The sequence below is a fragment of the Triturus cristatus genome, chromosome 5_1 (genome assembly GCF_964204655.1).
Source record: "Triturus cristatus chromosome 5_1, aTriCri1.1, whole genome shotgun sequence".
NCBI classification, from domain to species: Eukaryota; Metazoa; Chordata; class Amphibia; order Caudata; family Salamandridae; genus Triturus; species Triturus cristatus.
The window spans coordinates 558,101,905-558,246,083 of record NC_140587.1 but is presented as its reverse complement, the minus strand read 5'-3'; positions in this window follow the sequence as shown (position 1 = coordinate 558,246,083).

The following is a 144,179-nucleotide window of genomic DNA, read 5'->3' as shown; positions in this document are numbered from 1 at the left end:
CGGCGGCAGATTAGCCCAGCACCATGTGACTCTGGGCAATAGCTTGCTTAATCTTCCTAACGGCCCCCGGCACCTAGAGACCCTGTGGTAAATAATTTAATTACCGGTACTTAATTTGATACGGAAAATCTATAATAATAGCTCAGTAAAATAAGAGGCAGAATCCGTGGTATTAGAGGTTCGGAACGGGCTTTATTCCAAAATCAATTCGAATTGAGGACTCCATATTCCATCACCACGAAGGTTCAGGAAGTGAAGGACCAACTTTATAGACAGGTAATCATTTTTATACAGAGGCATTATAGTGAAACAGATGCAGGAGGCGTAACAGTTGATAACAGAGATAAAACATACATGCGTAACTAAAAATGGGTGTAACTAGGCGTAACTAAAGAACGTCATTAGGTATGATGTCACAAATGGGTGGTTCCATGAAAGAATTTCGCAATGTCAGCAGAAATACTTGGCAGAGATGCGCGCGCAGCAGCATGACGTGTGATTGACGTGCAACTAGGGGGTGAAGGGGACTTGACATTTAGCTCTACATGTGGAGACAGAAGTCTGGGGGGTCAAGTCAACCTAATCCCAGATCATATCTAACATCCTATGTTTAAAGAACTATGTTATCCAAAAGGAAAGGTCTCTCGAACAAAATCTATTCTATACTGACTGTGAGTGCGTGTACAAGCGTCTAAGTGTCTACATGAGATGCAAGGGCAGAAATCTTCCACAGTAACAGGGCTATGAATTACTTGCATAAAGACAGAGAAGCCGGGCCCTTTGCTCGGTAGCTGGAAGAATGTTTACTTAAACTACTAGACAGGAATGCATTGGATGAGGAGCGGAGCAGAGCAGATAATCTTGAAGGTGAAATACAGTTTTTGGCAGGCAGACAGGTCGAGTCAGGCACCGTTAGCCGCGCAGGGAGTAGGACAAAGTTCATGGATACAGATGCGAGCTCAGACTGGAGCTTTCAGAGGCAGAAGGCAGGAAAAGGCTTAATGGCAGAATCAGGGCCTACTCGCCTGGACTGTAAAATGGGATAAATGAACCATATAAAGCCGGTGGCCTTTCATACTTAGGAATAGAATATCCGGCCCATTCATGGCGGATCTGAAAGAGGACATGTTGACGGTGGACGCACATGTGTTTGCGTCTTCATAACTGGAACTGGAGGGAACATACATGTACTTGTGATTTATACATGAAACCGTTGGGGTCCAAGATAGGGGACATAACTGATCATAAAAATCCATATTTCCACATTCCCTCCTTGTCCCCTACTTGCCCTTAAGAGATATCAATCTTCATCAATCCGTTGATCTGTTCATATAGCATCATTTGTTCTTCTTTCTTCTTCCGGGATGAATGAAATCTTGGTGGTGGAATACACGATGTGGCACACAGACCACAAATCGCTGGTCCACATTGTAGGCATAAGCAGCAACTGAATAATATGAGAAAGCCAATACCTAGGAAGGATAGGACCCTCCATCCAAAGGTTGACAATACACTCCAAAACCAACCGGACCAAGTCCAGGTGCCTGGATTCTGGTGTATCTGGCTTACAATCTTATGAAGGCGAGTTATGGCTTTATATACAGATGGCGAATTTTCTGGTATGAAAATGCAACAACTTGATCCGATGACCCTACAAGCTCCGCCCCTATCGGCCAGGATGACGTCAAGGACAAGACGATTTTGAAGCACAACAATCCGCATAGCAGACTGCTCTTCTGTTAAATTGCCTAAGGCGGAAATAGTTTCGTTCACTACTGCTTCAAGGGTTCTGGTTAATCTACGTATCAGCTTACTATTGGTAACTGTACCTATATAGGGAAAGAGACCTTTATTGAAATCTGTGTATTTTTCCCATACTGTTTCAGTGTAGTCGACTATTGGGAGATCTCTCCGTTCTCTATTGTGTACTAAATGAGTATTTCTATGATAATCAGGAGGAGCTAGGAAAACAGGTGGCAAAAGGAATCCGATGTAGCAGGTACCATCCCAATCTAGAGGCAAACGTATATATGCAGTCTGACCACATACGAAGTAGGAATGGCGAGAAGCTCTAAATGTAGACTTGCCTTGATCACTGAATTCTATTACAGTGGTGCACTTACTATGGCCCATATGTATGGAACCATTCTTTCTTACACATAATTCACCTTTAACTGGAAATACTGACATAGCGGGCAAAATTGGTGCAGCTTCGGATTCAACATTCAGGATCATGAGATTAAGCGTGAAATTCCCTAATCCATATACTTCATTTTCTAGATCAGTTCCTGTTCTTTTGGGAAGTCCCTCCTTGTTAGGGTAGCAGACTTTGAGTAAAACTAGGTTCAGGTTTCCCCATACCCAATTGTCTTGATAAGTTACTGAGTTTGAATCTAAGGAATTAATTAAACTAAACCATGCTCCACAGGAGCCATTGTGTGTGAACGGATATGGAAAGAGAGGCAGAATTCCCTTATAGTTCTGATAGGGAGGGAGTCGGCCACATATCCAACAATTTGTAGCATTGCTAGTCTGATGGGAATGATGTAATATACTAATAAAAGTGTTATTGCGCAGCGCAATTCTATAGGACAACTCATGCGGGGGTAATTCACTAAAAGAATGTTCAGCAGTAACATTGTAAACATGTTTAGAAATAGGATAATATATATGCAACAATATACTTGCAGCTATTATTAAAAGACTTAAGAAAAACAAAATTAATAACGTCACTGTGCAATGACTACGCAGTGATTTACAGTACGCATGTTGTTTCAATTGCATCTTTCGGTTTCTTTCTCTATTCAGGTCTAGGGGATACATGTCAGAGACAAATTCGACCGATTCACCTTGGAGAGGACTTAAACAATCAAATTGTCTGACTTGTTAGACCGTAGTTTTAGTTTGTATAGTTCCTTATTACTCTGTTCAATCAAAGGAAGCTTTGAGTCAATCGGTGAAGACACGCGAGGAGTATCGTTTACATCAGACGGTAGTCCATGAAATTTCTTGATATGACTTGAATGTATCCAGCCTTTGCGACCTTCGATCTTCATGGCTGTCCTCGTGGTGAGCAGTACTAGTTGAGGCGATTTCCACCTAGGATCCAGCTGAGACTTCCGGTCAAAGTTCCTCACTAACACCAGGTCCCCGGGAACTACGTCATGGGGTTTCACCTCGGTGTTGTCGGGAAAGGCTGCAGCTACCTGTGAACGACAAGATTGTAGTGCAGACATCAAGGAAGCCAAGTAATCTGTCAGCATATTACAGTCAACATCAGTTATTTTGCGTGGTATAGGCGTCCCCCACATATTTGGTGGTCTGCCAAAGATCACCTCATAAGGGGATAGCCCTGTTCGAGAGTGCGCTACCATTCTCATGTAAAAGAGTGCAACTGGTAAGGCTACTACCCAGTCGACACCTTTCTCTCTACATACTTTGGACAATCTAATTTTCAGAGTTTGATTATGTCGTTCCACGAGACCTGCTGCCTCGGGGTGTCGGACACAGTGAAATCTCCACTGATAGCCTAACAAAAGTGAAACGTGTTTCATTAGTTCGGATGAGAACGGCTGGCCGTTATCTGAGTAGACAACACGTGGTAAACCGTACCGTGGGAAGAATTCTCGAACCAACTGTTTGGCAGTAGTCGGGGCAGTGTAATCTGAGACCGGGTATGCTTCTGTCCAACGGGAAAGAGCACAGACAACTACAAGAACATATTTGAATCCTCGACATCGTTCCATCTGGATATAATCCATCTGGAGGACTTCAAAAGGGTGCTCAGGAGGCTGAAATCCACCCTGTTCTACGGGAATGCTTTTACCTGGGTTAAACTGACAACAGATCATACAGGTACGAACTTTTTGTTTAGCTGCTGCTCGTAAATGTTTGTTAAACCAAACGTGTTGAATGCTGTCTAGCATAGCTTTTTCTCCTAGGTGTGCTGGACTATGTATTGTATTAATGATAACTTGAACCATAGAATCAGGAAGGAACCATACAGATTTTTCCTTCGTCATCCATCCTTGATCCGTTTGGATCCCTCCTAATTCAGTCCATTTCTTTATTTCATCTGGTGTAGCATGTGTCTGTATGTCAATTACGTCAAGAGCGGGATCCTTAACCGTCATGCAATGTGTTGGTGTCGGAACTATTGTCTTTGTCATGTTAGATGTGTGAGTTTGAGCAGTCTGTTTAGCTGTTCTGTCAGCTAGATCATTGCCTTGGGAAATGATATCAGTAACTTTCGTATGAGCTTTACATTTCATAATTGATATTGCAGTGGGTAGATGTATTGCATCTAATAAGGCATGAATGAGGGGTCCGTGCTGAATGTGGGCACCGTGAGAAGTTAAATAACCTCTCTCTCGCCACAGCACGCCGAAGTCATGTACAACTCCGAATGCATAACGTGAATCTGTGTATATGTTGACTTTTTTATTTGTGGCTTGAATACAGGCTTGTGTCAGAGCGATGAGCTCTGCTGCTTGAGCTGACAAGGTATTTATGCAATTTGTTTCAATGACTTCAGTGTATGTTGTGACTGCGTCAGCGGCCACTAACTCTCCTGTACTTGTTCTCATACATGAACCATCTACATACAACGTTAGGTCTGGATCTGACAATGGGACGTCTGTCAAGTCTTGTCTGGGTTTCGTCGTGATAGTGATAACTTCAATACAATCATGTGCTAGTGGGTCTGTTCCGTTTACTGGTAACAGTGTGGCAGGATTCAATGTACTACAACGTCTGATTTCTATGTGTGGCTGAAACAATGTTAATTCGTAACCGGTGAGTCTTGCTATAGTCAAGTGTTGTGTTTGTGTGCGGTTCAAGAGAACCTCTACTGCATGTGGTACTTGTACTGTCAATTGGTGTCCTAACACTATGGCATCGCTTTGTCGGATTGCTAAAGCTGTTGCTGCCACTGATTTCAGGCACGCAGGCAGAGCCTGAGCTACGGGATCTAATGTACTAGAAAAATAAGCACATGGTTTGTGTGATCCTGCTTGTTCCTGTGTGAGTACTGACAAGGCAGTACCTTCGCGTTCTGTAACAAAGAGTGTAAACGGTTTATTGTAACATGGTGTTGCTAAAACAGGTGCTTGACATAAAGCTTTCTTTAGGCTTTCAAAAGCTTGTGTATGTTCCTGAGTCCAAGGGAGAACAGTCGATGTGGCTGCCTCCTGCGTTGTCAACTGAATGAGTGGTTTTGCTAGAAATGCATACTGAGGGATCCACTGCCTACAGTATGAAGTGAGGCCTATGAAAGCCCGCACCTCCTTTTGTGTCTTGGGTATTAGCATGTTAGCAATTAACTGGATGCGATCTGGTGTAAGCTGCCTTCCCTCCTTGGACAGCGAGTGCCCAAGGTAAACAACTCGCTGGACACAGAATTGCAGCTTAGAAGGGGACACCTTGTGCCCCTTTTCGGCCAAAAATTGTAAAACCGTCAGTGAGGCTTTTTCACATTCAGGTTCGCTTCTAGCGGTGATCAGCAGATCATCGACATATTGAAGCAGGGCAGTGTTGACTGGCATGTGGATACTGTCAAGTTCTCGTTTCAGTGCTTGGCTATAGATGCTGGGGCTTTCTGTGAATCCTTGAGGTGCGCGTGTGAATTTAAAGCTTCGTCCATTTAAACTAAATCCGAACAAGTATTGGCTTTCCGGATCTATTGGGACGCTGAAAAAGGCATTCTTGAGATCAATTACAGTAAAGAATGTTGCTTCGGAATCAATGGCTGTCAGTAATGAAGAAATGTCTGGGACTACGGGGTATTGTGGTACAATACATTTATTTAATTCGCGCAGATCAATAACCAATCGATATACTGGCGGGGCTTTTGGATCAGTTCGTTTAAGAATCGGAATTATCGGGGAATTACATACATTGGAGTCGGTTTCCACAACCACTCCTTGGGTAATAAGCTCGTCAATGATTTGCAGTAAAGCCACTACAGCATCTGGGGGTAACTTGTATTGTCGCATTCGTGGTAGTACCACTCCTGTCTTTAGTGTGACTCGATATGGTGTAATGTTCATGCAACCAACATCTGTAGGGCCTTGTGCCCATAAATGTGTGGGTAAAGTCTGCAGTCGGTGATCCCTGTCTCGGGACACATAGTGCCCTTTGAAATCACGTAAAAACAATCTTACTCCTTCCGGAGAACAACATATTATAGCTCCTAGAGCTTTCAATGTTTTTATACCTAACAAGTTTTCTGGACATGATTTAGTAAGCAATAAATCTGTAGTTCGTGTCAAGGGACCAATCGTAAGTGGAAGAGGCTGTGATACTTCGTTAATGATAGGTTTTCCTGAAAAGCCAAGGGAAATATTCTGTGAGCCTGAGAGGGGTGCCCCTGGAACTTCACTACGTTTAATGGTTGTTCGGCTTGCCCCTGTATCAAGTAAAAATTGTCTATCTTGGCCTAATAGTTCACTGTGTACATAAGGTCCTTCTTGATCTACAGGGACCTCGATAAGGGGTAAGCCAACTTCCCTCTCTAGGCTGTTTCATGAGTATCGTTGATAATCAGGATAGTCATACTGTGCGGTCTGGTACATCTGTTGTGTCGTTGTTTGTGTGGCAGCAATAGGCTGCGGTGGTGGAGCTGGCATAGACTGTTGCGGAGCTGGCATGGACTGTGCATGCTGCGGGGCTCCTTGTTGGTTCTGATCCTGTCTAAGTGGCCGTGGTCTTTCTTTTGTATTACCTATGGCGATATTATGTTTTAAAACTGGACAATCGTGTACATAATGACCTGGCTGTTTACAATAGTTGCATGTCCCTTTTACAGAACCTACTGAAACACTGGACTGTGTCATACCCTTTTTATGACCGTCAGCTGGAACTGTCTGGGAAACTAGCATTTTCATTTTCGTGTCTTTCATGCGTCTTTGTTCATGTTCTTGTTCTTCTCTAATTCTATTGTGATGGTACTGTAGCATTTGTAACATTTGTGACGGAGTGTTACCTTGCCAGGTACTCTCGAATTTCAATACTCTATTCTTAACTTGAGGCAAGGAATTTTCAACTAATTTTGTCACAAACAGATGTGGATACGATTCGCTACTTGCTTTTATTCCACTATTTATACCAAAACATTTTTCGAATCGGGCATAGAAATCACTAGTGTCCTCATCTTGCTTTTGTTTACAGGCTGAGATTGCACCCCAGTCTTCCTTTTTCGTAGTTAATAAACGTGGCAGTACCTGTACTAGTAAATCTGGTAGTGTTTTGGTCTTGTCCCCAAGCCCTGAACCTGGACCTCGAGCTTTTTCTTCGTTTTCTAATGCTGTCCAATCTATCTTTTGGTCTCCCACCTCCCAATCCTTTTCCTTGAGTTTTTCGTAAATGCCCGCAGGCATTAATACCTTCAATATTTTCATAATGTCGGGATAGGTATACTCTCCCATGAGCAACATGTCTTTAATTTCACGGTGGAAACCCGCTGGGTCTTTGTCATGACTGGGTACCACTTTCTTCATTTCTAATAGTTCTATTTTAGATATGGGTGTGTATACAAACACACGTTTAAACTGATTGTCCTCACCTTTTATCGGGTGCACTTCGCGTAAGGGATTCTGTCTATCCATGTAATACGTCGTTCTTTCCTTGATGGGCAGTGAGACATGTTCGGGGCATACAAAAAGAATGTACTGCTTTCTGGATTCTAGTATTTCTCTAATTAACTCAGTACCTGAACCTCTCCATTTATTCGTGAGTAATTCAGTCAATATATCAGGTAAGGGACCAGGATCGGAGTGTTGGCTTTTATATAATATAAGGAGTTGTTGAATCATATATATACCAGCTAAACGCTGTTCATCTGGGGTGAGGTTCAAAAACGTGTGCGCTAGTGTATCATCACTATATTTTCCGGGACTATCAACCCAGTGAACGACTGACCTGGCTAATTCTTGTTCGTCCATAGAATCGAGTATATGATAACCCCTTCGTTCTCGGAGTAATTTGTCAGCGGCTTGGAACGAATGTTCGGGGGACCTTATATTTATTATAGGTGTTTGGAAATTTCTGCTATTATCTGGACGTATCGGACGTATCGGATCAGTAAAGCATCTAGTATTATTGCAAGATCTTCCTCTACCTACATAGGCCATGGTTTCTAACTGTCCTGTGGGCAGTTCTAATTCTTCCTCCTCCTCGGTTTGTTCAGGCTGGTCTACTGCTAATCTTTCTTCGTGTATTCGTTCTACTTCTTTGCGGATCTTTCGGCACATAGCTACTATACTTAATCGTTTATCATGTCTCCCCTCTGATATATTCCGACTCCATGTGGTAAGAATTTGCATTTCTTCCGGATTTACCCCTGGTCGGTCTTGATTTCTGATCACACAATTTATGAGGAAACGTAACAGTTCCCCCTGTATCTCCACTTTCTGGTACTCCATGGCTCTATTAATACTTTCAGAATCTCGCCCTGACTGGACAAAGTGATATATATTTTCTAAATGTGTAGTCATTCCTGGTAGCCTCCCTAAATATATTGCAGCTCGTCGGATACGTAATGATGCCAGCAGCATTTCGTCCTCTTTGCCGGGCACAGGGTCATATCTACAATCTATTAGAAGTTCCTTAAGCATGTCGGGAGTTACTAGTTTGGGCGTACGTTGGTGGGCTAATTCTTGAAAAGAAAGTTTATTTACTCTGGGTGGAGTGGAAAAAATGTTTGATGTACCTCCTGTAGCACCACCTGGGGTGCTGGATGTGAAAGGATTCGTTGAACGTGATATAGCAACCATAGGTGTGGATACAGTTGTAGAAACAGATGTGCTTGCCGGAACTTGTGTCGGAGTTTGTTGTTGCGGAGGTACAGATGGAGGAGGGTCTTGGCGTTGAACCCCCTCGGCAGGCGGTCTATGTGGCGCAGTATTAGCATACTCGGGAGCTGCGTCGTCTAAATAAGAGGAAAGGAAAACATCTTCTGCGGTTCTGGGATGCCCTTTGGGATGTGCTTTTATCGGAAACAATGGGGTTGGCAAGTCTTTTGGTATCTCCGGAGTAGCCTTAGGTAACCCTTCGGCCAGAAGAGGATACATACCATTCATAAGGGCATTTCTTTGTCTGTCTACTTGTTCTGATTTTACTCGAGTACCTTCTTCAATTAATAGATTTTCTCGGACTTTATTTGAATTCTCTTTACTTTTCTCTTCCTGTCTGAGTGCTTTTTCTGTACGTCTATGTGATTCTTTACGCCATAATTCAATGGCATCTTTCTGTGACTGTCTAGCTTTCTTTTTCCATAATTCTTCCTCTACTTTCATGATGCAATCTGCATCCCAGGTCCCAGCTGCGGGCCACCTCTGACTTTCGGGTAATTCCTTGGTGTAGTCTACCTATAGATCAAGAAATAATATGGCGTCTAGGCCATGTTTATGATACATGAAGTACCCTGGAGTGTCCCTAGGAGGAATGGGAACAGCTTCTTCGAGTACCCCTTTTCTAGTTTTGATCTGTCTTAATTTCGAAAAGAGCGGCATATTGAGAACTGATCTGATACCTAATTTTGAACACGTTTAATACAACAAAACACAATAATGAACAGTCATTCACACCACAATATGCAGAACGTATTTAAAACATTTAACATTTAACATTTAATGAACAACAATGATGGCCATTTAGGGAACTAGTCACTAAGCATAATACTCGGCACTAACTAGGTAATTCTGAATTATATACTAGACATACTTGATATACTGCTGAACAGTACAGATACACTGCTGAAACAGTGCAGACCGGATTTGTGTACCCAAACCCGTCTTGACCGGCACAACCTATGTGCACGTCAGAACGCCTCCCCGACAATGGTACTCACCGGGTAGCTCGAAACGGAAGGCCTCGGAACTGAACTGAACTGGACTTGAACCGGACTGGACTCGACTCGAAACTTCAGAACTTCGGAAACTGGTGGGCCTCTGTATACCTCGGATCTTGCTCTCTCAGCTAGGCTCTGGTCGGGATACTTCGCACTTCTCACCGCCTCGTCTGGGTGTTGATCGCAGCCTCAGTTACCCCCGCTCGGCAGGAGGGAGATACAGGAAATCCTGTGGGTACGCGTTGTTGTCTGTCCAGCTGTGACAGGAGACCGGGCCTGCAACGCACCTCCGGCGCGTGAGATGAGAAAGTGTCCCTATTCGGGCGCCATATATGTGGTAAATAATTTAATTACCGGTACTTAATTTGATACGGAAAATCTATAATAATAGCTCAGTAAAATAAGAGGCAGAATCCGTGGTATTAGAGGTTCGGAACGGGCTTTATTCCAAAATCAATTCGAATTGAGGACTCCATATTCCATCACCACGAAGGTTCAGGAAGTGAAGGACCAACTTTATTGACAGGTAATCATTTTTATACAGAGGCATTATAGTGAAACAGATGCAGGAGGCGTAACAGTTGATAACAGAGATAAAACATACATGCGTAACTAAAAATGGGTGTAACTAGGCGTAACTAAAGAACGTCATTAGGTATGATGTCACAAATGGGTGGTTCCATGAAAGAATTTCACAATGTCAGCAGAAATACTTGGCAGAGATGCGCGCGCAGCAGCATGACGTGTGATTGACGTGCAACTAGGGGGTGAAGGGGACTTGACATTTAGCTCTACATGTGGAGACAGAAGTCTGGGGGGTCAAGTCAACCTAATCCCAAATCATATCTAACATCCTATGTTTAAAGAACTATGTTATCCAAAAGGAAAGGTCTCTCGAACAAAATCTATTCTATACTGACTGTGAGTGCGTGTACAAGCGTCTAAGTGTCTACATGAGATGCAAGGGCAGAAATCTTCCACAGTAACAGGGCTATGAATTACTTGCATAAAGACAGAGAAGCCGGGCCCTTTGCTCGGTAGCTGGAAGAATGTTTACTTAAACTACTAGACAGGAATGCATTGGATGAGGAGCGGAGCAGAGCAGATAATCTTGAAGGTGAAATACAGTTTTTGGCAGGCAGACAGGTCGAGTCAGGCACCGTTAGCCACGCAGGGAGTAGGACAAAGTTCATGGATACAGATGCGAGCTCAGACTGGAGCTTTCAGAGGCAGAAGGCAGGAAAAGGCTTAATGGCAGAATCAGGGCCTACTCGCCTGGACTGTAAAATGGGATAAATGAACCATATAAAGCCGGTGGCCTTTCATACTTAGGAATAGAATATCCGGCCCATTCATGGCGGATCTGAAAGAGGACATGTTGACGGTGGACGCACATGTGTTTGCGTCTTCATAACTGGAACTGGAGGGAACATACATGTACTTGTGATTTATACATGAAACCGTTGGGGTCCAAGATAGGGGACATAACTGATCATAAAAATCCATATTTCCACAACCCTTAGGGGTGATTGTTCACGCTTTACAAATGTGGATTATTATTATTATATATATGTTGCTGTCCCTCCCTGTATGTGTAAACTGATTGGGGTTGCCTGGCGTATGCCAGTCCTGCGTGAGGCTGTGAACAATGATTCCAGAGCTCTGGGCGTGGTTCCGTCCTGGGCTGTATGAGGAATCAATTGATGCGGATGTCCCTGTTGTAGTGGTGCCACCACCTGGGCTGCAAGCGCCAATGTGTCACCCTGTACTCTTGGTATTGTGTGCATTATTATTGGTGGGTGACTTGCATTCTTCACACATGTTTGGTTGCCACATCTCGCTACATTCAGCTATTGTGTGGCTGAGGGGCCATGCCGTTTTTGGAAGGTCTGCTGTCCTGTTGTGCGCTGCCTCGGTGGTAGTTGGGTGGGTGGTCTGGGGAGAGGTCCTGAGGGTGGTGGCAGTGGGTTATGTGGCCTTCTTGGGTGTCAGAGGTGCATGAACAGTAGCTCTATGACGTGTTGGTCTTCAGATGTGATTCAGGGCTGGGCTCCTTTTCTCACTGTAGGTAGTCATGCTACTTTATACCAGTAAAAGGCAGATGTTACATTCCTACTGCTAACGCAGCTTATCGCCTGTTTTTGGAACGCACCGCAGATTTGGCTGCTCGTTGAAAATATCAGGAAGTGGTGTTTTCATGTTATTTTTGTACAGGAACGCCTACTCTGCATATTATTTGCATTAGTTGTTGCTCTCATTTGTGGCAATTTTTTTGGGCGGAAGCTATTGCTGGAAAACTGGCGATATCGGCTGTTTTAACCAGTTTGAGGATGTAATGATAATTTAAAATCACTGAAAAAACTATAGGTTTAATGAACATTTTACTTAGAAATTAACATTTAAAAAACTTTTGAAATTCACTGATAAAACCATAGGTTTTACAGACATTATAGTTCGAAATTAGTATTTACAAAACCTTTGAAATTCACTGAAAAAACCATAGGTTTCAGGGACGTTATAGTTAGTTGGTCATTTCACTCGTACAAAAACAGAGAAATTCAAACGTTATAGTTAGTAGAGCTAACTATAACTCGCGCCCCCGCAATGCACTGCTGATGACATCACATATTACATCACTCATGACATGGTCAGTGACATCACTGATGACATCTCAAATGACACCACTGGTGACATCACTGATGACATCATCCACGTGATAATCTGATGCACCTCATCACACCGTAATATAACCTTTGATACACCCAGTCTAAAATACAGACTACCATTTTCGAAACCATAGACAAATCAATAGCAGTTACTATATACCCACTGACTAATTCCTAGCTATACTCACACATTCATTCATTCACCCATACAGTTACTCATACATTCAGTCACTCATCTATACAGCACTATTATATGTACTCATACACCTATACAAACACTCATACACCATCACTCACCCATAGAGTTATTGACACTGCCATTTACTCACCCATACAGTTATACATTCACCATCTAACCTAATTGTACAGATACTAACATATACTTACTCTCTTATACAATCACTGACACAAGCATACACTCATTTATACAGCCACTCTCACAATTACTCACTCTCACATATAGTCATTTATATACTCCAACACTCACATATACTGCCTTTCACATATGTAGTTACTAAACACATATACCAATGAGAGATACATTCACTCACCAACACACTGATATACACACTCACTCAGCTATATAGCTATTTCCACATGCACTATTAAACCCATACACCCAGTAAATTATTCACTCACACATGTAGGCAGAAAGGCACACACCGCCCACCCACCCACACTCACAAACACTGAGGCACCCATAGAGATACTCATGCAACTAATAAGTAACCCATATAGACAGTCATGTACCTAATCATCAACCCATGCAGCAGCTTACACAACAACTGAGAGACTGATACAGACATTCACACAGTTTAGTCTCTAATTCATGCATTCAGTAAGACACATTTAATCACTAACTTATACAGTCAGTCACACACCTATTAAATGCTCCACCCACACAATTATACATCAACTCATTCTTCAATACACCTTGGCATTAACATATATAAAATATATTTAAACTTTACAGAAACAAACATTCACTGGATGATGTCATCAGTGATGTCATTTGAGATGTCATCAGTGATGTCATCAGTGATATCACTGACCATGTCATGAGTGATGTAATATGTGACGTCATCAGCAGTGCATTGCGGGGGCGCGAGTTATAGTTAGCTGAACTAACTATAATGGGGGAATTTCTATGGTTTTGTATGAGTGAAATGTCCAACTAACTATAACGTCCCTGAAACCTATGTTTTTTTCAGTGAATTTCTAAGGGTTTTAACATGCTAATTTATAATTATAACGTGCCTGAAACCTATGTTTTTCCCAGTGAATTTCAATGGTTTTTTAAATGCTAATTTCTAACTATAACGTGCCTGACCCCTATGGTTTTTTCAGTGAATTTCAATGTTTTTTTAAAATGCTAATTTCTAACTATGCCTACAAAGTTAGGACATGTGAAGAAAGAGGAAGAAAAATGCAGCAAGAAGCAAGACAAATGCAGAAAGAGGCAACAGAAGTCCAGACAGACGAAGAAAAGTGCAGGAAGAAGCAAGAGATTTGCGGAAAGAACCAACAGAGGAGCAGAAAGTCCTCCTGTGCCCCCAACTTTTTAGTGATGGGTACTGGTGGTAACTGACTCTGACTAACCAGGAACGGAGCCAGTGCTATGCTAAAAGACACTTAGAATACAATGAAAACACCTACATACACTAGGGAACACTATGCATTGGGGTACCTCTGTAATGAGCATGACCTCCTCTGTATTTGCCATGAGTTAGTGTCTGGGTCATTGCATGAGTACATGGGTAGTGACTGGATGATTAGAGTGCTGCAAGGACAGTACATGGTGATTTTATAACTGCTTGGGTTTTGGCTGAGTGATTGGATAAGTACATGATGCTGGATGGGTGATTGGAGGAGTGCATGGGAAGTGACAGGGGGATTACTGGAGTGCATGGGTACAACCTGGGTAATTGGAGGAGTGAATCAGTACTGTGTAGGTGGTTAGAGGTATGCATGGGTAGTGCACAGGGGATTGTAACAGTGCAGGTGTAGTGCCTGGGTCACTCCATGGGTACTGACTGGAAGATTAGAGTGCTGCAAGGAGAGTGCATGGTGAATTTATAAGTGCCTGGGTTTTGGCAGAGTGATTGGATAAAGTACATGGTGCTCGCTGGGTGATTGGAGGAGTGCATGGGTAGTGACAGGGCAATGGCTGGACTGCATGGGTACTGTTAAGGGTATTGTAGCAGTGCATGAGTTAGTGCATGGGTCATTGCATAAGTGCATGGGTAGTGACTGGATAATTAGAGTGCTTCAAGGACCGTGCATGGTGAATTTATAAGTGCTTGGATTTTGGTGGAGTAATTGCATAAGTACACACATGTCACACCAGGCCCGCCCTCTCCCTTCACCACTGTGAAAACACACCCCCCTAGCGGGTTTTAATTTGGGGAATTAATTCCCCTTGAATCCTGAGGGTCCCTGAGGGCCAACTAGCCCACCATGTACCTCCAGTAAGTGCCACAGAGCTGTATTGCAGAGAGGTGGTCCGAGGCCACGCCCCTTTTAACACCTCTCTGCAACACAACTCTGTGGCGCTTACTGGAAGTACCTGGTGGGCTAGTTGGCCCCCAGGGACCCTCAGGGTTCAAGGGGACTTAATTCCCCAACTTAAAATGCGCCACAGGGCACGTTTGCACACTTGTCACGTCAGGCCACGCCAATCTATTATGACAAAATATCCACAGATTAAACAGGCATAGTGCCTGCCATGATGCGTTTTGCACACCTCACGCAAGCTTGATCACATGATGCACCACGTGATTGGGAAACTGATGAAATACAAATATGTGCAAATATGTGCACCAATGGCTATAGAGACAAATCGCCACAGTAGTGAAACTAAGAAGCAGACTGGTATAGCAGCTCAAGATCGAACAAATTTGAGCAACACATATTGCGGTAACATTATAACAATGTGCAGACGGCCATTCATATATATATTGGATGCTGAAAGCATATGTGGTTCTCTGCCAGACCTCTGTGGGTGCATGTTAGTGTCTGCACCCGGACGCGACATATAACGCTGTTTCTGAAGAAATCACTCAGAGACTGCACTCCTGTGGTATGGAAAATGTAGCCAATAAGCTATGACTGTTGAATGTATTCAGCCCAATGGGGCTAAACATTGCATTTTTTCCAATTTTATTTTGGAAGAAATTGTTGGCAATACTTATTTTGTGGTTGTTAACAGTCATCTTGTAAAATGCAGATTGATAATTTTTATGCTTGGAGTTTTCTTCAATGCATTAATATTTTATTTTCTGTAAGATGGCCGGCTTGTTGCCTCCTGATTCTATTACAGCTTTAAGCTGAAACAAGATTCTGAAATAGGCAGCAACGTATGGGAGATTGCGTATGTATCTCATGCAAATATCACTATATGGCACTTTGTAATGTTGTTTTTTCCCAGGCATTATTTAATTTATCGTAATATGTGTCTGAATATATCTGATTTTGAGTACTGATATCATGAACATTAACATGTTACAGGGCCTGGCCCTGCGCCAATACCCTGTAGGCACCCAACCCTTTATATATATGTATATATATATTACCTACTGGCGGTCGCCAGTAGGTAGTTATAGTTAGGACCCTGTTTCCATAGGAAAACCGCAACATTCTATTTTGAATAACTTTGGCGCCGGTCGACGAATCCTCGCGAAATTTTCAAAATAGGTGGGGCGCTGCGCTCCGCTCCTACCCTGAAAGTCTCGGGGGGATTCGTCAAGCGGGGGCTGAGATAAAAGGGGGGTCACAAAACGCGTTTTTCCCATGCATTTTTCCATAGGACCTTTAGACACAGCTACAGCCCGAACGGCTGAACAGAGTTCCTTGAAATTTGGCAGAGAGGTAGTCTACAGGTCAAGGAAGTGCCTTTTGTAGGTTTGGTGTAAATCTGTTCAGTAGATTCTGAGAAAATAGCCTTTAAATCAATATATATATCTGAGCCAGCTTACGGTTCGCTTACGGTGCGCTTACCGTACGCGTACGGTGACGTGCGCGAGCGCGATTCTGATTGGCTGTTAGATCTTAGTAAACATTCGAATCGGTCGAAACCAATAAGCTGCGGCCGCCATTTTCTCTCTTGCACTCTGAGTGGGGATTAAAAAACAAAGGACAAAAACATGTAAAGGGGCTGTTTAGACAGCTCCTAAGCACCTAGCCATGTTGGGGGAGTCCCCAAAGATCCCCCAAGGCCAAAAACGGAATTTTAATTTTTTCGATAATTTCGCCGATTACGCGTACGGTAAAAAAATGTTTTTAAAAAAAATTATCCACACTCTCCCCACCCCATGTGCAAATGGTGCCCGAAGGGCACCATTTGTGCATGGCATATAACAGATGTGAAAAATTAAAATATTACCTTTCACAACGAAGCGTATCATATGTCCTCCATGTGCGCACGGTGCGCGAAGCGCATCGTGCGTACATGGCCTATCTAGCGTAACGTGGGCACGCGGTGCGCGTAGCGCACCGCGTGCCCACCGTGCGTGCACGGCACTAACTGCGTAAAGTGGGCGCGCGGTGCGCGAAGCGCACCGCGTGCTCACTGTGCGCGCACGGGACAAACTGCGTTAAGTGGGCGCGCACGCCACGAATGGCGTAAAGTAACTTAGCATTTAAAAAACCGTACAAATTCACTGAAAAAACCATAGGTTTCACACACGTTATAGTTAGGAATTAGCATTTAAAAAACCTTGCAAATTCACTGAAAAAACCATAGGTTTCACACATGTTATAGTTAGCTGGACATTTTACTGATAAAAAACCTATGAAATTCCCCCGTTATAGTTAGTGCAGGCAACTATAACTCACGCGACCGCAATCCTCTGCTGATGACATATGTGTCTTTATGAAAAAAAAATATTTGTAATATATGTATAGCTAAAATTTAATGGAAGAAGACATGGGCAAATAAGTGTCTAAATACAGTATTAGCATCAGCAGAGGATTGCGGTCGCGTGAGTTATAGTTGCCTGCACTAACTATAACGGGGGAATTTCATAGGTTTTTTATCAGTAAAATGTCCAGCTAACTATAACATGTGTGAAACCTATGGTTTTTTCAGTGAATATATATATATATATATATATATATATATATATATATATATATATATATATATATATATATATATATATATATATATATATATTGAAACCACAGTCCTGAAACGATCGAAGTTTTGAGATCAACAAAACAGGTACGGACCTCCAACGTGGTGAAAAATCTTTTTCTTTTATTGTGCAGTTTTTAAAAGTGCCAGTGCAAAATAATTCGACAGCAAGTGCCCAGCCTGACGCGTTTCGACTGCCCAATGGCAGTCTTGATCACATGACGCGCTGGACCAATAACAATGTATATATAGTTAAAACTATAGAGTCACATGATATGAACATTCCAATCAGTTATAGACACAAGCATAGATGGTGAAAACAGACCAATACAATTGTAAAGTATACTAGCTTAACCATAATACATCATGTTTAGAAAAATATGAAGATAGTCAAAAATAATGTCATAGTGCTCCAAATTTCATGACATTAACCTCCCCACATTATGTTATTTTGATTCTTTAGATTCTAACATAGCAAAGATCATTTAAAACAAGAAAGTTTTCTTATTAAAAAAAGAGCTTGTGCTAATTTGAACCACCAATGTCAGGAAAACAACTAGTATCTTCTTAAAATTTAAATTGGATTCACTTACAAATGCTCATACATATCAGTCTTTTCAATCACTAAAATGGAATGTAATAATGTTCAAAAAATATGCAAAAAAGTGCTAATGTGCTAGTGCAAAAAAAATACATATACAAAGATAAAACAGCATATATGCAGACATCACAAGAGTCTAATTCTTATTTTCATTATCTTAAGTTCCTTCTTTCTAACTATCTTTCCTTTTTTCTGTTTTTTCTTTTTCTCTCTCTCCTTTCTTTTTATCACTCCCTCTCCTGCGGTATTTCCAACACAGTTTTGAGATCTTATTTTCCAAATTAATCACCTTCCTTCAACCTATTAAGAACATACAAGAGTAACACACAAAATGAATATTTCAATGAATTAGTTCTTAAAAGAATAAGTATCAAGAAAAACACGTTCACAATAAACCTGTGGTCTAAAAGAACATAAGTTTAAACTGTCAGATGTTCAGAATAACATATTTGACCACAACCAATTATATATTTCAGATGAAATTCACAAAACTTTAAAATCGGCAATATATCTCTCCTAAAACCAGTTAAAATCTAAAATAACATAAACTAAAAAACTGGAACATAAAAAGAGAATATACACCGATTACAGGAGTCGTCCCAAAGTATACATTTTATCTACCATAAATAATTATAAATAGTTGTGCAAATCATCACTATTATTCAATCCATTGGGCATTTTAGTGTCGAGCAACATAATGAATTCAGATTCAACCTTTCTTAGCCTCTTTTCTCGATTTCCTCTTCTCATATTTTTGGGTACTGCACTGATAACATAATAACTCAGATCATTCAAATTGTTATTATGTACCAGTTTGAAATGCCGCGCCACAGGATAATTTGGATCAGAATTCACAATCGCTCTCAGATGTTGTAATATTCTGTTGAACACCTGTAATTTTGTACTGCCCACATAAAGTAAGTGACAGGTACATTCTAGGACGTAAATAGCGAAATCTGTTCTACAAGTGTAGTGACCTTGCATTTTGACTGGTTCTGGGCTAAAAGCTGTGACATATTGTGAAACATTTTTTCCAAATTTACAAGCTCGACATGAACTACACCTTGAGAAACCTGATCTTGCCGACAGCCAACTGTAAGACGTTATAATTTCAGGGCTGTTTCGTACCAAAGCATCCCTCATTGAGGGTGCCCTCCTAAAAGTAAGGCTAGGTAGTTTAGGCATAATTCGAGACATATATATATATACAGCAGGAAATGCCACACTACACGCGCATAGTTTCCACCCTAGCTCCCTCAAAGCCAGCATACCATATGCTGAGTGCCTACGCATGAAGCGAAATTGCAGTACTAACACCGGCTTCGAAGAAGCCACAGACGAACTGTGTAACAGATTAGCCCACAGAGGCTATAACCAAGAAACCCTTGATAAGGCCAAATCAAAGGTAGCCACCAAAACCCCTAAGGAACTTCTAACTACTAAGACCACTACTTCGGTAGTTAGTAAAGAAAGTTCCACTACCAACACCCCAAGACTGGTTACGGGATTCAATGCCTATCATGCCCAAGTCCGTAAAATCAGATATAGGCATTGGAATGCAGTGAGGAATGATCCAGTTCTAGGCACATCCATTAGCAACAAACCCCAAATCACGTTCAGAAGAGCTAAATCTCTGAGACAAGAAATAGTGAACAATGCCCCTAGCAGAACCAAAGCTGAAGGCTCTTGGCTTAGACTGCCTACTGGTTTCTTTAAATGTGCCAAATGTAAGGCCTGTAAACATGGTAAAAATACCAAAGAAATTGTGTTACCATTCAGACAATCACCCTTTGTGACCAGAAGGCATTTCACATGCAAAACAGACTTTGCTGTGTACGTACTGACCTGCACATGTGACAAAAAGTATGTGGGAAGCACTATACACCCCGTACACGTGCGCATTCTACAACACCTTAGAGCTATCACGCATAATGACGTCACATACCCTGTTGCCAGACACATAAACACTCACCACAACGGCAAAGCAGAAGATCTCACTTTCTATGTGGTAGACAGCATCCCCAAAAACCCCAGGGGAGGTAACCGACTTCTAGCTCTTAGGAGATTGGAATCCCGTTACATCATTTTGTATAACTCAAAAATTCCTAATGGTTTGAACGCAGATGAAGCGCTAAATGTTCACCTTTAGTTTAGTTTGTCTCTGGCTGTCATTCCCGATCTCTCTCTAATATTTTGCTACAGTTTGTTCACATTTTTTTAAATTCCTTATTGTGTGTGTTTGACATCTTAGCAACCCACTTTTTACATGTATACTAATTCTTTTTCTTGTTTCTCTATTTGTCCTATTTAATCTGCATTCATCTGTGCCCCAGGGAACGCTTCCGCACACTCTCTCGTATTACTTACACTTCTTTACACTTCTATTCCTCTACCTTAGCCCACTTGGGCGGTACCCTTTTTATTTTTCTACCCACTTGTCGTCGTATTAGGACCACCATAGACCCTTTCTGCTTTTTATAGGCCGACACTATGTCTCCGTATCCCATTCCCACCCAGGCTGCGCCTGTCACTGTTGCGAGTGTTCACTTGAACTTTCTACATACTGACAGACACCCGGGTGAGACACTATTAACAGAAAGCCTCTTCCATTACGACAATATTTTGTTGCTAGTAATTTCATTTGGGTAGTTTTCCTGACAGCTTTATCATGCACTCACCGTGTGTACTTCAAATACTCTAAATCTGTAATTTCCCTTGTGGGCTTCTTTCACGTCTTCTATGTCTACATGTGTGTTCAGGACAGAGAGACACACAAGATACTTTGTTTCTTTTTAGTTGAGCTTGATTAATTGCCGCTTTTATATATATATGCTTAACAATATATGTATTCTTTTAATTTTCTACATGTATTTAATTTAAACACGTTTATCAGGATTTTGTTCGTGTTTTTGTCATGTCATGCCGTATGTTTTGTCATGATTTTCTATGTCTATGATGACAGAGTGGTGGTTGCTCTGACAACTGCACATTAACATATTTAAGTGCCACTAGAATGTGTAACAGACAAGTGAACAAGGCGGTTCGCCGTCGAAACGCGTCTTGCTGTTGTTGGATTAAACTACATCTTTTTGCCAGTATTTCACGGAGTCTGTGCCTGTCTGCTCTTCGTCTGCCAGGATTGGAATTCCATATATATATATATATATTATTTTTACCTACTGGTAGTCTCCAGTAGGTAGTTATAGTTAGGACCTATTTTCCATAGGAAATCTGCAACATTCTATTTGGAATAACTTTGGCGCCGATGGACGAATCTTCGTGAAATTTTCCAAACTTTTGGCCAGCTCCGTTCTGCTCCTATCCTGAAAATTTCACGGTGATTCGTCAGGCGGGGGCTGAGAAAATAGGGGGGTCCCAAAACACGTTTTCCCCATGCATTTTCTCATAGGAGCTGTTGACGCAACTACAGCCGGAACTGCTGAATGGAATTACACCAAATTTGGCAAAGAGGTAGTCCTCAGTTCAGACTCATACCTTTTGCTTAAATGGTGTAAATCCGTTCAGTAGTTCCTGAGAAAATTAGAGTTAAAAAGATAGATATATCTGGGCGGATCCTAACCACACATCTCATCGTGAGATCTGATTGGCTGTCAGTACTTCATCCAAGAAGTGTTGGCAGCCATCTTGGGACCAATACACATGATAGCACCTCATTAAAAAGCATTGCAGTTAATGGACGGTTTTAAGACTTTAGTTACATTATAAATCATTTGTTGATGGTACCATACTCATTTTAGGAATTGTGGTGTGTTCTAAGGTGATTTTACCATGTGAAAATGCCTTCTGCTGTGATATCATAAATCATGTTTGAGAGAAAACTATTTTCTCATGCTTTTGCCACAGAGGTTTGGAAGGTGATCTATAAGCTAAACTGAGACCATATTTTCTGTAAGCCTGGGCAAAGCACTACGCTACGCTCGCGTAGTTTGCAAAGTTCGCGCTACTTCGCACTACGCGAACTGCACGTAGCACAGTGCGAACAAGCGTAGCGTAGTGTTGCGTAGTGCTGCGCTCATTTTTTGCTTGCTCGCGGTCCTCAACGTCAAGTTGGCGACCGCGAGGAAGCAAAATGACATCCCGGCGAGACTTTTTCCGTGTTCGCGATCAGCAACATCAAGTTGGCGATCGCGAGCATTGAAAATAAACCTCCCGGCGAGATTCCCAACGCGAGGAGGTCAGGTTTCTCATTGCGAGTGGTCGCGTATGCTTGCGACCGCTCACGATGAGAAACTACCAGTTCGCGTTGAGAAAGCTGCCGCTCGAGTAAAGATCTACTCGAGCAGCAGAAAACTACAGCTCGCACTTTGCAAGATGCCATTTTGAATGATTGCACAGTGCCGGTTGCTTGTCCGCACTGTGCAATTATTTAAAACAACATCTGGCACAGTGCAAACAAGGTACAACGCAGTTCGCGAAGTGCTATGCGTAGCTCGCGTAGTGCGAACTGCACTTTGCGTAGCTTCGCGAAGTGCTACTTCGCGAACTATGCCCAGGGTTAATTTTCTGTAAATTCACATTATCTTTCTCAGTCATGTGAGAATGAAGTCTGAAATTCTCAGTAAAATATGTACATCCAACAAGGGCAGAGACTGTCAGTTGATTCCTTTGTGTTCTACTGCAGCTTCCCAGAGTATTCTAAAGAACAACTAGAGCGCTAACAGTCCTACTTATGACAAACGTATTGCACACCTGAAGCCATCTTGATTGGAATAAAGTGGTAACTCTTAAGACATTTAATTTAAAAAGGAACAAAATGAGGGGTTTCATTTTGCCATAGAAAGTATGATTAGTGCTGCAGAAAGAAAAATTAGGGCACATTTTGAGTGACTTCTCAAATCCTCTTCTATTTCATAAAAAAACTTCTGACTTGCAGACTGAAACATGCACTTTCAATACCAGCAGCAGACTTCCCTGGTGAGCAGTAGCTTTACTACAGTGATCTAATAAGCAACTAGAGTGCTAACATTCTGAATTTATGGCAAATGTGTGACCCATCTGAATGCCTTCTTGATGGAAACAAAGTAAAAAACTGAAAGTATTTCCTACTGAGGAGACTGTAGTAAATGAGGAAATTAGGAAACTTCATAACAAATAAGTCTCCCAAAATGGCCACCAGAGACAAAAGAGCCCAAATGTAGCACAAATATCACCCAGATGTAGCCCAAGTATAGCCCAATGACAGAATGTCCCAGAGTGTTCTAACGAACAACTAGAGCACTAACAGTCTTACTTATGACAAAAGTATGGCACACCTGAAGCCATCTTGATTGGAATAAAGTGGTAACACTTAAAACATTTAATTTACAAAGGAACAACATGAAGGGGTTCATTTTGCCATAGAAATTATGATTAGTGCTGCAGAAACAAAATTAGGGCACATTTTGACTTCTCAAATCCTCTTCTATTTCATAAAAAAAAATCTGATATGCAGACTGAAACACGCACTTTGAATACCAGCAGCAGACTTCCCTGGTGAGCAGTAGCTTTACTACAGTGATCTAATAAGCAACTAGAGTGCTAACATTCTGAATTTATGGCAAATGTGTGACCCATCTGAATGCCTTCTTGATGGAAACAAAGTAAAAAACTGAAAGTATTTCCTACTGAGGAGACTGTAGTAAATGAGGAAATTAGGAAACTTCATAACAAATAAGTCTCCCAAAATGGCCACCAGAGACAAAAGAGCCCAAATGTAGCACAAATATCACCCAGATGTAGCCCAAGTATAGCCCAATGACAGAATGTCCCAGAGTGTTCTAACGAACAACTAGAGCACTAACAGTCTTACTTATGACAAAAGTATGGCACACCTGAAGCCATCTTGATTGGAATAAAGTGGTAACACTTAAAACATTTAATTTACAAAGGAACAACATGAAGGGGTTCATTTTGCCATAGAAATTATGATTAGTGCTGCAGAAACAAAATTAGGGCACATTTTGACTTCTCAAATCCTCTTCTATTTCATAAAAAAAAATCTGATATGCAGACTGAAACATGCACTTTGAATACCAGCAGCAGACTTCCCTGGTGAGCAGTAGCTTTACTACAGTGATCTAATGAGCAACTAGAGTGCTAACATTCAGAATTTATGGCAAATGTGTGACACATCTGAATGCCTTCTTGATGGAACCAAAGTAAAAAACTGAAAGTATTTCCTACTGAGGAGACTGCAGTAAATGAGGAAATTAGGAAACTTCATAACAAATAATTCTCCCAAGATGGCCACCAGAGACAAAAGAGCCCAAATGTAGCCCAAATATCACCCATATGTAGCCCAACTATAGCCCAATGACAGAATGTCCCAGAGTGTTCTTAAGAACAACTAGAGCGCTTACTGTCTTACTTATGACAAAAGTATGGCACAATACACAAACGAAATGGGGTATAAGGTAGGTATCTCAATGCACCAATTCATCTAGTTAGGTCAAAAATTATCAATATTTTTCAGGTGCCACGGATCATGAGGTTAGATACCCCTAAACCTCCTTAGGATCAAAAGATCCAGCAATATGTCCACAAAACACTGAGATCCAGCACTCCTCAACGTTATTTTGCAATCATGTAATATATCAGTCCATTCAGCAGGTGTGATTTCACAATTGTTTCTTTATTATATTCTTCTTTTCTTTACAAATGTAAAAGACATAAACAGCGTAGCCGACGCGTTTCGTCCAAGCGGACTTCTTCAGGGCAATCACTTAAGTGTAAAGAAGGTTTCAACTTGTTTCCCTCCAACTTCAAGAAATATAGCTATACCTTCCTCTAGTAGTCCCAGTCAAATACGTTTCCTTATTCTTAGTTTGTTTGATCAGGTTAAGTTCTTCAAATATATTTATTTCATTAGTATACTGTTAAAATGATATCCGTATGTAGGAGCAGATTCCCTCCATCTAGAGGTCACAGCCGGGACCTCTAGATGGAGGGAATCTGCTCCTACATACGGATATCATTTTAACTGTATACTAATGAAATAAATATATTTGAAGAACTTAACCTGATCAAACAAACGAAGAATAAGGAAACGTATTTGACTGGGACTACTAGAGGAAGGTATAGCTATATTTCTTGAAGTTGGAGGGAAACAAGTTGAAACCTTCTTTACACTTAAGTGATTGCCCTGAAGAAGTCCGCTTGGACGAAACGCGTCGGCTACGCTGTTTATGTCTTTTACATTTGTAAAGAAAAGAAGAATATAATAAAGAAACAATTGTGAAATCACACCTGCTGAATGGACTGATATATTACATGATTGCAAAATAACGTTGTGGAGTGCTGGATCTCAGTGTTTTGTTGACAAAAGTATGGCACACCTGAAGCCATCTTGATTGGAATAAACTGGTAACACTTAAAGCATTTAATTTAAAAAGGAACACAATGAGGGGGTTCATTTTGCCATAGAAATTATGATTAGTGCTGAAGAAAGAGAAAATAGGGCACATTTTGAGTGACTTCTCAAATCCTCTTCTATTTCATTAAAAAATTCTGATATGCAGACTGAAACATGCACTTTTAATACCAGCAGCAGACTTCTGTGGTGAGCAGTAGCTTTACTACAGTGATCTAATGAGCAACTAGAGTGCTAACATTCAGAATTTATGGCAAATGTGTGACATATCTGAATACCTTCTTGATGGAATCAAAGTAAAAAACTGAAAGCATTTCCTTCTGAGGAGACTGCAGTAAATGAGGAAATTAGGAAACTTCATAACAAATACATCTCCCAAGATGGCCACCAGAGACAAAAGAGCCCAAATGCAGCACAAATATCACTCAGATGTAGCCCACATGTAGCCCACTGACAGAAGTGTGCAAAACACTTATTGTTTGTGTATTTGCAGTTTTATATAGTGCAGACTTGTCAGGTATTGGAGTGCTTTACATGAGCATTGGTTACATCACACAAGATCAAATTCATTTTGGTTGTAGACATGGGGAGATTAAGTGATTTGACCAGAATCACAGAATGTTGAGCTGAAGTAGAAACTCCAACCTGGTTCCCCAGTTGCAAAGTCTGCAGCTCTGGAAGTAATACCACATTCTTTCCCCTAAGTGTAACATTTAATCAAGTGGTCAACTGGATAAAAAAACATAAAGATTACAAATAATTTAAAAGTTCTTTGTGCTTATTTGAAAATTCAGAAAATATGTCCTCATTTTAGTTTTTTAGAGCACTAACCATAATTTTGATGCAAATAAGACCCTCTCATATATGTCAAAGGAAATGCTCTAGGTATTACAGTTTTGATTACATCAAGATGACGTCAGGCGTTCTAAACTTTGGTAATAAATATAGAATGTTAGCGATCTAGTTATTCATTGGGATACTGTTGAGAGACAGAGGCCAGGGGCACGGACTCTGAAAATAAAAGGCAGGTAGGAGAGTGCAGAGGCAACAATTTGACCACACTGGGCAGGCAGGAAGGGCAGTGGCAGCACAACAGACTATTGAGGGGAGTGGAAAGGGGGCAGGGGCAACACACCAACAATACAGGACTGGCAAGAGAGGCTGTGGCAATATAATAGACCATTGTGGGCAGAAGGAAGAGGCAGTGCTAGTACAACCATAAATGCCAACAGACCCGTTTCAGCCAGGAAACGTCCAATGTTTTTAAGCTCAAATGGGCTTTATTTGATCTGTCTCCTGTCTACAATCTCCTCTTTTTCAATGTAACTCAAAGGGGAAAATCAATACCCCAGTTTTTTTCCAAAATCTCCCTCTTACCAAGTTCAAAATGTCCACAAGTATGGTACATTGGATCATGGTAGGCAGGAGGAATTGGGGTAGAGACATGGATTCGGATAACAGAGGACAGGAGGGACATGGAGAGGTGCACCAAACTAACCCTACAGGGAAGGCATCAGGGTTTGCAGCAGCACAATACACCACACAGGGCATGCGGGACGGGAGTGCAGCACAACAATCCATAGAAAGCAGTAGGGAGGGGACAGGACCATGCACATGGACAACAGAGAACAGAGGGGAAAGAGGCAATGGTAGCTAGCTGACCATAATGGACAGACAGGAGAGAAAGCTGCAGCATAACAGACCATAAAGGGCAGGAGGGACGGATCAGGGGCATTACAATGGAACAGACAAGCCAGGAGGGAGGGAATAGGGTTCTGCACATGGAAACAGAGGGCTGGGGGCAAGGGGGCAGGGCAGGAGCAGCAAGATGACCATGGAGGTCAGGCAGGATGGGCACTAGAAACAAGACACACCATGGAGAGCAACAGTGAGACTATGATGGCATACACACAAACCATGGAGGGAAGGTGGGAGGGGGTCAGGGGCAGCTAGCTGACCACACAGGGAAGGTGGGAGGGGCCATGGCAGCACAGAAGACATGCATGGCAAGCGGGAGGGTTAGTGGCAGCACAATGGCTATGATGGGCAAGAAGGAGGGTGCAGGGGCATGCACAAAGGACCATGGAGGATAGAAGGGAGGGTCAGGACCTGGGCACAGACAAGAGAGTTCAGGGGAAGGGGCGCTCACAACAGAGCGTGCGGGGCAGGCAGGAGGAGCAGTTGCAGCACAACAGACCAGGGAGGGCAGAAGGGTGTGGCAGTAAAATGGACCATGGAGGCCAGGAGGAAGGGGATAGGGGCATGGCATGTGGACAGGCAGGGTGGAGGTGGCAGGGACAGGTTACAGTCATCTGACAATGCTAGGCAGGTGGGAGGGGAGTGGCAGCTCAATAGAACACTCAGAGTAGATAGGAGTGGCAGGTCCATGGAATATGGTGGGCAAAAAGGATGGAGCAGGGGCATGCACAAAGACATCGGAGAGCAGGGGCAAGGAGAATAGGGGCAGCAAGCTAAGCACAGAGGCTAAGCAGAAGGTCAACGATGGGCCATGGAATAGGGCAACGGAGGGCATGAGGAGTGGACTGGTACATCGTGCTAAATGGAGGGCAGTGGCAGCACATCAGAACATGCATGGCAGGAGGAAGGAGGCTAGTCCATGGATTCAGACAACAGAGGATAGGGAGGAAGTGGATGGGGCAGCAAGCTAACTGTTCAGAGAAGGTGGGTATTAGGAACTTTATTGTTTTTAAAATGTGTGTCTGTGCGAACTACTTAAAATATGAACAAGTATGCAGCATAATCTCACTTTTATTCAGTAAGAAGAGGACGTTTGTGACTCTGGGCTCACTTGGCAGAAACACCCCCTGACACTCCACCCCCATCGCAAAATGTAATGCCCGTGAAAAGGATAGGAGGACGCAGTGTGATATAGAACATAGTCCTGAGAGCACGAGTGAAAATGAAAACTAGATATAGTATATGGTATAAACTATGCACCAAAAAGTGTGATATAAGATGAACCGGGGCATGAAATATATTATGCAATACATTGTACGCAATGACAGATTCATTGGAGAGCGCGAGATAGCACAGGCACTAGCGCGTGCTATGCGATATGCGCCTTGGAGTATAATATGCACAGGGCAGTGTTGTGTAACCTAACTAATCTCTAAAGTTGTAATATAAAATATGTGCTGGGGAGTGTAACGTTGCATATGCACTGTGACAAAGATATGGATCCCAGATTGTAATATGTAAGGCATAGCGCTGTGCTTTATAACTCAGGCATCGAGGAAGGCACGTTAGATGGGGCAATAAAACTTGTGCGACGGCAAGTGTGGCATGACATATTCATGGGGTGGTGTTACAGTGCACATGGGCTAGAGAGTGTCATAGCATACGCACTAGCTGGTGGAATACAACACAGAGAGGTGTGGCACTCGGTGGGAACTGGTGGGAGTAACACAGCAGTGGGCTCAGCCAGGAGCACGCTGTGACTCTCAAGTGAGGTTCGTGTCCTTTCCAGAGAGTAAAATAAAAAGTATTACACATCCGGCGGTGGATGTGTGTTTTATTAACCGTGAGGGGGGTTTCTTGCATTGTTTGGTCGAATTTTTGTTGAATCCCCTTTGAATGGCTTGGTGTGCGTGTGTATTAAATGTGCCCATCAATAGCTACCCATATTTGTATAAATAAACGACAAGGGTGTCTACTTGGAGAGTACCCACCAGCGGGGGCGCCGGGATTAGGCACGTTAGGGCGTCAAACACGTCAGAGCTTCACTAGCGGTGAAAATACATTCCACGTGGATTAATTGTATGCATAGTCGCCTTTTAATGAATATCACGCAAATCGTCATGGTGATAGGTACATACGGTTTGTCCAGCATTTCCTAGGTGTTTCTATAAATATATATTTTTTTAAAATAATAAAAAACAAAGGCTAGCCCCGGGGGATGGGGTCCCTGGGGCCATAAGTGGCCTGAGGAGGGGGGCAACGCAGCCACCCCTCCTAAAAAATAAATAAAAAAAGGCCATGACCCGGGTGTTGGGGTCCCCGGGGCCGATTAAGGCCTTGGGAGAGGGGCCACACAGTCCCCTTCCAAATTTATTTTTTTCAACAAAAAAATTAGGGTGCAGGCTAGGGGTGGGCGAGATTTCCGTTCCGTTCCGCTCGCGGAAATTGCGACATTTCGACATTTTCGGCTCCCGCGCGGAACGTGAAAATGTCGAAACTACCGCGATCCGCGACCGGAACGGACATGTGCAGGACAGGATTCTCCTGTCACAAAAATTAAACCTCAACAGGAAGCACTTACAGATATAAATAAAGCAGGTGCCCGAGTTGGAGCTCAAATTCAGTAACGCATTAATCAGCACAAAACATTCGGGAGTAGCTAGGTCGAGGCTGGGCAGGTGTGCTTTTCTCCCCACATCTACCGTCAAAAATTAGCTGTGATCCACGATGGAGCTCTGTGCATCCACGACTTTCTCGAGCTCAACCCCCGTATAACTCCTGACGCCAGGAGGTTCTGTCTCCTCATCTGCTTCTCTGATCGGTCTCTGGCCCTTTATAAACAAGCGGCATGTGAACTGCATGGAAGCCCCGCCACACACACCAGCAGTGGGCATCGTCTTCCCGCCCTTTCCCCCACTATGATGGACAGCTGACTCACGGAACCCCGGGGCCCGTCGGCGCCATGGCAACGTTAAAGACACACATGGTCACTGTAGACAACTCTTCTGGCCCTTTACGCAGTTGTAGTGTAGGAAAAGCACTATACATTTACCCAACGAGGTAACACTTACTGATTAGCCAGTAGAAAGTACTCCGAGTCCAGTTATCTCCCGTCAAAAATTAGCTGGACAGCTGACTCAAGGGCACCCAACCGGAAGCACTAATCTGCGCGATCACGCAAAATATCACGAGATCGCGGAGATTTTGTGCCGTTTCGCGATATTTGTCGAAAGGCACTTCCGGTAATACCGCCCACCCCTAGTGCAGGCCCTGGGGGATGGGGTCCCCAGGGCCAATAAATTAGAAAAAGAAGAAGGCCACACAGCCCTCCTTCTTAAAAATATAAAATAAATAAAAGACCGGCATCGCGCCGGAGGCCACGCCCCCTCCTTGCAGCACTCTGGCCAGTTGTAAGTTGGAGAATTAATTCCCCTCCAATACTGAGGGTCCCTGAGGGCCAATTAGCCCAACAGGTATCTCCAGTATGAGCCAGGGAGCTGCGTTGCAGACAGGTGTTCTGAGGCCATGCCCCTTTTTACACCTATATGCAACGCAGCTCTGTGGCGCTTACTGGAGGTACCTAGTGGGCTAGTTTGACCCTAGGGACCCTTAGGATTCAAGGGGACTTAATCTTTCAACTTAGAACGGCCACAGGGCGCGTTTACACAGTGGGGAAGGGAGGGGACGGGGCCTGAGGTGACGTGTGCAAACACGCCCTGTGGCACGTTTTAAGTTGGGGAAATAATTCCCTTTCAATCCTGAGGGACCCTGGGGGACAACTAGCCCACCAGGTGCTTCCAGTAAGCGCCACTGCTCTGCGTTGCAGAGAGGTGGTGCACGCCGTGCCCCTTTTCACACCTCTCTGCAATGGCACTTACTGGACGTACCTAGTGGGCTATTTGTCCCTAGGGACCCTGAGGATTCAAGGGGACTTAATCTCCCAACTTAAAACAGCCGCAGGGCCTGTTTACACAGTGGGGAAGGGAGGGGACGGGGCCTGTGGTGATGTGTGCAAACACGCCCTATGGCGCATTGTAAGTTGGGGAAATAATTCCCCTTCAATCCTAAGGGCCCCTGGGGCTAACTAGCCCACCAGGTGCTTCCAGTAAGCACCACTGAGCTGCGTTGCAGAGAGGTGGTCCAGGCCGTGCCACTTTTTACACCTCTCTGCAGCGCAGCTCTGTGGCGCTTACTGGAGGTACCTAGTGGGCTAGTTGGACCCTAGGGACCCTCAGGATTCAAATGAACTTAATCTCCCAACTAAAAACGACCACAGGGCGTGTTTACACAGTGGTGAAGGGAGGGGACGGGGCCTGAGTTAACGTGTGCAAACACGCCCTGTGGCGCGTTTTAAGTTGGGGAAATAATTCCCCTTCAATCCTGAGGGACCCTGGGGCCAACTAGCCCACCAGGTGCTTCCAGTAAGCACCACTGCGCTGCGTTGCAGAGAGGTGATCTAGGCCGTGCCCCTTTTTACATCTCTCTGCAATGCAGCTCTGTGGCGCTTACTTGAGGTACCTAGTGGGCTAGTTGGACCCTAGTGACCCTCAGGATTCAAGGGGACTTAATCTCCCAACTTAAAACGGCCACAGGGTGTGTTTACACAGTGGGGAAGGGAGGGGACGTGGGCCTGAGGTGACGTGTGCACACACGCCCTGTGGCACGTTTTAAGAGGTAGTTTTAATCCCCTGCCCTATTATATACTAGGGGCTTACAGAGGAGGTCATACTAATCACAGGGGGACCCCAATGCATAGTGTTCCCTAGTGTATGTAGGTGTTTTCACTGTATTCTGAGTGTCTTTTAACATAGCACTGGCTCTAGGACTGGTTAGTCAGACTCAGTTACCACCAGTATCCGTCTGTAAAAAGTTGAGGGTACAGGATGATTTTGCAACAAGGCTTCTTTCTGCTCTTCTGTTTGTTCTTTCTGCACGTTATCCTTCTTCCTACACTTTTCTTCATCTTTGAGGACTGTTGCTTCTTTCTGCATTTCTTTTTTTTCTTTCTATGCGTTTTTTCTTCTTTCTTCTCATGTCCTATCTCTGTAGGTATAGTTAGAAATTAGCATTTAAAAAACCTTTGAAATTCACTGAAAAAACCATAGGTTTCAGGCACGTTATATTTAGGAATTAGCATTTAAAAAACCTTAAAAATTCACTGAAAAAACCATAGGTTTCAGGGGCGTTATAGTTAGCTGGACTTTTCACTCGTACAAAACCATTGAAATTCCCCTGTTATAGTTAGTTCAGCTAACTATAACTCGCGTGCCCGCAATGCACTGCGGATGACGTCACTTATTACATCACTCTTGACATGGTCAGTGACATCACTCATGACATCTCAAATGACATCACTGATGACATCATCCAGCGAATGTGTGTTTTTCTGAAAATTACATATGTTTCATATATGTATATCTCATGGTCGATGGAATAAATGGGTATATAAGTGTCTAAATGGATGATTTGTTTTACACGGGTGGGGGTACGACTCGAACGTACTCGGGTGTACATACACGGGGGGGTTCGACACGTACTCGGGTGTACATACACGGGGGGGTTCGACACGTACTCGGGTGTACATACACGGGGGGGTTCGACACGTACTCGGGTGTACATACACGGGGGTTCGACACATACTCAGGTGTACATACACGGGGGGGTTCGACACGTACATGCGGGGGCTGGGGGGGGTACGGCGCGTACATGCGGGGGCTGGGGGGTGTACGGCGTGTACATGCGGGGGCTGGGGGGGGTACAGCGCGTACATGCGGGGGCTGGGGGGGGTACGGCGTGTACATGCGGGGGCTGGGGGGGTACGGCACGTACATGCGGGGGCTGGGGGGGGTACGGCGTGTACATGCGGGGGCTGGGGGGGGTACGGCGCTTACCGGGCCACCTACTTTGGTCGTTTCGCGCCGTACTTCGCATTTCCGGCACTTTTTGGGTGCCGTAAAAACATTGCCGTCCGGACTGCTGTCGGTTCGAATCGTACTTCCTGGGTCGTGAAACGCTGCCTGGAAGCGTCCCGACGTCACGTCGCAGCATTCCCGGATCACATTCGTATGCATATTTTCGTGGGTCGGTGTTTTTTATGATTCGTACGGAAATGGTGTGTTTCCGTGCGAATCGTAATTCCATGTTTGTAATGTTTTACAACCGGGTACGAGTCGGACGGAGAATACGTTCCGACCGACGGTTCATACCCGGTTTTTACTGGATCGTAATCGGCACCTGAGTTTGTCTTTAGTGCAACTCTGAAAAATGTAATATAGGCCCATCCTCCTGTGGCAAGCGATTTGTGGTGGAATAATGCCCACTCCCATGATTCGGTGTTCACTACGGCTGCAGGAGAAGTGGATGAAGGAGGTGGGCTGGCCTACAATGTAGTTGGGAGTTCTCCATCAGGCTGCCACCCCTCAAGGCTGGTAGGTCTGAGAAGGAGTCAGTTGTGTGCCAAGGTGTCTTCTGTCATGCGACTGACTGTACGCTAGTCTTTCAGGTGCACTGGCATGGTGGGGCATCCCACAGTATTGGAGTCCCTAACACGCGCATGACTGTAACCAAGCCCTGCTGTCCTTTCAGAGGAACAGGGTTGTCCCACCTGTAGACATATAGGGTTTTGAATCGTGCAGGGAAAGTCGCTAAGTGTTGAGCCCTTCACCAGATCAAATTGATGGCTTCTACTAAATCTACATATTGGAGTCCATAATTATGTGTGCATATAAAAAACCATGTGTGCATGGAAAGCTCCCATTCCATGAAGGCACCCCAAAGGCGTGCGTGACCTATTTAAACTCACTCAAAGTCTTTTTGCAAGCCCTTGCTAATCTGACAGGGGGCCCTCGACTGCTGCTGACCTCAGGCTGAAACCTGTCAATACTCAGCAGCTTTTTCACAAGCTGCTTATGCCTTGGAGACCACTGCAGAGGCTCTACATTTTTGACCATGTACATCTTGCTTTTTCTAAAAGAACTAGAGTACATAAATTGCACTGGTGGCAAAACTGTTTAGTGGTAAATGGTGTACGGGTGGTGTTGTGTCCCCAATTTGCGCTACGTCATGCATGTCACAGAATTAGCAATTACATATTTTGCATATCAAGGCTTTTATGAAGTTGATGCTTTTGATAAAGTATGTCTCCGAAAAACATGGTACTTGGGTATACATTTTGTTACTTTTGTGCTGACCTCTAGCTCTTTTCACAAATTAAACACAGACATGCCTGTAGTGTTGGGTTTTGTTGCTGAGTCAATTTCCCAGAGATGTGACAAGTGGCATTCATGAGGTATTCTGGTGAGCTGTGATTCTGAGCGGTGCTGTTGAGTTTGGTTGTAGAGTTGGGCTTCTAAGTTGAGTTGCTGAATTTTGCACCTCTGTTGCTTCTTTCTGCACTTGTCTTGCCTCTTTCTGCATCCCTAAAGCCTCTTTCTGCACCTCTGTTGGTTCTTTCTGCACTGCTCTTGCTTCTTTCTGCACCTTTTTGCAAATTTCTGTATCCCTCTTGCCTCTCTCTGCACCCCTTTTCCATCTTTCTGCACCTTTCCTGCCTGTTTCTGCACCTCTCTTGCCTCTTTCTGCACTTCTCTTTCCTCTTTCTGCACCCCATTTGCCTCCTTCTGTACCTCTGTTGCTTCCTTTTGTACTTGTATTGCCTCTTTCTGCACCCCTCTAGCCTCTTTCTGCACCTCTGTTTTTCTTTCTACACTGCTCATGCTGGCTCCGGGCCTGGTTAGTCAGAGTCAGTTCCCAGCAGTACCAGTCAGCAAAATGTTGGGGGCACAGGATGACTTTGCAAGAAGGCCTCTTTATGCACCTCTGTTGGTTATTTCTGCATATCTCTTGCTTCTTTCTGCACTTTTCTTCATATTTCTGAACTTCTCTTGCCTCTTTCTGCACATGTCCTACCTCTGTATGCATAGTTAGAAATTAGCATTTAAAAAACCTTTGAAATTCACTGAAAAAAACATAGGTTTCAGGGACGTTATAGTTAGAAATTAGTATTTAAAAAACCTTTGAAATTCACTGAAAAAAACATAGGTTTCAGACATGTTATAGTTAGAAATTAGCATTTAAAAAACCTTTGAAATTCACTGAAAAAAACCATAGGTTTCAGGCACATTATAGTTGGAAATTAGCATTTAAAAAACCTTAGAAATTCACTGAAAAAAACATAGGTTTAAGGGGCGTTATAGTTAGTTGGACATTTGACTCGTACAAAACCAGTTAAATTCCCCTGTTATAGTTAGTTCAGCTAACTATAACTCGCGTCCCCGCAATGCACTACTGATGACGTCACATATTACATCACTCATGACATGGTCAGTGACATCACTGATGACATCTCAAATGACATCACTGATGACATCACTGATGACATCATCCAGTGACTGTGTGTTTCTGTAAAGTTTAAATACATTTAACATATATATAGGGAAAGGCATATTGAAGAATGAGTGGGTGTATAAGTGTCTGAATGGATGATTTAATAGATTTGTGACTGACTCTATAAGTGAGTGATTAAATGTATCTTACTGAATGCATGGGTTAGTGACTAAACTGTGTGAATGTCTGTATCCGTCTGTCTGTTGGTGTGCAAGCGGCTGCATGGGTTTGTAAATAGCTAGATGAGTGTCTATATGAGTTATTGATTGGTTGTCTGAGTATCTGTATGGCTGCCTGAGTGTTTGTGTGGGTGGGGTGTGTGTGACTCTGTGCATAGCTGTGTGAGTGGTTGATTCAGTGGGTGCATGGTTTCAAGAGTGCATCTGTGATGGAGTATATGAGTGGGTGAGTGTGTATGAGTGTATTAGTGAGTGAATGTATATCTCAGTGGTACGTGTGTGAGTAACTACTTATGTGAAAGGCAGTATATATGTGTGTTAGAGTATACAAATGGCTATACGTGAGAGTGTGTGATTGTGAGAGTGGCTGTATGGATGAGTGTGTGCTTGTATCAGTGATTGTATAAGAGCGTAAGAATGTGCTAGTAATTGTATGAGTAAGTTAGCTGGTGTGTGTATAACTGTATAGGTGAGTAAATGGGAGTGTGATTAATTATGTGCATGACTGACTAGGTGTGTGAGTACCTCTATGGATGAGTGGCGGTGTGTTGGTGTCTATATAGGTGTATGAGTGCATATGATAGTCCTGTACTGAGTGACCGTAAGTATGAGTGACTGTACGGGTGAGTGAGTAGATGTGTGTGTAGACCTAAGAATCAGTGAGTGGGTATGTAGTTATTGGTGTTGGAGTGTCTATGATTTTGAGAATGGCAGTCTGTAATTTAGAGTGGGTGTATCAAAAGTTATATTAGGGCGAGAGAAGATGCATGAAATTATCATATGGATGATGTCATCAGTGATGTCATCAGTGATGTTATTTGAGATGTCATCAGTGATGTCATCAGTGATGTCACTGACCATGTCATGAGTGATGTAATATGTGACGTCATCAGCAGTGCATTGCGGGGGCGCGAGTTATAGTTAGCTGAACTAGCTATAACAGGGGAATTTCACCGGTTTTGTACGAGTGAAATGTCCAACTAACTATAACGCCCCTGAAACCTAAGGCTTTTTCAGTGAATATACATATATATATATATATGTATATAAATATACAAAAAACATCTTCCCACTTTTGAGAAAGAGGCAGCACTCAGGGCAGAAGTAAATCAAAATGGTTGAGGAATCACTTCGGACAGACAGGATGCGTTTCGGCCTTTTGGCTTTATCAGGAAGTGAGCACATCAACATATATAAAGCAGACCTACTGACTGTGTAAAACACCCACCAATGATAATCAAATGTACATTTTATAAATCCACACATTGCAATGTTTAATAGTTATTTATCGTGAAATATTTTAAGAAAGTGCTTTTTAAAACCACCATAAATAAATCTTTGAGTCTTTTTTCCCATTTTTCATGCCACAAAATGCAGCCATAGAACAATCACAAAGGGTTTCTGAACTCCAGCTAAAGAGCTGGAAATCTCATCGACTTCAGAGTCTTCCTGGAAAGTTGTGTGGTGATCCATCAAGTGAAGCCAAGAAAAAGGGAGGATTCCAAAATGCTTTTTTCCAATGCAGTTTTCCATAGGAAACAGGACAGCGGTACCGCAAAAGTGACTGCTATAACATCTTAAATTTGTCAGAAAGATAGATCTTCACCCAGAAAGCAAGTTTTTATTGATCCTTTTCATCTCTGCCTCTTCCAGGAGACTTGGGCCTTAGAGCCACTTCATAGATCCGGCTTTGTAACCTTTTAGGTTGACGCACTCCCTTCTTCCTCAGGTCACCCCTCTGGGGGCCTCTTGATATGGGTCAAAATCTCCCTTAACTGGAATATTGAGCTTCTCCAAATCAAGTCACAGGATATCCTAGGGTTGTCTGTAGGGCCTAATAAAGGGCCCTGTATTAACATTTATAACATCTACAACCATAGTGTGGGTCCAAACTGTCCCTCGACTCGACTGTCTGTCCTTGACAATCACCGACAGTTCTTGACATACAAACCAAAGCTTATCATCAGGGGCGATATTAATACCACTTTTGAGCCGCTGGACTACATCTCACTGGTAACTAAAGCGGAGGATTTGGCCCGGGGTATTACAGGATTGAACGCCGCCCTGTAGTGGCCGCACAATTGGTCCTGTTCACTATTGACCATAGGGTTCAGGCATGTAATGGCAGGACAAGATTAGAGCCTATACATTCATCAGGGGCCTAATCAAAAGTAGGATTGACTACATATTGTTATCTCTCGACCTATTGGAATGGTTGGTGGACTTTTTGTGTTACCGTCAGGCCGGAGAGTGATCACAATCTTCTCCACCTAACACTTAAAGAAGGGCTGTATGAAATTCTGGATCAGCCGAGATTACCTGGGGGTATAATCAGTGAACACCCGAAATATTGATTCCAAAATATCGACTGCCCAGAATATCGAAGTTTAAATATAGAGTGGACAGAATATCGAATTATCAAAATATAGATAGGTCAGAATATCGAAATTGGGGTACAAAATATCGATTTCCATAATATAGAATTTAAAAATATAGAATTCCATAATATCGAATTTTAAAATATAGATTACCATAATATTGAATTTTTTTTAGTGTTATGCATGGTAGTGTATGTGTTAAAATTATGTATTATTTTTGTAATGTGTGTTTAAATTATTTAAACTAATGAATGTTATGTAATTTAATTTTTGCGTAATTTTATACCGTAGCGGGTTGTGGGTTTATAGGGGAATAGGGTGGGAAGTAATTTAATTATGCTTAATTAAATATTAATTATATTTATATGTTTTGATAATTAATTGATTGATAATTATTAATTGGTAAATAATTTTTATTAATTGGTAATTAATTTATATTAATTGATTAATTGATAATCATGTTAATTGTATTTTTTATTATTAGGAGCGGGTTGTGGGTTTCTAGGGGAATTGGGTGGGAAGTAATTTAATAGTAATAAAGTAAATAATTATTTTTTTATTTATGTGTATTGATAATTAATTGATAATTAATTAATTGGTAATTAATTTGTATTAATGGGTAAATAATTTGTATGAATTGCTAATTAATTTTTATTAATTGCAAAATTATTTTTATTAATTGATTAATTGATAATAATGTTAACTGTATTTTTTATTATTGGAGTTAATTGTATTTTTTATTATTGTGGGTTTATAGGGGAATTGGGTGGGAAGTAAATTAATTGTCATAAAGTAAATAATATTTTTTTTATTTATGTGTATTGATAATTGATGATTAATTATTAATTTGTAATTAATTTGTATTAATTGGTAATTAATTTTTATTAATTGCTAATTATTTTTTTTCAATAGTAATTAATTGTTATAAATTGATAATTATTTTTAATTAACTTTTGATTGGTATTGATAATTAATGTAATCTTATTTTAAAAATAAATCTTTACTTTCCCTACTGTTGCACGCACTGGAGTGGGAATAGTACATTTTACCCTCCTGCTATCCAACGCTTTCCCTACTGTTACACTCTTTGGAGTGGGAATAGTAATTTTTACCCCTACACTATCCAGCGTTTTCCCTACTGTTGCATTCACTGGAATGGGAATAGTAATTTGTACCCCTACGCTATCCAACGCTTTCCCTACTGTTGCACTCACTGGAGTGGGAATAGTAATTTTTTCCTTCTTGCTATCCAACGCTTTCCCTACTGTTGCACTCTCTGGAGTGGGAATAGTAAATTTTTTCCTCCCGCTATCCAACGCTTTCCCTACTGTTGCACTCTTTGGAGTGGGAATAGTAATTTTTAACCCTACGCTATCCAACGTTTTCCTTACTGTTGCACTCACTGGAGTGGGAATAGTAGTTTTTACCCCTACGCTATCCAACGCTTTCCCTACTGTTGCACTCACTGGAGTGGGAATAGTAATTTTTACCCTCCCGCTATCCAACGCTTTCCCTACTGTTGCACTCTTTGGAGTGGGAATAGTAATTATTACCCCTACACTATCCAGCATTTTCCCTACTGTTGCATTCACTGGAGTGGGAATAGTAATTTGTACCCCTATGCTATCCAACGCTTTCCCTACTGTTGCACTCATTGGAGTGGGAATAGTAATTTGTACCCCTACGCTATCTAACGCTTTCCCTACTGTTGCACTCTTTGGAGTGGGAATAGTAATTTTTACCCCTACGCTATCCACAGTTTTCCCTACTGTTGCACTCACTGGAGTGGGAATAGTAATTTTTACCCCTACGCTATCCAACGCTTTCCCTACTTTTGCACTCACTGGAGTGGGAATAGTAATTTTTACGCTCTCACTATCCAACAAAATCTCAACTTTTTTTACATTACTTTTATTATGTTTACATTTTAAGCTTTTTTATATTATATTATGTATGTTTTATTTATTGTTTTTAATATTTAATTACTTTTATATTATTTTTAATACATTTAAAAAATTCGATATTTTAGCTAACTATATTTTAACATTCTATATTTTGGAATCGATATTTTAGTACTTACCTGTTTGTAGATAGGGAGTCTATATTCTGTCTTTCTATATTTTGGCGTCGATATTTTGTGTAGTCGATATTTTGTCTCTCGATATTAAGTCACTGAACCGGTATAATCGTTGGAAATTTCAGGAGGGGCCTTAAGTGGCCTAAAATTAATTCTTGCTCTTTGCAGCTGGCTTTGTCTACAAAATCTCCGATTTAGCTCTGTCTCCATATGAGGATGTCAATATAGAGCACATCCACATTATTATCATTCATGGACACTTCTTCTCCTCCTTAATCTGTCTTTTTAAAAGTGAATGTGGGCGCCGGCAATCATAAGAGGGCCACCTCTGAATCTACCCCCTCATTCTTTAAAGACTGCAGACAGGCAAGATCTACCAACTGCTATTAGATCTCTAAGCCCCCAGTAGATTTACAAGGGAAGGAACCTGAACAAAATGGTGCTAGAGGCCAGTAAGAAGAGTTGAGATGAGGAAAATTGGCAGGATCTATTAAAAGCTACCAAAAGGAATGATGTTTACTCTTTTTGGCATATAATTGCCCATGGTAGTATGGAAGTTCCAACTCCTACTGCCCACCATATTCATCCACAGATCTAGGTCAAACATTTTAGTAATCTTTATTCTATGCCCTACCCAGCCGAGCTGCTTTCTAGCTATGTCTTGCACTCACGAATTAACACAGATCCAGTGATGCTTGATATTATAACTTTTTCTCTAGAGGATTCTAAGGAAGTGATTTTATCTCTAAAACAGGGGAAAGCACTTGGGCTAGACCTCATTCCTAAAGAACTATACCGCTTTAAGATCGAGATCTAGGCCCCTTACATCAACATCCTGTCCAATTTCATCATGTCAGGTGCTCAATCAGGGAGAGGAGCAGTGATTATTCCAATTTTTTTTAAAGTGCCAGATCAGATCCAAGCAATTATAGGCCTATCAGCCTTATTGAGATATTGCAGAAGGTGTTTTGTCACCAGGTCTTGGTCAAACTGCAGGTGTCGGCTACCAACTTTGATGTCCTCTCACCATTCCAGGCTGGGTTTAGATCCAAGGTAGGAACTGTGGATCAAATATTCAGAATTTCCTTGATACTCAGGAAGTACATTAAGACCTTAAATGCCTGTTACCTTCATTGATCTGAGAGCAATATTCAATCTAGTCACTACAGCTAACCTCTGGGCCGCTCTCAGGTCAATAGAGGCTCCTATAACCCTGGTAGAGATCTTGGAGAGGCTACATGAGAACAACTTTGCCCAAGGGCACTGCGGAAGGGATGGGACACTAATGGAGAGGATTAGGGTCACAAGGGGGATGCACCAGAGCTGCGTATTGGCACCAACAATGGTTTCCCTCCATATCTATGATGCGTTTAATTATCTCCATGATTGCATCAATGACGCACCTAAACTTGGTGGTGTCCATATCCCTGGCCTGCTGTTTGCCGATGAGACGCTCCTTATCTCCAGAATATCTGTGGGGATTCAGAACTTGTTAAACTAATTCTAGGAGTTCTGTGTAGTAATAAGGGGCTCGAGATTAATTCAAAGAAAACTAAATGTATGGCTCTAATAATGCACAGGCCCTTTCGTAGGAATTTAACACTGGGGTCAGAGATACTCGAGGATGTCAAACATTTCAATTACCTTGGCATAAGGTGCAGCAGTTCCATGACATGGTCATCCCATATTGAGAAGTCCAGGGCTATTTTATTACATAAATCAGCAATTATGGGTAGGATGCACAGGGATTGTACCCAGAGAACAGTTTCTCCAGCAGTGGAGGTTTATAAGATTTTGGTCCAGTCGGCTGCACTTTATAAGGCTGAGGTTTGGGCCACAGGTTCTATTGACACTCTCTCTGTCGGAGAAAAATATTTTATAAGTTCCATATTATCCCTCCCCAATCCACGTCATTTTGTCACTTGCATTTGGACATGCCTTTAAAGAGGATTGGCGATTCAGCCTCTTTGAGACCTTTGGTATACTGGGTTAAGCTAAGGTCATGCCATCAATACTTCAAAAAAGGGTCTTGTGAAGCAAATATTTTGGAGGCACATAAATAGTGAGTGTATATGGAAAGCTGACAGTGACAGTCTTACTGGGAGGTTTCTGTCCATAAATTTCGCTCCTCAGTTTGAAACCTATCTTGATGACGTTCTTCTGCAGTGGGCGAAGATGTTTTTGATCAAATTTAGGGTCCGCACTCTAGCGATGAACAGCTACACTCATAGATGGAGCAAGATGAGCCTCAAGGCAAGTGACAAGCTGTCATCTTCCATTTGTCCGAGCAGTGTAGAGACCATAGAACATATTTTATTTTGTTGTCCACTGTATTCCATAGCGCTGACGAAATGGCTGAAAACCTACTTGCTTTCCGAATCTTGAGCTCTGACACAAGTAGACTGACTGTTTATTGTATATGCAGATTCCTATTGGCAGTGCCTTTGATTAGGAAGCGACTTGGTCTTCCACTTTCACATTAGAGTTCTGCATTTTTCGTTATGTCGGTAATGGGTGGGATCATGATGTAACTAGGCCTTTTGCCTGAGTAACAGAGCACTTGCATATCATCTATTATGATTGCTGTCTGGCACAGTGCATGGTTTGTACAAGCACAAGTGCTGCAGTGAGGGCACCATTGTTGCCATCAGCCGGTATATGTTATGTCCATGTAGTTATATTTTAGCCAAATGGTCCATGACTTTTATCCCCACCTGGTAATTTGTCTACAAATGAACTTATCGTTGCACTCCTTTTTATTGTCAATTGTTATTGCACTTAGCTTAAACTACTACTTACATTATGTTATGCATGAACTTTACGTTAAGGCATGGCGGCCCACGTAAGCTTTTGTCTATGGTTTGCGCTTATGGATTATCTTCTGTGCAATCAGGCCAATTTTGGAACATTCTTATGTAATATTTTATATGTCATTTGCTGTATCATATTATGAAATCATTGTATCATGTTTTTAACTGTTTTATTGTGTTAATTTAATGGTCAATGGCTGAATAAAGTACCTTAACCACTATCAATCCTATGTGTCCCAGTATCCCTTAATTCCTTATCCTGGTTTCAGTTCTTATAGTTTGAAGAAGAGTCATGCCTGGGGAAACAGGTAAAATCTGCTAGGGCCAGATGTACATAGACGTCTGTTTGCGATTTCCTAATAGAACATTTTTGTGATTCGCTATTTGGAAATTGCAAACAGGTATGTAAAACTGTGTGTTTGTCACCGTTTGCAATTCCCAAGGGACCTGCCTCATTAATATACCTGAGGCAGGTCTCAATTTATGACCCATTGGGAATGGCTAGAACTCACAGAGATGGTGATATGCTGGGGTCAGCAGACCAATATGTCTGTGACTGCTTTTTAAATAAAGCAGTTTTTTATTTTGAAATGCAGCAGTTTTCCTTAAAGGATTCATAAAAAAAAAAAAGAAAAAAAAAGTTTCCTTTTCATTTTTTAAGAGTAGGCGGTGTTCTGACCATTGTCTGCTTTTAAAAAATGTTGGCACCCACATTCACAAAGGGGAAGGGGTCATTTGGGACCCTTTCCCGTTAGTGAATGGGTTACCACCTCCTTCACAGAGTCAGTAAAGTATGAATGTTGTGCGACCGTATTCCGGTCGCAAAACATTCATACATGCCACTGCGATCCGTTATTCAGAAGGGACGCCCCTGGTACGTTGCTTCCTAATTGCGACTCACAAGCCCCATTTGCAATTCGGTAGTAGCTTACCAAATCGCAAATAGGGCTTTGTACATTTGAAAATGCTTTTTTCTGGTCGAAAAACGGCCCGATTCTGAGAATCAGGCCGTTTGCTATCAGAAAAAAGCTTTGTACATCTGGCCCCTAGTACTTTAAATTTAAATGATTTATGCAACTGTCCCCCCCAACCTGAAGATTGTAGTATCTAAGGTCTGACCTGTAAATCTAATTCACTTTGGCTTGATTCTTCACTGGTGTTTTGCAGGTCTAGCTGACGTTACTTTCCTCTTAGGTCTGGCGTTAGTCAAGTCGTTTCGATTAAAAAAAATGTATGTATGTACCTTACACTTATTTAAAGGGGCTTTCAGCCAGCTTTCTTCATTCATTGGCCTGTTGGTGTGTTATTCACATTTTGCTTCCACCCAGTACAATATACAACATGGGGTAGAGGATCAACCCACTTCAGCCACTGTATAACTTCACATTGAGTGACTGCATTTTGCTCTTTCACAAGGAGCACATCCACCCCCAAGTAAGTTCCCTTTTGTGTCAGTGTTTTTTACATTTATTACTTTCATGTTGCCTTTGTCTTTAGAGTTGATGTGACAGCAGGACGCTTCATACCAAATGCGAGCACAAGCCACATGCCACCCTTTATAAGTTCCTGTCTCATACCAATGCTGTTGTACATTTCTATTGGAGTGTCCTTTCTTTACATTTTGCCTGCTGGTATTTTACACCACAACAGATTGCGTCCATTTGAAACTGTTCTAGGTCACCAAAAGCTTCAATAGTATGTATGCAAAGGAATGAGCTGGGAATTCTTCAGAACACGTTTATTCTGGACTCAATATCACTAATGGTTCTGTCAGGAATCTAGTGAACGTCATTTCTGTTATGAAGAATCAAGGTTGCAATCATAGGGTTATTGTGAAGCCCTCTAGTTGCAATTGCTGGGTAAACGTTTAAGCAGGAATTGACCTTTCAAGATGGCCGCCCTATTCGCCAGTTCCTCTTATGTGCTGGTACTGAAGGAGTGGATCTCGCATGATTCGAGATTTCATCCTCGGCGCGCGCGCGTTCCACTGCGCACTTCAATTTGAACCTTGACTAGAGAAGAAGCTGTTTCCTGTGTCACGCTACAGTTTAGTCAAAACTGGTAGCGTTCTTCATAGTGTTTCCACATTTTCTCTCAGAAGTATTTGAACTAGAAATGCCTCATCACAGTTCGTAGTTTTGGGCAGTTTTTGACAAGAACATTGTTGTGACTAGAGCTGCCCCTTCAGTCCAGAAGCAATAAGTTTTTCTCTTCATTGATATCCAGAGAAGTTCATCGAGGATTCGCTGCTCCGGTAGGCTTACCGTTGAGCACGAGGTGAGCGAGTGAGAATATCTTCATCGCCCAGAGCCAAGTAAGCACAAGACAGTTTAAGACTGCATCGAGAACAGAGCAAGTTAAAAGGCTTCTATCATACATGCTCAGCCTCCCCCTCCCCTCCTTCCATGCGTGCTACCCTATTCTGTCCCTCCACCTTTTTTCCTTCCTAGTTTCCTTTTGCGCGTAAATACCTTTTTGAGCTGAGCATATGGATATCTGTTTGCATTCAAGAATTACCTCAGAGATTAGAAATTCCTTTGAGGAGCCAGAGAACAAAGGATAAGATCGCCAAAGAGTTTAATCCAATTGCTGACTATTGCATTTCATACATTTCCATTGGATAGTCACAGTATAGTGAGAAGGTAGGAAGACAGGCCCGTAGAGATATTAGAGTAGAAGGTTAGGAAGGGAGTTTAACTGTTACTTTTCTCTCCCATGTGCACTAGGAAGTAGCTGCCCCTCAATTCCAGCTGCAACCTCCATAATATCAGAAGAGGAGCAATTACTCACGCCGAACCTGGTAGGATTAAGGAGAGAGAGAGAGAGAGGAAGAAGTCAGAAGTAGGTACAAATGTTAGAATTGAAGAGTTGTCTCCCTCTGTGCATTAGGTGCTCCCGTATCGTCTAAGAAGAACGAAGCAGGAGTTCAGGTCCAGCACGAGTGTCTCTTCTCTGTCCACTTCCCTTTCCCCCGGCCTGGAGAAGCTGCTTAACGCAGTGAGCTCCGGGAGGAGGGCATTGGGAAAAAGCAACATTCTGCCTCTGTGAAGATTCCAGTGCACTCTTGACAGGTTCTTTAATTAACTTAGCCCAGGATGAAAACCAACCTTTATTGTGTTTAATTTGCACCACATGTAACACTTTATTTTTATTGGCTTCTTCCCTTTCTTCTTTCTTTCTTTCCTTCTTCCTTCTTTGTTTCTTTATTTCCATCTGTTTGCTTTCGTTCTTAAATTCTTTCCTTTTTTCTTTCATTCATTCATTCCTAATCCCTTTCTTTCCTTTCATTCGTTCATTCCTTCTTTACTTTTTTCCCCATTCTTTCATTCCTTTTTTGGTCTTTCTTTTTTCTTTCATTCCCTCTTAGTTTCTTGTTTTCCTATTTGCCTGTATTTCTTCTTTCTATCGGTATTGCATTTTTTTTCTTCCTTTCATTCATATCTTCTTTTTTCTTTCATTATTCCATTCTTCTATTTCCTTCATTCTTGCGTTCCTTTTTGTCTTTCATTCTTTGTCTTTTCTTTCACTCCTTCTTTCCTGTTTTCTTTACCCCTTGCCTTCTTTCTTTCTTTCTTTCTTGCTTTCTTTCCCTCCTCCCTTCTTTCCTTCATTCCCTCTTGCCTTCTTTTCTACCTTCTGTATTGCTTTCTCTCTCTTCACTTTCTTTCTTTCAGTCTTTCTTTTTCTTTATTGCACTGTTTCACTCTCTTTCTTTCTTACCATTTTTCTTTCTTTCTTTCTTGCTATCATTCCTTCTTTACTTTTTTCTTGCTTTCTGTCTTTCTATCCTTTTTGCTTGCATTTCTTCCCTTTCTTTTTATTTCTTGCCTTTCATTCTACCTTAATTCTTTCTTTCCTTTTTTCTTGCCTTCCCTTCCTTCCTACTTGCTTTTTCTCCTTATTGCCTTCTTTATTTTCTTCAGTCTTTCTTTCTTTCTCAAGGGCAAAAGGCTGACTGCCAAAGACACAACAATTGAACGTTTACGTCTGTATTAGACAAGGACTTTTGATTTTACTAAAACTATTTGTATGACATAGTTACTTATAGGAGTATTCAATCACAGTTCACCATTTGTCTGTGGTTGTGCCACTTACATTTTTTACCAACACACTTGAGCATGCCTCAAGAGGCAACAAGTCACCCCACTTCAGCCATTGGCTGACTTCACTATGAGTTACTGCATCTTTAGTATTTTTTTTTTTTAGATTGACAGCTTCCCAAATAATATAGGTTTTCAAATGCGATGACTAAACAAAACAAGACTTGCCAAAAGGCCAGTGGATGGCACCAGGCCTATTGGCTTTGTCAGTACATATTTATCTTTGCTCTGATTTTTCAACTTTTTTGCATGTACTGTGGAAATGTTTGTCTCATTTTTTTGCAATCACCTTGAAAACCAATCTTGTTTATTTTTTCAGTAATGGACCAATCTATGCATGTTGACTTCCTGGAGGATGGCTATTCTACTGGATGTTCTTACTGTGACACACAAGACCCAAGACTTCTCTGGCTGTGTTGTGCAGTTGTGTACTAGACCTAAAGCTTTCCTTAGTATCTACTATTCCTACTGGAGCTTCAGTCTGGGAACAATGTTTCTGTAGGTGGATAACCTTATATTCCCCCCTTCCCTGTTCAGTCTTATTCTAGGGGGATATAGCTCAAAAGGTTCTGTAGCCTAAACCTGGTTTTACAATGTACCATACCAGGAATATTCATATTTTGTTTTGTGAGAAAATGGGAGCCACGATCTTGTTCTCTGGATCAGTCCCCTCTTCTTTACTCCTCAGCTTTGAGTCTGTGAGGAACAATCATTTGAAACCTTCAAGACATGTGTTTTAGGACTGAACTCTTCGCTCCATATTGACCTTGCCCAATCAGTCACTAGAAGGGAGCTACAGTTGCTTATACCACACTTTCAGGGTTCCGTTTTTTCGACGGATGGGTCTTGTAAGTGCTGCTGCTCTAAAAGAGAGCTACAGTTCCGAGAGGGCTTCAACTGCATTGATCACTTAGATGTGTTGCTGTGAGTACACTGTTCAGGTTCATCTATCGTTCTACATCCACGTGACTGTCTGGAAAGGTAGAGAAGTCTGATGTCGTGGATATGATGCCTTTAAATTGTTCTTGGGCAGTGAACTAATTGTTCTTCAACTCCACCCACCTTCCATACACCTCCAGTTTTTTGCCATTTAGGATGCATGAAGGAAGGCTGCTCGCTTGGGCCCTGTTTAGATTGCTGTTCTCAGAAATAAGTAAAATACCTTCGAGAGTTAAAGTCGTAAGTGGGAATGTTTTTCCAGAGCCAGTTGCTCTACCTACTTGGATCTTGGCTGACAATGAATATTTCCAAACCCGTGATATTTTTGAGCTTTGGCGTTTCAGGACTGTCCAGAACAGGTAAACCAGCAGACCACGGTCAGGGCTAGGAAATTGATATCCCAGGTCAGGTTTCTATGAGATGAAACACTAGAGTCTTGTTGATTCACAATGCTGGCTTCCGCCCTAATGCAAGCAAGTAAAACTCCCCAGTCCCATTAGTTAGATAGAAGAAGTAAGCCATAATTGCAGTGCAGTGAATTCCTCACACCCTTAGACACAGGTGCCACCAAACCTGCTGTAAAAGTTATAGCTGCACTTCTTTTTTTAAGTTTAATAAGCTTCATTGAAATAAATTATATCATACAACATTGGGCAAAAATCAGAACAATATTTCAAGGACAATTAGATTACATGGGATGAAATATGCCATGAAACATAGTAGAAAGCCGCTTACAAAATTTTAGGATTTATAAGGAAAACAGAAATAGGGGGAGGGAGGGAAAAAGAAGGAAGACATAAACTATATTCCACAACTAAGAATCAAATATCCATAAATATGTATCAGAGCAATTGGAATATAGGTTGATATGTGCAAATAGGGTTACAACAATACATATTTTAGAAAAAGAAAAAGAGAAAAAAGACAAAGACGTAGAGCAGAAAAATCACGGAGGCTGGAAATTTTCAGAACAATTAAGGGATATTTGAACATTGGAGATTTTATTTAAATAAACAGTTAGTGGTAACCAAAATATATCTCTATTTTTCTGTGAATTATGTTAGGATGCGAAAGCAGTATCCAACCTATGATAATGGCATAACTTGTTTCACCAGGATTTGATTGAGAGTTTGTTTGAGCATTTCCAATTAATTGTGATCCGCTGAAAAGCTAAAGCTAACATAAGGTCGAAGAGTCCCCGTTCATGAGACAGCAACCCAAGTGACTGTGATAGACTGCCTATGAAGAGAATGAGATTTGATATGGAAGTGTGGAGATTGAAAATAGTTGAGACCTTAGACCAAATTTGTGACCAAAATGAGGATACGTGAGGACAAGAAAAAAGGAGGTGATATAAATCAGCTAATGGATGTTCACAGGACCAGCAAGTTTTGTTATCAGAGTGTGTAAAAGTAGCAATGGAGAAAGGAGTGAAATACAATCTATGATACATAAAAAACATAGATTGAGTGGTGGATGCAGATGTGGACATTTTTAATAATCTGATCCAGATCTTGTTCCAAAAATCAGTGCTCCATTCACAACCCAGAACCGTTTCCCATACAAGCTCCACCTTAGATTTGGCTCATTCTGAATCAGCAGAGTTGTAAAATGTATAGATAAGAGAGGCCTTAGGAAGGAACAATAAAAAATGTATAAGTGGATCTTGTGTATTTAGGGAGTCTTCAAAGGGAAGGGAATAAACAATTCCTAAGATGGTTTCCATCAGTAATAGAAATTTATATAAAAACGAACGAGGACATTGAAAAGTGGTTTGAAACTGGGGAAAAGAACAAGGAGAGATACCCTCAAAGATATGATGAATCCAAATGATACCTTTAGATATCCGAGCGCTCCAAAATAAAGGTCTGTTGTTGATGGTAAGAAAGCTCTTGTGCCAAAGAGGAGAACGTAAAAATGGATTCCTGGAAATTGACTTTGGTTGTAAATGGGATCTTAGTAATGAGCAAGCGTGTTTTTAACAGCGGGAGAGATGTGAGGTTAGTTTTAGCAGTAAAAGCGAGGATCTCTGAAAAAGAGAAAGCGGAGAAGAGGCAATGTTCAATATTGACCCATAAAGGAGTGAGAGGGGAAATATCAGTATGAAGCCAATAAGAAGCTTGTTTAAGACAAAAGGCTTTATGATATAATCTAAAGTTTGGAAAATTGACACCACCAACAGATTTTGACTTCCCGAGATGAGATAAAGAAATTCTAGATTTTTTACTATTCCATAGGAATTTAGAAAGAAGCGAATCTAGCTTTTTGAAATAAAGAGATGGGATATGAACTGGGAGCATTGAAAGAAAATATAATACTATAGAGGTAACCATCATCTTAATAGAGTCAGACGTCTCTACCAGGAAAGAAAAATAGGGTTCCAGGAAGAAGGTAGTTTGGAAATCCGATCTAGAATTGCTTTCATATTTATAGTGATCAAGTCCGGAATAGAATTAGTAAACCATACAGCTAGGTATTTAATTTTTTAAGTATTCCAGCAAAATCCTGTGAGGTCGAAATGATGTTTAGAGCAATATTTGGTTATAGGAAGAATTTTGTAACCTGATACTGCAGAGAAATTTGAAATTTCTTGTAGTAAAGGGGGAAGAGAAGATTCTGGATTGGATATAAAAAGTAAAATATAATCCACATAAGCAGGGAGCTTTAAATGACGGTCGCCATATAGAAACCCAGAAATAGAAGTGTTGTGATGAATGTGAGACAAAGAAGGTTCCAGAGATAAGATAAAAAGGAGAGGAAATAGGGGACAACCTTGTTGAATACCACGATGAAGGGAACATTTTTTTAAATAAGACCATTGTCAACAGTAGAGGCAGTAGGTGTGGTATAAAGTAATGAAACCAAAGAAATGAATTTAGGCCCAAATCCATGCCAACGGAGTGACTTAAATAAAAAAGACCAATCAACTCTTTCAAAAGCCTTTTCCTCTTCAATAGAAATTGCAGCTAAGGGATAAGGCAAAGTAGAAGCTTTGTTTCGGACATTAAAGAATAATCGGGATTTATCAGGTGATAGTCTGCCTTTGACGAAACCACATTGTTCTGGGCCAATGAAATGAGGTAAGAGTGATTCAAGGTGTAATGCCAATATTTTAGCAAAAATTTTATAATCTACATTTATCAAAGAAATAGGACAGTAGTTTTTGCAGAATTTCGGATCCTTACCCTCTTTAGGAATAAGACAAATAGAAGCCTCAAGGAAAGCGCCACTGGTGCAGCAAGTGGTGCAAAAGTACTGACAGAGATTAAAGAGTTTTGGAAGCAAAATATTGGGAAAATGTAGATAAAATTCAACGAAAAAAACCATCTGGGCCTGGGGATTTGTTTTTCTTTAATGAGCCTAAGGAATTAGTAATCTCTTGGATTGATATGTCTGAATCTAGAGAGTCGAAATCAAGACCTGAAGATGAAGAGGGAGAGCCATTGCCAAGGTATGAGTTGATAAGAACGAACGAAGCAGGAGACTCCGGAGTGTATACATTTTCGCAAAAGGAGACAAATTCATCTAAAATATAATGGTCCTAAAAAAGAGTTTTCCCATCTTCTGACTAAATAGAATTCATCAGACTTCTTTCTTTTCTAGATTTGAGGTAATTAGCTAGAAGAGAATCCACCTTATTACGGCCTCCATAGTTTCGGGCGCTACTATGAAGAAGAATAGAGGAAGCATTGTCAGTAGAAATGTTATTAAAATCCAGCTTTGCACGGACAAAATCCTGGAAAATGGAATATGATGAGGAGGTATAAAATTGATGTTCCAAGTGCTTGATATTATCAAGTAAGGCTTTATTTTGAGAAAGAGTATATTTCTTTTTCTTAGAGACAAAGTCTATGATGAAACCACGAGCAGCAGCCTTAAAAGTGTCCCAAACCAGGGCAGATGAGATGGATGGACCTTCATTGAAAGAGAAGAATTCCTCAGCAAAATAGGTGAAGGAGGAAGAAAAAACTGGGTCTTGTAAAAGGAAGTTATTAAGCCTCCATCTGGAGGATTTGGGCTGTGAAGAGAGCAGATCAAAATCAGTGATTACCGGAGCATGATCAGAGATCAAAATAGGTTCAATTGAAGATGAAATGAGATTTTGAGCCAGAGGTTTAGACAGAAAAAGATAATCTAATCTGGTTAGGGTGCCATGTGGAGGGGGGAAAATAGAAAATTCTGGGTTACATAATCTCCAAGCATCTAAGAAATGTGACTGTTCAATGGTACTGTGAAATTGTTTGTGAGCTTTGTGAGGGACAAAACATACCTGAGACGTACCTGAGACATACCTGAGATGTACCTGAGACTTGCCGTCAATAAAGGGGTCAATGATCTGATTGCAGTCACCTCCTAGAATAAAAAATGTGTCTTTGTGTTGCAAACATTTACTTGTAATAGTATGCCAGAAAGAATAATCTGGTTGAGTTGGACCATAAACATTAAAAATGGTTAAAGCGATACTATCATTAATAAGTAATTTGACTAAAATCCATCTACCATGTGAGTCAATTTCTTGCGATATAACAGAACATTTCAACTTTTTATGGCATCAAATATTAACCCCATTTTTTATAGTAGCGGTAGGAGAAACAAGAACTGAACCAACCTAATTGTGTTTAAGTTTAAGAGCCTCAGCCTCTGACAAATAAGTTTCTTGTAATAAAGCTAAATCAACATTATAGGAAGCTAAATGAGAGATAATTCTTAGTTTTTTTATAGGATTAATTAATCCTTTTACATTCCAAGTAACAACTCTAAAAGCAAGAGAATAGGCAATATATATAGAACAAGAGAACCAAAAACAATGTTACATTGATAAATATATTGAATAACATAATCAACAATAAAAACCATAGGCAAATGAAACAGTAGAGAAAAGAAGAGTTTTGTAGAGAAGATGAGGAGAAAGAAAAAGAAGGAAAAAGAGGAGAGTAGTAGGAGAGATAGTAAGAGAAGACAGTTCATGACATCCAATAGTTCCAAATAAGAATGCAAATGAGAAAATAAAAGGATTGACGACTGTAATAAGTACCTTCTAAGAGAAGACAAGAGAAAAATATGAGGAGTGGCGACACGAGGGAGGAGACAGCACGACCAACCGGGAAGGAGGCACCACAGTGGGGAATATGTGGAACAAATAGGAAAGGGATAAAGAGGTAAGTCAAAGGAGATCAATACCTGCAGAGATATAGAGGGAGTGAAGATACAAATGAGAAGCAGGAATAGCCTGTTACATAACTCTTATTAACAAAAACCTATAAAGAAATAAAGCATTAGGTAAAGCAAATCGAACCACATCACGTAATGGAAGATAAGAAAGTCAGAGTATGGAGGACGTAGAGGAAAGAAATTTCCATCGACGTCGTGGCGTGGGAATGAATGAATTTCCTCAGTTCTGTCGGATCGTCAAAAGTAGAAGTATTGTTCTGGAAAGTCACCTTGAATAAACACAGGTGAAATAATCCATATCTTGCCCAAATTGTACGTAAAGCTGGCTGGAGATCGGGAAATTATTTTCGTCGTTTAGCTGTTGATGAAGAAATATCTTGGGAGATAAACAATTTAGAGCCTGACCAGACAAGCTGTTTTTATGTTTCGCTGCATTCAAGACTAGTCGCAAGTCCGTAAATTTCAAAAATAGAAAAATCAACCCTTGTGGCTTGGAAGGAGCAGATGACGAAGACAAGTGAGGGCCCAGCCTGTGAGCTCTTTGAATATTTAGATTTGTAGAAGTAGGAAGGTCAAGAAGCTTTGTGAGGAAGTTGTTGAAAAAGTGGAAGGGGTCATCACCCTACAAACCTTCAGGAAGACCATACAAGCAAAGATTATTGCGCCTATTTCGATTTTCAAGGTCCTATGCTGATTTCCTTACAGAAAACACTTCCCTCTCTAAGGCGACCAATTTGGTGGATACATTTTGTAGTTCATCAACTTGTTGTTCCATTATGGTAATGCAAGATTCCATAGACGACCATTTGGTATTCATAGCTTGTAAGTGGGAATTTGTTTCTTCAATAAATGAGCGCAAAGCATAAATTTCCTCTAAGGTAAAGTGCACAGACACTGGAGAAACAGACTTTGGTGGAGAGGGAGGGTCCTGTTTGAGATGTTTGTTAGCAGATGCTGGAGTCTGTGTTTTGGCTGAGGAAGGTGGTGAGACCGTAGACCTTGAAGAACCAGACTGCGCCATAGTGTTATTTGCTTGAAACGCAGATTCAATAGGTGGATAATCAGACACAGGAGTATTAGCAGTGAATCTCTTATTAGTAAGCAATAGCCTCTTACTCCTACCCATAAAGCAAAGGGAGGAGAATTTGTGTTGGAAAAGAGAAAACAATACAAATACCAGCAAATCCCCCACAGCGTGAAACTCCAGAAGTCAACTGGGCAATCTGCTTATATAGAAATAATTAATACTCCTTTAAGTCAGAAAAAGACTGGTGAGGCATGAAATAGAAGGTACTGTAAAATATTTTGGCGAAAGTCAAGAGAAAAGCATTGTACCTGAGGAGAAGTGAAAAAATATCCTCTCAGAGTGAATCAAAATGGCGGCTGTAGAGGAGCTGCAGTATTTTTGTAGAATTTTCACCTGGAAAATTGAGGAAAAGCCATAATACACGAAGAATGCCACTCAGGGATACCTCTGACGCAGGAAACACTCTGGTTCGATAATTAAAATGAATTAGGAAGCCGCAAAATCACCGTGACATTTCCTCCGCGATGCGGAGCTCCGAGGCTAGGTGGCCATCGTGTTTGGCTCTCCCCCATATAGCTGCATTTCTGATGAAATACTGCCTCTCAGCATCCTGGGAATGGCTTCTCCTTATGCCATTCCTCCATGAATGCTGAGCTCCTACGGGAAAAAGGGATTGTTAACCTGCATTCATTTAGCTCACTCTTATTACCACAACTGTCTCTCTAGCACTGGACTCTTCACTCAGATGACTCTCTTCAGGATAAGGGCTAGATAGGGCAGGATTTGATTACATTCCAGGGAGGAGCACTGATTATATACTAACAAGGGGACTGTAAGTATATTGTTACAGGGGACCCAATGCCAGGAAATTCGAGACACAGTGGGATAACAGGCAAGGACAGGCCAAATACTGTACAAAAGGGCAATATACTAGGGGAAAAATGAAAAGATGGCAAGTAAAGGCCTCTGTTTTACAAGTAGCTAGGAAGACACTAGCTTTAACCGAAAGCCCTGAAACATCCAAACGAATTAGACAACTTACTCACACCACACTGTCAAGACTTTGACAAGGAATGCCTTAAATAATTAGAAGAGGGCATGAACCTTTACCTGCACTCTGATGTGTCAATATTACAAAGCGTGTCAATATTCCAAAAACAACAGACGTGTACGTCCATGGGGAAATATGCCAAAGACATGAAGCAGTTGTCCTCTTTTAATTCTGTCTTGAAAAGCAGTTGATCTCTGTCCTTCAACTGTCACTCCAGGATCCACCCTCTGCATCCAATGACAGAGTTTAGATTCCAGTTGGAGCCCACAGGAAGCACCATGCTCTCAACAAAATACCACCGGTGGCTAGCACTCATGAGACACGCAGTTCAGAACACAAACCCACACGGAGAAAGCATGTGACACAATAACAACAAACAACACATAGCTTAAATGGGTTAGTTGAAGGGCTGCAATAGTTGACTGACCTTTAGTCCCTCCCACCCCCAGAGAGCCCCTAAAAGAGATACCTTATGACATAGCTCACTCAAGCAGGTAGGAATGGGAAGACGTAGGATACAGGTGCTACAAAATAATTAAATCTCTTTCCTGGCAAACAGCTTTACCCACTCATACACCCACTCATAAACACACTATGCAAGCATAGTTAACCCCCTTTACGCCCACCTAGGCCCTCCTGTAAATTATTCCACCAACACAGAAGCATTCTGCTCAAGGACCTAATTCATGTAGTGGTCACACACTTGGAAATCTGTTTGTTGTATTTTTTAAAAAGTCTAACATATCCTGAAGACAATTGAGCATCGCACTCAGACTACTTCACAGACATGACAGTCGGCTTAATCAAATTTCCCAGTGGCATGTCTCCCTCATGCATATTCATTAGATGGCTGGGTTCCCAACATTGCATTTTGCAGCTGACTTGGCAGTGCTGAAGTCCTGTTCGCAAATATGGATTCTGCACTTGAACACAATACGAGGATGTAGCCAGAGCACACTTTGCTCAGTGCAGATACATTCATACATTTTGTGAAGTGACTGCGATGGCAGTAGTCATTTTCTCAACGTTTTAGATTAGCAGGGCTATCCCGATAAGAACGACTTATACTTAGCAATGGGGCCATTTATTTCGATAACCTTGATTCCTTGCAGAATGAAGTAACCATTGTAATTATTGTATAACTCAGTGGAACTGATCAGAATAGCCAAGATCAATATTTTCACGCTGGTATTCCTTCCATCTGGGTTCAATTTCCTTTCCTGAGCTGATAAAACGTTTTTTTCTGCTCTTGAGAAGTCTGAATGGAATCAGAAATGAGTAGGAGCCAGTGGTTTCGTTTCTCTGAATATGAACTAATAACCTGCGTGCAGACGTGTGCAGTCATTTCCTCTTTTACTACTGGCGCTTCCTTTTCAAGTGTGAGTGGTTTCAGTTGAATCTTTTTTTTTCCAGAAGCAAAGTAGGGTCAACACTGTAAAGTTGGATAAATCATTCGCCTCTGCAAAAATAAATCCAGGAATAATACCTATAGTGTTTCGTTTTTTCTGATACAACTTCAACAAACAAAAAAGTCTCTGTACTGTGTACATGACATTTTTGCATAAATGCACAGTAGGAGGCGCATCTCGTTATTATAAGTACATATTTAATTGAATGTCTAAAACTTTTATTTCCTGATACAAGCTAAGGTAGAATTTCTCACTGGTATTTTCATTTACCATTTACAAGGAATCGTGTCAAGTTTCAACTGTAAAGAAGAAAGCCGCCGGTAAAAATGAGTCTGCATCCAGGAAAAGGGAACTAGCTATTTGATATAATTCTCTGAAACTTGAAATTAACACGTGCTAGCTTTTATAGCCTCGGCTCAAGCAAAGCATGACAAATTGGAAGAGAAATGTTGAAAACAAATAAAGATGTGTGAAAGAGAAGTTCACATAAAAAAGGTGAAGGTTCACGAAGTCAGGAACTAGAATAGGAATTCATTTTCATCCCGGTCCTCCCAGCCGCAAAAAGACAAATACAGTCCTCTTCATTGTTATTAATGGATGCAAAAAGAACAGCTATTTAATGTATACCTAGACTTCAGGCTACTAGGCATGACTACCTAGTGACGACCGCCACTAGGTTATATATATATATATATATATATATATATATATATATATATATTCACTGAAAAAACCATAGGTTTCACACATGTTATAGTTAGCGGAAATTTTACTGATAAAAAACCAATGAAATTCCCCCGTTATAGTTAGTGCAGGCAACTATAACTCACGCGACCGCAATCCTCTGCTGATGCTAATACTGTATTTAGACACTTATTTGCCCATGTCTTCTTCCATACATTTTTAGCTATACATATATTACAAATATTTTTTTTTCATAAAGACACATATGTCATCAGCAGAAGATTGCGGTCGCGTGAGTTATAGTTGCCTGCACTAACTATAACGGGGGAATTTCATTGGTTTTTTATCAGTAAAATTTCCGCTAACTATAACATGTGTGAAACCTATGGTTTTTTCAGTGAATTTGCAAGGTTTTTTAAATGCTAATTCCTAACTATAACGTGTGTGAAACCTATGGTTTTTTCAGTGAATTTGTACGGTTTTTTAAATGCTAAGTTACTTTACGCCATTCGTGGCGTGCGCGCCCACTAAACGCAGTTCGTTCCGTGCGCGCACGGTGCGCTTCGTGCACCGTGCGCGCACAGTAAGCACGCGGTGCGCTTCGCGCACCGCGCGCCCACTTTACGCAGTTAGTGCCGTGCACGCACGGTGGGCACGCGGTGCGCTACGCGCACCGCGTGCCCATGTTACGCTAGATGGGCCATGTACGCACGATGCGCTTCGCGCACCGTGCGCACATGGAGGACATATGATGCACTTCGTTTTGAAAGGTAATATTTTAATTTTTCGGAATTTTTATAAGCCATGCACAAATGGTGCCCTTCGGGCACCATTTGCACACGGGGTGGACAGAGTGTGGATAATTTTTTTTTTATTTATTTATTTTTAAATATTATAGTTTTTCTCTTATCTTATAAGTCATGCACAATTGGTGGCCTTCGGCCACCAATTGCACACGGGGTGGGGAGAGTGTGGATAATTTTTTTTTTTTATGTAATTTTTTACCGTACGCGTACAGTAAGCGTAATCGGCGAAATTAACGAAAAAAAAAAAATTCCGTTTTTGGCCTTGGGGGATCTTTGGGGACCCCCCCACCTTGGCTATGTGTGTGGGAGCTGTCTAAACAGCCCCTTTTTATGTTTTTGTGCTTTGTATTTTCATCATCATCACAGCGCGACTGTGCTCCATGACAAGATGGTCTTGTCATGGAGCACAGTCGCGCTGTGCCCATGACGAGACCATCTCGTCATGGGACCCACCCTTGGGGGAAGCGCTGGCGCTCCCCCCGTGATTCGTCGATTCTATTTTTTTTACTGGGGAGGCAGGGGAAGACCTTCCCCTGCCTCCCCCCGCCCCCCCCGCCCGCGTTAGCAATGAGGTTAGCGTGCGAGGAGCGCTGACGTCACCGGAGGCTTCCCCTTTGCTCTCCGAGGCGCAGGAAGCCATTTGCTTCCTGCGCGTCGGAGAGTAAAGGTCAGTTTTGGGGCTGGGGAGGGGGGATTATTGCATCGGTGGGTTAGGTAGGGTGGGGGCACAATGTTGGGGGGGTAGAAATGTTTTTATTTAGGCTCCGCTTTGTTTGTGCGCTTGGATCGTCCAATTGCAGTTGCTTGTATGTGAAATGGATCCAAAAAATAAACGCACGCTTTCGAGAGATGCCCTTTTTCTCTCGTTTTCTCTATGAGGGGTGCTGCTAGCGTGGGATGGGGGGCGAAATAAAGTAAGCCATAGGGCTTGCAAAGTGGCCGGATTGATTTTATTTGCATCCAAATACACCAGCATCACATAGTTTGCCAGTGAAGTGCTACTTTCGTTTTCTCGTCTCCCTTTGAACAGCATTGTTGTTCCCGGGGGGGCAAAATAATGTTAGACAGAGGGGTTGCAAAGTGGCCAGATTGATTTCATTTACATCTTGTGATCGGTGGGTGCTGGTAGCGTAGGGGGGTGGGGGGTGAAACGAAAAAGGTCAGAGGGGTTGCAAAGTGCCCTGATTTTTTTTTTAGTATACAAATACACCAGCATCACAGAGTTTGCCAGTGAAGTGCTACTTTCGTTTACTCGTGTAACGTTGAAGAGCATTGTTGTTCCCAGGGGGGGTGAAATAAAGTGAGACAGGGGGGTTGCAAAGTGGCCAGATTGATTTTATTTGCTTCCAAGTACACCAGCATCAGAGTTTGCCAGTGAAGTGCTACTTTCGTTTACTCGTCTAACTTTGAACAGCATTGTTGTTCCCGGGGGGGCGAAATAAAGTAAGACAGAGGGGTTGCAAAGTGGCCAGATTGATTTTATTTGCTTCCAAGTACACCAGCATCAGAGTTTGCCAGTGAAGTGCTACTTTTGTTTTCTCGTCTAACTTTGAGCAGCATTGTTGTTCCCAGGGGGGGCGAAATAAAGTAAGACAGAGGGGTTGCAAAGTGGCCAGATTAATTTTATTTGCATCCAAGTACACCAGCATCAGAGTTTGCCAGTGAAGTGCTACTTTTGTTTTCTCGTCTTCCTTTGAACAGCATTGTTGTTCCCAGGGGGGGCTAAATAAAGTAAGACAGAGGGGTTGGAAAGTGGCCAGATTGATTTTATTAGCATCCAAGTACACCAGCATCAGAGTTTGCCAGTGAAGTGCTACTTTCGTTTTCTCGTCTAACTTTGAACAGCATTGTTGTACCAAGGGGGGGGCGAAAGAAAGTAAGACAGAGGGGTTGCAAAGTGGCCAGATTGATTTTATTTGCATCCAAGTACACCAGTATCAGTTTGCCAGTGAAGTGCTACTTTCGTTTTCTCGTCTTCCTTTGAACAGTATTGTTGTTCCCAGGGGGGGCGAAATAAAGTAAGACAGAGGGGTTGCAAAGTGGCCAGATTGATTTTATTTGCATCCAAGTACACCAGCATCAGAGTTTGCCAGTGAAGTGGTACTTTCGTTTTCTCGTCTAACTTTGAACAGCATTGTTGTTCCCAGAGGGGGCGAAATAAAGTAAGACAGAGGGGTTGCAAAGTGGCCAGATTGATTTTATTTGCATCCAAGTACACCAGCATCAGAGTTTGCCAGTGAAGTGCTACTTTCGTTTTCTCGTCTTCCTTTGAACAGTATTGTTATTCCCAGGGGGGGCGAAATAAAGTAAGACAGAGGGGTTGCAAAGTGGCCAGATTGATTTTATTTGCATCCAAGTACACCAGCATCAGAGTTTGCCAGTGAAGTGCTAATTTCGTTTTCTCGTCTTCCTTTGAACAGTATTGTTGTTCCCAGGGGGGGGCGAAATAAAGTAAGACAGAGGGGTTGCAAAGTGGCCAGATTGATTTTATTTGCATCCAAGTACACCAGCATCAGAGTTTGCCAGTGAAGTGCTACTTTCGTTTTCTCGTCTAACTTTGAACAGCATTGTTGTTCCCAGTGGGGAGCGAAATAAAGTAAGACAGAGGGGTTTGCAAAGTGGCCAGATTGATTTCATTTGCATCCAAGTGCACCAGCATCAGAGTTTGCCAGTGAAGTGCTACTTTCGTTTTCTCGTCTTCCTTTGAACAGTATTGTTGTTCCCAGGGGGTCGTAATAAAGTAAGACTGAGGGGTTGCAAAGTGGCCAGATTGATTTTATTTGCATCCAAGTACACCAGCATCAGAGTTTGCCAGTGAAGTGCTACTTTTGTTTTCTCGTCTTCCTTTGAACAGTATTGTTGTTCCCAGGGGGGGCGAAATAAAGTAAGACAGAGGGGTTGCAAAGTGGCCAGATTGATTTTATTTGCATCCAAGTACACCAGCATCAGAGTTTGCTAGTGAAGTGCTACTTTCGTTTTCTCGTCTAACTTTGAACAGCATTGTTGTTCCCAGGGGGGGCGAAATAAAGTAAGACAGAGGGGTTGCAAAGTGGCCAGATTGATTTTATTTGCTTCCGAGTACACCAGCATCAGAGTTTGCCAGTGAAGTGCTACTTTTGTTTTCTCGTCTAACTTTGAACAGCATTGTTGTACCAAGGGGGGGCGAAAGAAAGTAAGACAGAGGGGTTGCAAAGTGGCCAGATTGATTTTATTTGCATCCAAGTACACCAGCATCAGTTTGCCAGTGAAGTGCTACTTTCGTTTTCTCGTCTTCCTTTGAACAGTATTGTTGTTCCCAGGGGGGGCGAAATAAAGTAAGACAGAGGGGTTGCAAAGTGGCCAGATTGATTTTATTTGCATCCAAGTACACCAGCATCAGAGTTTGCCAGTGAAGTGGTACTTTCGTTTTCTCGTCTAACTTTGAACAGCATTGTTGTTCCCAGGGGGGGTGAAATAAAGTAAGACAGAGGGGTTGCAAAGTGGCCAGATTGATTTAATTTGCATCCCTGTACACCAGCATCAGAGATTGCCAGTGAAGTGCTACTTTTGTTTTCTCATCTTTCTTTGAACAGTATTGTTGTTCCCAGGGGGGGCGAAATAAAGTAAGACAGAGGGGTTGCAAAGTGGCCAGATTGATTTTATTTGCATCCAAGTACACCAGCATCAGAGTTTGCCAGTGAAGTGGTACTTTCGTTTTCTCGTCTAACTTTGAACAGCATTGTTGTTCCCAGGGGGGGCGAAATAAAGTAAGACAGAGGGGTTGCAAAGTGGCCAGATTGATTTTATTTGCATCCAAGTACACCAGCATCAGAGTTTGCCAGTAAAGTGCTACTTTCGTTTTCTCGTCTAACTTTGAACAGCATTGTTGTTCCCAGTGGGGAGCGAAATAAAGTAAGACAGAGGGGTTTGAAAAGTGGCCAGATTGATTTTATTTGCATCCAAGTGCACCAGCATCAGAGTTTGCCAGTGAAGTGCTACTTTCGTTTTCTCGTCTTCCTTTGAACAGTATTGTTGTTCCCAGGGGGTCGTAATAAAGTAAGACTGAGGGGTTGCAAAGTGGCCAGATTGATTTTATTTGCATCCAAGTACACCAGCATCAGAGTTTGCCAGTGAAGTGCTACTTTTGTTTTCTCGTCTTCCTTTGAACAGTATTGTTGTTCCCAGGGGGGGCGAAATAAAGTAAGACAGAGGGGTTGCAAAGTGGCCAGATTGATTTTATTTGCATCCAAGTACACCAGCATCAGCGTTTGCCAGTGAAGTCCTACTTTCATTTTCTCGTCTTCCTTTGAACAGTATTGTTGTTCCCAGGGGGGGCGAAATAAAGTAAGACAGAGGGGTTGCAAAGTGGCCAGATTGATTTTATTTGCATCCAAGTACACCAGCATCTGAGTTTGCTAGTGAAGTGCTACTTTCGTTTTCTCGTCTAACTTTGAACAGCATTGTTGTTCCCAGGGGGGGGCGAAATAAAGTAAGACAGAGGGGTTGCAAAGTGGCCAGATTGATTTTATTTGCTTCCAAGTACACCAGCATCAGAGTTTGCCAGTGAAGTGCTACTTTTGTTTTCTCGTCCAACTTTGAACAGCATTGTTGTACCAAGGGGGGGCAAAAGAAAGTAAGCCAGAGGGGTTGCAAAGTGGCCAGATTGATTTTATTTGCATCCAAGTACACCAGCATCAGTTTGCCAGTGAAGTGCTACTTTCGTTTTCTCGTCTTCCTTTGAACAGTATTGTTGTTCCCAGGGGGGGCGAAATAAAGTAAGACAGAGGGGTTGCAAAGTGGCAGATTGATTTTATTTGCATCCAAGTACACCAGCATCAGAGTTTGCCAGTGAAGTGGTACTTTTGTTTTCTCGTCTAACTTTGAACAGCATTGTTGTTCCCAGGGGGGGTGAAATAAAGTTAGACAGAGGGGTTGCAAAGTGGCCAGATTGATTTTATTTGCATCCCTGTACACCAGCATCAGAGTTTGCCAGTGAAGTGCTACTTTTGTTTTCTCATCTTCCTTTGAACAGTATTGTTGTTCCCAGGGGCGGCGAAATAAAGTAAGACAGAGGGGTTGCAAAGTGGCCAGATTGATTTTATTTGCATCCAAGTACACCAGCATCAGAGTTTGCCAGTGCAATGCGACTTTCGTTTACTCGTCTAACTTTGAGCAGCATTGTTGTTCCCAGGGGGGGCCGATATAAAGTAAGACAGAGGGGTTGCAAAGTGGCCAGATTGATTTTATTTGCATCCAAGTACACCAGCATCAGAGTTTGCCAGTGAAGTGCTACTTTCGTTTTCTCGTCTTCCTTTGAACAGTATTGTTGTTCCCAGGGGGGGCTAAATAAAGTAAGACAGAGGGGTTGCAAAGTGGCCAGATTGATTTTATTAGCATCCAAGTACACCAGCATCAGAGTTTGCCAGTGAAGTGCTACTTTTGTTTTCTCGTCTAACTTTGAACAGCATTGTTGTACCAAGGGGGGGCGAAAGAAAGTAAGACAGAGGGGTTGCAAAGTGGCCAGATTGATTTTATTTGCATCCAAGTACACCAGCATCAGTTTGCCAGTGAAGTGCTACTTTCGTTTTTTCGTCTTCCTTTGAACAGTATTGTTGTTCCCAGGGGGGGCGAAATAAAGTAAGACAGAGTGGTTGCAAAGTGGCCAGATTGATTTTATTTGCATCCAAGTACACCAGCATCAGAGTTTGCCAGTGAAGTGCTACTTTCGTTTTCTCGTCTAACTTTGAACAGCATTGTTGTTCCCAGTGGGGGGCAAAATAAAGTAAGACAGAGGGGTTGCAAAGTGGCCAGATTGATTTTATTTGCATCCAAGTACACCAGCATTAGAGTTTGCCAGTGAAGTGCTACTTTCGTTTTCTCGTCTTCCTTTGAACAGTATTGTTGTTACCAGGGGGGGGCGTAATAAAGTAAGACTGAGGGGTTGCAAAGTGGCCAGATTGATTTTATTTGCATCCAAGTACACCAGCATTAGAGTTTGCCAGTGAAGTGCTACTTTTGTTTTCTCGTCTTCCTTTGAACAGTATTGTTGTTCCCAGGGGGGGTGAAATAAAGTAAGACAGAGAGGTTGCAAAGTGGCCAGATTGATTTTCTTTGCATCCAAGTACACCAGCATCAGAGTTTGCCAGTGAAGTGCTACTTTCATTTTCTCGTCTTCCTTTGAACAGTATTGTTGTTCCCAGGGGGGGCGAAATAAAGTAAGACAGAGGGGTTGCAAAGTGGCCAGATTGATTTTATTTGCATCCAAATACACCAGCATCTGAGTTTGCCAGTGAAGTGCTACTTTCGTTTTCTCGTCTAACTTTGAACAGCATTGTTGTTCCCAGGGGGGGCGAAATAAAGTAAGACAGAGGGGTTGCCAAGTGGCCAGATTGTTTTTATTTGCATCCAAGTACACCAGCATCAGAGTTTGCCAGTGAAGTGCTTCTTTTGTTTTCTCGTCTAACTTTGAACAGCATTGTTGTTCCCAGGGGGGGCGAAATAAAGTAAGACAGAGGGGTTGCAAAGTGGCCAGATTGATTTCATTTGCATCCAAGTACACCAGCATCAGAGTTTGCCAGTGTAGTGCTACTTTCGTTTTCTCGTCTTCCTTTGAGCAGCATTGTTGTTTCCAAGGTGGGAGAGTGTACCATTTCTGGAGGTACTGCAATACCTAGTTGATGGGTGAATTGGAAAACACAATGTGCACCATGGTTCTGTGTTTATGGATGTGGTCTACCATACTGCTTATGTTTTGTAAGGATGTAAGCAATGGACAGTGAAACGGTTCCCTTCAGGGCCCTCTAGTCATGTCCATAACTTTTCCGGTGAAACCACTCGCTGATTTCTGAATAGTTAGTGAGAGATCGTTTAGGTAACCATGTTGTTTCTGCTTACATTTCACAGGCTTTGCATTCCCTAGGAGTGTTTTTTGTTTTTTAGGCAGCGTATTACTCTTATCAAGTGCATAATTTGAATTGAGCCACATCCAAGTGTTTATAGCGGGCACAATTAGGTTATAGCTGAAGGCAGTGCGAGTTTCTCTCAGTGGGCAAGTGTGGCGTTCAGTGGGGATGTGGCACTATGGCCGGAGCTGTTGAATTTGGAAATGGGGAACCGGGTTCAGCATTCATGACCAGTCCACCACACCACTGTACTGAGGGAGCACATTCCCATGCTACACCGTAGAAGGCCCCACTAGACCTTAGAAGGCTTGATGTCTTAGCACAAGCAGGTGTACTGTAGTGGTGTCAACTTACAAAAGAGTACAAAGTACAAGTAGAGGTATAAAAGTGCAATAAATGGCAGACACGCAAAACACAGGAACACACTGGGTAGGCACTTATACGGGCATGGAGAACAGAATTTCCTATAATGTAAAGACTTCCTTCACACAATAGAGAGGGTGTGAATTAAGTTTGGAAGTGTCTTTGCAGGAGGAGAACTTTGAGGTTAGTTTTGAAGGACTGGGAAGAGGGAGGGGGTGGTCCGGAGCTGAGGCTCAGTTCCAGATTCTCGCCGCGTTGCTTGTAAAGGATTGGGCCATCGATCTTTCCTTTTTGAAAGTGGGAGGTTCAAGCAATACATTTTGCGCAGTACGCGATGGTCTAGAGCATTATATGCATATGTTACAATAAAGTTTTTTTTCTTCTTTTTATTCTAGTCTAAAGCTTTTCGACGGTGGCTGTTCTGCAGTTTTGTGTAGTTGCATTGTGTTGGTAAGAAATTTTTTGTTGTTGTATTTACACCAAATGAGTAATAATATAATGTCTGAATGAATTTTTTTGTAAGTGATGTCATAATGGCGGCATATTTAGTTAGTGGTTTGAGCATGAAATTCTTTGCGATGTGTTTTGCATAGTCTTATGTGTAATTGCTTTTCTCTTTCTTTTTTAGTGGGATATTGTTGATCCATACTGTGTCTGTACAGAGTTGGTGGTGGTGAGTAGTTTAGCTGCCTCTGGCAAGTGAGTGGTATTGTTTTGGAGTATATTTGAGTTCTTGATAAAGGTGCTTTTTGTTTATTACTTATTTTACAAAGAGTTTGTTGTTGTTGACTTGTTTGACAAGTTACCTTTATTAGTAAGCAATATGGCTAGCCGTAGAATGACTGCTCAACAGGTGGTCGGTATGCTTCTTGAATCTTCCTCTGAGCATGATTATGAGACTGACAGTGCGTCTGAGGGAGAGGAGGGAGGGGAAGATTCTGGCAGTGAGTTTTCACTCAACATGGAATCATCGGATGATGAAGGTACTCTCAGTGCAGATGAAGGTACTCTTGGTGTGGATGAAGCAACTCTCAGTGCGGATGAAGTGCCTGTCTTAGAGGAGGAAACTGCTGTGCCGATGGTGCAAGAGGCATCTGGATTGCAGTCTGAGGCTGCTAGGCTTCCTACTGGAAGTGCTGGACTTTGGGTTGATCCAAACATGGTGCAGCCGGTGTTGCCTGCCTTTAGCGGTGATGCAGGGTGTAAACTTTTTGCCTATACAGTTTTTTCAGTTGTTTATGGATGATGTATTTTTGGGTGAGATTGTTGAGCAGACAAATTTGTATGCTGAACAGTTTTTGAGGAACAACAGCGACAAACTTAGGCCCCAGTCTAGAGCTACCCGGTGGACTCCCACATATCTGGAAGAGATTAAGAAGTTTTTGGGTTTGACTTTATTGATGGGTGTGGTAAGGAAGCCAACCTTGGCTTCATATTGGTCTATTAGCCCTTGTTGGCAACTGCCATATTTCCTGCAGTTATGACTCATAATCGGTATCTACTTTTGCTACGTATGCTGCATTTTGTTGATAATTCTATGGCGTTGCCACGAGATCACCCTGACTGTGACCGTCTTTTTAAGATTCGGCCCGTTCTTGATCACTTTGTGGATCGATTTTCTGAGATCTATACTCCAGGGAAAGAAATATCTATTGATGAGTCTTTGGTCTTGTTCAAGGGCCGTTTGGTTTTTAGGCAGTACATCCCTAGCAAGAGGGCACGCTATGGAATTAAGCTGTATATGTTGTCTGAGAGTAGGACAGGATATGTTTTTAATTTTCGTGTATACACTGGTAGAGATTCTGCTATTGACCCCCCAGGTTGTCCATCCACTTTTGGAGTTGCAAAGAAAATTGTGTGGGATCTTGCTAGGAGACTGTTTAACAGAGGCCACCATTTGTACCTTGATAACTTCTATACTGCTGTGCAATTATTTAAGGAATTGTATAAAGTGGACACTTTTGCATGTGGCACAATCCGCTCTAACCTTAAGGCTTATCCGAAAGAGCTTGTTTGCAAAAAACTTCAGAGGGGGCAGTGCAGTTCCTTGCGTAGTGATGAACTACTAGCTGTAAAATTTGTGGACAGGAGGGATGTGTACATGCTGACTACCATCCAAGATGAGAGTACTTCACCTGTGGCTGTTTGGGGTCAGGTTGCTGAAGTGCGCAAACCTGTGTGCATTCTAGACTACAATAAGCACATGGGTGGTGTTGACAGAGTAGATCAGAGGTTGGAACCTTACTCTGCTATTCGGAAGGCTTATGTTTGGTATAAGAAGTTGCCCATCCATTTCTTCGAATTAGCAATGTTCAATGCTTTTATTGTGTTCAAGGAGTGTTCTCCTGCGTCAAAGTTGACATTTCTTCAGTTTCAGCACTCTGTGATAGCTAGCCTTGTTGTTGTGGAACAGGCAAGTGTTCCTAGATTTGGAGTGGTGGAGGATGTGGTTCGATTGAAAGATCGCCACTTTCCTGATTTCATCCCTCCCACACCGGCAAAAGATTTTCCCACTAGGAGATGCAGAGTCTGTTGGCAAAGAGGTACGCGGAAGGAGATTCGTATGTATTGCCGCGACTGTCCATCTAAACCTGGGCTGTGTGTCCCTGCTTGTTTTAGAGCGTACCATACGCAAAAGAATTTTTGGGAGCATTCATGAGTGGTAAAGTTAACTGATTGGTTTGTATTCTTTGAAAAATTTGATTCTGTTTCAAGGTTGCCGTTAGTGCAATGTGTTTAGTTTCTGATTTTGTGTTTGTAGATTTGTATCTATTTGCGATTTGTTTGTGTTTTTATTTTTATCTTAAAAAATCCTAAATGTGTTGGCAGTGTGTGTGGACTGGAACTTCTTTGGCGGTGTACGTGGAATGGTGCTTGGCTGGCGGTGTGCATGGACTGGTGCTTGGCTGGTGGTGTGCGTGGACTGGTGCTTGGCTGGCGGTGTGCGTGGACTGGTGCTTGGCTGGTGGTGTGCGTGGACTGGTGCTTGGCTGGCGGTGTGCATGGACTGGTGCTTGGCTGGTGGTGTGCATGGACTGGTGCTTGGCTGGCGGTGTGCGTGGACTGGTGCTTGGCTGGCGGTGTGTGTGGACTGGTGCTTGGCTGGCGGTGTGCATGGACTGGTGCTTGGCTGGCGGTGTGCGTGGACTGGTGATTGGCTGGTGGTGTGCCTGGACTGGCGCTTGGCTAGCGGTGTGCGTGGACTGGTGTTTAGCTAGCGGTGTGCGTTGACTGGTGCTCGGCTAGCAGTGTGCGTGGACTGGCGCTCGGCTGGCTGTGTGTGAGTAGTGACTTGCTGCTGGTCACTACACACACTTCTAGCTGAGTGCCACTCCACGCAATCCATCTGCTTGTGTAGTTGCTGTGTCAGGAATGTGGGCGTGTGAAAGTGATGGGCCCTTAAATGGCGCTGTGTGCTGGTGTGAGTTTTGTTATGTGATGGGCCCGCGGCTGGCGGTGTGAATGGTTTTGTATGTCTCACGCGTCTGAAAGGTGTATGAATGGCCTGTAAAGAGGTTGGTGCCTTGTCGTGGCTTTACAGCTCACGAGCTGTGAGTCAATGGTTCAGTTTCTCGCCCTTTCAATTATTAACAGTGCATTTCATTTTTGTGAAATCACTTGCTAATACAATTGTATATTCTGAACCATCACTCACCCTCATGCCAAATCCAACCAGTATGTGTGTGTGCTTGAGGATTAGATGGCTGTGCAGTAATATTTGCCTTTCTGAAGCAGGGTGTACCTTGTCCCTTTTGTGAATTTTGTAATGTGTTGTTTTTGTGCCTGGTGGTGCGAATGGTCTTGTGTGTATCACGTATGAAAGGTGTGTGAATGGCCTGTAAAGCGGTTGGTGCCTTGCCGTGGCTTTACAGCTCACGAGCTGCGAGTCATTGGTTCAGTTTTTTCTCCATTGAATTATTGACAGTGCATTTCATTTTTGTGAAATCTCTTGTTAATAAAATTTAATATACTGAACCATCACTCGCCCTCATGCCAAATCCAACCAGTATGTGTGTGCGTTTGAGGAATAGGTGGCTGTGCAGGATTCTTTGTCTTTTTAGTTTCTCTGCCAAGGTGTATGTTCCATGTAAAAATAACCCACCAACTGTAGATATTGTCGTAAACCCATGGGAGTTCATGGTGATGTCTCTCTTGTGAATTACAAAAAGGTTTTTTATCCTCAATGTCCTGCAAACCTCAAAATATCTGTCACATTGTCCATGCAATATTGTGCCGAAATTCTCACGTTGTAGAAACAATGTCAAAACGTTCTGGTTTTGCAAGGGGGTCAACTGTCTTTTTGGCCCGTGCTCGGCGACCATCTAGGGAAACCTACCAAACCCATACATTTCTGAAAACTAGACACCCGGGGGCTTCCAGGGAGGTATGGCTTGCGTGGATCCCCCAACGTTTCCTTACCCAGAATCCCCTGCAAACCTCAATTTTAGCTGAAAAAAATCACTTTTTTTACACTTTTTTGTGTGGGAAAGTTGTGGCATCACCGGGCTCACTCAAATTTCACACCTCCCAGCGTTCCCCTGGGTCTCCCGGTAAAAATGGTGCCTCACTTGTGTGGGAGGCCCAAGTTCCCGCTACAGGCAAGGGCCCAAAACGTAGTGATGCGACATCAACATTGCCTATCTCAAAACCACCTGGTTTTGCAAGGGGGGTCTCCTGGGTTTTTGGCCCGGTGCACGGCGGCCATCTAGGGAAACCTACCAAACCCATACATTTCTGAAAACTAGACACCCGGGGGCTTCCAGGGAGGTATGGCTTGCGTGGATCCCCCAACGTTTCCTTACCCAGAATCCCCTGCAAACCTCAATTTTAGCTGAAAAAAATCACTTTTTTTACACTTTTTTGTGTGGGAAAGTTGTGGCATCACCGGGCTCACTCAAATTTCACACCTCCCAGCGTTCCCCTGGGTCTCCCGGTAAAAATGGGGCCTCACTTGTGTGGGAGGCCCAAGTACCCGCGACAGGCAAGGGCCCAAAACATAGTGATGCGACATCAACATTGCCTATCTCAAAACCACCTGGTTTTGCAAGGGGGGTCTCTTGGGTTTTTGGCCCGGTGCACGGCGGCCATCTAGGGAAACCTACCAAACCCATACATTTCTGAAAACTAGACACCCGGGGGCTTCCAGGGAGGTATGGCTTGCGTGGATCCCCCAATGTTTCCTTACCCAGAATCCCCTGCAAACCTCAATTTTAGCTGAAAAAAATCACTTTTTTCACACTTTTTTGTGTGGGAAAGTTGTTGCATCACCGGGCTCACTCAAATTTCACACCTCCCAGCATTCCCCTGGGTCTCCCGGTAAAAATGGTGCCTCACTTGTGTGGGAGGCCCAAGTACCCGCGACAGGCAAGGGCCCAAAACGTAGTGATGCAACATCAACATTGCCTATCTCAATACCACCTGGTTTTGCAAGGGGGGTCTCTTGGGTTTTTGGCCCGGTGCACGGCGGCCATCTAGGGAAACCTACCAAACCCATACATTTCTGAAAATTAGACACCCGGGGGCTTCCTGGGAGGTATGGCTTGCGTGGATCCCCCAACGTTTCCTTACCCAGAATCCCCTGCAAACCTCAATTTTAGCTGAAAAAATCACTTTTTTCACACTTTTTTGTGTGGGAAAGTTGTGGCATCACCGGGCTCACTCAAATTTCACACCTCCCAGCGTTTCCCTGGGTCTCCCGGTAAAAATGGTGCCTCACTTGTGTGGGAGGCCCAAGTACCCGCGACAGGCAAGGGCCCAAAACGTAGTGATGCGACATCAACATTGCCTATCTCAAAACCACCTGGTTTTGCAAAGGGGGTCTCTTGGGTTTTTGGCCCGGTGCACGGCGGCCATCTAGGGAAACCTACCAAACCCATACATTTCTGAAAACTAGACACCTGGGGGCTTCCAGGCCGGTATGGCTTGCGTGGATCCCCCAACGTTTCCTTACCCATAATCCCCTGCAAACCTCAATTTTAGCTGAAAAAATCACTTTTTTCACACTTTTTTGTGTGGGAAAGTTGTGGCATCACCGGGCTCACTCAAATTTCACACCTCCCAGCGTTCCCCTGGGTCTCCCGGTAAAAATGGTGCCTCACTTGTGTGGGAGGCCCAAGTACCCGCGACAGGCAAGGGCCCAAAACGTAGTGATGCAACATCAACATTGCCTATCTCAATACCACCTGGTTTTGCAAGGGGGGTCTCTTGGGTTTTTGGCCCGGTGCACGGCGGCCATCTAGGGAAACCTACCAAACCCATACATTTCTGAAAACTAGACACCCGGGGGCTTCCAGGGAGGTATGGCTTGCGTGGATCCCCCAACGTTTCCTTACCCATAATCCCCTGCAAACCTCAATTTTAGCTGAAAAAATCACTTTTTTCACACTTTTTTGTGTGGGAAAGTTGTGGAATCACCGGGCTCACTCAAATTTCACACCTCCCAGCGTTCCCCTGGGTCTCCCGGTAAAAATGGTGCCTCACTTGTGTGGGAGGCCCAAGTACCCGCGACAGGCAAGGGCCCAAAACGTAGTGATGCGACATCAACATTGCCTATCTCAAAACCACCTGGTTTTGCATGGGGAGTCTCTTGGGTTTTTGGCCCGGTGCACGGCGGCCATCTAGGGAAACCTACCAAACCCATACATTTCTGAAAACTAGACACCCGGGGGCTTCCTGGGAGGTATGGCTTGCGTGGATCCCCCAACGATTCCTTACCCAGAATCCCCTGCAAACCTCAATTTTAGCTGAAAAAATCACTTTTTTCACACTTTTTTGTGTGGGAAAGTTGTGGCATCACCGGGCTCACTCAAATTTCACACCTCCCAGCGTTCCCCTGGGTCTCCCGGTAAAAATGGTGCCTCACTTGTGTGGGAGGCCCAAGTACCCGCGACAGGCAAGGGCCCAAAACATAGTGATGCGACATCAACATTGCCTATCTCAAAACCACCTGGTTTTGCAAGGGGGGTCTCTTGGGTTTTTGGCCCGGTGCACGGCGGCCATCTAGGGAAACCTACCAAACCCATACATTTCTGAAAACTAGACACCCGGGGGCTTCCAGGGAGGTATGGCTTGCGTGGATCCCCCAATGTTTCCGTACCCAGAATCCCCTGCAAACCTCAATTTTAGCTGAAAAAAATCACTTTTTTCACACTTTTTTGTGTGGGAAAGTTGTTGCATCACCGGGCTTACTCAAATTTCACACCTCCCAGCATTCCCCTGGGTCTCCCGGTAAAAATGGTGCCTCACTTGTGTGGGAGGCCCAAGTACCCGCGACAGGCAAGGGCCCAAAACGTAGTGATGCGACATCAACTTTGCCTATCTCAAAACCACCTGGTTTTGCAAAGGGGGTCTCTTGGGTTTTTGGCCCGGTGCACGGCGGCCATCTAGGGAAACCTACCAAACCCATACATTTCTGAAAACTAGACACCTGGGGGCTTCCAGGCCGGTATGGCTTGCGTGGATCCCCCAACGTTTCCTTACCCATAATCCCCTGCAAACCTCAATTTTAGCTGAAAAAATCACTTTTTTCACACTTTTGTGTGTGGGAAAGTTGTGGCATCACCGGGCTCACTAAAATTTCACACCTCCCAGCGTTCCCCTGGGTCTCCCGGTAAAAATGGTGCCTCACTTGTGTGGGAGGCCCAAGTACCCGCGACAGGCAAGGGCCCAAAACGTAGTGATGCGACATCAACATTGCCTATCTCAAAACCACCTGGTTTTGCAAGGGGGGTCTCTTGGGTTTTTGGCCCGGTGCACGGCGGCCATCTAGGGAAACCTACCAAACCCATACATTTCTGAAAACTAGACACCTGGGGGCTTCCTGGGAGGTATGGCTTGTGTGGATCCCCCAACGATTCCTTACCCAGAATCCCCTGCAAACCTCAATTTTAGCTGAAAAAATCACTTTTTTCACACTTTTTTGTGTGGGAAAGTTGTGGCATCACCGGGCTCACTCAAATTTCACACCTCCCAGCGTTCCCCTGGGTCTCCCGGTAAAAATGGTGCCTCACTTGTGTGGGAGGCCCAAGTACCCGCGACAGGCAAGGGCCCAAAACGTAGTGATGCGACATCAACATTGCCTATCTCAAAACCACCTGGTTTTGCAAGGGGGGTCTCTTGGGTTTTTGGCCCGGTGCACGGCGGCCATCTAGGGAAACCTACCAAACCCATACATTTCTGAAAACTAGACACCCGGGGGCTTCCAGGGAGGTATGGCTTGCGTGGATCCCCCAATGTTTCCTTACCCAGAATCCCCTGCAAACCTCAATTTTAGCTGAAAAAAATCACTTTTTTCACACTTTTTTGTGTGGGAAAGTTGTTGCATCACCGGGCTTACTCAAATTTCACACCTCCCAGCATTCCCCTGGGTCTCCCGGTAAAAATGGTGCCTCACTTGTGTGGGAGACCCAAGTACCCGCGACAGGCAAGGGCCCAAAACGTAGTGATGCGACATCAACTTTGCCTATCTCAAAACCACCTGGTTTTGCAAAGGGGGTCTCTTGGGTTTTTGGCCCAGTGCACGGCGGCCATCTAGGGAAACCTACCAAACCCATACATTTCTGAAAACTAGACACCTGGGGGCTTCCAGGCCGGTATGGCTTGCGTGGATCCCCCAACGTTTCCTTACCCATAATCCCCTGCAAACCTCAATTTTAGCTGAAAAAATCACTTTTTTCACACTTTTTTGTGTGGGAAAGTTGTGGCATCACCGGGCTCACTAAAATTTCACACCTCCCAGCGTTCCCCTGGGTCTCCCGGTAAAAATGGTGCCTCACTTGTGTGGGAGGCCCAAGTACCCGCGACAGGCAAGGGCCCAAAACGTAGTGATGCGACATCAACATTGCCTATCTCAAAACCACCTGGTTTTGCAAGGGGGGTCTCTTGGGTTTTTGGCCCGGTGCACGGCGGCCATCTAGGGAAACCTACCAAACCCATACATTTCTGAAAACTAGACACCTGGGGGCTTCCTGGGAGGTATGGCTTGTGTGGATCCCCCAACGATTCCTTACCCAGAATCCCCTGCAAACCTCAATTTTAGCTGAAAAAATCACTTTTTTCACACTTTTTTGTGTGGGAAAGTTGTGGCATCACCGGGCTCACTCAAATTTCACACCTCCCAGCGTTCCCCTGGGTCTCCCGGTAAAAATGGTGCCTCACTTGTGTGGGAGGCCCAAGTACCCGCGACAGGCAAGGGCCCAAAACGTAGTGATGCGACATCAACATTGCCTATCTCAAAACCACCTGGTTTTGCAAGGGGGGTCTCTTGGGTTTTTGGCCCGGTGCACGGCGGCCATCTAGGGAAACCTACCAAACCCATACATTTCTGAAAACTAGACACCCGGGGGCTTCCAGGGAGGTATGGCTTGCGTGGATCCCCCAATGTTTCCTTACCCAGAATCCCCTGCAAACCTCAATTTTAGCTGAAAAAAATCACTTTTTTCACACTTTTTTGTGTGGGAAAGTTGTTGCATTACCGGGCTCACTCAAATTTCACACCTCCCAGCATTCCCCTGGGTCTCCCGGTAAAAATGGTGCCTCACTTGTGTGGGAGGCCCAAGTACCCGCGACAGGCAAGGGCCCAAAACGTAGTGATGCAACATCAACATTGCCTATCTCAATACCACCTGGTTTTGCAAGGGGGGTCTCTTGGGTTTTTGGCCCGGTGCACGGCGGCCATCTAGGGAAACCTACCAAACCCATACATTTCTGAAAACTACACACCCCGGGGCTTCCAGGGAGGTATGGCTTGCATGGATCCCCCAACGTTTCCTTACCCATAATCCCCTGCAAACCTCAATTTTAGCTGAAAAAAACACTTTTTTCACACTTTTTTGTGTGGGAAAGATGTGGCATCACCGGGCTCACTCAAATTTCACACCTCCCAGCGTTCCCCTGGGTCTCCCGGTAAAAATGGTGCCTCACTTGTGTGGGAGGCCCAAGTACCCGCGACAGGCAAGGGCCCAAAACGTAGTGATGCGACATCAACATTGCCTATCTCAAAACCACCTGGTTTTGCAAAGGGGGTCTCTTGGGTTTTTGGCCCGGTGCACGGAGGCCATCTAGGGAACCCTACCAAACCCATACATTTCTGAAAACTAGACACCCGGGGGCTTCCTGGGAGGTATGGCTTGCGTGGATCCCCCAACGTTTCCTTACCCATAATCCCCTGCAAACCTCAATTTTAGCTGAAAAAATCACTTTTTTCACACTTTTTTGTGTGGGAAAGTTGTGGCATCACCGGGCTCACTAAAATTTCACACCTCCCAGCGTTCCCCTCGGTCTCCCGGTAAAAATGGTGCCTCACTTGTGTGGGAGGCCCAAGTACCCGCGACAGGCAAGGGCCCAAAACGTAGTGATGCGACATCAACATTGCCTATCTCAAAACCACCTGGTTTTGCAAGGGGGGTCTCTTGGGTTTATGGCCCGGTGCACGGCGGCCATCTAGGGAAACCTACCAAACCCATACATTTCTGAAAACTAGACACCCGGGGGCTTCCTGGGAGGTATGGCTTGTGTGGATCCCCCAACGATTCCTTACCCAGAATCCCCTGCAAACCTCAATTTTAGCTGAAAAAATCACTTTTTTCACACTTTTTTGTGTGGGAAAGTTGTGGCATCACCGGGCTCACTCAAATTTCACACCTCCCAGCGTTCCCCTGGGTCTCCCGGTAAAAATGGTGCCTCACTTTTGTGGGAGGCCCAAGTACCCGCGACAGGCAAGGGCCCAAAACGTAGTGATGCGACATCAACATTGACTATCTCAAAACCACCTGGTTTTGCAAGGGGGGTCTCTTGGGTTTTTGGCCCGGTGCACGGCGGCCATCTAGGGAAACATACCAAACCCATACATTTCTGAAAACTAGACACCTGGGGGCTTCCAGGGAGGTATGGCTTGCGTGGATCCCCCAATGTTTCCTTACCCATAATCCCCTGCAAACCTCAATTTTAGCTGAAAAAAACACTTTTTTCACACTTTTTTGTGTGGGAAAGTTGTGGCATCACCGGGCTCACTCAAATTTCACACCTCCCAGCGTTCCCCTGGGTCTCCCGGTAAAAATGGTGCCTCACTTGTGTGGGAGGCCCAAGTACCCGCGACAGGCAAGGGCCCAAAGCGTAGTGATGCGACATCAACATTGCCTATCTCAAAACCACCTGGTTTTGCAAAGGGGGTCTCTTGGGTTTTTGGCCCGGTGCACGGCGGCCATCTAGGGAAACCTACCAAACCCATACATTTCTGAAAACTAGACACCTGGGGGCTTCCAGGCCGGTATGGCTTGCGTGGATCCCTCAACGTTTCCTTACCCATAATCCCCTGCAAACCTCAATTTTAGCTGAAAAAATCACTTTTTTCACACTTTTTTGTGTGGGAAAGTTGTGGCATCACCGGGCTCACTCAAATTTCACACCTCCCAGCGTTCCCCTGGGTCTCCCGGTAAAAATGGTGCCTCACTTGTGTGGGAGGCCCAAGTACCCGCGACAGGCAAGGGCCCAAAACGTAGTGATGCAACATCAACATTGCCTATCTCAATACCACCTGGTTTTGCAAGGGGGGTCTCTTGGGTTTTTGGCCCGGTGCACGGCGGCCATCTAGGGAAACCTACCAAACCCATACATTTCTGAAAACTAGACACCCGGGGGCTTCCAGGGAGGTATGGCTTGCGTGGATCCCCCAACGTTTCCTTACCCATAATCCCCTGCAAACCTCAATTTTAGCTGAAAAAATCACTTTTTTCACACTTTTTTGTGTGGGAAAGTTGTGGAATCACCGGGCTCACTCAAATTTCACACCTCCCAGCATTCCCCTGGGTCTCCCGGTAAAAATGGTGCCTCACTTGTGTGGGAGGCCCAAGTACCCGCGACAGGCAAGGGCCCAAAACGTAGTGATGCGACATCAACATTGCCTATCTCAAAACCACCTGGTTTTGCAAGGGGAGTCTCTTGGGTTTTTGGCCCGGTGCACGGCGGCCATCTAGGGAAACCTACCAAACCCATACATTTCTGAAAACTAGACACCCGGGGGCTTCCTGGGAGGTATGGCTTGCGTGGATCCCCCAACGATTCCTTACCCAGAATCCCCTGCAAACCTCAATTTTAGCTGAAAAAATCACTTTTTTCACACTTTTTTGTGTGGGAAAGTTGTGGCATCACCGGGCTCACTCAAATTTCACACCTCCCAGCGTTCCCCTGGGTCTCCCGGTAAAAATGGTGCCTCACTTGTGTGGGAGGCCCAAGTACCCGCGACAGGCAAGGGCCCAAAACATAGTGATGCGACATCAACATTGCCTATCTCAAAACCACCTGGTTTTGCAAGGGGGGTCTCTTGGGTTTTTGGCCCGGTGCACGGCGGCCATCTAGGGAAACCTACCAAACCCATTTCTGAAAACTAGACACCCGGGGGCTTCCAGGGAGGTATGGCTTGCGTGGATCCCCCAATGTTTCCGTACCCAGAATCCCCTGCAAACCTCAATTTTAGCTGAAAAAAATCACTTTTTTCACACTTTTTTGTGTGGGAAAGTTGTTGCATCACCGGGCTTACTCAAATTTCACACCTCCCAGCATTCCCCTGGGTCTCCCGGTAAAAATGGTGCCTCACTTGTGTGGGAGGCCCAAGTACCCGCGACAGGCAAGGGCCCAAAACGTAGTGATGCGACATTCACCATGCCTATCTCAAAACCACCTGGTTTTGCAAAGGGGGTCTCTTGGGTTTTTGGCCCGGTGCACGGCGGCCATCTAGGGAAACCTACCAAACCCATACATTTCTGAAAACTAGACACCTGGGGGCTTCCTGGGAGGTATGGCTTGTGTGGATCCCCCAACGATTCCTTACCCAGAATCCCCTGCAAACCTCAATTTTAGCTGAAAAAATCACTTTTTTCACACTTTTTTGTGTGGGAAAGTTGTGGCATCACCGGGCTCACTCAAATTTCACACCTCCCAGCGTTCCCCTGGGTCTCCCGGTAAAAATGGTGCCTCACTTGTGTGGGAGGCCCAAGTACCCGCGACAGGCAAGGGCCCAAAACGTAGTGATGCGACATCAACATTGCCTATCTCAAAACCACCTGGTTTTGCAAGGGGGGTCTCTTGGGTTTTTGGCCCGGTGCACGGCGGCCATCTAGGGAAACCTACCAAACCCATACATTTCTGAAAACTAGACACCCGGGGGCTTCCAGGGAGGTATGGCTTGCGTGGATCCCCCAATGTTTCCTTACCCAGAATCCCCTGCAAACCTCAATTTTAGCTGAAAAAAATCACTTTTTTCACACTTTTTTGTGTGGGAAAGTTGTTGCATCACCGGGCTTACTCAAATTTCACACCTCCCAGCATTCCCCTGGGTCTCCCGGTAAAAATGGTGCCTCACTTGTGTGGGAGACCCAAGTACCCGCGACAGGCAAGGGCCCAAAACGTAGTGATGCGACATCAACTTTGCCTATCTCAAAACCACCTGGTTTTGCAAAGGGGGTCTCTTGGGTTTTTGGCCCAGTGCACGGCGGCCATCTAGGGAAACCTACCAAACCCATACATTTCTGAAAACTAGACACCTGGGGGCTTCCAGGCCGGTATGGCTTGCGTGGATCCCCCAACGTTTCCTTACCCATAATCCCCTGCAAACCTCAATTTTAGCTGAAAAAATCACTTTTTTCACACTTTTTTGTGTGGGAAAGTTGTGGCATCACCGGGCTCACTAAAATTTCACACCTCCCAGCGTTCCCCTGGGTCTCCCGGTAAAAATGGTGCCTCACTTGTGTGGGAGGCCCAAGTACCCGCGACAGGCAAGGGCCCAAAACGTAGTGATGCGACATCAACATTGCCTATCTCAAAACCACCTGGTTTTGCAAGGGGGGTCTCTTGGGTTTTTGGCCCGGTGCACGGCGGCCATCTAGGGAAACCTACCAAACCCATACATTTCTGAAAACTAGACACCTGGGGGCTTCCTGGGAGGTATGGCTTGTGTGGATCCCCCAACGATTCCTTACCCAGAATCCCCTGCAAACCTCAATTTTAGCTGAAAAAATCACTTTTTTCACACTTTTTTGTGTGGGAAAGTTGTGGCATCACCGGGCTCACTCAAATTTCACACCTCCCAGCGTTCCCCTGGGTCTCCCGGTAAAAATGGTGCCTCACTTGTGTGGGAGGCCCAAGTACCCGCGACAGGCAAGGGCCCAAAACGTAGTGATGCGACATCAACATTGCCTATCTCAAAACCACCTGGTTTTGCAAGGGGGGTCTCTTGGGTTTTTGGCCCGGTGCACGGCGGCCATCTAGGGAAACCTACCAAACCCATACATTTCTGAAAACTAGACACCCGGGGGCTTCCAGGGAGGTATGGCTTGCGTGGATCCCCCAATGTTTCCTTACCCAGAATCCCCTGCAAACCTCAATTTTAGCTGAAAAAAATCACTTTTTTCACACTTTTTTGTGTGGGAAAGTTGTTGCATCACCGGGCTCACTCAAATTTCACACCTCCCAGCATTCCCCTGGGTCTCCCGGTAAAAATGGTGCCTCACTTGTGTGGGAGGCCCAAGTACCCGCGACAGGCAAGGGCCCAAAACGTAGTGATGCAACATCAACATTGCCTATCTCAATACCACCTGGTTTTGCAAGGGGGGTCTCTTGGGTTTTTGGCCCGGTGCACGGCGGCCATCTAGGGAAACCTACCAAACCCATACATTTCTGAAAACTACACACCCCGGGGCTTCCAGGGAGGTATGGCTTGCATGGATCCCCCAACGTTTCCTTACCCATAATCCCCTGCAAACCTCAATTTTAGCTGAAAAAAACACTTTTTTCACACTTTTTTGTGTGGGAAAGATGTGGCATCACCGGGCTCACTCAAATTTCACACCTCCCAGCGTTCCCCTGGGTCTCCCGGTAAAAATGGTGCCTCACTTGTGTGGGAGGCCCAAGTACCCGCGACAGGCAAGGGCCCAAAACGTAGTGATGCGACATCAACATTGCCTATCTCAAAACCACCTGGTTTTGCAAAGGGGGTCTCTTGGGTTTTTGGCCCGGTGCACGGAGGCCATCTAGGGAACCCTACCAAACCCATACATTTCTGAAAACTAGACACCCGGGGGCTTCCTGGGAGGTATGGCTTGCGTGGATCCCCCAACGTTTCCTTACCCATAATCCCCTGCAAACCTCAATTTTAGCTGAAAAAATCACTTTTTTCACACTTTTTTGTGTGGGAAAGTTGTGGCATCACCGGGCTCACTAAAATTTCACACCTCCCAGCGTTCCCCTCGGTCTCCCGGTAAAAATGGTGCCTCACTTGTGTGGGAGGCCCAAGTACCCGCGACAGGCAAGGGCCCAAAACGTAGTGATGCGACATCAACATTGCCTATCTCAAAACCACCTGGTTTTGCAAGGGGGGTCTCTTGGGTTTATGGCCCGGTGCACGGCGGCCATCTAGGGAAACCCACCAAACCCATACATTTCTGAAAACTAGACACCCGGGGGCTTCCTGGGAGGTATGGCTTGTGTGGATCCCCCAACGATTCCTTACCCAGAATCCCCTGCAAACCTCAATTTTAGCTGAAAAAATCACTTTTTTCACACTTTTTTGTGTGGGAAAGTTGTGGCATCACCGGGCTCACTCAAATTTCACACCTCCCAGCGTTCCCCTGGGTCTCCCGGTAAAAATGGTGCCTCACTTGTGTGGGAGGCCCAAGTACCCGCGACAGGCAAGGGCCCAAAACGTAGTGATGCGACATCAACATTGACTATCTCAAAACCACCTGGTTTTGCAAGGGGGGTCTCTTGGGTTTTTGGCCCGGTGCACGGCGGCCATCTAGGGAAACATACCAAACCCATACATTTCTGAAAACTAGACACCTGGGGGCTTCCAGGGAGGTATGGCTTGCGTGGATCCCCCAATGTTTCCTTACCCAGAATCCCCTGCAAACCTCTGTTTTAGCTGAAAAAAATCACTTTTTTCACACTTTTTTGTGTGGGAAAGTTGTTGCATCACCGGGCTCACTCAAATTTCACACCTTCCAGCATTTCCCTGGGTCTCCCGGTAAAAATGGTGCCTCACTTGTGTGGGAGGCCCAAGTACCCGCGACAGGCAAGGGCCCAAAACGTAGTGATGCAACATCAACATTGCCTATCTCAATACCACCTGGTTTTGCAAGGGGGGTCTCTTGGGTTTTTGGCCCGGTGCACGGCGGCCATCTAGGGAAACCTACCAAACCCATACATTTCTGAAAACTAGACACCCGGGGGCTTCCAGGGAGGTATGGCTTGCATGGATCCCCCAACGTTTCCTTACCCATAATCCCCTGCAAACCTCAATTTTAGCTGAAAAAAACACTTTTTTCACACTTTTTTGTGTGGGAAAGTTGTGGCATCACCGGGCTCACTCAAATTTCACACCTCCCAGCGTTCCCCTGGGTCTCCCGGTAAAAATTGTGCCTCACTTGTGTGGGAGGCCCAAGTACCCGCGACAGGCAAGGGCCCAAAACGTAGTGATGCGACATCAACATTGCCTATCTCAAAACCACCTGGTTTTGCAAGGGGGGTCTCTTGGGTTTTTGGCCCCGTGCACGGAGGCCATCTAGGGAACCCTACCAAACCCATACATTTCTGAAAACTAGACACCCGGGGGCTTCCTGGGAGGTATGGCTTGCGTGGATCCCCCAACGTTTCCTTACCCAGAATCCCCTGCAAACCTCAATTTTAGCTGAAAAAATCACTTTTTTCACACTTTTTTGTGTGGGAAAGTTGTGGCATCACCGGGCTCACTCAAATTTCACACCTCCCAGCGTTTCCCTGGGTCTCCCGGTAAAAATGGTGCCTCACTTGTGTGGGAGGCCCAAGTACCCGCGACAGGCAAGGGCCCAAAGCGTAGTGATGCGACATCAACATTGCCTATCTCAAAACCACCTGGTTTTGCAAAGGGGGTCTCTTGGGTTTTTGGCCCGGTGCACGGCGGCCATCTAGGGAAACCTACCAAACCCATACATTTCTGAAAACTAGACACCTGGGGGCTTCCAGGCCGGTATGGCTTGCGTGGATCCCCCAACGTTTCCTTACCCATAATCCCCTGCAAACCTCAATTTTAGCTGAAAAAATCACTTTTTTCACACTTTTTTGTGTGGGAAAGTTGTGGCATCACCGGGCTCACTCAAATTTCACACCTCCCAGCGTTCCCCTGGGTCTCCCGGTAAAAATGGTGCCTCACTTGTGTGGGAGGCCCAAGTACCCGCGACAGGCAAGGGCCCAAAACGTAGTGATGCAACATCAACATTGCCTATCTCAATACCACCTGGTTTTGCAAGGGGGGTCTCTTGGGTTTTTGGCCCGGTGCACGGCGGCCATCTAGGGAAACCTACCAAACCCATACATTTCTGAAAACTAGACACCCAGGGGCTTCCAGGGAGGTATGGCTTGTGTGGATCCCCCAACGTTTCCTTACCCATAATCCCCTGCAAACCTCAATTTTAGCTGAAAAAATCACTTTTTTCACACTTTTTTGTGTGGGAAAGTTGTGGAATCACCGGGCTCACTCAAATTTCACACCTCCCAGCGTTCCCCTGGGTCTCCCGGTAAAAATGGTGCCTCACTTGTGTGGGAGGCCCAAGTACCCGCGACAGGCAAGGGCCCAAAACGTAGTGATGCGACATCAACATTGCCTATCTCAAAACCACCTGGTTTTGCAAGGGGAGTCTCTTGGGTTTTTGGCCCGGTGCACGGCGGCCATCTAGGGAAACCTACCAAACCCATACATTTCTGAAAACTAGACACCCGGGGGCTTCCTGGGAGGTATGGCTTGCGTGGATCCCCCAACGATTCCTTACCCAGAATCCCCTGCAAACCTCAATTTTAGATGAAAAAATCACTTTTTTCACACTTTTTTGTGTGGGAAAGTTGTGGCATCACCGGGCTCACTCAAATTTCACACCTCCCAGCGTTCCCCTGGGTCTCCCGGTAAAAATGGTGCCTCACTTGTGTGGGAGGCCCAAGTACCCGCGACAGGCAAGGGCCCAAAACATAGTGATGCGACATCAACATTGCCTATCTCAAAACCACCTGGTTTTGCAAGGGGGGTCTCTTGGGTTTTTGGCCCGGTGCACGGCGGCCATCTAGGGAAACCTACCAAACCCATACATTTCTGAAAACTAGACACCCGGGGGCTTCCAGGGAGGTATGGCTTGCGTGGATCCCCCAATGTTTCCTTACCCAGAATCCCCTGCAAACCTCAATTTTAGCTGAAAAAAATCACTTTTTTCACACTTTTTTGTGTGGGAAAGTTGTTGCATCACCGGGCTTACTCCAATTTCACACCTCCCAGCATTCCCCTGGGTCTCCCGGTAAAAATGGTGCCTCACTTGTGTGGGAGGCCCAAGTACCCGCGACAGGCAAGGGCCCAAAACGTAGTGATGCAACATCAACATTGCCTATCTCAATACCACCTGGTTTTGCAAGGGGGGTCTCTTGGGTTTTTGGCCCGGTGCACGGCGGCCATCTAGGGAAACCTACCAAACCCATACATTTCTGAAAACTACACACCCCGGGGCTTCCAGGGAGGTATGGCTTGCATGGATCCCCCAACGTTTCCTTACCCATAATCCCCTGCAAACCTCAATTTTAGCTGAAAAAAACACTTTTTTCACACTTTTTTGTGTGGGAAAGATGTGGCATCACCGGGCTCACTCAAATTTCACACCTCCCAGCGTTCCCCTGGGTCTCCCGGTAAAAATGGTGCCTCACTTGTGTGGGAGGCCCAAGTACCCGCGACAGGCAAGGGCCCAAAACGTAGTGATGCGACATCAACATTGCCTATCTCAAAACCACCTGGTTTTGCAAAGGGGGTCTCTTGGGTTTTTGGCCCGGTGCACGGAGGCCATCTAGGGAACCCTACCAAACCCATACATTTCTGAAAACTAGACACCCGGGGGCTTCCTGGGAGGTATGGCTTGCGTGGATCCCCCAACGTTTCCTTACCCATAATCCCCTGCAAACCTCAATTTTAGCTGAAAAAATCACTTTTTTCACACTTTTTTGTGTGGGAAAGTTGTGGCATCACCGGGCTCACTAAAATTTCACACCTCCCAGCGTTCCCCTCGGTCTCCCGGTAAAAATGGTGCCTCACTTGTGTGGGAGGCCCAAGTACCCGCGACAGGCAAGGGCCCAAAACGTAGTGATGCGACATCAACATTGCCTATCTCAAAACCACCTGGTTTTGCAAGGGGGGTCTCTTGGGTTTATGGCCCGGTGCACGGCGGCCATCTAGGGAAACCCACCAAACCCATACATTTCTGAAAACTAGACACCCGGGGGCTTCCTGGGAGGTATGGCTTGTGTGGATCCCCCAACGATTCCTTACCCAGAATCCCCTGCAAACCTCAATTTTAGCTGAAAAAATCACTTTTTTCACACTTTTTTGTGTGGGAAAGTTGTGGCATCACCGGGCTCACTCAAATTTCACACCTCCCAGCGTTCCCCTGGGTCTCCCGGTAAAAATGGTGCCTCACTTGTGTGGGAGGCCCAAGTACCCGCGACAGGCAAGGGCCCAAAACGTAGTGATGCGACATCAACATTGACTATCTCAAAACCACCTGGTTTTGCAAGGGGGGTCTCTTGGGTTTTTGGCCCGGTGCACGGCGGCCATCTAGGGAAACATACCAAACCCATACATTTCTGAAAACTAGACACCTGGGGGCTTCCAGGGAGGTATGGCTTGCGTGGATCCCCCAATGTTTCCTTACCCAGAATCCCCTGCAAACCTCTGTTTTAGCTGAAAAAAATCACTTTTTTCACACTTTTTTGTGTGGGAAAGTTGTTGCATCACCGGGCTCACTCAAATTTCACACCTTCCAGCATTTCCCTGGGTCTCCCGGTAAAAATGGTGCCTCACTTGTGTGGGAGGCCCAAGTACCCGCGACAGGCAAGGGCCCAAAACGTAGTGATGCAACATCAACATTGCCTATCTCAATACCACCTGGTTTTGCAAGGGGGGTCTCTTGGGTTTTTGGCCCGGTGCACGGCGGCCATCTAGGGAAACCTACCAAACCCATACATTTCTGAAAACTAGACACCCGGGGGCTTCCAGGGAGGTATGGCTTGCATGGATCCCCCAACGTTTCCTTACCCATAATCCCCTGCAAACCTCAATTTTAGCTGAAAAAAACACTTTTTTCACACTTTTTTGTGTGGGAAAGTTGTGGCATCACCGGGCTCACTCAAATTTCACACCTCCCAGCGTTCCCCTGGGTCTCCCGGTAAAAATTGTGCCTCACTTGTGTGGGAGGCCCAAGTACCCGCGACAGGCAAGGGCCCAAAACGTAGTGATGCGACATCAACATTGCCTATCTCAAAACCACCTGGTTTTGCAAGGGGGGTCTCTTGGGTTTTTGGCCCCGTGCACGGAGGCCATCTAGGGAACCCTACCAAACCCATACATTTCTGAAAACTAGACACCCGGGGGCTTCCTGGGAGGTATGGCTTGCGTGGATCCCCCAACGTTTCCTTACCCAGAATCCCCTGCAAACCTCAATTTTAGCTGAAAAAATCACTTTTTTCACACTTTTTTGTGTGGGAAAGTTGTGGCATCACCGGGCTCACTCAAATTTCACACCTCCCAGCGTTTCCCTGGGTCTCCCGGTAAAAATGGTGCCTCACTTGTGTGGGAGGCCCAAGTACCCGCGACAGGCAAGGGCCCAAAGCGTAGTGATGCGACATCAACATTGCCTATCTCAAAACCACCTGGTTTTGCAAAGGGGGTCTCTTGGGTTTTTGGCCCGGTGCACGGCGGCCATCTAGGGAAACCTACCAAACCCATACATTTCTGAAAACTAGACACCTGGGGGCTTCCAGGCCGGTATGGCTTGCGTGGATCCCCCAACGTTTCCTTACCCATAATCCCCTGCAAACCTCAATTTTAGCTGAAAAAATCACTTTTTTCACACTTTTTTGTGTGGGAAAGTTGTGGCATCACCGGGCTCACTCAAATTTCACACCTCCCAGCGTTCCCCTGGGTCTCCCGGTAAAAATGGTGCCTCACTTGTGTGGGAGGCCCAAGTACCCGCGACAGGCAAGGGCCCAAAACGTAGTGATGCAACATCAACATTGCCTATCTCAATACCACCTGGTTTTGCAAGGGGGGTCTCTTGGGTTTTTGGCCCGGTGCACGGCGGCCATCTAGGGAAACCTACCAAACCCATACATTTCTGAAAACTAGACACCCAGGGGCTTCCAGGGAGGTATGGCTTGCGTGGATCCCCCAACGTTTCCTTACCCATAATCCCCTGCAAACCTCAATTTTAGCTGAAAAAATCACTTTTTTCACACTTTTTTGTGTGGGAAAGTTGTGGAATCACCGGGCTCACTCAAATTTCACACCTCCCAGCGTTCCCCTGGGTCTCCCGGTAAAAATGGTGCCTCACTTGTGTGGGAGGCCCAAGTACCCGCGACAGGCAAGGGCCCAAAACGTAGTGATGCGTCATCAACATTGCCTATCTCAAAACCACCTGGTTTTGCAAGGGGAGTCTCTTGGGTTTTTGGCCCGGTGCACGGCGGCCATCTAGGGAAACCTACCAAACCCATACATTTCTGAAAACTAGACACCCGGGGGCTTCCTGGGAGGTATGGCTTGCGTGGATCCCCCAACGATTCCTTACCCAGAATCCCCTGCAAACCTCAATTTTAGATGAAAAAATCACTTTTTTCACACTTTTTTGTGTGGGAAAGTTGTGGCATCACCGGGCTCACTCAAATTTCACACCTCCCAGCGTTCCCCTGGGTCTCCCGGTAAAAATGGTGCCTCACTTGTGTGGGAGGCCCAAGTACCCGCGACAGGCAAGGGCCCAAAACATAGTGATGCGACATCAACATTGCCTATCTCAAAACCACCTGGTTTTGCAAGGGGGGTCTCTTGGGTTTTTGGCCCGGTGCACGGCGGCCATCTAGGGAAACCTACCAAACCCATACATTTCTGAAAACTAGACACCCGGGGGCTTCCAGGGAGGTATGGCTTGCGTGGATCCCCCAATGTTTCCTTACCCAGAATCCCCTGCAAACCTCAATTTTAGCTGAAAAAAATCACTTTTTTCACACTTTTTTGTGTGGGAAAGTTGTTGCATCACCGGGCTTACTCCAATTTCACACCTCCCAGCATTCCCCTGGGTCTCCCGGTAAAAATGGTGCCTCACTTGTGTGGGAGGCCCAAGTACCCGCGACAGGCAAGGGCCCAAAACGTAGTGATGCAACATCAACATTGCCTATCTCAATACCACCTGGTTTTGCAAGGGGGGTCTCTTGGGTTTTTGGCCCGGTGCACGGCGGCCATCTAGGGAAACCTACCAAACCCATACATTTATGAAAACTAGACACCCGGGGGCTTCCAGGGAGGTATGGCTTGCATGGATCCCCCAACGTTTCCTTACCCATAACCCCCTGCAAACCTCAATTTTAGCTGAAAAAAACACTTTTTTCACACTTTTTTGTGTGGGAAAGTTGTGGCATCACCGGGCTCACTCAAATTTCACACCTCCCAGCGTTCCCCTGGGTCTCCCGGTAAAAATGTTGCCTCACTTGTGTGGGAGGCCCAAGTACCCGCGACAGGCAAGGGCCCAAAACGTAGTGATGCGACATCAACATTGCCTATCTCAAAACCACCTGGTTTTGCAAGGGGGGTCTCTTGGGTTTTTGGCCCGGTGCACGGCGGCCATCTAGGGAACCCTACGAAACCCATACATTTCTGAAAACTAGACACCCGGGGGCTTCCTGGGAGGTATGGCTTGCGTGGATCCCCCAACGTTTCCTTACCCAGAATCCCCTGCAAACCTCAATTTTAGCTGAAAAAATCACTTTTTTCACACTTTTTTGTGTGGGAAAGTTGTGGCATCACCGGGCTCACTCAAATTTCACACCTCCCAGCGTTCCCCTGGGTCTCCCGGTAAAAATGGTGCCTCACTTGTGTGGGAGGCCCAAGTACCCGCGACAGGCAAGGGCCCAAAACGTAGTGATGCGACATCAACTTTGCCTATCTCAAAACCACCTGGTTTTGCAAAGGGGGTCTCTTGGGTTTTTGGCCCGGTGCACGGCGGCCATCTAGGGAAACCTACCAAACCCATACATTTCTGAAAACTAGACACCTGGGGGCTTCCAGGCCGGTATGGCTTGCGTGGATCCCCCAACGTTTCCTTACCCATAATCCCCTGCAAACCTCAATTTCAGCTGAAAAAATCACTTTTTTCACACTTTTTTGTGTGGGAAAGTTGTGGCATCACCGGGCTCACTCAAATTTCACACCTCCCAGCGTTCCCCTGGGTCTCCCGGTAAAAATGGTGCCTCACTTGTGTGGGAGGCCCAAGTACCCGCGACAGGCAAGGGCCCAAAACGTAGTGATGCAACATCAACATTGCCTATCTCAAAACCACCTGGTTTTGCAAGGGGGGTCTCTTGGGTTTTTGGCCCGGTGCACGGCGGCTATCTAGGGAAACCTACCAAACCCATACATTTCTGAAAACTAGACACCCGGGGGCTTCCTGGGAGGTATAGCTTGCGTGGATCCCCCAACGATTCCTTACCCAGAATCCCCTGCAAACCTCAATTTTAGCTGAAAAAATCACTTTTTTCACACTTTTTTGTGTGGGAAAATTGTGGCATCACCGGGCTCACTCAAATTTCACACCTCCCAGCGTTCCCCTGGGTCTCCCGGTAAAAATGGTGCCTCACTTGTGTGGGAGGCCCAAGTACCTGCGACAGGCAAGGGCCCAAAACGTAGTGATGCGACATCAACATTGCCTATCTCAAAACCACCTGGTTTTGCAAAGGGGGTCTCTTGGGTTTTTGGCCCGGTGCACGGCGGCCATCTAGGGAAACCTACCAAACCCATACATTTCTGAAAACTAGACACCTGGGGCTTCCAGGCCGGTATGGCTTGCGTGGATCCCCCAACGTTTCCTTACCCATAATCCCCTGCAAACCTCAATTTTAGCTGAAAAAATCACTTTTTTCACTCTTTTTTGTGTGGGAAAGTTGTGGCATCACCGGGCTCACTCAAATTTCACACCTCCCAGCGTTCCCCTGGGTCTCCCTGTAAAAATGGTGCCTCACTTGTGTGGGAGGCCCAAGTACCCGCGACAGGCAAGGGCCCAAAACGTAGTGATGCGACATGAACATTGCCTATCTCAAAACCACCTGGTTTTGCAAGGGGGGTCTCTTGGGTTTTTGGCCCGGTGCACGGCGGCCATCTAGGGAAACCTACCAAACACATACATTGCTGAAAACTAGACACCCTGGGGCTTCCAGGGAAGTATGGCTTGCGTGGATCCCCCAACGTTTCCTTACCCAGAATCCCCTGCAAACCTCAATTTTAGTTGAAAAAATCACTTTTATCACACTTTTTTGTGTGGGAAAGTTGTGGCATCACTGGGCTCACTCAAATTTCACACCTCCCAGCGTTCCCCTGGGTCTCCCGGTAAAAATGGTGCCTCACTTGTGCGGGAGGTCCAAGTACCCGCGACAGGCAAGGGCCCAAAACGTAGTGATGCAACATCAACATTGCCTATCTCAAAACCACTTGGTTTTGCAAGGGGGGTCTCTTGGGTTTTTGGCCCGGTGCACGGCGGCCATCTAGGGAAACCTACCACACCCATACATTTCTGAAAACTAGACACCCGGGGGCTTCCAGGGAGGTATGGCTTGTGTGGATCCCCCAATGTTTCCTTATCCAGAATCCCCTGCAAACCTCAATTTTAGCTGAAAAAATCACTTTTTTCACACTTTTTTGTGTGGGAAAGTTGTGGCATCACCGGGCTCACTCAAATTTCACACCTCCCAGCGTTCCCCTGGGTCTCCCGGTAAAAATGGTGCCTCACTGGAAGGGAGGGTCAGGACCTGGGCACAGACAAGAGAGTTCAGGCGAAGGGGCCTCACAACAGACCGCGCGGGGCAGGCAGGAGGAGCAGTTGCAGCACAACAGACCAGGGAGGGCAGAAGGGTGTGGCAGTAAAATGGACCATGGAGGACAGGAGGAAGGGGATAGGGGCATGGCATGTGGACAGGCAGGGTGGAGGTGGCAGGGACAGGTTACAGTCATCTGTCGATGCTAGGCAGGTGGTTTGGGAGTGGCAGCTCAACAGAACACTCAGAGTAGATAGGAGTGGCAGGTCCATGGAACATGGTGGGCAAAAAGGATGGAGCAGGGGCATGCACAAACATATCGGAGGGCAGGGGGAAGGAGAATAGGGGCAGCAAGCTAAGCACAGAGGCTAAGCAGGAGGTCAACGATGGGGCATAGAATTGGGCAATGGAGGGCAGGAGGAGTGGACTGGTACATCATGCTAAATGGAAGGCAGTGGCAGCACATCAGACCATGCATGGCAGGAGGGAGGAGACTAGTCCATGGATTCAGACAACAGAGGATAGAGAGGAGTTGGATGGGGCAGCAAGCTAACTGTTCAGAGAAGGTGGGTATTAGGATCTTTATTGTTTTTAAAATGTGTGTCTGTGCAAACTACTTAAAATATGAACAAGTATGCAGCATCATCTCACTTTTATTCAGGAAGAAGAGGATGTTTGTGACTGTGACTCCGGGCTCACTTGGCAGAAACACCCCCTGACCCTCCACCCCATCGCAAAATGTAAAGGGTAGGTGGACGCAGTGTTATATAGAACATAGTCCTGAGAGCACGATTGAAAATGAAAACTTGATAGTATATGGTATAAATTATGCACCAAAAAGTGTGATACAAGATGACCCGGGGCGTGAAATATAATATACATTGTGCTCAATGACAGATTCATTGGAGAGGGCGAGATAGCACCGGCACTAGCGCGTGCTATGTGATAAGCACCTTGGAGTGTAATATGCACAGGGCAGTGTTGTGTAACCTAACTAGTCTCTAAAGTTGTAATATAAAATATGTGCTGGGGAGTGTAATGTTGCATATGCACTGTGACAATGATATGGATCCCAGATAGTAATATGTATGGCATAGCTCTCTGCGTTATAACATAGGCATCGAGGAAGGCATGTTAGATGGGGCAATGTAACCCGTGCGAAGGCAAGTGTGGCTTGACATATTCATGGGGTGGTGTTATAGTGCACATGGGCTAGAGAGTGTCATAGCATGCGCACTAGCTAGTGGAATACAACACAAAGGTGTGTGGCACTCGGCGGGCACTGGTGGATGTAACACAGCATTGGGCTCAGCCAGGAGCACGCTGTGACTCTCAAGTGAGGTTCGTCTCCTTTCCAGAGAGTAAAAAAAAAAGTATTACACTTCCGGCGGTGGATGTGTGTTTTATTAACCGTGAGGGGGGTTTCTTGCATAGTTTTGGTCGAATTATTGTTGAATCCCCTTTGGATGGCTTGGTGTGTGTGTGTATTAAATGTGCCTGTCAATAGCTACCCATGTTTGTATAAATAAACGACAAGGGTGTCTACTTGGAGAGTACCCACCGGCGGGGGCAGCGGGATTAGGCACGGTAGGGCGTCAGACACGTCAGAGCTTCACTAGCGGTGTAAATACATTTCAAGTGGATTCATTGGATGCATAGTCACCTTTTAATGAATATCACGCAAATAGTCATGGTGATAGGTACGTTCGGTTTGTCCAGCATGTCCTAGGTGTTTCTATAAATATATATAAAAAAAAAACAACAAAAAACAAAGGCCGGCCCCAGGGGATGGGGTCCCCGGGGCCATAAGTGGCCGGCGCCTAAAGAATGTTTTTTAAAAAATAGGTCATGCCCCGGGGGTTGGGGTCCCCGGGGCAGATTAAGCCATCAGGAGGGGGGCCACGCAACCCCCTTCCAAATTTATTTTTTTCCCCAAAAAAAATTAGGGGCAGGCCCTGGGGGATGGGGTCCCCAGGGGCAATAAATTAGAAAAAGAAGGGGGGCCACACAGCCCCCCTTCTTAAAATAAATAAATAGATAAAAGACCGGCATCACGCCGGAGGCCACGCCCCCCCCTTGCAGCACTCTACAAACGCGCCCCCTGGCGAGTTGTAAGTTGGGGAATTAATTCCCCTTCAAAAGGCCATGACCCGGGGGTTGGAGTCCCCGGGGCCGATTAAGGCCATGGGAGGGGGGCCACGCGGCCCCCTTCCAAATTAATTTTTTTCAACAAAATAAATTAGGGTGCAGGCCCTGGGGGATGGAGTTCCCAGGGCCAATAAATTCGAAAAAGAAGGGGGGCCACACAGCCCTCCTTCTTAAAAAATATAATAAATAAAAGACCGGCATCGCGCCGGAGGCCACGCCCCCTCCTTGCAGCACTCTACAAACGCGCCCCCTGGTGAGTTGTAAGTTGGGGAATTAATTGCCCTTCAATACTGAGGGCCAACTAGCCCAACAGGTATCTCCAGTATGCACCAGGGAGATGCGTTGCAGACAGGTGTTCTGAGGCCACGGCCCTTTTTACACCTCTCTGCAACGCAGGTCTGTGGTGCTTACTGGAGGTACCTAGTGTGCTAGTTTGACCCTAGTGACCCTTAGGATTCAAGGGGACTTAATCTCTCAACTTAGAATGGCCACAGGGCGCATTTACACAGTGGTGAAGGGAGGAGACGGGGCCTGAAGTGACGTGTGCAAACACGCCCTGTGGCGCGTTTTAAGTTGGGTAAATAATTCCCTTTCAATCCTGAGGGACCCTGGGGGCCAACTAGCCCACCAGGTGCTTCCAGTAACCGCCACTGCGCTGCGTTGCAGAGAGGTGGTGCAGGCCATGCCCCTTTTTACTCCTCTCTGCAATGGCGCTTACTGGACGTACCTAGTGGGCTATTTTGCCCCTAGGGACCCTCAGGATTCAGGGGGACTTAATCTCCCAACTTAAAATGGCCACAGGGCGCATTTACACAGTGGGGAAGGGAGGGGACGGGGCCTGAGGTGACATGTGCAAACACGCCCTATGGCACGTTTTAAGTTGGGGAAATAATTACCCTTCAATCCTAAGGGCCCCTGGGTGCTAACTAGCCCACAAGGTGCTTCCAGTAAGCGCCATTGTACTGCGTTGCAGAGAGGTGGTCCAGGCCATGCCACTTTTTACACCTCTCTTCAACGCAGCTCTGTGGCGCTTACTGGAGGTACCTAGTGGGCTAGTTGGACCCTAGGGACCCTCAGGATTCAAATGAACTTAATCTCCCAACTAAAAATGGCCACAGAGCGTGTTTACACAGTGGTGAAGGGAGGGGACGGGGTCTGAGGTGACGTGTGCAAAAATGCCCTGTGGCGCGTTTTAAGTTGGGGAAATAATTCACCTTCAATCCTGAGGGACCCTGGGGGCCAACTAGCCCACGAGGTGCTTCCAGTAAGCGCCACTGCACTGCGTTGCAGAGAGGTGGTCTAGGCCGTGCCCCTTTTTACATCTCTCTGTAACGCAGCTCTGTGGTGCTTACTGGAGGTGCCTTGTGGGCTAGTTGGACCCTAGAGACCCTCAGGATTCAAGGGGACTTAATCTCCCAACTTAAAACGGCCACAGGGCTTGTTTACACAGTGGGGAAGGGAGGGGACAGGCCCTGATGTGACGTGTGCAAACACGCCCTGTGGCGCATTTGAAGAGGTAGTTTTAATCCCCCTTCCCTATTATATACTAGGGGCTTACAGAGGACGTCATGCTAATCACAGGGGGACCCCAACGCATAGTGTTCCCTACTGTATGTAGGTGTTTTCACTGTATTCTAAGTGTCTTTTAACATAGCACTGGCTCTAGGACTGGTTAGTCAGACTCAGCTACCACCAGTATCCGTCTGAAAAAGTTGAGGTTACAGGATGATTTTGCAACAAAGCTTCTTTCTGCTCTTCTGTTGGTTCTTTCTGCACGTTATCCTTCTTCCTGCACTTTTCTTCGTCTTTGAGGACTTCTGTTGCTTCTTTCTGCATTTCTTTTTTTCTTTCTGTGCGTTTTTTTTTCTTTCTTCACATGTCCTATCTCTGTAGGCATAGTTAGAAATTAGCATTTAAAAAACCTTTGAAATTCACTGAAAAAAACCATAGGTTTCAGGCACGTTATAGTTAGGAATTAGCATTTAAAAACCTTAGAAAGTCACTGAAAAACCCATAGGTTTCAGGGGCGTTATAGTTAGCTGGACTTTTCACTTGTACAAAACCATTGAAATTCCCCTGTTATAGTTAGTTCAGCTAACTATAACTCACGCGCCCGCAATGCACTGCTGATGACGTCACATATTACATCACTCATGACATGGTGAGTGACATCACTCATGACATCACTGATGACATCTCAAATGACATCACTGGATATGCTGGACAGTGTTAGGCACAAGAGATGGTGCGCCCTTAGTTTGGAAAACATTGGGACTGCATGGTTTAGGAGCAAGAGTGGCGTTTGTGCCCTCCACAGCCTTGTTAACGAACAATAACTTTGTGGGGGGTCCTTAAAGCGGCAGGGGATCCCCCCAGTCTGCCATAATGTTAAGGAAAGTTTTATGATACAGAGAGCTGTATTAGCATCACCGCGGTAGGAGTAAGTGAATGTTGAAACTCAGTACGCGCTGAAAACAAGAGTGAGACAGACTAGGAGGCTTCCAGCCAAGATAGCGGTAAGCAGTTATCATCAAGTGCAGGATTAAACTTCCCTAGGAGAGTAGAAAATGCGGGTTGATGAGAAGAGTGCTGTAATTAAAATAGAGGCACCTTTTACTATTATTAGAAGAGAATGTTGGGATTAATGTTTCAGTGGTGCTGTCTGGGTATTTTAGCATGGAATTTTTAGTTACTGTAATTATTTTTGCAGACCTTAGCAAGGACAACCTTATAAAACATCTCATATAAGAACATAAATTAAAAATGGAAGAAGAAAACGATTAAATGAATGGCATACAAAGACTTTAGAGGTGAGAATTAACAAATAAGAATAACTAAACATAAAACTCCACTCATTATAAGCATGTTTTGAAGGAATTAAGAGTCGTTGTACCTGTTTTTTTGTAGAAACAAGTATCATTGAAATGAAGAAAACAAGAATAACAAGACTTTAGAAAAATTACAAGGTAACTAATAATTAGGTTAATAATTAGAAAGTGGAATTATAATTGAGATATTTAGAACTGCCATCCAATAAGAATATACAGGGATAAAGGACCAGGCTAGGAATACATATGTGCAAATGGAGTTTATTTAGACCGAATTATGTACTGATGTGGTCTACTAATATATGAGGCTGGCTATATTGGTGTGAGAACATGAAAACGATGTACTCTACGTAGCCTCAATTAAGTTGTGTAACAGAGAATGCGATGGAAAGAAAATGTGGATACAATCCACAAGTGTGTTGTTAAATAGACCAATGACATTGGTGATCAGGGTGTATAAGGTGTAGATTTTAATTGTGAAATTTTTTGTTTGTAAATGCTCTGAAGAAGCGCGGTGGAACTCGAAACACGTGTTGGCTTTTTCTGACTGCTTAAGAAAAATAAATAACAACTAAATGAAACTGAACAAGATTTGTTATTTATTACATTTGTGTGTGAATATCTCAGTGAAGTTTGATGTTATAGAATTATAAAGAATACTGGTGGGGACTGGTATCTGCAATACTTTTGGGCCTGGGAAAAATCCTGTTACCCACACTGTGTGTATGTGTATATATATATTCACTGAAAAAACCATAGGTTTCAGGGACGTTATAGTTAGAAATGAGCATTTAAAAAACCTTAGAAATTCACTGAAAAAACCATAGGTTTCAGGGACATTATAGTTAGTTGGACATTTCACTCGTACAAAACCAGAGAAATTCGTCCATTATAGTTAGTAGAGCTAACTATAACTCGCGCCCCCTCAATGACTGCTGATGACGTCACATATTACATCACTCATGACATGGTCAGTGATATCACTGATGACATCACTGATGACATCTCGATGTGGGAATGGGAAGACGCTTGCCTGCAATAAAGAAGGTTGACACTTACCTGCTTGTTGGAGTGCGGTCTTACATCTGGGGAATCTTGTGGGAACACATAAACGTGGTGCTTCCAGGCCACGAAGACGACGCACTGCCGAAGGAAATTGCAGACCCGGAGAAGTGAATCATCAAGTCTTCAGGGGCTCAGCAGGAGAATGATTAAGGCAAGTGAAGTTCCATCCTGCAGCCTAATGGAGGGCTGCTAGAAGTAATGTCCTTTATTGTGTGGGGCTGAAAAACCCACTGGAGGGTATAATTGGGCAAAAAATTCTTAATTTCCCATTATGCATTAATCATTGAATTACTATCATGGAGGCGCACTGGAAGCCACACATTTAAGGAGGCATGTGTGGGGATGAAGAAAGCTCTGTTGAAGTGCCAGCTGTCATGGCCTCTGAAGAGAAGCACCAAACGCTTCAAAATTCATAAAGCCAAGGACTCGATACAGGGTGGGAAGCCGCTTGCCTGCAATACAGTAGTTTGACACTTACCTGCTTGTTGGAGTGCGGTCTTACATCTGGGGAATCTTGTGGGAACACATAAACGCAGCGCTTCCAGGCCGCGGAGACGATGCACCGCCGAAAGAAATTGCGGACTCGGAGAAGTGAATCATCACGTCTTGAGGGGCACAGCAGGAGAATGATTAAGGCAAGTGAAGTCCCATCCTGCAGCCTAATGGAGGGCTGTGAAAAGTAATGTCCTTTATTGTGTGGAGCTGACAAACCCACTGGAGGGTATAACTGGGGGAAAAAGACTTAATTTCCCATCATGCATTAATCATCGAATTGCCATCATTGGGGCACATTGGAAGCCACAAATTTAAGGAGGCATGTGGGGGGATGAACAAAAGCTCTGTTGAAGTGCCAGCTGTCATGGCCTCTAATGAGAAGCACCAAACGCTTCGAAACACGTAAGGCCAAGGACTCGATGCAGGGATGGGAAGCCGCTTGCCTGCAATAAAGAAGTTTGACACATACCTTCTTGTTGGAGTGAGGTCTTACATCTGGGGAATCTTGTGAGAACACATAAACGTAGCATTTCCAGGCCGCGGAGACGATGTACCGCCAAAGGAATTTGCGGACCCGGAGAAGTGAATCATCACATCTTGAGGGGCACAGGAGGAGAAGGATTAAGGCAAGTGAAGTTCCATCCTGCAGCCTAATGGAGGGCTGTGAAAAGTAATGTCCTTTATTGTGTGGAGCTGACAAACCCACTGGAGGGTATAATTGGGCGAAAAAGACTTAATTTCCCATCATGCATTAATCATCGAATTGCCATCATGGAGGCGCACCGGAACCCACAAATTTAAGAAGGCCTGTGGAGGGATGAAGAAAGCTCTGTTGAAGTGCCAGCTGTCATGGCCTCTGATGAGAAGCAGCAAATGCTTTGAAACGCGTAAGGCCAAGGACTCGATGCGTGGATGGGAAGCCGCTTGCCTGCAATAAATAAGTTTGACACTTACCTGCTTGTTGTAGTGCAGTCTTACATTTGGGGAATCTTGTGGGAACACATAAATGCGGCGCTTCCAGGCCGTGGAGACGACGCACTGCCGAAGGAAATAGCGGACCCGGAGAAGTGAATCATCACGTCTTGAGGGGCACAGCAGGAGAATGATTAAGGCAAGTGAAGTCCCATCCTGCAGCCTAATGGAGTGCTGTGAAAAGTAATGTCCTTTATTGTGTGGAGCTGACAAACCCACTGGAGGGTATAATTGGGGGGAAAAGACTTCATTTCCCATCATGCATTAATCATCAAATTTCCATCATTGAGGCGCACCGGAAGCCACAAATTTAAGGAGGCATGTGGGGGGATGAAAAAAGCTCTGTTGAAGTGCCAGCTATCATGGCCTCTGATGAAAAGCATCAAACGATTCAAGACATGTGAGGACAAGGACTCGATGCGGGGATGTGAAGCTGCTTGCCTGCAATAAATAATTTTGACACTTACCTGCTTGTTGGAGAGCGGTCTTACATCTGGGGAATCTTTTGAGAACACATAAGAACACATAAACGCTGAGCTTACAGGCCACGGAGAAGACGCACCTCCAAAGGAAATTGCAGACCCGGAGAAGTGAATCATCACGTCTTGAGGGGCATAGCACGAGAATGATTAAGGCAAGTGAAGTCCCATCCTGCAGCCTAATCGAGGGCTGTGAAAAGTAATGTACTTTATTGTGTGGAGCTGCAAACCCACTGGAGGGTATAACTGGGGAAAAAAGACTTAATTTCCCATCATGCATTAATCATTGAATTACCATCATTGGGGCACACCGGAAGCCACAAATTTAAGGAGGCATGTGGGGGGATGAACAAAAGCTCTGTTGAAGTGTCAGCTGTTATGGCCTCTAATGAGAAGCACCAAACGCTTCGAAACACGTAAGGCCAAGGACTCGATGCCGGGATGGGAAGTCGCTTGCCTGCAATAAAGAAGTTTGACACTTACCTGCTTGTTGGAGTGCGGTGTTACATATGGGGAATCTTGTGGGAACTCATAAATGCGGCGGTTCCAGGCCACGGAGACGAAGCACCGCCGAAGGATATTGCGGACCCGGAGAAGTTAATCATCATGTCTTGAGGGGCACAGCAGGAGAATGATTGAGGCAAGTGAAGTCCCATCCTGCAGCCTAATCGAGGGCTGTGAAAAGTAATGTACTTTATTGTGTGGAGCTGCAAACCCACTGGAGGGTATAACTGGGGGAAAAAGACTTAATTTCCCATCAGGCATTAATCATTGAATAAACATCATTGGGGCACACCTGAAGCCACAAATTTAAGGAGGCATGTGGGGGGATGAACAAAAGCTCTGTTGAAGTGCCAGCTGTCATGGCCTCTGATGACAAGCACCAAACGCTTTGAAACGCGTAAGGCCAAGGACTCGATGCGGGGATGGGAAGCCGCTTGCCTGCAATAAAGAAGTTTGACACATACCTTCTTGTTGGAGTGCGGTCTTACATCTGGAGAATCTTGTGGGAACATATAAACGTGGCATTTCCAGGCCGCGGAGACGACGTACCGCCAAAGGAATTTGTGGACCCGGAGAAGTGAATCATCACATCTTGAGGGGCTCAGCAGGAGAATGATTAAGGCAAGTGAAGTTCCATCCTGCAGCCTAATGGAGGGCTGTGAAAAGTAATGTCCTTTATTGTGTGGAGCTGACAAACCCACTGGAGGGTATAATTGGGCGAAAAAGACTTCATTTCCCATCATGCATTAATCATCGAATTGCCATCATGGAGGTGCACCGGAACCCACAAATTTAAGAAGGCATGTGGAGGGATGAAGAAAACTCTGTTGAAGTGCCAGATGTCACGGCCTTTGATGACAAGCGCCAAACGCTTCGAAACGCGTAAGTCCAAGGACTCGATGCGGGGATGGGAAGCCGCTTGCCTGCAATAAAGAAGTTTGACACATACCTTCTTGTTGGAGTGCGGTCTTACATCTGGAGAATCTTGTGGGAACATATAAACGTGGCATTTCCAGGCCGCGGAGACGAAGTACCGCCAAAGGAATTTGTGGACCGGAGAAGTGAATCATCACATCTTGAGGGGCGCAGCAGGAGAATGATTAAGGCAAGTGAAGTCCCATCCTGCAGCCTAATGGCGGGCTGTGAAAAGCTATGTACTTTATTGTGTGGAGCGAACAAACCCACTGGAGGGTATAATTGGGCGAAAAAGATTTCATTTCCCATTATGCATTCATCATCGAATTACCATCCTGGAGGCGCACCGGAAGCCACAAATTTAAGGAGGCATATGGGGGGATAAAGAAAGCTCTATTGAAGTGCCAGCTGTCACGGCCTCTGATGAGAAGCTGCAAACGCTTTGAAACATGTAAGGCCAAGGACTCGATGCGTGGATGGGAAGCCGCTTGCCAGCAATAAAGACGTTTGACACTTACCTGCTTGTTGTAGTGTGGTCTTACATCTGGAGAATCTTGTGGGAACATATAAACGTGGCATTTCCAGGCCGCGGAGACGACGTACCGCCAAAGGAATTTGTGGACCCGGAGAAGTGAATCATCACATCTTGAGGGGCTCAGCAGGAGAATGATTAAGGCAAGTGAAGTTCCATCCTGCAGCCTAATGGAGGGCTGTGAAAAGTAATGTCCTTTATTGTGTGGAGCTGACAAACCCACTGGAGGGTATAATTGGGCGAAAAAGACTTCATTTCCCATCATGCATTAATCATCGAATTGCCATCATGGAGGTGCACCGGAACCCACAAATTTAAGAAGGCATGTGGAGGGATGAAGAAAACTCTGTTGAAGTGCCAGATGTCACGGCCTTTGATGACAAGCGCCAAACGCTTCGAAACGCGTAAGTCCAAGGACTCGATGCGGGGATGGGAAGCCGCTTGCCTGCAATAAAGAAGTTTGACACATACCTTCTTGTTGGAGTGCGGTCTTACATCTGGAGAATCTTGTGGGAACATATAAACGTGGCATTTCCAGGCCGCGGAGACGAAGTACCGCCAAAGGAATTTGTGGACCGGAGAAGTGAATCATCACATCTTGAGGGGCGCAGCAGGAGAATGATTAAGGCAAGTGAAGTCCCATCCTGCAGCCTAATGGCGGGCTGTGAAAAGCTATGTACTTTATTGTGTGGAGCGGACAAACCCACTGGAGGGTATAATTGGGCGAAAAAGATTTCATTTCCCATTATGCATTCATCATCGAATTACCATCCTGGAGGCGCACCGGAAGCCACAAATTTAAGGAGGCATATGGGGGGATAAAGAAAGCTCTATTGAAGTGCCAGCTGTCACGGCCTCTGATGAGAAGCTGCAAACGCTTTGAAACATGTAAGGCCAAGGACTCGATGCGTGGATGGGAAGCCGCTTGCCAGCAATAAAGACGTTTGACACTTACCTGCTTGTTGTAGTGTGGTCTTACATCTGGGGAATCTTGTGGGAACACTTAAACGCGGCGCTTCCAGACCGTGGAGACGATGCACCACCGAAGGAAATTGCGGACCCAGAGAAGTGAATCATCACGTCTTGAGGGGCACAGCAGGAGAATGATTAAGGCAAGCGAAGTCCTATCCTGCAGCCTAATATAGGGCTGTGAAAAGTAATGTCCTTTATTGTGTGGAGCTGACAAACCCACTGGATGATTTAATTGGGCAAAAAAGACTTCATTTCCCATCATGCATTAATCATCAAATTACCATCATGGAGGCGCACCGGAAGCCACAAATTTAAGGAGGCATGTGGGGGGAGGAAGAAAGCTCTGTTGAAGTGCCAGCTGTCACGGCCTCTGATGAGAAGCACCAAACGCTTTGAAACGCGTAAGGGCAAGGACTCGATGCGGGGATGGGAAGCTGCTTGCCTGCAATAAATACGTTTGACACTTACCTGCTTGTTGGAGTGCGGTCTTACATCTGGGGAATCTTGTGGGAACACATAAACGCGGCGCTTCCAGGCCGCCGAGACAATGCACCGCCAAAGGAAATTGTGACCCGGAGAAATGAATCATCACGTTATGAGGGGCACAGCAGGAGAATGATTAAGGCAAGTGAAGTCCCATCCTGTAGCCTAATGGAGGGCCGTGAAAAGTAATGTCCTTTATTGTGTGAAGCTGACAAACCCACTGGAGGGTATAATTGGGCGAAAAAGACTTCAATAATAAAAGACCGGCATCGCACCGGAGGCAACGCCCCCTCGTTGCAGCACTTTGTAAACGCGCCCCCTGGCTCGTTTGCAGATGGGATCGAATTCCCATTGAATACTGGGGGTCCCTGGGGGCCAAGTAGCCCACCAGGAACCTCCAGTATGCGCCGGGGGCTGCTTTGCAGAGAGGTTTTCTAAGGCCACGTCTCTTTTTACACCTCTCTGCAACGCAGCTCTGTGGCACTTAATGGAGGTAGCTGGTGGGCTAGTTGCACCCCAGAGACCCTCAGGATTCAAGGGGAGTTAATCCCCCAACTTAAAACATGTCACGGGGCGTGTTGTTCACAGTGGTGAAGGGAGGGAACGGGCCTGAGGTGACATGTGTGCAAACACGCCCTGTGACACATTTTAAGTTGAGGAATTAATTCCTCTTCAATCCTGAAGGTCCCTGGGGGCCAACTAGCCCACCAGGTACCTCCAGTAAGTGCCACGGAGCTGCGTTGCAGTGTTGTAAAAAGGGGCGTGGCCTCTGAACACCTCTCTGCAACGCAGCTCTCTGGTGCCTACTGGAGGTACCTGGTGGGCTAGTTGGCCCACAGGGACCCTCAGGATTGAGGAGGAATTAATTCTCCAACTTAAAACGCGCCACAGGGCGTGTTTGCAGACATGTCACCTCATGCCACGCCCCCTTCCTTCACCATTGTTCAAACGCGCCCTGCGGCGAGTTGTAAGTTGGGGAATTAGTTATCTTTCAATACTGAGGGTCCCTGAAGGCCAACTAGCCCACCAGGTATCTCCAGTATGCGCCAGGGAGCGGAGTTGCAGACAGGTGTTCAGAGGCCATGCCACATTTTACACCTCTCTGCAACGCAGCTCTGTGGCGCTTACTGGAGATACCTAGTGGGCTAGTATGACCCTAGGGACCCTTAGGATTCAAGGGGACTTAATCTCTCAACTTAGAACGGCCACGGGGCACGTTTACACAGTGGTGAAGGGAGGGGACGTGGCCTGAGGTGACGTGTGCAAATATGCCCTGTGGCGCGTTTTAAGTTGGGTAAATAACTCCCCTTCAATCCTGAGGGACCCTTAGGGCCAACTAGTCTACCAGGTGCTTCCAGTAAGCGCCACTGCGCTGCATTGCAGAGAGGTGGTGCAGGCCGTGCCCCTTTTTACACCTCTCTGCAATGGCGCTTACTGGAGGTACCTAGTGGGCTAATTTGCACCTAGCGACCCTCAGGATTCGAGGGGATTTAATCTCCCAACTTAAAACAGCCACAGGGCGTGTTTACACAGTGGGGAAGGGAGGGGACAGGGCCTGAGGTGAGGTGTGCAAACACGCCCTATGGCACGTTTTAAGTTGGGGATATAATTCTCCTTCAATCCTGAGGGCCCCTGGAGGCTAACTAGCCCATCAGGTGCTTCCAGTAAGCGCCACTGCGCTGCATTGCAGAGAGGTGTTCCAGGCAGTGCCCCTTTTTACACCTCTCTGCAACGCAGCTCTGTGGTGCTTACTGGAGATACCTAGTGGGCTAGTTGGACCCTAGGGACCCTCAGGATTCAAGGGGACTTAATCTCCCAACTTACAACGGCCACAGGGCGCGTTTACACAGTGGTGAAGGGAGGGGATGGGGCTTGAGGTGACGTGTGCAAACATGCCCTGTGGCACGTTTTAAGTTGAGGAAATAATTCTCCTTCAATCCTGAGGGCCCCTGGGGGCCAACTAGCCCACCAGGTGCTTCCAGTAACCGCCACTGCGCTGCGTTGCAGATAGGTGGTCCAGGCCGTGCCCCTTTTTACACCTCTCTGCAACGCAGCTCTGTGGCATGAACTGGAGATACCTGGTGGGCTAGTTGGACCCAAGGGACACTCATGATTCAAGGGGACTTTATCCCCCAAATTAAAACGGCCACATGGTGTGTTTGCACACATGGCACCTCAGGCCCCCCCTCCCTTCACCAGTGTGCAAACACGCCCTGTTGCGCGATTTACGAGGTAGTTTTAATCCCCCTGCCTTATTATGTACTAGGGGCTTACAGAGGAGGCCATGGTAATCACAGGGGTACCCCAACGCATTGTGTTCCCTAGTGTATGTAGGTGTTTTAACTGTATTCTAAAAGTCTTTTTGCATAGCACTGGCTCTAGGACTAGTTAGTTAGAGTCAGTTACCACCAGTACCCGTCTGAAAAAGTTGAGGGTACAGGATGATTTTTCAACAAGGCCTCTTTCTGCTCCTCTGGTTGTTCTTTCTGCACGTCTTCCTTCTTCCTGCACTTTTCTTCGTCTTTGAGGACTTCTGTTGCTTCTTTCTGCATTTCTTTAGTTTCTTTCTGTGTGTTTTTTCTTCTTTCTTCACATGTCGTACCTCTGTAGGCATTGGTAGAAACTAGCATTTAAAAAACCTTAGAAATTCACTGGAAAAACCATAGGTTTCAGGCACGTTATAGTTACAAATTAGCATTTAAAAAACCTTAGGAATTACCTGAAAAAAACATAGGTTTCAGGCACGTTATAGTTAGGATTTAGCATTTAAAAAACCTTAGAAATTCACTGAAAAAACATAGGTTTCAGGGGCGTTATAGTTAGTTGGACATTTCACTCCTACAAAACCATTGAAATTCCCCTGTTATAGTTAGTTCAGCTAACTATAACTCGCGCGCCCGCCCGCAATGCACTGCTGATGACGTCACATATTACATCACTCATGACATGGTCAGTGACATCACTCATGGCATCACTGATGACATCTCAAATGACATCACTGATGACATCATGACATCATCCTTGTGATAGAGTGGCAGACCTCCTATCACCCTAATATAACCTTGGATACACACACTCAAAACATATACTAACATTTTCAAAACAATGGACATGCCAATACCACTTACAACACACCTATTTAGTAATTCCAAGATCTACACACATATCCACTCATTCACCAACAGTCCTATATAGTCACTCATACATATACTCACACGTCATATTTACTCATACACCTATACATCCTGTTACACAATGACACTCATCCATAGAGTTACTCACACACATAGTCACACATGCAAAGTATCAAACATCCATTAAATTGCATGTAGTGTTATACACACACCACCACACTTACTGCTACAGAAACTTACACATTCTTACTCTCTTAAGCAATCAATTATAGAAACACAGACTACTTTATACAGGAACTCTTCCAAACTCTTACTCTCACATATACTCACTTATATACACCAATACTCACATATACCAGTTTAAAACATATGTAGTTACTCATAAAGACACTATTGAGACAGTCATTCACTCACTAACACACCCATACACACACTCATCCACCCATCCAGTCCTGCACACATGCTGTCTTCAACACATACACACAGTGAGTCACTCATTCATGCATCTATGCACTATGTAATACCCCCCAACGAACCATACAGACACTCAGACACTCATACTGGTACTCAAAAAACCAACTCATAACCTATATAGACACTCATGTAGCTACTCACCAACCCATGCAGCCACTTATACACAAAGTGAGAGGCTGATACAGAAATGTATATATTTAAACATTACTCACAACCCATGCATTCACTAAGATACACTTAATCAGTCAGTTATACAATCAATTTTTCAAAAAAAACATAATCCATTTAGACACTTATATACACATTTATTCTTCCGTCGACCTTGAGATATACATATATAAAACATATATAATTTTCAGAAAAATACACATTTTATTTTATTTATTTATTTATTTTATTTTCGTGTTTGTACCGCGCTAGAATCGACTCCCTAAAGAGTATCTCCGCGCCCTTTAGCACCAACAGCCTCAAGACCAAATAACAGCCATGTAGAATGTAACCAGAAGATATCCTAGTCTTGAAAGAGGAAAGTTGTCAGACGTTTCCTAAAAGGAAAATGTTCTCTGAGCAGTCTGATCTCTATGGGAAGGCTGTTCCACAGCGTGGGACCCGCCACGGATAAAGCTCTGAACCCTTGTCTTGTTTTCCTAGCTCTGGGGACACATAACAGAGCTCTCTCCCCGGATCTAAGGGAGCGTGTAGGGACATATGGGATGAACTTATTGGCCAAATAGACCGGGCCAGTTCCCATCAGGCATTTATGTATGATGCAACATATTTTAAACTTAACCCTCTGTTTCACTGGTAACCAGTGAAGTTTGATCAGCAAAGGTTTGGAGGCTGTTCGAGTGGGTGCGTTTAGTACAAGATGAGCAGCAGTGTTCTGAACCACCTGTAATCTAGAGATGACTCCTTCGTTGGCAGATAGTAACAAGCCGTTACAATAATCCACTCTGCTCAACACTAATGCTTGCACCAAGGTCTTTCGTGTGGCGTCTGGGAGTAAAGGAAACACCTTCCTAAGCAGCCCAATAATGTGGAAGCATGTGCCCACCACTTGGTTACCATGTTGTTTCAATGAAAGCTCCTGGTCCAACCTCACCCCCAAGTCTTTCACCACCAATTTGGGCTCAGGGACTGGCCCAAGATCTTGAGGCCACCAGTCCGGAGTCCACAGACGTTTAGCCTCACCAAATAGCATCACCTCCGTTTTAGCCACATTACATTGTAAGTAGTTGGACGTCATCCAATGTGCCACTGCTTTCATTCCCTGGGCAAAAGAGTTCCTAATCTCTGTAGTGAGAGTTTTAAATGGAAAGAGGAGTTGTGTATCATCGGCGTAAGACACCGGAATGAACCCATGGGATCTCATGATGTTAGCCAAGGGGGCCACATAGATGTTAAAAAGCGTAGGGCTCAAGCAAGAGCCCTGTGGCACCCCTTTTGAGATCTTTAGCTCCTCTGATCGAAATTGGGTACGATCTGTTAGAAAGCTCCTCAGCCAGGCCAGCGCCTTGCCTCCCAGGCCACTGTCAGCTAGCCTGGAGGTCAAGATGTTATGTGACACAGTGTCAAACGCCGCAGACAGATCCAACAGCACCAGTATAACGGAATAACCCTTATCCTGGAGCATGTGTAGATCGTCTGCGACGGACAGCAAGGTGGTCTCAGTGCTGTGTCTAGGCCTAAACCCTGACTGGGAGGGGTCCAGAGTCCCAGTTCTTTCGATATATGTCGAAAGATGGCTGTTTACAAACTTCTCAGTTAGCTTTGCCAAAAAGGGAAGAAGAGAGATTGGTCTCATGTTAGATAATTCTGTCCAGGGTATGGCATTGCTTTTCCTTAGAGGTCTTACCAGCGCCCGTTTCCATTCTAGGGGAACTTCCCCTGTACTCAGGGACAAGTTAACTAATTGCAGGATTCTCTGGCCTAATTCATTAGCTAATATGGGCATGATACGTGCCGGGATGGTAACCAAAGGACTACTACTCTTTATTTCCATAATTAGTCCGGTTACCTCATCTATCGATATGGAAGGGAATTCAGTGAGGTACAGTCTAGAGTGGGACTGGGCATCAGCAGCCAGTGGAATGATGTTATCAATTAATACGGTTTTGTTGGAATGTATTATTTTATCATAGATCCCGTCTATTTTTTGTGTGAAGAATCGTGAGATCTCATTGCAAAGTTCTTGAGATGTTAGTTCTGCCGTTTCACAGGCTGCTGGCTTTGTGAATGTTTGTAAAATTTGATATAATACTTTTGAGTTTTTACCAGCTGCAGACAGCTGTGTTGCAATGTGATTTTTACGTGCTGTCCGAATAGCCTTATGATATATCTTAAGAGCTATCCTGTGATGTTCCCTATCTTCAGTCCCCCGTGAGGATCTCCATATTTTCTCTAGCTTCCTAGTCTTTGACTTAAGAGATCTTAGTTCTTCAGAGAACCAAACCTCTTGCTTGTGAGCTGCACGTGGTTTAAACACTCTTAAAGGGATAGTGGCATTTATCGCCTTAGTGACCGTTTCCTCAAACATTTTTAATGTAAGTGAAATATCTCCTATTGGGCTATGAATTATGGGTTCCTTATAATTATCCCTGAAATTCTCCAAGGTCAGTTTATGCCAGGGTCTCCTAGTGCTGGCTAGCGCAGTCTGTGTAGCCTGGAGCTTATAGTTAGTAGCAGTGTAGAATTTAAGAATGAAGTGGTCCGTCCAGTCCACTTGAGTCGAGGGCATACACTTAATCAGGGGTGAATTGGACATAATTAGATCCAACGTATGGCCAGCTATGGCGGTAGGGATGACGGTGGCAGCTAGTCCCGACCCCGCTTGGCGCCAATATTGCTGATGGTTCATTTCATTTGCTGTGTGCTGTTTAACAGAACTTGTTAAGTGGAAACGTTTTTAAAGTATTTTGTTACCTTGTAATCTTAGCTGCTGTAGGGACCTCTTGATGCCAGAAATTTAGTGTCACGCTGTTTAAAACTGCATTCCCGCACTCACACAGGGATTAGGTGTCGCTCTAAAGCTCGAACAGTGCCTACACGCCCGGTCCGACCCAGTAGCCAATCACGGGTGCGGACGGCGGGGCAGTGACAGGCCCACGCAGGAAGGCGGGCGGTTAGCGCTCTAGCTTCCACTCACTTGAGAGCTATTTAGGCAGCGAGGAGGCTCCAACCCTTGCGGTAGGGAGGACGGTGGCAGCTAGCCCCGACCCCGCTTGGCGCCAATATTGCTGATGGTTCATTTCATTTGCTGTGTGCCGTTTAACAGAACTTGTTAAGTGGAAACGTTTTTAAAATATTTTGTTACCTTGTAATCTTAGCTGCTGTAGGGACCTCTTGATGCCAGAAATTTAGTGTCACGCTGTTTAAAACTGCATTCCCGCACTCACACAGGGATTAGGTGTCGCTCTAAAGCTCGAACAGTGCCTACACGCCCGGTCCGACCCAGTAGCCAATCACGGGTGCGGAGGGCGGGGCAGTGACAGGCCCACACAGGAAGGCGAGCGGTTAGCGCTCTAGCTTCCACTCACTTGAGGGCTATTTAGCCCCTCGTCACCTCTAGCGCGCAGCGCGGCGCCTACTCCTGCGCCTACGACGAGCCAAAGACTAGCCCGTATGCGCCCGTCCGCGACAGATCGGGACGAGGGGCAGGGGGCCATGGAGGAAAATCCAGCCAGCATAGATACTCCTTGCGGCAACAGGATAACATACACCTCACAGGTAATAATGGAGATTGGCTCAAATGTACCTAGAGTTTGTACAGATGAGGTGGGAACCAATCTGGAGGGGCCGTTTGCCTGTCGTGGATGTCATGGGCAATTTTGCAATTCCTCTGAAATCGGACAATATTGGGAATGCCCCCCGGAACTGGTGGGTCAAGTACAACACATGTCAGTGGCAAATAACCCTATGACCGATTCACCACGGGGAAGTAAGCACTTGCTATGTAACATTCGCTCATTAGCCAAACATTCCTCGGAGGTATGGGACCTTATATCATCGGAGGAACCAGACTTATGTTTCCTTACCGAAACTTGGCTCAAACCTCATTCAGTCCCGGCCATAACCCTGGGCGTACCGACAGGATATAAAATATCCAGGTTGGACCGCCCGAATAAAACAGGGGGGGGGTAGCTATTGTATTTAAACAAGAGATGAATGTTACCATCATTGATGAACTTTGTACACCTCAGATTGAGTTAATGATTTTTAAAATCAATCTAACATCAAAGGAAAATAGGAAGGGAGCTGTGGTGTACCGCCCCCCTGGCACATGCGAGAACTTCTCAGTTCTTCTTATTGAGGCTTTAGCCCCTCATGTACAAGAGAAATCTAATTTTCTTCTTGTAGGGGACTTTAACATCCATAGGGAGCTGGGTAGTTGTCCGGAGGCTACTACCCTGCTTACGGACTTAGACCTTTTGGGATTAAAAAAATACAACCATGGCCCTACCCATCAAGCTGGCCATACGTTCACTGGATAATGTCATCAGTGATGTCATCAGTGATGTCATTTGAGATGTCATGAGTGATGTCATGAGTGATGTCACTGACCATGTCATGAGTGATGTAATATGTGACATAATCAGCAGTGCATTGCGGGCGCACGAGTTATAGTTAGCTGAGCTAACTATAACTGGGGAAATTCAATGGTTTTGTACGAGTGAAATGTCCAACTAACTATACGCCCCTATGTTTTTTTCAGTGAATTTCTAAGGTTTTTTAAATGCTAATTCCTAACTATAACGTGCCTGAAATCTATGTTTTTTTCAGTGAATTTCTAAGGTTTTTTGAATGCTAATTCCTAACTATAATGTGCATGAAACCTATGGTTTTTTCAGCAAATATATATATATATTCTTTTTTTTACCATCAGAGCTATCAAGTTTGCCAGTCACCATATGAAAGTGGCTCATTAAGTCCATGTTATTTTTTGTTTCATTTTGAAATTTGCTGCAACTTTTGATCATGTTACACAATCTGGACTCATAGTCCCAGAATGTAAGGAAAAAGCTGGACTGGATAAACTACTGAGGTGGTAAACGGGAACGCTCCGAGATGCATACTCATTAAATAAATAAATGTGTTTCAATATCTGGATGATGCAGAGTTTATAAGCTAATGTGCTGTGATGATAATGAGCGTAATGCACTTAGTTGCAGGTTTACTTTTGTACTAGGGCATAAAGAGGAGGCTAGAAAAATATATTCTCTTCGATGATTTCATATTAGCAAGCACAGAATTGAAGAGCCATTCAGGAGACAAAGTCAAAGGAGGGCTGATGGATAAAGCATATTGTTAATTCTTCCAGGCTCCATTTGCAGTTATGATAAAGTGCAGCCATTATGGTAGAGCAGCGAAGATAAATTAATTAGGCCCCTCCATTATACTGCAGCTTTCTGAAGATGATTGCAATTTTCCCTCTAAATGCCATTACTACTAGATCTGTTTAGTGGCTGATGCAGTTAAGATGAACCTAATGCAGATTTAACAATACAAATAACACTTTCCTGCATGTATGTTTGAAAAATGCATGGAACCGACAAATCACAAGTTATGGCTCTCACTGATAAACAACTGATGTAACCATTTTGACTGAAACAAAACAGTGGAGATTTGGAATCTTTTCTTGTGTGAATGTGTGGATCAATACGTTCTCCATGTTGTCATGTCCTCGGTAATGGTAGGGGATCCAGTTACGACCTCTTGCCAGCCAGAAAGAAAATATGCCCTGCTGGTCACGCTTGCGAACACTTTCACGAAATTGTGTTTTCATTTAATTTGGGGATGTTAATGTTGTTTCCAGGATAACTATTACTATATATTGTTAATTTAGCATAATGTTTCAACATTTGTGCCTAGATAGGCATGGGGCATTTTAGTAAAGCCGTACTGCGTCTGTAACTACAACAACATTTGCAAAGCTTTGTTCAGCAAGGTTACAAGAATCCAAATTGGAAAATTTATAATGGATGATATCATTTTGTTCCCTCTGATTGGAATGCTATTTCGTATAGATCCATATTTTGCAGTTACTCTTCATGTAGTCTATAGATTCCTTTTTTTATTTTTTATTTGACAGCGAGTAAAGCAACTGGTTTTAGAATATTGGGAGCTCCATTGAAGACAATGGAGTCGCTCTGGGCTTTAATGACTGGCATAAGCCCGGTGCTCCAAAATTCCAATGTTTGTCTTCATGTTTTTCCCTTTTTAATTTAGAACGTTCTATCCTGAGCAGATGGAATGTTCTAATGACCTTATAGCCCTTCTGCCTCAGGCTATACCAACCGTTAAAGGCCCTCTCCCTCATTATGGGCCCTTGCCTGCGGCTCGGGCCTATAACTCAGGTTCAGTGTCCTTAAATTGCATAACCCTCTGCATAGGGGCATTTTAGTAAAGCCGTACTGCTTCTGTAACTACAACAACATTTGCAAAGCTTTGTTCAGCAAGGTTACAAGAATCCAAATTGGAAAATTTATAATGGATGATATCATTTTGTTCCCTCTGATTGGAATGCTATTTCGTATAGATCCATATTTTGCAGTTACTCTTCATGTAGTCTATAGATTCCTTTTTTTATTTTTTATTTGACAGCGAGTAAAGCAACTGGTTTTAGAATATTGGAATATTGGGAGCTCCATTGAAGACAATGGAGTCGCTCTGGGCTATAATGACTGGCATAAGCCCGGTGCTCCAAAATTCCAATGTTTGTCTTCATGTTTTTCCCTTTTTAATTTAGAACGTTCTATCCTGAGCAGATGGAATGTTCTAATGACCTTATAGCCCTTCTGCCTCAGGCTATACCAACTGTTAAAGGCCCTCTCCCTCATTATGGGCCCTTGCCTGCGGCTCGGGCCTATAACTCAGGTTCAGTGTCCTTAAATTGCATGACCCTCTGCATAGGGCTATAAGGCAGTAATATATTGAATGGCATGAAAGATGTTAATGAAAGGCTTTGCTCATCATTGACACAGTAATTTCTTGCAGTTCTATGTAAAAACACCAGAGTAATGATATCAAACAGTACTTACACCAACTCCAGAATATCAACAACCAACATATCAGGTAAGCATATCTAAAGAAATACAGATTTACTATTCTTAATTCTGCATTTATTTACCTTGACAATATGGTGGTAGTTGTTATAGTGCAGTCAATGAAAGTGCAGGTTAATAGTAAAAACTCAAATTTTGGTAGAACACTATATTTCTTAAAGGTAAGTGCTCATCCTGGTAGCAAGAAATCCATTACACAACATTTTTTTCTGTTAAAATTATTTTCCTGTCATCTATATTGCCATGCCTCCTTTGGCTGACATCATGGACTCCGTGGATTAGAACACTGCCTTTTCTCGTTATTCTACTCTATTAATATGCTTGTTAAGGCAACTTGTCTAAACGGTCTCGGAGTTTCCCGGCTACTCTGTTTATATGCTAAGCAGAACAGTCAGTCAAAGATCTTTATTTGGCTAAATTAGCCATAAAAGAGCAGTAAAAAACATTTGAATTACATAAACATACATAGCAAAATTCATCTTTGACAAAATCAAAATACAGGAATCATTTTTTTACAATGTTACGAAGCCGAACTGCAGAGGAAATAAACCTACAAATCATTAAACAAATGAATTCATCATTTAGGAGAAGTAAATGGCGTAGCACAGGTTGGCACGTTCTAATATTTAAAAATCTTAATAATGGTTTTAAAAAGGCACGTCTCAGGGCAGAATAAAATTTACAAAAAAACATTAAATGTATAGTGCTCTGTGCAAAAAGTGAATCACATGGACACATTTCTAGCTTAGTATCACAGTATGCATCACATGGATACGACACCAGGAGATGAGCAATACCCATCCTGCATCTAATCAGGTAAAACATCTTGTCCTGATTAAAATAGGAGATATACGGTTAGATTTTTGGGGAGCTAACTAAAAGTGAGTCCTCTACAACCCTTTTTTTTGCCTTCTCTTTACTATCTCTTACTTGCTTCCAGTAAAAGAGAAAATCCTTTTTCAGATTATTTTTTGAGATTGCAGAAATATCACCCGGTGTGCTGAAACAGTCCTCCAAACCCAGCTTCCTTAGTTGTTCATGTATATAAGAGAGCCAGGAATTTTTTTTTACAGACAATCTAAAATGATATCACGGTTCAGGACTGGTTCCTCCTTAGTCCATATGTTGTGCCAGAGCTTCAGAGGAGCTAATTGTGCATAAAAAGTCAATGGTGTTACACCTAGTTCGTTGTGACACATAGTGGCTGGAGTGCTTTTCGGTAATGTCAATATGCGTTTTAACATCATATTTTCCGCTCTCTGACGTCCCAAAGTTTTGGTAAAGCCCCATACTCCAGCACCATACAAAGCAACGGCACATGTCCGTGCTTTGTAAATGTCTATTATGGCTTTGATTGGGCGAAAGCCTAATTTTTTTTGTAAATCTGAAGATGGCCTCGGCGTTTCTATTAAAGCTTCCAATCTTTGCATCTACTAGATGTGTCCATGAATTTTTTCCATTAAAAAGTATGCCTAAATAAGAAAAAATTGACAGTGTTTCATTATTTATATAAGAAGTTTTTGTTTTTGTTGGAGATTTACCTGCTACCATTACATGTGATTTTGCAACATTGGTTTTTAGGCCGAGGTCACTTATAAAATCGTTAAAACCAGTTAAAAGCCTTTGTAATCCCACCCCAGTTCTCAACATTAAAACACAATCATCAGCGTATAGTAGGGCCGGTAAAGACCTGGTACCTACTATTGGTGCATCTATGTTACCAGTTCTGATGTTACTTTCTAGGTCGTTTATATATAAGCAGAATAAAAATGGAGCAAGTACGCATGCCTGGCGAACCCCACAATCCATCTTTATTGGTGGGGTAAGCTCGCCAGCTGCTCCATAACGTACTCTCCCTGGGACTCCGTGGAGCATTGCTGCTAAGTAATGGACGATAGATGGGTCAATGCCCATGAGCAGCATTTTCTCCCACAGTCTCCCCCTCTGCACCCAGTCAAAGGCAGAAGTCAGGTCCATAAACCCAAGGTATAAGGTCCCTGGCTTCGCCATGGTATATTTGCCGATGACTAAGCAGAACTTTGAACTCGTAGCCCTGAGAGACCTCTGTCTTGAAGGTGGTATACTGTGACCAGTACTTAACAATTCCCAACAGGAAAAGCGCACTGCCAAAAGTGCAACCGTGGAGTATCGTCACAGAATGGGTGTGGTCTTGCAAATTCTATGATACAAAGCTTCATGCCAGTTGCCAGGTATCAGGTGAGCCTCTGGAGACTGCCTTGTTGGTTCTTCTGTCAATTGAGATCTTCTTTTGATTTGTAATATCCTCTGACAGGGGACTTTGGAACATGGGGGCTTTGGTCTTTGGAAAGACATGTCTTAAGTTTCTTCCAGATAGAATGTTTCTATTACCATATTCGAAGGTTTCAACCACTAGAGTTTTTCCATTTGTTGGTAGTAGTCTATAGGTGTGGCGCCTTATTTCCATTCTGAGATCCACACAGGACATTACTCTTCATTTTTGGAAGTGGGATGAACACTCCTCTTGTAGCAGAACCATAGGTATTCTTTCAAATAAACGCAATCTTTATGATTTTTGTACTTTCAGGTAAAGGGAAAATTTCCTCCACCTGCACCTCGGGCAAGTGAAGTTTGTAGTTTCTAAAGCACATGAAGGTTCTGACACAGAGATTTGGGTGGTGTTGCGGGTAAGTCCACACTGAGCTTGGCAGCATCATAGAAAGAAGTTGGTGGGTTTATTAGAAGAAATATGCACAGCAGCAAACTGCGTATCTTTTCACATTTTCATTTTCCATTACAGACTGGATTTAGGGCCTTAATACGAGTACAGCGATCCTGGGACCGCTGTATTCGTGGTGACGGTCCGACCACTGCCACCCCTATGGGCCCTCCTGCTCTATTAGGAGTGTAGCAGTTGGACCACCACAGGACCGCTGCCACTGCCAGGATCCAGGACCCCGCGGTGGTGCGGATTGGAGGCCGAATTTGCGGCATTGCTGATGCTGTCACCACTGAGTGAATTAATAATCTGCCTTTCCACCAAGCATTTCATGGCAGTGAGCTTTCCATGAAATGCTTGGGGGAAAGGTAGGGAAAGGGGCCACCAACAGGGCCCCCGGGGAAGTCTGCTCATGGGGGGTGGGAGCAGGGGGCACATGATCTACACCCCACAAGTCCATACTCCTGTGTGCAGTGTGTGGCATGCATGACATGGTTTATGCACACAGTGCACATGACATGACAGTGGTCCCATGGCAGCGGCATGACTGCTGGCTGTAATCCTTAGCCAAAGCATGCCACTGCTGTGGGACTGCCACTTCACTGGCTGCCTGCCCTGGATTCTATCTGTAATCCGACAGGTGGGCGCACCAAGGGCTTCGTGGTCCTCCTGTGGGTGCAGCGGTGGCGGTCCTACAGGAGGACCACCCAACTCATAATCAGGCCCTTAATCTCCATTCTCATGGCTTTGCAGATAATGTCCTTTACACTTTTTGTCTTTTGGTTTGTGAGTCAAATAAATAATTGTTCTGGATAGGGCATTACATTGTCTTTAGTTTCATTGCTTGTACTTCATCAATAATTGAAGATTGTGACATGGAAAACTAATATGCTGTTAATATCCTGATTACTTTGCATTAATCTTCAAAACTCCGAGTCAAAGTCTTTTGTATCCTAAACCTGTAGGCTGTGCTGTTGTCATTTGCAATCCTGCATTTAGACATGTGAAAAGGAGCCTGTTACGGCCCCATACACTTGTAGGGGGCCCATAGGGTGCACTGTACTGCAGAAGGACATTTTATCCCATTCAATTGAAATGGGTCACCTGCGTGTCGGGCTCCCATAAATTTGAAAGGGATGAAATGTTGACACAACTGGTGCCTTCAAACCTCCGAGGCATCATTAGGAGGTTATCTGTGGGGGTGTTGCATACTTCATCTACTGCTTTAAAAAGTTCTATGGAGAATGGTAGGACCACTGCCAGTCACTGAATATCACTTCACTACCAGAATGCAGAGGCAGCAGGACGTGCCTTCCATCAGCTCCTCTGATGGCTGCCCCCAGTCTATATGCATCCTAAATTTGTCCAGGTCCCCAGCTCTGGTGTTGTTAATAAAATACTTACTGCAGTTGGATTTCTGAATCACTTTGTTCTGGGGTTGCAGCAGGGCAGCAATGCAATGAACGCTGGGAGTGCCTGGACACGAGACCCAAAATGACAGCCACAGCACAGAGGCAGGGGTGCTGCAGCACTGAGTTATCTGCATCCAGCTAGGGGCTGCACTGGAGTAGTGGCTGAGAATTGCATTTTGGGCCTAGGAGAGAGACGGGCAGCTCATTCGAAAAAATGACTATCCCCTAAAATCCACTTGAACATTGGAAATACATACAAAGTTCCTGCATTACACTCCAAGGGCCTGCTCTATCATCTGGGGGTACAATGCTGCGTGCTGTTGTTGGGGTGGTGCTGAGAAACTGAGCAGGGGTTGCCCTTCAGCTGCCACCCTAACAACCCTCAATCGCCACCTGAAAGTGACGAGCACAGCTGTAGGCAGCAGCACCAAACAGACGTTGATTTCTGAGGACTCAGAGTGGATCAATATGACTGATCACAATGCTTATTGCTGGTGAACCCATTTGCACATTTTTTCTGCCCACTAGAAGGTCACTGCGCAGTTATCCTAGCACCATATGACACAAAACTGACATGACATTTGTTGGCACTCCTAGAGCAGAAACAGGAGGCGGAACTCAGTCCCTTTGCATTCTCTCATTCTCCTTCTTTTTGTACTGAGCAGGGATTTGTAAACTTCATAGCAAGCACCAACAATCACACATTTCTGAATTGGACTGATTGAAAAAGCCTGGCTACTGGATAGTTAGATGGTTGCTACCCTCCCTTTGTGGCTTATGTGGTACTTTGACCTGTGTGGACTCCCTGAGTGATTGGCAAGGGTGATCAGACCCTTGCAGAGAGGGATTGGTACTAAGAAAGGAAGCCCCTTGTGGACACTGAGCCAGTGAAGATGGGTGTGGCATGCATCCATGGTGCTTAATTTCTGGGAAGAAATGTAACATCAGCTATCTGAAAGAAAAGCTCAAATAGCATTGTCCAAATACGCTTCTGAGATCCAGCGACAAAGCTTTTTGTCACTGTCCTGAGTGATGGAAGGTCTTGAGCAGGTGGCAGGTCTTTTCTGTGCCTTGCACCCCTCTACTGGAATGAGTTGCCTCAGCACATTCGAATGTGCACAGATTATCTTAAGTTTAGGAAACTGCTCAAAACAGTGTTTTTCTAGCTACGTAGTCTTATTTGAGTCTGCGGTCTGCCTTAGCGCCGAGATACCACTACTGGGGTGATTTGTGCGCTATATAAAATACATTTACCAAATATTAAATACATTTAACATAACAAATACGAAGAAAGTTCAAGACAACCAAAAGAGGGGCACCACCAGCTTCTGGGGAGGACAATATGTGTGATACCTCTAGCCTGGGGTATGTCAGGTGAATGGATAAAGCAGCAGGTGACCTGGCTAAGATATTAACTAATATCCTGGAAATTATTACTGACACAAGGGCAGCTCTTGAGGACAAAATAGGGTCAGTTGTAATAGATCTTGACTTCCTAAGAGCAGATAAAAAAAGCTGTTAGAGAGGGTCACAGAGATGGAGACTAATGTGGAGACATTAACACGTGATGTACAGGGCATGAAGGCTCAGATGGAAGACATGGAATGTAATCCAGAAGATGCCAAAAAAGATCAATGCAAAACAACATTATAAAAGTGGGCCTGCCAGATGGGAAGAAGGGCAGAAAAATGGAGGAGTTCCTTGGACACTGGTTTAGGATCACATTAGCTCCAGTGGTCTTGTAACATCTGTAGCAGTAGAGAGAGACTACGAGGTTCTTGCACCAGCAGCAGGACCATGACTGCCACCTAAAATTATGATGGCAAGTCTACTGCTCTTGCTTCTAGAGATGGCACATATGAATGTGCTATTTTAAATAGATTAAGCTGAAATATTTCTGTTCATGGAGTACATAATGGCAGTGCAGAAGCGGCGGAGCTCCTTCCAGTGGGTCAAATTGAAACTCAGTAAAGTCACTCTCAGCTACATGCTGTTGTTTCTGGCAATGCACTGATTTCAGGCCTATATTCATTGTTTTCTGTGTGAATCTCCCCTGTCAGGGACTATTTTGTAATTGTAACATACTACTACGCAAGGTCCCTGACCATTACAATTGGGTTCCCTTGTTAATTAAACACATTGAGCACAATTGCCGGATTGCAAGGATTCTTGACTCTATTCCCCTTCTCGAAGTGGGTTACTTCCTTGCTTCCCCATATCCCTCCTTCTCCCTTTCAGACTTCCCTTTCACTATCCATCTCTACACATAGTGCTCTGTCAGACCATGCCCCACTGTACTCTGATGATTATATCAAACAAATACTTGAGGGACCGTCCCTGTTTTCAAACTCCACAGATACCACTCCCAATGCCAACATCTCTCTTACAGAACAACTAGAGAAATGTAAAAAGAAAGATGTTAGATTGCAATTAATGATCCATATGTTGACTGAATACCTAAGGGCAAATATTATTCTGATAGGCCTGCAAGTAAGAAATGTACCCAGAGTCTTTACTGTCAATAACAATTATATCACTAACTTTAGCCACATCAGAACTACCTGCTCAGGGCACTGGATGTTGCTGGGCATAGACACTGCCACAGAAAAATTGCAGAAACTCAATGAGGAAATTGTTGACATTGAGAAACAAATCAAAGAAACCAGCTCAATTGCTGACTGTAAAAAACTACTAGAGCAGGTCCAAAAAACCATAGACACATTTTACAGACTCGAACAAAATAAAAAACTCTTAAAGTAAAAAAAAAATCAAATCGTACAATCTAGAGAGAACATACCCATACCTATAAAAGGACTTCTACCTTAATTGATCATATTCTAATTCTCAAAACTCTAGACCTTGGGGCAGATTCAACAGACAACATAACCTGGTAGGATTTTCTGATACTTCGGCAGAGTCATCTGACAACTCAGACCTAGGTGAAGGTCCCATTACCTCCAATCGGGCACTCAATCAACCTTTTTTTGGCAGAGGACAAAACGAGCCCCCAAATCGAGGCAGAGTCAAACAACAGCAACGATGGCACAACCCTCCAGGCGAACGCCAGACCCGGTAGAAATTCTACCAGTGGTAATTAATGATCCAGAGACTACTAATGACCCCCTCAGAAAACCAATCTTCAATTTGTCCAGACATGCCCTAACTGACCCTGAACAATCACTTCTGAGTAAGGGCCTCTCATATGTCCCTACTACCCACCCCAACTTCCTGGAGCTACAAACAGAACTTCACCATTTTTTTCGTAGTATCAGACTACATACCTACTTTCTACTCAAGCCTTCTCCTACTAGCACCACCAACACTTCCCTTCGCCCTTCTCTCCTGTTGCCAATATGATCCCTGGAGAGGTTCTCACTTTTGAAAAAAAGGTTATGTAGGATGTCTCTATTCTTGAAACTACCAGACGCTACATTCCATACAATATATCACTCGAGGAAAAGAGGGCCCTTACGAATCTTAAAAACAATGAATCCTTGATCATAAAGCCTGCTGATAAGGGTGGAGGAACTGTCCTACAGGAAAAAGATCTATACAAATCGGAAATATTAAGACAACTAGCCAATACGGACCATTATTGCAGTCTCCCATCCGACCCTGCCAAAGAACTACAGAAACTTATTCTTCAAATCACCAATGATGGTTAAACCCAAGGTTTCCTTCGTCAGAATAAATTTCTCTTCCTCAATACCAAATCACCTCGCACTCCTGTCATATACACACTCCCCGAAATTCACAAAAATCTTACAAATCAACCAGGACGCCCCATAGTATCAGCATGCGGTCAATTCTAAAACCACTAGGACAATACGTGGACTTCTTCATCAAAGATTTTGTCCCGCAGACAGAGTGCTATATAAGAGACAGTATGGCTATGATTAACCTTGTGGAACACTATCCATTCAACTGTGATTCAGACATCCTATGTACCATGGATGTCGAGTCCCTTTACACCAATATTTCCCAAATAGAAGCATTAATTTTCATCAAACATGTTCTTTACACCAGACCACACCCCAATGCAGTTCCTACTCTTTTCATTCTTTAATTACTTGAAATATGTCTCACTAGAAACTTCTTCAGCTTCAATGACCAATACTACCAACAGGTCAAGGGTACTTCAATGGGGGATGTTTTCACCCCCAACCTGGCCATACCGTTCATGGATTCCCTTGAAACAACCTGTATCCTCTCCACAAGTATTCCCTTCCACACAGGCATATGCTTGTGGAGACGATACATTGACGATATCTTTCTAATTTGGCATGACACAAAAGAGACCCTTAAAAAATTTCAGCACTGGCTTAACAACAAAAGCCAGGGCCTTAATTTCACCCTCTCCTTTGACAAAAATACCATTTCCTTCCTTGATCTCACCATTCAACATCTCAATGGTGAACTCATTATTGCTCTATACAGGAAACCCACTGAGTGTAATACACTTCGCACGTATGAGAGTAACCATTCTCGAGCACTTCGTGACTCCCTACCATACTCCCAATATTTTAGGATTAGATGCAATTGTACCTTGAAGGGAGACTATTTCCTTGAGGCATCATTCCTTTCTAAGAAACTCATGGCCCATGGCTATCCGCAGAGACTCATGCAAACCTCATTAAAAAGAGCCTGGTATTGCCCCAGGGAAAGCCTCTTATCTCCTAAACCCAAATCCACAAAAAAACAACTAGTGTGTGTCACAACCTTCTCACCAGTCTCGCATAAGGTGCGCAGATGCATCTTGAAACACTGGGGTATTCTTAATGCTGGCAATCTGACAATTGACCGCCCACTCTTTGCCTTCCGCAAGAGTAAAAATATAAAAGGTCACCTGGTCAGAGCCGCACTACCAACTACAAAGCATGTAGGCACACTGAATGAACTCTGGGGGTTAGAACCCTTGATTGGACATGCCAAATGCTGAAACTGAACTGTCTGCAAATTCTCTGTTGAGAGCAAGGAGTTTACTTTCAATAACACCAAGGTTGAATCCAAGCAATTTTCAAACTGTAATACATGTAATGTAATCTATGCTATTGTATGCCCATGCAACAAAATTTACATCGGACAGACTACGCAAAAAGTGCGAATGCAGATATGCCAGCACCGCAGTCGAATATGTTGCAAAACACGTAATGCACCATTGGTGAAACATTACTCTAACAATGCTTTCAGCGAGGATGACTTAAGATGGACTGTAATCAGTGTGATCAAACCACCACCAAGGGGAGCAGATCCAGGACAGCTGCTGAATAAAGAGGAACTCAACAGGATCCTGCACACTGGAAGTATCAGAACTGGACTCAACAGACTTGAAGATTGGACAACTTTACTATAAGATCCGACCTGAACCCAAACTTTTTACAACTTTGATCCTTTTATCTTTTTTTCCCGCAGGTCATCCTCCGATTTTAAATATACCACTTACAAACATTACTGTGTCAGTATGTATGAATTCCTTAGAGTGAGCCAGAGTACTTCCTTTCCACCACTCATGTTTTTATTTTTATTTTTTATTTTTAGAGGTTTCTACCCAGGAAAGGGTATCAGAGCACTTTACAAAGAAACAGAGTAATTGTAGAAACATTTTGGACAGACAGAGCAGACAAGGTATCAAAATATTAGTAAAAACGTTTGGCTGGTAGCAGACACAAAAAGGGAGATGATTTGTTCGGAGTAGTATGAACAAGTTGGGGCATCTGTAAGTCAACGGGTAAGGTTTTGGGATAGGTATTGTGGGGTATTGTGGTGTAGGGCTTTATGGGTGGTGCAAGACATCTTTAGGTTGATTCTAGCTTCATAGGGTAGCCCATTTGAGCGCTTTCAGGTGTGGCGAGAGGTGGTTGAATTTTCTAGATCCTGTGTGGAGTTGTGCTGCTGCTTTGAGACATCCGTACGCCAACCTCGAGATGATTAAGGCCTGTACTGCTGTTTTGAGGTCGTGGTTCTCAATGGATGGTTTCATTTTTCAGAGATAACTGAGGTGAAAGCGGGCATTTATAGCCAACAGGTTGATGTGTGTTTGCATGTTAAGGTTCCTATCCAGTGTAATCCCAAGCGATTTGGTGGAGTCCACCAGAGTCGGCGTGCAATTCAGAGCAGTGATCATCTTGGTCCATTCTTTTATCTCCAGAGAGTTTTTAGGGGGTGAGATTAAGAGAAATTCAGTTTTTTGTGAGTTTAGCTTGAGGAAGTTGGTCGTTAGCCATTGGACGGTCATTTCGAGAGCTTGATTCATCATTTTTATCTCTTCCACGGAGGAGATCTTGATGTACAGTTGAGTATCGTCCGCATACATGTGGTATGAGATATTTACCTGCTGTAATACTTTGGTTAGAGGTTCGACATAGAGGTTCAATAGTGCGAGGGATAGGGTTGAGCCTTGTGGTACTCCTAGAAGGTTGGGTGAAGAGGGGGAGAGATTTTTGTTTACCATGAATGATTGCATTCTGTTTTCCCAAAAAGATTTGAACCATTGAAGGACTGTGCCCGATAAACCCATCCTCATTTCCAGTCTTTGAAGTATTTTGTCATGATTGACTGTGTCGAAGGCTGATGAGAGGTCGAGCAGGACTAGTAGGCAGGTTTTATAACGGTCAAGAGCAAGGAGGGCCTCAACTATGATGTGCAGAATGGCTGTTTCTGTGGTGTGGCCGGGTCTGAGACCCGATTGGCAGTTGTTTAGTTTGAAATTTGAGATGTGTTGGTTCAGTTGTTGCTGAAAACATTTTTACATGACCTTGGCTAGCATGGGAATGTTAGTTATAGGTAGGAAATTGTTAGGGTCGGAGGTGTTTGCTTTCGTTTTTTTTAGGATAGAGGTGATTCGACCAGTTTTTAAGCAATCTGGGATGTGACCCTGTACTAGTGAGGCATTGATGATTTTATTCCAGAGAGGGGTGATGATATGGTGGATATGGGGTAGGCATGTTTGACAGGACAGGGTCATTGAAGTGGTTGTTGGGTTTGATAGTTGCTAATGTTTTAGTGATGTCACTGTGATCGTAAAGTTTAAAGGTAGACCAGTGAGAGTTATTCTTGGACAAAGGTAGATTTGTTTAGGATTTTCATCTTTTCTGTTTTTGGGGTGGTTGAGTTAGTTGCTGCTGTCCTTAATTCGAGTTGGAGGGTGTTGGTTTTTCTGTGAAGAATGAGGAAAATTCTCCATTGCTAAGCTGTGATGTCGAAGTCAAGAGTGCAGTTTTGGCCAATTTGTTAGATTGTTGTTTTATCATTGCACAGAGTTTCTTCTGGCTTTTTTTTTGGCATTGTCTAGTTCTGATCTGATGAAGTCTTTTTTTGATTGTAGAATGCTTTTGTTATAGGAGTTTCTAGATTTCCTAAGTAGTTTGAGTTGGAAGGGGGATGGATGGATGTTGTCTCCATTTCTGTTCATTTAGACTTAGTTTGCGCCTCTCTTCATTCAGGGCTCCGTTGAACCATGGGTTTTTGTCTTTATGAGGTATTCGTTTGAGTTCTGGTGGGGCTACTTGGTCAAAGACTTTGGTCATCGTGGAGTTGCAGTGAGCAGTGAGGTCATTAAGGTCAGACATGCTATTGGGATGAGTGAGAGCTTTCTCACAGTGGGAAGCTAGGTTGTTCCAGTTGAGGTTTTTCTTCTCTCTTATCCAGTGTTTGGTTTTGAGTTGCTGCAAGTAAGTTTTCTTTTTGGTGGAGGAGATTTGGAAAGTAATAATGTGATGGTCTGACCAATCACAAGGGGTGATCGAGATAGATTCAATCATTTTCTCTTTAGATATGATCCAGTCAAGTGTAGCTCCTTTGGAGTGGGCTTTGAGATGGCTTGGATAAGGAAATGGTCTGCTAAGAAGATTTTGAGGGCGTTGACCTGCTTGTCGATGGGGATTTCCCAATGGAGATTGAGGTCGCCAAGGAATATGTCATTGGAGCATGGGGTCGAGTTTGTTGTGATGATTTCCAAAAGTTGGTCTGTGAAAGCTGCGTTATTACCTGGAGGATGGGAGAGTATATCTAGTTTGTGGGAAAGGTTATCTAAGGATTTTACAGAGATTCCTAGGTATTCACAGGTATCCAGGGGTTCAGAGTGCAACTTCGAGATGGAGATGTCAGATCGATGTATGCAGGCAATGCCTCCGCCCTTTTTGTGGGATCTGTCTAGTCTTATGATGTTGTAATTTGGAGGGACTAGAAGGTCTAGGTATGGGGAGGATGAGTCAATGAGCCAGGTTTCTGTGAGGATGGTTATGTCTATTTTCAAGTTTAGGATAAGGTCAGCGATGTCCGAGGCGTGTTTTGGGGCTGAACGGCAGTTTAGAAGGAGGCATGAGAGCTGGTTTGAAGCATTCTCTGAGTAAGGTTCTAAGTTTTTAGAGGTAGGGGTTATTGTTTGAAGGTTGTTCGGGTTTATCGTTCTGTGATTCGGTTGGGATGTTCTGTTTGGGTTGGTGGTGACTGGGAGAATCGAGAAGTCTTCCTTATTTGTGATGAGGCATGGAGGAGTATCTCAGAGAAGTAGTAGAGTTTGGATTTCTGTGGCTGCAAGGTAGTTAGGGAGTTTGCATGTACGTAAAAGTTGATTAGTCAGAGGCAATTTGATAGTGTTTATTATGTTGTTGACTGCAGCTAGGGAGTTTTGAAGATGCTTGAGTTTAGAGAGTGAGTTTTCTGCAAGTTGTAAGGTGTTTCTGCTTTCTATTTATTTTTTATTTTTTATTTTTGTGTTTTATAGAGCGCGAACTTGACCCGTTAGGGTATCAGAGTGCTTTACAGAGTCATAGAGTTGTACAAAAGGCAGGAAATAATAAAGTATAACATCAATAGGGAGGGGGCAGGGTGCCGGGTACATAGGGATGGAGGGATAACAATGTACAGTTTACATTACAGTTACTCAAGACAAGGTCCCAGGTTACATGGTGGGGTGGGTAGGTCATCAGAGGGAGGCAAAAGCCGTGAGTTGATCAGGGTCTCTGTGGTGGTTGAAGGTCAAGTTTAAGCGAGGAATTTGTCCATAAGGAAGGATTTGGCCTCCCTATTGAAGTGTGCAAAAGAGGGGTTTCTACTGATGGCGGGTGGGAGAAAGTTCTATATTCGTGGTGCGGCCCCAGCGAAAGCCCGATTGTAAATTTTTTTTTCGGAAAGCATGCCAGCTGGAGTAGGAGGTCTCTGGTGGACCGTGAGTTTCTGATTCCTCTGGAGACCACGAGTTTCTGTGCAAGATATGCAGGGGAGTTTGAGTGTAACGCCTTATGTGTGATGCTTGCCCGTTTAAGCTGTATTCTGGCCTCGAGAGGAAGCCAATTCAGTGCTTTCAGGTGTGGAGAAATGTGGTCGAATTTCCTTGTGCCGCTAAGAAGTCTGGCGGCCGCATTGAGGCAAGCCTTTAAGGGTGCCAGGGAGATCTTGGGTAAGCCCGAGAGGGTAGAACAGCAATATTCCAGCCTAGAGATGACTAGTGCTTGGACTGCCATGTTTAGGTCGGGAGCATCAAGGAAGGGTTTCAGTTTCCATAGGTAGCTCAGGTGGAATCTGGCTGATTTGGCCATCGAGTTGATGTGGTTCCGCATGTTCAAATTGCAGTCCAGGGTTATTCCCAGTGATTTGGCCGAGTCCACAATGGTCGGTGGGCAATTTAAGGCTGTGATGGCCTTAATCCATATCTGAATTTCAGGGTCAGTTTTAGGAGGAGAGATTAGAAGAAATTCTGTTTTCTTTGTGTTCAGTTTGAGTTGATTGGAGGCGAGCCATTGAACGGTCAGCTTCAGGGTCTCATTCAGGGAGAGAATCTCCTTGAGGGATGAGATTTTGATATAGATCTGAGTGTCATCAGCGTACATGTGGTAGGAGATATTTGCAGTACGTAGGACTTCAGCAAGTGGTTCTAAGTAAAGGTTGAAGAGGGTGGGGGACAGCGTTGATCCTTGAGGGACTCCAACCGTGACCGGAGAGGGAGTGGACGGCATTTTAGCACAGAGTCATCTAATCCCATCCTGAGTTGGAAGCGCTCAAGTAACTTTCCATGGTTGACCGTGACGAAAACCGAGGATAGATCAAGGAGGATTAGGAGACAAGTTTTGCCTTGGTCAAGGGCTTGGAGGGCATCATCGACGATGTGGAGCATGGTGGTTTCAGTGCTGTGTCCCGGTCTGATTCCGGATTGGAAGTCATCGAGCAGGTGGAAGTTGTTGATGTGTTGACTTAGCTTCAGTTGCACACACTTCTCCAACACTTTAGCTAAGAGAGCGATGTTGGAAATAGGTCTGAAGTTGTCGAGGGAGGCTGGATCCAGCGACGGCTTTTTCAATATGGGGATGACTTGGCCAGCTTTCAAAGAGTCAGGAATCGATCCCTGCCCGAGAGAGGCGTTAATTATTGTGGTCCAGCTAGGAATAATGGATTGAGCAGTGGCAGCTGGGCAGTTGGAGGGGAGCGGGTCGTTGAAGTGGTTGTTCGGGTTTAAGGTAGATGGGATTTTGGAGACGGTGTCTTCTTTGTAGAGTGTGAAGTCGGTCCAGAGTGCTTGATTCTTAGGTGAAGACTGTTGGGGCGGCAAGGAAGGAGGAGGCATGTTAGGGGGAGGTAGAGAGTATGAGGCTGAACTAAGTTTGTTACCTAAGGCTTTGATTTTATCCACAAAAAACTAGGAGAATTCCTCGGATGATATTAGAGACTTGGGGTTTTCTTTCGATGTTTTGGCCAGTTTGTTGGATTGGTGTTTGACCAGTTCAAAGAGTTTGCGGGGTCTATTCTGGTTGTTCCCCAGTTCTGATTTGAAGAATTATTTTTTTGAGTTGAGGATGTTCCGATTGTATGTATTTCTGGCCTTGTGCAAAAGTTTTAGGTGGGCGGCAGAGGGGTGCTGTCTCCAGATTCTTTCGGATTGCCGGAGGGATCTCCTCTCATTGTTGAGGGATCCAGTGAACCAGAGGTTTCTATCTTTGACTTGGGTTCTTTTTAGTTTTAGAGGGGCTAGTTCATCCAGAATGTTCGATATGGTCGCAGAGTAGTGTTCGTTGAGGTCACTGACCATTGAGATATGCGATGGGGGGGAGGTCAGATTTGCACCGAGCCTCCAGTTCTTTGTGGTCCAGGTTCTTGGTGTCTCTAACCCAGCGTTTCGGAATCACCAGCTGCAGTGCCCTTGTCTTGTGGGTGCCAGGTAGTAGGAAAGCAATGGCGTGGTGGTCAGACCAATCACAGGGGTCTATGGAGATGAGCTTGACTGTTGATTCCTTAGAGATGATCCAGTCAAGAGTGGCCCCTTTCGAGTGAGTTGGGAGTGAGCAAGATTGGGTCAGGGCTTGGTCGGCCAGGAGGTCTTTAATGGCGTTGACATGAGGATCCTTGGGATCGTTCCAGTGCAGGTTGAAATCGCCAATTAAAATGTCTTTAGTGTTGGAGAAACTCTTTGCTGTGAGAATGTACATGAGGTGGTCAGTGGAGGAGTCATTCATGCCTGGGCGGTGGTAAAAGATGTGCAGGTTGCACAGTTGGGTGGAGTTACTGCAAATAGAGAGGGCGAGGTATTCGCAAGAGTCGGTGGTATCCGCCAGAAGTTCCGTGACAAGAAGGTTAGAGCGATAGATGCAGGCATAGATTCTAGGATAACCTTTTGTAGGTTTCGAGAAGTGAGGTTCGTATGGGTTTTGAGTGAGTCTAGATCGGATTGTTGAGAAGTGGGAGGCTGGATCGATGAGCCGAGAGGGCTGGGGATAGTGTTGCTGGGGGTTTCAGTGACTGTGAAGGCCGTGTGAAGGGTTTGAGTGGCTAGGAGAGAGGTAGTCAAGAGTAAGAGAGGTATGCGCGTGTAGGGGACTTTTTTGGGATGCGCTGGGGTTGCTTTGCCACAGTGCATTTTTTCGGCGTCCTGGAAAGGGTTATGGAGGGGGAAGAGGGTTATGGGGATGGAGGTTGTAGAGGAAAGTTTCATTTGTTTTTACTCTGCTTTTATTTCTGGGGAACGTAAGGGGGTTTTTCAGCTTACCTTGAGTGTGGAGGCCTGGGCTCAGTGCTTTGTCGTTCCCACCCCGGTACGACGCGGTAGCTAGTACCGTTGCACGGAGGGTGGGGTAGGTGGAGCCAGGCACTTCCGCTTTGCAGCAGTTAGTGCTCTAGTTGGAGAGCGAGTCCGTCTACTTAGGTCACATGCTCCAGCGCCCATCCGCGGCCGAACAGGGCTCTGGGCCAGAACCCCTGCCATTTCTGACCAAGGAGGGTATTATAGTTCCCAACAGCTATATGCGCTGTGCCCCACAATTGGTGAGGAATGTAAGCATAGTAGTAAGGTAGGAAGTAACAGTGGGATGTGTAGTCACTGCCCTTTTACAGTCAGCCCCCAGCTGAAGCTCAAGGATTCTGGCAGATATTGAGCCTCTTTATGATCAATTGTAGATCTCTGAGGAAGCATAGAGCAGATATTTATGACCACCTGTTAGATGGTAGAAGGTAGACGTGCTATTCCTCACAGAAACGTGGCTAAGCGAGGACTCAGCCCCTGAAATCCTCGAGGCCCTCCCTAGCGTCTACGGCATTACCAGAGTGGATAGACCCACCGGGATGGGAGGGGGGATTGCAATAAATCATAAACTCTCTATTCAGTGCACCCTCGAGCCGATGGATATCGTGGACAGCTAAGCTGTTTTTTTCTGTATTCAGGCATCTACTAATTACATCATAAAAGGGTTTCTGGTATATAGACCCCAGGATCCTTTACACGGTTCGCCCCTAGTTTGATCGAGTGTCTAATTCAACCGGCACTTCTGTATGAGAAACTACTGCTGCTGGGGGATATGAATCTCCATTTTGAGGATGTGTCCAATTTTGGGGCTCAAGAGATTTGCCAGGAACTGGCAGCTTTAGAGCTGACATTAAAATCAGAGCTCTCCACTCATCAATTGGGCCACTTACTTGACCTGATTTTTGCTAATTGGGGTGCCTTTGAAATAGAGCCCCCACTCCCGGTCCTATGGTCGGATCATTTTATGATCACTTTTAAGGCTAGGATGCCTGTACTAAATGCAAAGAAGAAATTGGAAAACAAGAAAAAACACAGGAGGTGGGCGGGTTTCTCGCAAGAGAAGTTTAATAAGGCCCTCTTACAGGGTGGGCCACCGGGTGATCTGGATATTGACTCTGCCTGTGACGCTTTGGATAGACGTATTACGGAGGCACTCGATAGTAACGCACCGTGGTCTACAAAGGCATCAGGGAGACAAGCAAAATCGCCCCCCTGCTTCAGGGATGAACTTAGAATGGCAAAGGCAGCCTGTAAACGGCTTGAAAGACGTTTGAGAAGAGACTTCTCGGCTCTTGTTAAGAGTGAACACAAAGTCAGTCTCAAGTGCTATCATGCCCTTATTAGAAAGACTCGGGCTTCCTACTATAAGGAGAGGATCGAGAAAGCGGAGAATTCGGTTAAACAGTTGTTCTCCCTGGCTAATATCGCAGCACCCATTACAGGCTCAGTGGAGTCCTGCAATCGGGTGGCAGACTTCTTTGTGGAGAAGGTGGAGAAGATTTGCTCCACCTTCCCTGTCTCTGCACGTGAGGGGTGCATGGATGGTGACGTTTCTGCCAACATAATGGGGATAGAATGTCTTGATACATTCATCGCTCCATCCCATGACACCCTAAATAAGATAGCCACCAGCATTAGGTCTGGCTCTCCTAGAGACCCTACAACTCCCAAGGTGCTGAGAGGGAGTATTGAGTCCCTCAAGCCCTGCATTAGACATCTATTAGAGCTCTCCTTCACCTCACGTACTGTTCCAAAAAAATGGAAGGAGGCTGTTGTTCTCCCTTTAAAAAAGAAACCTAATGTCAGCATGGACCAATTGGACAATTTGTGCCCTATTTTGCTATTACCATACTTTGCGAAAATTGCAGAGAAGGTAGTCAACATCCAACTGACGGCCCACATCAGTAAACATAGTTTACTTCACCCTACCCAGTCTGGCTTTCGAGCATCTTATTCGACCAAATTGGCTTTGCTCCTTTCTGTGGAGACCATTCGAAAACATGTTGATGAGGGACAGATGGCGGCCTTAATTCTATCAGATTTAAGTGCCGGATTTGACACTGTGGCCCACCAGACGTTGCTACAGTGTCTTAGAAAGGGAGGTGTGGTTGCCAAGACTCTGAAATGGTTGGAATCTTTTCTGCAAGATCATAGTTTCCAGGTTGCGCAGGGACCCCATCTGTCAAAAAACATCAAGCTGAAACAGGGGGTGCCACAGGGGTCCACCCTCAGCCCGACCCTATTTAATCTCTATGTCACTCCGGTGGCAGAGATTTCGGAAAAATTTGGGGTCAAAGTCGTGTCCTATGCTGACTATACTCAACTGGTGGTGTTCCTAACACAAGCAGATGAGAAGGCAGCCATTAATTTTACAACATGTTTGCAAGAATTGGCGTCCTGTTTGGCTAACAATTGCCTTAAATTGAATGGGAACAAAACTGAGGTGTTGGTAGTAGGTAAAGCCCCATCAGTGTGGTCATCGGCTAGGTGGCCACAGACTGGGAGAGGATGTGGTTCGTCAGCTAGACTGCCGACTTTGGTGCTGGAAACCAGGGTTCGAGCCTTGGGGTTGCGTCCACATCCTGTGATTCTGGGCAAATCACTTAATCTCCCCGTGCCTGAATGTGTAATGTAAATACGGTGCTCATGTAAAGCGCTTCAATACCTTCGGGTCGAGTTTGCGCTATATATGTATGCAAAAAAAAAAACTTTGGGCACTATCTCCATGCCCAGGGAACAAGTTGGGAACTTAGAGGTGTGGCTTGACACCGAGCTCTCGTTTGAGCACCACACCAGGCGAGTGGCAGGCACATGCTTTGGAGTCCTGTGTGGACTCTGGAAGACCCTGGACTTGTTGCCTACCTCAGCCAGGAAAACCATGGTCCATGCCTTGGTGACATCGAGGCTGGACTACGGAAATGTACTATACCTGGGAGCAAATGTCAAATGTATACAGAGGCTCCAACGTATCCAGAACGCAGCAGCTCGCTTGGTTCTGATGCTACCCAAGAGAGCCCCTTCTAAGAGGGCCTTGATCGCCCTGCATTGGCTGCCGATCAAGGAGCGGATTCTGTTTAAGGCTCTCTGTGTTAGCCATCGGATTCTACAAAGGAAGGGGCCCACCTACTTACACAACCTCTTAACCCCTTATTCCCCTACCCGTCAACTAAGATCGAGTGGGACGGGGCAGGTTTGCATTCCTACCATCAGGAGGGCAAGGATGGGCAGTCGTTCCTTTCGCTTTTTGGCGGCACAGCAGTGGAACAAACTCCCTTGGGGGCTGCGGATGGAGGCTTCGGAGACTACCTTTCGCAAGAAGCTGAAAACTCACCTTTTTTCCTCAGATTAAGCCATCTGTCTTTTTTTCACCTAGTTCAGGGTCTTTCGGGATGTGGCTCTTAGGTTTGTACCGCAGCGCGGGGACACACTAGCCTTGTGTAACCAGGCGCTTTATAAACTTGAGTATTATTATTATTATAAAGTGGCAATGAGGAGGGTTGGGGATAGGGTATTGAGGGAAGGGCGTTGCTGTTGTTTCTGTTGCTGGTTGAAGTTAAGGGTTTCAGTGGAATGAGTTCTAAGGGAGGTGAATTGTTAATGCTTCTTTCGAAGGCTCTAGGTGAGGGTCAATGAGATTTGGGAGGTATAGGGATAGTGGGAATAGTTAGGTTCTGGAGCACACTGGGTGGGGTAATGGTGTAGGTTTTTAGCGTGAAAAAATATTTGTTGAATAGTTCGAGGTCCTTATTAGCTGTTGAATAAGGACAGTGCCATTTTTGTTGGAAGTAATGTTCAGGGTGGCTCTGAGGTTTTATGCGGGTGTCATTGTGATCCTGGTTCGGTAGGGAATATTTCTTGCTGTGGATGGTTAGTAGCTTGGAGAAGGGAGTTCGCCATTTGGCCATTTTTCTTGGGAAGAAAATTAGGTCATTGATTATTACGCCTTTCTTGGCATTGAAGAAGGGGTCAAGAAACAGTGTTTCAGGGGGTTTTCTGAGAAGGTTGTGTTTGAAGGTTTTAGAGGCATTTTTAGATAGATTAGGGGGGTATTGGAAAGAATATGCACTGTTTTCTGTAGGTATCATATGTGGTCCATCCATTATGTGATGTTCCTTGTTCTGGGAGGGGAAAAAACTGTTTAACAGTGGGTTAGGAGCCGTTGCAAGATGGTTGTCATTTTGAGGTGGGGCTGTTACAAGATGGCTGCTACTTTGTAGGTATCTTCGATAGCCTTTCTATTTATGACTGGGTAGTTGTCGTGTGCGAGAGCTCCTGAGCTGAGGGGAACAATAATTTAATAGTTTGACATAAAGATGTAATGTCTTTACACCTGGTTACCACTATACTCCTTGTATAATGTCGTACATACCCATTAATTGACCTATCTTTATTTTTGAGCTCTTCCACAACTCTAAGATGGCCGCACTGTTTCTTTGTTATTTGGTCTTCTAACTACCAAGTAGCCAATGCATTTTCTACCACTCTAAGATGGCCGCCATTAACATGTAATGTTTCTGCCTATTGGGTATCTCATTGTCTTTACAGCTCCATCTGGCAGCTTAAAGGATCTGTTTATTATAAAAAATGATGCCCACAATCTTTTTACTATCTTTTTATTGACTATAACCTTCTTCTTTCTTTTAACATTCTCTATTTTTGAGCTCTTCCACAACTCTAAGATGGCCCGCTGTTTCTTTGCTATTCGTTCTTCTAACTACCAAGTAGCCAATGTATTTTCTACCACTCTAAGATGGCCGCCATTAATATGTTTCTCCCTATTGGATATGTCATAGTCTTTACAGCTCCATCTGTCAGCTTAACGGATCTGTTTATTATAAACAATTATGCCCACAAACGTTTTACTATCTTTTCATTGCCTATAACCTTCTCTTTCTTTTAATACTCATTTTGCTTGGTTAATTCTACCCTTTCAATATGGCCGCTACTGCTGAGTCACCGGGCACCTTCCCATCACGTGATTTGTCACATGACCCGACCTGCACTTTCTTATACACCCTCTTCCCGGCTCGCCCATTCCCTGAGCACACCAGAATACCGAAGGATACACACGTAAGCCCAGTCACCGGCAAGACCCGACTTGCATAGATATCCTTTCTCACACCCTTGACACAGTGTTATCTCTCCGCACAGGTCATTGTACTGGCTCAGGAGTACTCGCATCATTGTTGCGTGACTCACAGCCCCTTTCATATATTTCCAAATTGGATTGATTGCCGCTATTCATGTAATTAGGTAAGCCCTTCAGCAGCTGGCATTTTTCTCCTTCACCTGCCCACCCCTCAGCACTCTCACTGTCTGTGCGCCTTCTCTCTTCTTACTAGGTTACCGCGCCTCTCCATACCAGTACCCTCAATTGGGAATTGCCCCAATCCCACCCTACCTCCTTTGCTATTGTAAGAGGTAACACATTAGTTTAAGACCATACAATTGGTGGCTATTCCTGAAATTCGTTTCTTTTTACCAGCGCCAAGACGCTCAAGTGATCTAACGTACCCCATACCTATGCGCAACCGCAGTAATCCCTTCCTGGCATTATCGCAATTGCCTCATTGCGTGCCCCCTGCAATTATGCTTGGTAAGCTACGCTAGAAACAACTTAGCCCATCACAACTCACGCCATTAGAGAACTTGTATGCAAGGCTGCTATTTCACCAGTAGCACCCTCGCCGCAACACTTTAAGGTCTTGATCCATTGCTGCACCTTGAGATCATTGTTTCCTACCAATTTTCACCCAGCATGTGTATTGTATAAACACCTAGTACACGATGTCTGGTTGGAAGACTTGTACCACCATTTTCTAAAGTCTTTTTGACCTACTTATTTTTCTTTTGTACCCTCTACCTTTCACTATTGTCTTTCAGGCTAAAGTTCCCTCAGGCATGTAATTTTTATGTCTTGATGATGATCCCAATATTGTTTCTACGGGATTGAAACGTTGTTGACCTTATGTGTGGCTCACTGGTTAGAGGCGGCCGACCCGTAAGCAGAGAATCGGCCAGGGACCAGGGTTCAATTCCCGACGCGGCAGGGTCGTGGACCAGGGTCAAAAGGGACTCGATAATTCTCGCCTCGGTACCTACTCTAACCAGGAACACACTCGGCAACTCTGGGCATTAAGCTTGCCTCATCTCTACAACGGCCCCCCACAGACGCCAGGGATGCCTGGTTTCACCTTGGAGATACCCAGAAAGGGACCATCTCACAGGGAAAACCAGGACGGGTTCCCCAGCGGTCTTCAGCGCCAGGATACTCCATGGAGTCACAGTGCGCTTTACAAGTACACCCACATTTACATTTATATGCACCGTAAATGCAATTAATTACTGTGTGTAACGGTGTCTCTGTTTTCTGTGTGATTCTCCCCTGTCAGGGACAATTTTGTTATTGTAATGACCTAACATTATGATGGCAAGTCTGCTGCTCTTGCTTCTACAGATGGCTCATATGAAAGTGCCATTTAAAATAGATAAAGTTTAAATATTTCTGTTCATGGAGTACATAATGGCAGTGCAGCAGTGGCGGAGATCCTTCCAGTGGGTCAAATGGCAACTCAGCAAAGTGACTCTCAGCTACATGCTGTTGTTTCGGGCAAAGCTAAAGGTTTTAGTAGACCAAAGGGCACTTCTCTTCTCCCACCCACAGGTGGCCTGGATTGGAGTATAGCAGAGAGGAGCAATGACCGGGGTACAGCCTGACGGAGGCCCAAAGTCACAGTGGCAATGAAGAAAGAGAGAGGAAAGCAAGTGGTAAGGCAGGCAAACCTATTGCTACCCAGGTCTCTGAAGTGAAGAGGAAAGCTGTCACCAATGAGTGTGTTTTGACTGTCAGGGCACAACCCCACACTGCATTGACACAGACTCTACAGTGCAAAACACCAGCTCAAGTGATGCTGAGGAGGAAGAGGGTATCAACCTATAACTGATGACACGCAGAACGGCCAATGGCCTCATCTCAAACTGAACTGTGATGCACCGTTGGCTCTTCCTCATCATTTGTGTTTACCCACACTCCAGCTTCCTGTGGTAAGAATGTTCTGTGAGTTGGGATGATTGATATGGGGTACATTTGGGGTGAATAGCCTGAGGGAAAATCATTGTGGTGGCTGACTGGGGGAGCCCAATGACACAACATTGATTACAGAGATTATCCCATCTCTTTATTTCCTTTTTTTGTTCCAAGGTATTCCACCTTGGTGCCTGTTAGACCTGTGGTTTTTGGCTGTCGGGTTATGCACCCTATACAAGCAGGACCCACCACTCTATTCAGTGCAAGCTAGATACCCACTAAAAGATAACTTGTGCTCACCCTCTGGTAGCTTGGCACAGAGCAGTCAGGCTTATCTAAAGAGGCAATGTGTAAAGTATTTGTGCAACACACACACAGTAACACAAAGAGAACACCACGAAAATACTCCACACAGGTTTAACAAAATATTCATTAGTAGTTCTATGAGCAAAACAAGACCAAAAAGACAAAAATCCAATAAGTAGAACTGAAATTAAGAGTTTGTAAAGATTAAATCAAAATGTAGTGCTTATAGTCAAATAGCGCTTAGGGGGTTACTTGAGGTTGAAGTGGACTGGGGTGTATCCAAAGTTCAAAGTGAGCATGACGGAGGGCAGGCAGGCTATGGGACTCATGCCGGTCCCACAGGAAAAGAACCTTAGATGGGGCAAGCCTTGACGTTGAAGACTCGCTGCATCGGTTCCGATCCACACAGGTGATGAAGGCTTCATTGACAAACCCCTTTACGATGCAGGCACTGCATGGTTGTCAAGCCACGCTGTCCATCATCATTGAGTCGTGCAGTCCATCTAAGCAATGTCCTGGATCGACTCCTGCATCGGCTTAGAAGTGCAATGCATTGGTTACAATCATCAGAACGTTGTCACTGCGGGGATTTTGATGTTTCTGGACAGCAGAAATCACCTTTCAAGGGCCCAGGACTGGAGTTGCACCATTTGGCAGGACAGGACTCACAGATGGCAGAGTCCAGGTGCTGTAGCTGAGTTGAGGAAAGTATTTGATGGCCCTGAGACTTCAGATCAGGGGGCAAGCCAGCAGGTCATTGGAGTCACTCAGGGTTCAAGTGAGATGGGTCCAATCCTTGTCAACAGGGCAGAAATCAGCAGGCAGCAGGGCAGCACAGCAAAGCAGAAAAACAGTTCTTCCAGAGCAACAGTCAATTTTCAATTCAATCATTTTATTAGGATTTGGATCACTATTGAGGTTCACAGCAAAATAAGGCAGATTGTAGAGAATTTTAGCCACAATCATAGCATACCAATTATATTAAAACTACCAATTTAAATCCTTTACCCCCATCAGAGAAATCGAGTTAAACACACAAGTAATTTATTGTTAAAATGTCTGTAAAAAGACAATTTATAAAAGGATTACATTTTGTGTAGACAGCCAATACCCCCATAGCAGCAAAGGGTATGTGCAAATTATTACAAAGAAAGTAAGATCAATAACAGTCATAGCAAAGTCTTCATATAGACCCAATATTTACATTCTTGCAAAGAAACAGTTACCGTGGGCCAAGAGAGTTAACAGGTATTCATACCTAATTTCATTACAATTAAAACAAATTCTTAAAAGGATACAATTTTATATAAATAGTCCACTCTCCAATACCAGCAAAGGTTATGTGCAAATTTTTCCAACAACATTTAAGCAGAGTGGCAATCCTTGGAGCACAGCAGTCTTTACTCCTGGCCAGCAGTGGTAAAGTGCTCAGAGTCCTACGGCCAACAAAAAGATATAGCAAAAGGAAGAGGTAAGCAGCCAAAATATTTGGGGGAGGACCACCCTAAAGATGACAGGTCTAACACATGTCCCCCCCCCAGCTGAATGTACGGAGATCTGCCCAACATCTAGGGAGTTCTCATCACTGCAGTGGAAGAACCTAGATAGACCATCGGCATTTGGGTGGTCTATCCCTGGTCTGTGTTCCACCCTGAAGTCCATATCCTGTAGGGAAATGGGCCACTTCAACAATTTTGGATTCTTACCTCTTGTCTACATGAGCCACCTGAGGGGCCTGTAGTCTGTATGAATCAGGAAATGAGTACCAAACATGTATGGCCTCAACTTCAGTGCCCAGACTACAGCAAACGCTTCTCTTTCTATAGCACTACACCTTTGTTCCATGGGGCATAACCTCCTGGAGATGAAGGCTACAGGTTGGCCCAAGCCCTCTCCATTTAGCTCTGATAACATTGCCCCTATGCTATGTTCTGAGGCATCTATCTGAACAATAAACTCCAGGAAGTCGCGCATGACCTACTTCAGGGAGTCAAATGCTTTTTGGCACACCTCTGTTCAAATCACATTTCTGGCCTGCTGCTTAGAAGTCAGCTCTGTCAAGGGGGCAACATCATGGGTACAAAGGTGGGTAGTCCCAGGAATAAGGGACAACAGAGAGTAGTACTGTCCCAACACTCGGTGGCAGTCTCTTGGCTGTTCAGGTGTTAGACGGGGGAAAGAATAACTTCCTCCACAGACACACCTTTCTCCTTGGAATCTGAGTTCAAGGAGAGGTTCAATCTTCACCTCCATCTGTCACCAATGGCATGGTGAGCTCAGACCTCTCAAAGTGGGGTTTTGAGGTAATTTATATGGGGCACCCTGTGGGGTTTCCTGTGGGTTTTAAAGTCCACCAGGTAGGTGGACTTACCATTCCTCTCAATTATCTCATAGGGCCCAGTCCAATGGTCCTGAGAGCTCTGGGCTCCACAGATTCCATAACGACACTTTATGCCCAGGCTACAATTCCACAGTGGTAGAATTGTGGTCATACCACTTTTTCATTAAATTACAAAAGAAATCTCAGACAATTAATAATAAAATTTGGTAGAGGGCACATGCTAACCCTGGGCGTAGTTCGCGAAGTAGCGCTACGCATAGCTACGCAAAGTGCACTTTGCACTACGCGAGCTATGCGTAGCACTTTGCGAACTGCGCAGTACCCTGTTCGCACTGTGCAAGATGTCGTTTTAAATGATTGCACAGTGCGAACAAGTATCCGGCACTCATTGAAAACGGCATCTTGCACAGTGCGAGCTGTGGTTTTCTGCCGCTCGAGTAGATTTTTACTCGAGCGGCAGCATTCTCAACACGGACTGGTAGTTTCTCAATGCGAGCACTCGCAATGAGAAACCTGACCTCCCCGCGTTGAGAATCTCCCCGGGGGGTTTATTTTCCACGCTAGCGATCGCCAACTTGATGTTGCTGATCGCGAACGAGGAAAAAGTCTCACCGGGATGTCATTTTGCTTGCGTTGAGGACCGCGAGCAAGCAAAAAATGACCGCTGCACTACGCAACGCTACGCGTGTTTGCACTGTGCTACGTGCAATTCGCGTAGTGCGAAGTAGCGCAATCTTCGCAAACTACGCGAGCGTAGCGTAGTGCTTTGCCCAGGCTTAGCACATGCAAGGACAAACAGCGAGACAACAGGCATATGCATGTTCCTTTTCCTACAACTTGAGTGTGAGGTATTTCTGGGTGTACTATACATGTATCACCACAAAGGGGGCATTTTAACCTTTTACAATGGGATGCCAATAATCTCAATCTTTGGGAATGATGAGCTGATCTATTGTTACACAAATAACAGGCAGAACAAACTAACCAATAGTGCATTGTGTTGTCTTAGTACAAAAACCGTTTTTATTAATTCCAAGTTTTTTTAGGGCACATATTAGAATTAAGAACATTTCTTTGTTGTTCACGGACATAATTCAGATTCATCCACCTCGTGGCTTCCTGATAAAGGCAATTCACCAAAAAGTGCATAGATAACTATAGATATAAAGTATTGTGTCCTTTTGCCACATATGTGTAGAGATGTTTGGACTAACAGTCAATCAAAATAACTTGTATATTCTGGGATATAAATACACAGTGTACAATTATAATATATTTTTGTAGTACATTGCTTATGAAAGGGGTGTGAAGTGGATGTATGCATGGGTATGTATAAGTAGTAGTATGTCTGATGACTGTAATGTAAGCCATTTTGTATATTTCTTTTGTCAATAATTATTCATTAAATCATATTGACATTGTTATTTATAAGATTAAATATTTATTCTATTTTTGTATCAATAAGATTGTCTCGCTTTTTGTCCTTGCATGTGCCACCTACCAAATTTCATTAATAATTGCCTGAGATCTCTTTTGTAATTTATTGATATTATCCCTGCCTTGTCCAAGTTAGCCTGTTGCAGGGGACCACTTTTTCATTACAGCCTGACTGGTTTCTAAGTTGTCAGAAGCTTTCTTCCACAACTTAGCCATTTGTCTTCTGAAGGTCAGCATGTAGCTCACGACCTCCCAGGGAATTTTTCTTGGAGGTTTCTCCCACCTCTCATTCACCAAATTCAGAAGTCCTCTATCTGCGTGCCCATACTGAGGATCAAAGGGGCTGAAACCCTCTCCTTTCTGTGGTATCTCCCTGTAGGCAAACAACAGGCATGGAAAGAGGATGTCCCACTTACTCCTCAGGGGTTTGGGTAGTCCTCTAATCATGCCCTCCTGGCTCTTGTTAAATCTGTCAGCAAACCCATTTGTTTGTGGATGGTAAGGAGTGGAGAACTTGTAGGTTTACCCAACACTCCTTCCACATTGACTGTATGTATGTAGACTTGCTGTTTGAGCCCCTATCAGACACAACTTTCTTGAGGAAACCCACTCAGGGAAAAATCCACATCAGGGCCTTTGCCACTGTGGTTGCAGTCATGGGCCTCACAGGGATTGCATCTGGGTGCCTAGTGGCATGATCCACCAGAACCAGGATAAACCTGTTGCCTGATGCAGTCTGGGGATCCATAGGCCCAACCGTGTTGATGTCCATCTGCTCAAAGGGTGTGCCAACAACAGGCAAAAGATTAAGGGAGGCTTTATTAATTATTATTGAAATTAGTAATGTGCACAGCTACCCTAAAGGGTTGCCAGCCGCACGGCAGATAGGAGGGGTGTGCAGAAGCAACATATTAGAAGAACCAAGTCTTCAGGCCTTTTTGAAAAGCAAGAAGTGGCGCACAGTTTCTCAAAGACTCTGGAAGGGAATTCCAGAGCTTTGGGCTAAGTATGCAAAGGAACTTCTTTTCATTTGAGTCAGGTGGAACCTAGGCACATTGGGCAGGGCGCGGTTCAGAGATCTCAAAGATCGAGGGGAAAGATACAGTACCACCAAATCCTGATTGTAGCGTGGTCCACATCCTGCTTTAGCCTTAAACATGTAGCATAAAGCTTTACATTTGATGTGGTTGGAAATTGTGACCGTGAGCAAGTGAATCTCGAGGAGAAGATTAGAGACCGAGGCCAATTTAGGAAGCCAGTAGAGTAACCTTGTGAATCTGTTCTGCACTATCTGCAGCCGGCGAATTGTAGCTTTGTCAGCTCCTAGGTGCAACCCACTTCCATAATCCAATCTAGATATAATTAGGGCTTGAATCACAGTCCTTTGTGCTGATGCATGGATCATCCATGTGATCTTTCTCAGCCATTAGAGTACACCAAAACAAATGGCTGCCACTTTAGCCACTTGAGGCTTCATGGATAACTTATCATCCAGAAGGAAGCCTAATTTTTTATTTTGGGGATGGAATGGACAAAGCCCCTACAGATTCTGGCCAATGTTGCAGGCCCAAGTGAGAAGAGTACTTTCCCAGAATCATGACCTCGTTTTTGTCACCACTGAGCTTTAGGGAGATTTTATTCATCCATAAGGAGATACGACTGAAGCACTGGCTAAGTTCTTAACCTCTTCAATGCCTATGACGAGCTGGTCTCGTCATGGGCCGCGGTTGCGCTGTGCCCATGACGAGACCAGCTCGTCATAAACCCCGCCCGCTAATGAAAGCGCCGGCACAGGGCGGGGAAAGGGGCGAGCACTGAAGGGGTTAAGGTCCATGGTTATGTGCAGATAACAAGGTAAAGATGATATGTGTATCATCTGCATAAGAAAAAAGGGTCAGGCCACAGCTCTCCACTTCATCCGCCAAAGGATGGACAAAAATGTTAAACAGCAAAGGGCTCAGCATAGAACAATAAGGGACACCCTGAGATTTAAGCTTGTGTCTCAGATCTGGTACTAGAAGAAAAGTCTTCAAAAGTACGATCTTGTAAGAACGATCTAAGCCAGGCCATACCTGAGCCTTCAAGGCCAAGTGCTATCAATCTTTCCACCAAGATGGAGTGAGACACAGTCAGAAACGTATCTGTTTCACTCTCATGTAGGTACTGCCTCAAGAGCTCCGTAATGCTCAAGAGGGCAGATTTACTACTGTGTCTAGCCCTAAAATCAAAGTGAGAATAGTGGAGAAAGTTCTGAGCTTCCACAAACAAGGTGAGCTCAGCATTAACATGCTTTTCCAAACTTTTGGAAAAAATGGGTAGCAGAGAGGTTTGACAAAGTTCAACAAATTGGTCGGATTCATCCTGGCTATTTTCAAGAGTGGAACGACCATAGTATGTTTCCATGTCTGGAAGAACAACCCCTCCTTTTGAGAGGTTTTGTGAAGATCCATTATAATGAGTAGCAGGCTACATCCAATTTACTAAGCATGTTAAATAGTAAGGGGTACAGCGGGAAACCTGATTTAATAGTTTGCAGGATGGTATTGAAAGTCGCAATGTCCAAAAGGGACCATGTCCTTAATTTGGGTTTCAGACCAGAATTGTCATGGGGACCTGATAGCCTGCTTAAACAGATTTATAAGTATCAGAGTTACCAACAATTTCACTCAAATATGCTACATGCTTGTCATCCATGGCCAATTGAGAGTGGATATTTTCCACGTTTTGGGTGAAGAAAAGAGCTAGCTTCTTGCATTGAGTTTGAGAAAGCTAGGATGTGGGAGCCAATTTACAGGGCTTTAAGCCTCTGCATGTCTTTCCACTGGCCTGGCAGGTTACACAACTCCTACAGAATGCATCTAAGGAATTATTGATCCTAGGCCAATAGAAGTTTGGGACAAGCCATGCAAAGGTCTTATCTTGGCCCAGGTGTCCTGCCACTGGAACTTCATGAACCAGCTCCAGTAGGAAGGGGTTGTATGATGGAACAACAAATACCTTGACCACCCATGCCTACCAGTACAAAGTACGTCTTTACCACACCTGTCACTACCATGCATATATATGGGGATACATTGCAAGTACCCGAACCATGCATACCCATTACCACGCATACTATCAAAAAGCATGCCTTTGCAACGCATATACTTAAATATAGTAAAAATGTACATTTTCACTCAAAAATTTAAATTTCTTTTTAATTTTTACTACAATAAAATAAAATTAAGGTGTACATTGTTATTACTAACAACATATTTCACAACTCAACATTAATACAGAATCGTGGTGAAATACACATCTTACTTAGATAAATAGGTTTCCAGGTATCCCATTTCCAGAGTAGTCCTTTCCTTTATTTTTACTATACATTACATATTGTCAACCATTACAATGGCTGATGTTCCATGTAAGGGATGTGAATAAATATAATTTTTCAACTCAACAAAATAAACATACGTTCTGTCAGAATCAAGCGCTCACTTAAAAATGCAGTCCAAAACATATTTTTGTTTGAGTTAAGGAATACCACCCAAAAAACATATAACTTTGCCACAAACCATTATGTGGTCAGTGATACATTTACTTCGTTCCTGACCACAAACACCATTAGAAGCAGACGACAGAAAGCCATAGCTGATGGGAAGAGTGCCATCTAGCTACCCAGGTAGGTACAACATTAACAAAAACTGTTCTCAATAAACGCTAAAATTAAATCAAATACATATATTTAGTACGAATTTTTCTTAAATTTTGCATACTTGGAAAATATTTTCTAAAGTTTACTACTCGAGTTCCAATACTAATTTTTTTATTTTATTGTTTTTATTACCATTTTTATATAGTGTATACAATCAACATAGACTGTTGCAGGCAGCACCAAGGTCGGCCCTGAAACGTTAGTACATTGCTAAGGCCCTGCTTACCCACTTGGTGGTATGGTTTGATAGAAGAAGGTGATGAAAGGCGGAAAAGGACAGCAAAGTAGGAAAGGAGAGGAGAAAGGGATAGGATAGCCCATTAGAGAGGTTTACAATCAAGGCAAGATCCTTAGCGATCAATAGGTCAAACTGCATGTCAATTGTCCACGGCTCGGGGTTCTTGAGGTCATTTCCTAGGCTTCCTCGGTGCAGAAAACTTAGGTTCACTCGTTTATGGGGGCTTGTATGGGTCAGGGGACCTGTCCAGAGCTTCCCACAGTGCCCTGGACGACGCCTTCCATGGGGAGTACTGCAGCGCCAAACTATCCGCTCCTCTGAGGTGAGTAATCCAGTTTAGCCATCCTTGGTTGCTAGCTTTGCTAGTGTCTTTCCAGTTGTTTAGAACCAGTTTAACAGCCGCAGTCAGTAGAAAGTCCATTAGCTCCTTATCCTTCTCAGAGGAGAGATCAGACCTCATAAATGCTGTGGTAAGGGAAGTGAAGTCCCTCATTGTTTTGCGTTTAAACACGTTGTCAATGAAGTCAAA